General features: G+C 37.7%; 3 protein-coding genes across 5 annotated transcripts; 1 reads left to right on the forward strand and 2 right to left on the reverse strand.

Annotated features, from left to right (window-relative positions):
• Positions 1-6,283: 6,283 nt before the first annotated feature.
• On the forward strand, positions 6,284-11,170 carry LOC127631035 (pre-rRNA-processing protein TSR2 homolog). Its single transcript, XM_052108982.1, has 5 exons — positions 6,284-6,393; positions 6,741-6,831; positions 8,043-8,134; positions 8,247-8,402; positions 9,326-11,170. The coding sequence occupies exons 1-5, from the start codon at positions 6,313-6,315 to the stop codon at positions 9,455-9,457; spliced, it is 552 nt and encodes a 183-aa protein (XP_051964942.1). The 5' UTR covers positions 6,284-6,312; the 3' UTR covers positions 9,458-11,170.
• Positions 11,171-11,191: 21 nt separating this feature from the next.
• LOC127631033 (SRSF protein kinase 3-like) lies at positions 11,192-29,330 on the reverse strand. The gene is made up of 16 exons (XM_052108980.1): positions 29,270-29,330; positions 28,733-28,844; positions 26,648-27,039; positions 24,497-24,605; positions 24,216-24,303; positions 23,830-23,917; positions 23,413-23,519; positions 22,975-23,140; positions 20,737-20,762; positions 16,754-16,952; positions 14,540-14,743; positions 14,133-14,230; positions 12,812-12,919; positions 12,558-12,627; positions 12,279-12,371; positions 11,192-11,859 (listed from the first exon to the last, which is right to left on the reverse strand). The coding sequence occupies exons 1-16, from the start codon at positions 29,283-29,285 to the stop codon at positions 11,675-11,677; spliced, it is 2,061 nt and encodes a 686-aa protein (XP_051964940.1). The 5' UTR covers positions 29,286-29,330; the 3' UTR covers positions 11,192-11,674.
• Positions 29,331-33,923: 4,593 nt separating this feature from the next.
• Positions 33,924-118,751, reverse strand: LOC127631025 (plexin-B1-like). Of its 3 annotated transcripts, none has more exons than XM_052108964.1 (35): positions 118,523-118,751; positions 80,021-81,136; positions 75,141-75,320; positions 63,827-63,955; positions 63,295-63,395; positions 61,929-62,061; positions 61,525-61,684; positions 60,718-60,826; positions 58,534-58,642; positions 56,409-56,534; positions 56,083-56,199; positions 55,777-55,867; positions 53,183-53,349; positions 52,698-52,849; positions 52,227-52,493; positions 51,808-51,981; positions 50,673-50,817; positions 50,216-50,452; positions 49,191-49,349; positions 48,703-48,851; positions 48,462-48,562; positions 46,648-46,865; positions 44,833-45,011; positions 44,238-44,304; positions 43,862-44,008; positions 43,419-43,578; positions 43,152-43,255; positions 40,995-41,076; positions 40,693-40,859; positions 40,368-40,528; positions 39,673-39,820; positions 39,418-39,482; positions 38,051-38,126; positions 37,355-37,429; positions 33,924-37,267 (listed from the first exon to the last, which is right to left on the reverse strand). In XM_052108964.1, the coding sequence occupies exons 2-35, from the start codon at positions 81,122-81,124 to the stop codon at positions 37,163-37,165; spliced, it is 5,664 nt and encodes a 1,887-aa protein (XP_051964924.1). In that variant the 5' UTR covers positions 81,125-81,136; positions 118,523-118,751; the 3' UTR covers positions 33,924-37,162. The 3 variants fall into 3 exon arrangements, with proteins under 3 accessions (XP_051964924.1, XP_051964927.1, XP_051964925.1); XM_052108967.1 differs by having other exon boundaries at positions 80,021-81,139; XM_052108965.1 differs by lacking the exon at positions 118,523-118,751 and adding an exon at positions 94,138-94,256.
• Between the last annotated feature and the right edge of the window lie 2,302 nt (positions 118,752-121,053).

The raw sequence follows: 121,053 nt of genomic DNA on the forward strand, positions 1-121,053 counted from the left end.
TCACCATAACCACCAGAAAAACCATTGAGATTGACTAATGAAGGACTTCAAATAATATATTTCAATTAATTGCAAAAAAATTAAATTTAAGTCTAACACAAATTAGTATACAAGTAGTATTTATTGGTCTTTATAAATAGTATTTATATTATTTGCAAAGACACACACCCTCTTTTCCATTCAAGGAAATATATGAAATATATATATATATTAGTATTTATACAAGTCTTTATAAAAACAAAATATTTTTAAAGACACACCCTTTCTTTGCCATCCAAACAAATACATGTGTTTTTCTTCATTTTGCATTTATTAGTCTTCATAAATACTATAGCGTGTATTGTATTTGTAAAGACATGCCCCCTCATTACCATACAGACAAATAAATAAATACATGTGGAAATAAATGCATGTGAAAATAATTAAATACAATAATACATTAATAAGGAAATAAAAGTATAAATACTCATTTATGCATTTAAAAATGTAAAACATTTGTTCTCATTTGAAAATGTATTTATTTTATTTTTTTACATTTCTTTGCAAATATATTTATATTTAATTTAGGCAGATTTGATCCAACATATTGATGGAAGTAAATGCAAACAAAATAATATTTTTTTATGGTAAAACGATCCAAAAAACCTGACATGCGAACTAGAAAACCTCAACTCTAACAGTTGAATTAATTGATACTCTGCTTTAAAGGTGGCTGATGTTATTTAGTAAGGCACTTGTTAATGAGTAGGTAACCTCTGCCAGGTTTATGTGCAAATCAAAAAGGTATAAAAACATGTTTTTGGAGAGACTTAGATATGTTCAAATAAGATTTTACTAGTAGTTTGAAGCATGTTTTTGAACACTCAAATAAACAATTTCCAAAATTGACCAATAAAACATGACCCATAACCCAAATTGACCTATCGAGTCATTTAAGTTTAAGAGAGTGTATAACAGTATAATTCTAAAGGAAATCAGACATTTAATCTCAGCTCACAGTGACCAGAACAGTTGGAGAAAATGACATAGAAGAACTGAAAGGTTTTATTTCATGATGTTATTTAAATACCACAATGTCCCTCCATTGCATTGACATTATTTTGTGGCATTTTTAGCAGCTATAGATTTAAAATGAGGCTTCAGACTTGATGATCTGTGTTTATTGATAAAAATCAATGCAGTTCTACATAAGTTCACTGATTTCTAAAATAGTAAGTATGCGCCTCAACGTGTTTTACACAGCAGCGTGGTTTGTTGACTGCTTTTCAGCTTTTGCTATTGGTCAGTGCCAAAGTTATCTGAAGCCTTGCATGGGTTGGTGTTTAATTTTTCCAAGGAATGTTATAATGCTGACACCTTGCTTTGTGTTTCTTATACTGAGCCAGTTTTTCTGCAGATAATTACTATGAATTACTGTTATAACAAAAAAAAAACATACTTATAATCACTTCTTCAAAAATGTTTAATAATAATACTGTTTATTTATTGTATCAATGACATACAATAATTCAATAAAGGTATGTACATTTTCTGAATATGTACCAGGTCCTATTATTTTTGTCAGCAATGGGTAATAAATAAGCACACTTATTGTGAATATATATATATTTATTAAAAACTAAATATATAACAATTTGCATGAATGAAGTGGTACACTTTACAATACAGTTCTAATTGTTAATATTATTAAATGTATTAGGTTTCATGAACTAACAATGATCCATGTTTTTTTACAGCATTGTATTAATCAAATATTGATTTATTAAATTTACAATGGTTCATTGTTTGTTCATGCAAGATCATAATGCATTAACTAATGTTAAAAAGTACTTTTAAAAAATTTTTCCATTATTGTATAAAATAAATTCTAGTAATTGTTAAAATTAACATTAACCAAGTTTACTAAATGCTCTAAATATATTGTTTATTGTTAGGACATATTAACTAATGTAATGAACAATGTTCATGTATACAACCTTATTGTAAAGTGTTACACTTATAGTATTATTTTATATTTTTGATTGTGTCAAAGATATAGAATAATTAAACATTATATTTGAAAAATGGGTGTAAACTTTCATGTAAAGTTATGAAGTTATTTCATGTAATTTCCTGAACGCCGAATTGTTCCACTATTCAAAACGAAAGTCTGTTTTTGTTTTCCGGTCTCCGGTGTTTTCACTCGCATTGGTGAATTAATAAACATTTTTTTAGCAAAAATGTTATGTTCGGTGCATTAAATTACGGCTCCATAGTGCTGATACTTTACAAAGCCACGATGACCATCCCTTGACAGTGCCTTATCCGAGTAGGTAGATCCAAAGTCTTTCTAGCAAGTCAGTCCACTATCGGCCATCTTTGGAATGCTCTCTGGAGGCTATTTCCTATCAAGTGTGCCGCACAAGCCCTCAAAAGTGAAGCCAAAATGTCTCGATCGCCCCCCGGTGACTGGTCCTAGTATAGGTCATAAACCCCGCCTCCCCATGTTATTCAACGGGACGTGAGACCAACTAAACAATTAAATTACACTTCACATATCTTTTTTCCAGATAGAAAATACAGTAAATGACAGAAACTATCACGTTGATGTAATTTCAAGTGTTTGTTTTCAAAATAAGTTTGTTTTTAGTTAGTTATTTGATGCTATAAAAACGGTGCTGTGACATCATGATTGACAGCTGTGATTGACAGGTTCTCTGAGCGAAGTAGTCGCTGAAGCACCAACTGACTTTTTTTTCGGGATCTTCGGAGGACTGAGGAGATTGGAGCTTTAAATTTAATATCTAAATTTCTATAATTAATTATTTCACACCGTCAAAAGTGCAGGGGCGTGTGCTTGTGATTGATTCAGCGAGAGTGAGGGCGGGGCCTTGATTTTGCGGCTTTACTTCCTGCTCACTACTGCGCAGGTCTGGTCCCGAAATTGCAACTGCACAGACTGAAGTCCCAAGATGTCAGCGCCATATCGGGACACTGGCGGCTTTCCTATCATGTCAGTGCAGCTCCTATCTATTTGAATGACGTAAGACTGAAATCTCAAAAACAGTTGGTCAAGTTTACGATCAAAGAACAGATTTCAAATCAGATATAAAATCAGACAATACTTGAATCCAGGGATGGACCAGCCATTACGAACACCGGGCGTTTCCCGGTGGGCCGCAGGGTAATTTGGGCCAGTCCGATGCTGCACAAGTACCAGCCCACTCTATAGGCATATATAGGCGGCCACCCTGGGCTCAAAAATGCCCGTGCAGACCCAAAGAAAGAGTGAATATTCAAAAAACTCAGTAAGGTAATTTCAACTCAATAGCTTTTATTTTGAATTTACACTTCGTAGAACATTTTCATATGTGCACATTTAATGCAAACCTCGCGTGGACCTCGTCATTTGACATACAAATCACAATAATGGTGACAACCAAGGACAACATATTAAGTATAAGATGAGCTCTGAATAATCACAAAATGAAAAATAACTGCAAGTTACAACAAATAAAATAACAGCCGCATATATAAAATCTGCAAACGGTAAAGCTATGAGCAGTACATAGTCATTTGCATAATTTATTAATACCACAGGGAGCTGAAGTGCGGCTTGCTGAATAATGATAAAAATGCAGAAAATAAGTCATGAAAAATATTACCTTGTGGCTATTTTAGTCTTTGGGGCTTACTTTGTTTAAAGGATAGTAGAAACAGCGCTTGTCAAAGCAGAGGTCTTTTCACTTTTTCTCAAGAATAATCTGGGGAAGGAAATAAAACACTGCAGAAATAAAGATGCAACAAATTCACATGGAGTGAAAATATGAGCAATTAATCTGATAACTTCTACACTTTATGAGGTATGTTTATTTTGTTTTACATATATTTATATCGGCTCTTCTCAACTGTAAGTGCTCCATATGCTAAGATAACTGTTCCTTGTGCTGAAATGGTTCTTGTTTAACAAAACCAGAGCAGACAGTTTTCACGTTAGTTGTTCTTATGTCATATATGTGGGTCATGAGACAATTGCTTATTGATATTATGCTGGAAATCAGTTAAAATCAGAGTTATGCCATCATATTCATATATTTATATTAATGTACTCAGATTTATATTCATATTATCACTATACTATTATCATTGTACTCATGCTCGTGTTACTAGACGTATTCCTTAAATGCCCAACCTGAATGTTAGAACATTACCTCATTCTCATTGTCTGCTCTTGTATGAGGGTTTATGTTACTTCATGACCTTATGCGGCTTCAGAGCTGGAGGAAGAGTGTCTAGTGTATGGTTTTGTGCTATTGTTCAAGTAATGTACAGCCGAGGCATACTAAAACAGGATGTGCCTCGAACGCTTGTGCTCGTATCTTGCTGAGATCAGGGAATTTACAACGTCTTTACATAATTACATGTTAGTGCGAGCCTGTGCTCTACCTTTCCATTTAACCACAGTTTTCACACCTCAGTAGGTCATAATGACCTGACTGGACTCCTTGAATGGCAGCTTAACATCGTGCAAAACTTTCTGCACATAAAAAGGAAGTGCTTTCTGGCACAATCTCAAGAGGGTATAAAGACCTTAACGAATCTTTGGGTGGCAAACTAACACTTCCGCTCTCTTGCTCTTTGCATAGATCTCCAACTTTGAGGCCTCATCTTGACTCATTCTGTACTTTTTCTCACTTAGTTCCATAGACGAAACAATACTCTGTATTATTAGTTTTGTTCCAGGACTTAGTCTTTGGGGATATGTTTAGAGGACTGTCTCATTCTAGCTGAATGCTTAGGAGGAGTCGAGCCTACATCCTCTGAAGGACTGGTCTAGGAAGGACACTATGGAGTTATATGTGTGCCACAATTCTCACGCACAAAATTATATTTTGAGTGCGCAATATATTTTGAAAGCATACAAATGTACTATGTGTGCAAAATTGTACTTTGAGCATGCAAGATTTTATTTTGATCACACGAAATTGTTCTGCGCTCGCAAAATGATATTTTTAGCACACAAAAAGATATTCTGCATGCACGCGAACTTAGTTTATGTTCTTGCATAAATTAATTAACTTTGACAAAACAAAAATCAATTTTACACTTGAATAAAGTGGTATCTTGAAATGTTCAGTATTCTGTTTTTACGACATTTATGCATTCTACCACAACCCTTCTGGCAAAACTGATTAATGAGAAGAAATGGAAGAAAAGGAAAAGAGGCTAATTATGTCTCTTGTCATAGTTTGGGGTAAATTAAATGTACAGCATATTGAACTTAGCATATTTTTTGAGACTGCAAAAAGTTTTTTTTTTTTTTTAAATAGAAAGACTTAGGAGGATGGATCAGGTGTATCCTTAGTGGCTTTCAAACACCCACAATCCTTTGCACATGTCCAATTTTAGCATTGCATGATCACAGGCTACTATATTTGGAAAGAAACTTACAGTATTCCTGGTATGTCTATAAACCACGGGGTAAATATCTTTTGTAATGATAACTGCATACAGTATATAAAGTGTGTACTGAACTTGGAGCATTGTGCCTGTGTGCTCTTCTGTTACAGATGTTAAAGGGTAACTAAACACCTGCTCAGAGTCTGACTCCACCCACTAGAAATATTTGAAAATGCAGGAAAAGTGGGCAGACCCCGGCGGGATAGAGGGAACGAACCGAGTGCGGGGCTTAGCGGGGGGGGGAGGGGGGCACCTGAGACTCGTAGTGACGGATTAATTGACAGCTGCTGTCAGACTCTGTTATTATTATTCCTCACACGGTCGCAAGACGACATGTACATGAATCTGGCGTGGTGAGCTGGAACCTGCTTACGTCAGCTGTCACCGCTTACGTCACGAACTACCGCAACAGCCAATAGGAAAATTCAACTGCAGTAGCCACCGTTCAACCTGAAGAGGGCAGCACTCAGACGTTTTTACACCATATATTGTAGAATTAAAACACTTTATACACAAATGTCAAAAAAATTACTTGAATCAATGACCAGTACTAATAAAGCCCCATGCTTACAGATCATTAACTAAAAAAAGTTGGTTTAGGGTTTAGTTACCCTTTAATGTTTGCTGTAGCCACATCAACAGTCCAATTGCAGAGCAAATTTTTTTTTAAATCTTTGCAAGAAGATACATTACTTTACAAAACTGAGTTCAAGCACGTTCAAAATAATTTTTTGTGCCCTCAAAATATCATTTTGCACGCCCAGAATTTTGGCCTACATATAACTCCATAGAACACAACCTAACTGGGCTGGCAGTCTTCCGATTGAGAAGTAGAACTCTTTGATCGACTCTTCAGGTCTGATCATTGTCAACATGGCGCCGCTCACATCTTCAACACGTGAGTTGTTCATTTCGGCAATTCGAGCTGTTTTGGAAACGTGGCCTGTGCTGCAAGTGAGTGAATTCATAACCATATATTCTGGATAATTAATTTATCTTATAATATATTCGAATGTATTAAACAAGCTTCAATTTGATGCCGTTTCGTGTATTGGAAAACAGCTAGCTACTAAGCTACCAATTAAACTCTGCCATAAATGTATAAACAAATACGTCATTGATACAAAATGAACGTCACCGACACGACAAGAACAGTCAAGCATTTTAATTACGTTCTCTTCAAATCGATCTGTCCCATGAGAGCAATTAAAGTGTCTCTTGATTTATAGATTAAATGGGATTTCGGTTATATGTCATCTGACAGGTTGTATATTCTTTTGACTCTTTTCTTTGTCTCGCAGATCGCGGTCGATAATGGTTTTGGTGGCGCATATAGTCAGCAGAAAGCGGAATGGATGGTGGACGCGTTACAGCAGTATTTCAACAACAACGGTTCGTAAGGAGGCCCAAAGTTGCACACAAAAATAAATACAAAAAATCCAACAAATAAAAGATGAAAACACAACGGAAAACCACAACAATATTAAAGGAACAGTTCACCCATAAATGAAACCCTCATGCCATCTTAGATGTTTAGGACTTTCTTCTGCTCAACACAAAGGAAGTTTTTTAGAATATATCAGCTCTGTTGGTCCATACAATGCAAGTGAATGACTTTAGACAGAACTTTGAAGCTCAAAAAGGACATAAAGACAGTATCAAATTAATCCATATTATTCTAGTAGTTTAATCCATGTCTTCAGAATATGATAGGTTTTATTTGGGGGGGGGTTCTCAATTTGGTACGCCCAATTCCCGATGCGCTCTTAAGTCCTCGTGGTGGCGTAGTGACCCGCCTCAATCCGGGTGGCATAGTACAAATCTCAATCGCATATGCGTCTGAGACAGTCAATCCGCACATTGTATCACGTGGCTTGTTGAGTGCATTACCGCTGAGATCTAGCGTGTGTGTGGTCATGCTATTCTCCACAGCGTCCACGCACAACTCGCCACATGCCCCACAGAGAGCGAGAACCACATTATAGCGACCACGATTAGGTTAACCCAACGTGACCCTACCCACCCTTGCAACCGGGCCAATTGGTTGCTTAGGAAGCCTGACTGGAGTCACTCAGCACGCCCATTATTCAAACTTGCAACTCCAGGTGTGGTAGTCAGAGTCTTTACTTGCTGAGCTACCCAGACCTCCACTTAACTCCTTGTTTACTATAAATCTTAACTTTCATTTTCACATTCCTTTTTGGCGATTTGCATTCTCTGTGCATATTGTCACCTACTGGGCAGGGGGAGAATTTTATAGAAAAAAAAAAGGACTGTTTCTCACCCACACCTATCATATCGCTTCTGAAGACATGGATATTTTTTCTAAAAATCTTCGTGTTCTGCAGAAGAATGTCATGAACATCTGGGATGGAATGAGGGTGAGTAAACGATGAGAGAATTTTCATTTTTGGTGAACTATCCCTGTGAATTAGCCATAACACAACAAAACTTTCAGCATTTATTAGATTTTCTAATTTAGTAGTGTTGTGCACCACTGGGCCACCGTAGGTTCAAGCTGTCAGATGATTGTTTCCCTTTTTGCTTCCGTGAAATTTGTTTTGCTTTCTGCATCTCTTGAACCTCTTCTTTTCTCCCCACAGATGACCTACAGCAGGATGAAGTGGAGGATTTCATCTCAGACTTGATGAATAATGAATTTGACACGGTGGTGGATGATGGCAGCCTGCCTCAGGTTTTTTCAAATTCCCATATCAAAGATTAATTTTGTTCAAACTCACTACATTTGGCCCATTACATTGGTCGTTTTCAGCCGCATTTTTAGTTTTCATCTGTGCTTTGTTCAGGTGGCACAGAAGGTGTGTTTGATGTTCCAGCAGTGTCAGCAGGGTAAACTGACAGAGGTCAGAGAGCAAATCAGTCTGCTGGCACAGAAAAAGAGCGCTGGAAGGGCAAAGGTCACACCAACAGATGATGATGAGGAGGAGAGTGAAAATGAAGAGGTAAATATACTTTTAATTCTTAATTGCATGGGTATTTCACCAAACATTATGGCACATACATCTACCACAAATTGATCTACAAAATGCCCAGATAGTGTACAATTTTAAGCAATTTCAATAACATTTTTACAAAATATAATGGATATATTTTGTGGTTTTATTTTTCATATATCTAAGAGATGATGCAACAAATCGGTACAAACCTAAAACGGGATTTATTACTTTCACACTGAAATTTCATGAGACTGAACTGGCTGTCAAACACACATTGAGCTACAAATAACTCATAACTTGCACATACGTTAAACATATATATTTTTTCAGGCATTTATTGAGCCTTAATCGATGCACAATTTACATAATTTCAGTAGTACACCTAAATGACAGTAGTCATATCATACTGTTCACATGTTACACTTGCTATAGTTTACTTCCATGTTGTTTCTTCGTCAAATTTCAAATGTAAATTATGCCAATAAATGAAACAACAACGGCACCTTGTGTCAAAAATAGCATGTGTAAAACTGTATGTATGTGTACGTGCATATAATTCACCATTGCTGCACAAATCAACGTGATGTAGTCATTTGTATGAATGTAGTACTCATTTGTCTTGTAACAAACAAAGAAATAGATATCCTGTGATAGTAAACTTGTATAGATATGAAATGATCATAAAAATATGATTTATTGAAGTGCAAAAAAAAGTGACACGGTTTCATACCTATGGTCTCTAATGACCTGTTACACCTGTTTTTTTTTTTGTAAAACGTTTATTTTATTTGAACATTACCACTCACTCTCTGACTCTCAGAATTAAAACCCCTGTTTTTCTGCTTTAACTTTAAGATGTGTAAATTACCTCCATGATCGGGTTCCATTAAGAATGGGAATAAATAATCTCACTGGGTGTTTTCTCTCAGGCAATGGAGTGTGATGGAGCTGGCGAGGGACCATCAGTCAACAGTACAGCAGTAATGGAGAAACCGCCACCTCAGGTCGCAAGTAATGAGGAAGAGGATGATGGCTGGACTGTTGTGCGCAGGAAAAAGTGACTGGACTGTATGAATGAGGATGGATGAATTTTTAAGTTAAAAGACTTTTAAGGACTCTGCCTCTGGACTGCAGCCAAGACAGACTCTTGAAAACACCCATTATTTTGGGTCTGACTGCAAGTTTAAAAACACTTAGTCTGCTTTAAGTTTTTGCAGATCAAAACGGACAGATTACCTCACCAAACCTTGGGAGTATTCTTTCATACCTAGTTAATTCAGAGTTATATCATGTTTGCTACAGTCAGACTTTTGCCAATGAAAATTCATTTGCATATGTTTTGAAATTGGTCTTTTTTTCTCAAAGATGCTAAATTTATACAAGTAACAGTAATTTATATCTAATTGACAGTTCAAGCCTGATCTATCCACGCCTGACTTCTTGGATTCCAGTAATTTAGCTTATAACTTGTAGTGTTATGTATGCTGTGGTCCTTTGTCACCCCCTTGTGGTAAAAACAGTCATTACAGCGACAAATGCAGTGCTGGATATGAACCCTTGTGCCTCAATAAAAAAGTTATTCAGAGGTCCTTAGAGGACAAAAATGTCCATGTCAAAAACTGCCATAATAATATTCATATTTTCCACTTTCAATTAGCAACATAATTTCTTGTAACCAACATTATTCCTGATCATAACTACCAAATATTCAATCATTTTCAGGATTTTAATCCTTTAAATGTCAATAAATGTTCCAACATATCTATCAAATATTAATACATTTTCAGGAGTTTTTGGTTTGTTTACATAATGCCACTGCTGTTTTTTGCTCTCTGACATCCATGCACACCCACACAATTTTAGCTGCATAATTTATTCAATTGGCCTGCAGTGCTCTATAATACAGCAACAGAAAATAAGAAAAAAGCATGTATTTGCTAAATGGCGCCATCTGGTGGAAAATATTTGTAAACATTTACATTTTGAAGCCAGGGCTCTGGAATAAAAGTATAATATCATAGAATTCATGATTTTAATGCTTTAATGGCACTGGGTTCAAATATTGCCATTTTAGTTGGTTTCAATGGGGACATTTTGTCCTTAAGGTCCTGAGTGTAACTATGTTGTGTACACAGTGTATTATAGAAGTATTATAGGAACGGAGGTTGTAATATGAATATTCCCCCAAAAATACACACCTTTGGCAAAATTTATGCCGTTGCCATTAACAGCCAAAATGATCGAAAAAGACAAAAATGTCCTGAAGGTCGCACAAGATCCCCTTTTACACTATGCCTCGGATTACCATATTTTTTCAGTCAGCAAATCATAAAATAAAATACTTTCCTCAATTATTTATGCTCGTTTTAATGTTGAAAAATGGTCGTGTTGTGTGTGGTCTCAGCGTCCGAGAGAACATTTAAAGTCTTACTGACTGCAAACACGTGAACTTGAGTGTTAAAGTGACATTTCCACAGATGTCATGTTACATAAAGCCATGGAAAACCTGGAAATATTGGGGAATAAACGCTCGTATTTATAGCGAGCCATAGTGATGTTTGATTTGGTTCTTTTAAGTGAACCGGTTGTAACGGCTCGCAAATTGGGCTAAATGATTAATTGGCAAGTCGACTTTTTTTTTTTCTGGTTATCAACTTTATGCCACAAATGTTGTTGATTGAGCTGAACTTGTATTCCTTTAAAACATGCCCTTATATTTACAACGTCCACACATTCTACACTGTTACAGTGATCACTTTAAGATTGCAATAAAAACTCCATTAAAAGTTTCTGAGTGATCTTTTATTCTGCAGTACACGGGGTTTTAAGATCTCACGTCATTATTGAATTCAATCAAGTATTCATACAGATTTCTGTATGTTAACAAACAAGCAATCCTCACACATATTGGCAGACAAATGTAAAAATGTGAGGGGCTTTTATTTAATGTTTTTTACTTTTCTGTTTTTGCAGATGGCATGTCAAGGCACTATTTCAACATATAAATATGTGACACTTCTACACAGATGACCGCACAATAAAACATTTGACAGACTACAGACAATTCATCCCAACCTTTAGAGATCAAAGCTTCTTTAAATTATATATATATATAAAACAACATACGCTTGATGTTCCAGCTAATGTGTGCTCAGAATACTGTCTCCAGTTTGTTTGACCTCAACAGTAAGTTTACACTCCGAAAGGTGAATGTGTACACCTGTGGACAGGTAATGAAATGCATCTAAAGAACATGTATTAAGGGGAGATAGACAGCGTTATGAGTTGATCCAGGGGTGCTGTAGACACTCTGCAGCTGTAGCGCGGTTCTCTGGTATAAACTTAAGCATGATGAGGAGGAAGTCGCTGAACTGGGCCGCCTGGTCCAAGGGCCATTCATATTTCTCCAGTAACACCTCGAATATTCCCCACGGCTTCAGGTTTGCGATATGCCGCAGCTCACCTGCACACACACATATATAGATTAAATTAGAGGATGCTAAAATGCGCAGACGTCAAGGTGGCCTATTTTCCTTTCAAAGTGGATCACTAGTCCAGCACTGTGAAGGAAAGTTTGTGCTTCTCTTGACCATGCAATTAAAGCGAATGGGGACTGACAACAGTAAGCTTGAGAACTTGACTAATGGGCTGATCTTCCGCAAGGTTGTTGTGAGCTGATTATACCCTGACATCGAGACTATAGAAAACCCTGAATAACCACTATTGAGTAACCACTGAGCAAATTAAACAGCACTTCATCATATCTGGTCTGTGGTTTGTCTATAACACTATCTTAAGTCTTGATATACTCCATTCTATTAAGCAAAGATTAACAATAATGAGAAGCTATATTAGTGAGCACGTCCTTTAATCTGCTCTTACCTCTATGGTTGAAGTATTCACTGGAGTATCTGCCCGAGAGAGCGAAGTGTGGAGGAATGGGGCCCAACAACTCAATGATGTGAGCTATGTGATCTGGAAAAACAGCATCACACATTTGTTGGACTAAATAAAGCATTTTATCCAATGATAAAACATATTTCTGTTATTTGTAACTCCTCTTGAACATTCATCATTTCCAATGTTAATGATGATGCAATTGAAGGAGTTGTTTCACTGCAAGAGATAATAAAATAAGGAAGAACATAAAATCCTGCTGACCTTCGTCTCGCGTGTAGTCCTCTCCTGAATGAGGCTCAAACAGGTAGTCTCCAGTTGCCAACTCGAACGCCTGTTGAGAAACAAACCAAAAAACAACACATTAGAGCCTGAGACACACACACACACAATGCATGTAACATTACTGCACATTTACACTAAACAAATGTGAAGAACGTCAAATAAAATTAGAAACTGATTCTGCTAACTGCAAAGTCGGCTTGATGAATTCTGATTAGAAGTGAATGAGTTCGTACCATACACGCAGTGCTCCACATGTCAGCAGGAGTCCCGTATTCTGCTCCGATCAGCACCTCTAGAGCTCGATACTGACGCGTCTGAATGTCCTCTGTAAAGTGCTTGTGCTGAGACAGAAGGCAAGACAACACTACAATCAGCAAGCAGTATTTCACATAATTGTTTCAGGTTGTTCTTAAAGGAATATTCCGGGTTCAATACAAGTTAGGCTCAATCGACAACATTAGTGGTATAATGTTGATAACCATAAACATTTTGAAACATTTAGACACTTCTTTTCTTTAAAAAAATACAAAAATCAAGGTTACAATGAGGCACTTACAATTGAAGTGAATGGGGCCAATTTTTGAACGTTAAAATGATGTTAAAACTTTTTCAAAAGTTTAGCCACAAGACAAAGCATATGTGTGTAAACATGATTTTAGTTTGCAAGTGATTTATAATCACTTACGAACCTTTTCTGTGTAAAGTTATAGCTTTATACATATATATAGATTATAATTTTACAACTTAATAAAATACAATCAAATTATGCTTCAATTTCTGTTTATGCCCACCAGAAATTGTCCCCATTCACTTCCATTGTAATTTCTCGCTGTAACTTTTTAAAGAAAAGGAGGGACGATTCGAAACAAATTTTTGTTGTAATCAACATTATGCCACAAATGCTGTCGATTGAGCTTAACTTGGGTGGGTAAAAATATCGATTTTCAGATGCACCGCAATCTGAAGTTGTTCATCAAAAACAACCAAAAAATAAACATTTAATTCTAATCACATATGGCACAGATGAGGTAAAGCCATTCGTCTCTCTCATTAATATGCGCTCAATTACAGAACTGCCGGATTTCTTAAAGAGACGGTGCCATTTTTTAGCTCATGTTCAACAAATCAATGTAAATACTGGTAAATAGTACAAATGATGCAATTAAACAATAAACGTGTAACAAAATATAATATACGCAATATAATATCATATTTAGTGATTGAATACATGGATTTGAAAAATTTGTAAAAGCAAAAATATGACCAAAATGATGAAAAACTGAAATTTTTGATATAACATTATACAAAATATAATTAGAAAAATTTATATTTTTGAAATGTACCTAGTTAGACGGTATAATTAACAGCATTAGCCGGGAGAGAATTTCTTTCATATTTAAGCAAAAGGGGCATAATAACGGAAATATAGCCATATGAAAAAAGCTTCAACAAGCATCGAAACTTGTGAATCGAAATCAAATTGGGAAATCTGTATCTGAAGTGAACCACCATTCACTTTTTGGAATGTATAGAATTGACACAAATGGTATTTACCACCCAGCATGCATTGCCCAGGTCTGCAATCTTGATGCGTATCTTGTCTGCGTTCTGAGGCTCCAGAGGATTCACCAAGAAATCAGCAGCAGAGTATGCTGGGAAAATAAGTGAAAATGTTCAATCTTGTATGGACGAAGTGTGAAATATCTTGTTATAAATATGATCAGATATTTAAAAATGACAAAAATGTTATTCAATACAAAAAAAGTATAAAAAAATAAAACAAATTGAATTAAAATAGACTTTTACCCATTTTTTGTGAGTACTATGTATTTTTTTTACTTATTAAAGTGCTGCACCATTAGAATAATCACTCCATTCCACTTTCGTTTCATGCTTTCATATTTTTCGATGAAAATAATACAGGAAGTTTTTATCAACTCAAATCCAACCGGAGCACTCACTGTTGGGGGAGAACAGCGAGCGCTCTGTGGAGTATCCGGACAGAGTGGATTCAGAGGTAGCAGACAGGATGGATCCAGACAGGCCCGATCCAGGGCTGGAGAACCGTAGGGGCCCGTAGCCATTACACTCATCTTCCAGCCACGACGAGCCCGATTCTGGACAGTGTTTGGTCTGAGCTCCTAAGGAGTGACTTTTCCCATTCACTGTAGCAAAAACATTACAAAAGAAAGTTCAAATACAGTGGAGGAAAAAGTATCTATATTTTAAATGTTCCAAAACTTTAATATCTGGATGTTGTTTGTTTGAGCATTTTTATTTTTCCAATAAAAGTACATCTCAGTATTGAGATCAAAATTCAATTTAACATTGCTTTCAACAGGGTCCCCACCCTTTTTGACCAACGAAATTCAATGAATTCTCCATGACATTTCTAGTCATTTGGGATTGATGGATTATGGGGTTTTCAAAATCATTTTGATTTAGACTGATTCACTACTGAATCATTTAGACAGACTTTTACCTACTTGTTGACTCAAAAGAACAATTCGCACACAAATTGGACATCACTATGCAAGCAAGTTTGACTCTAGATAAGAACAGAATCTAGCAACAAGACAAATGTATATTTATATAGAAATTAGTGGCCGACTGATATATCACAGAGTCCGATAAATTGGACGATATTCTGACTTTTTAAATGATCGACAACGGCCGATATATTTTCCCATATGGCTGAGTTATTTCTTAAGGGTGCTGAAAACATGTGCTTGCATGTGAAGCGACTGAGACAAGTAAACGACCAGTCGTGGTTCGTTTTATTGTTACATGCCATCATGTTACTACAATAATAGACCGGTGTGCAAAACAGTCTCATTTAAACGCTCCACATATCAAAGTCGCGGCAGACGCCTTTGAGCTCATAATGTTAAAGTGCTCGCCTCTTTCATTCTCCCTCTCTCTCCTCAACAGTTCCCTGTAACATTTAACTGTCTTGTCTAATGATAAAAAGCAAATATCAATAAACTTCTACTATATACCATATGCAAATATGCAGTTATCTCATTTAAACAATATAAACACTAACCTCACGATAATCCTGCGTTTTGTTCCCATCTAATATCTTCCTCTTAAGCGCAAATTAAATCAGTCAGAATCAAAACTTCAGGATCAGGATCAATTTACCTCTGATTCACAAATCATGAAAGTCAGTCCGTGACAATCCAAGCAGGCGATACAGGCTGTTTAAACTGATCGGAAATTGCTGCTAGTGCTGGATCCGCACGAGTGTGTGAGTGCAATTTTAAAGTAAAAGCGTTGCACATGTGCTATGAATAAATGTCTTATTCACTATATTCACTATGTACAATTGGTTTGATTCTGTATTTTTTTTAGAAAATGCTATTGCCAATGTGGACATGCCTCATGGACAACATTAACAATTACAAAAATTTGATGACTAAACAGAAATCACAAGAAACTGTTATCTATCATTTAAAAAAAAAATAATTTAAATAGAATTTTTTCAAAGTTAAAGTTTTGTGTGAAATTGAGTATATATATTGCTAAATATGAGTTTATAATTTTTTTTGCAATTTTACGGTTGTGTGATATATCGGAATCGTATCAGCCTTTCAGCCATCCTGCTCACTGAATCTTGGCATCGGCCATTAAAAAACCCATATCGGTCGACCACTAATATTTTTCCATTTCTTTGACGTGTCCTGGCTTGAAAATCAAATCTTTCTTAACTATGACCTTTGATACATTTTTTGTGAATCTAGAAAAAAAAATACTAATTATTCATATTCATTTGAGTCATTGCATGCTCAGAGAAGTCACTGCAAAATATTTTAGCATTTTTATTTTCAAGGCAAAATCAAGTGCCCAAAAATAAATAAAATCAATAAATAAAATGAAATATTTAATATACTGGACTATACAAAATATGCATTATTATGCACTAAAACACTAATTTATCACTATGTTTTTAAGACTAGTTTATTTAAATTACATCTAAAATGTTGTTTTGTTTATGGAGCCAGCAAATCCACCAGCTCACCAGTACCTTTCAGTCACCTAATTTTTAAACGCTCTGCGAAGTTCGACTGAATCATCTGCAAATCGGACATCGCCATTAAATTCTCCTCCTGTTCAAGCTGAAGTTGGTTGATCATAAATGTATCTGATGTCATTAGAGAAGATGAACTGCTCACTTTGTTCTTGTGTGTCATCGTCTTCTCCATCTTCGTTGAGTCTCCAGAGCGCTCGTGTGTTTCTGGAAGCATCCGGTGACAAAAATCCATCCAGCTCCTCCATCCGCTGAAGATCCTGCAGCCTCTCATCCAACAGACGCTGCTGCTGTTTGGCTTTCCTTTTAATTTTCTTCTTCTTGTTTTTTGATATTTTGCCCGTCTAGACAGACACAAACAAACATGGGTGGAAATGGAGAGAGTGAGACGGGTATAAATTTCAAATCACCTTTTACAACAAGCACGAGAGAACAGACATGATGTTACATTAGTTGATCAACTGGCGTAACTATGATTCCAGTTGTTTACAATCTCACAAACTGTTAGGGGTGATTTTAGGTGATATTATTTTGGTTAATATGCTCTCATAGAAACTTTCTGTGAAGTTTTGTGAAAAAAAAAAAAAAAAACTCCTTTCTTGCAGAATACAGATATGTTCACAAAATGTTTGTATATGTGTTGTATCTTTCTAAGTTTTTTTTATTGCCACTTTTGTCTTTAGCTTGCTCACTGGTTGGAAGCCACCATTTCCTTTTAAACTGCCTCGGAACGATAATTATTCCAAAAAGAAACAAACAAAAAAAGTTACATTAAAATATATCTAATATTTTCATAATATTCTAAATTCTAGGTAAAAATATTTTTTTCTATAAAAAAATTTAAAAAACGATCAAAAAGATACTCTGTAAACTTATATATATATATATATATATACATATACACATACACACACACACACAAGGTACTGCGCCAACGTTTTAGGCACTTGTGAAAAATGTTGCATAGTGAGGATGTCTTCAAATATAATGACATAAATAGTTTTCATATATCAATAATGTCATACAAAGATCAGTAAACATAAAAAAGCTAAATCAATATTTGGCTTTGCCTTCCATACAGCACCATTTCTCGTAGGTACATCTGGACACAGTTTTTCTTGGTTATTGTCAGATAGGATGTTCCAAGCTTCTTAGAAAATTCGCCACTGTTCTTCTTTTTATTTAGGCTATCTCAATTGCTTCTGTCTCTTAATGTAATCTCAGACTGACACGATGTTCAGTTGGGGACTCTGTGGGGACCATGACATCTGTTGAAGGGCTTCCTGTTCTTCTTATTTGTTCTATTATATTTGCAAAAATAATGTTTTGGAGTATAACATTTATATTTCCTCTTGACACACTAAAGCTGAAGATATAAATAACCATCTTGAGACAAATGATTTTGTGAAACATCTTATGTGACTAAAACCTTTGCACAGTACTGATATATATATATATATATATACACACACACATTATTTATACATAAATTATTGACACACATACAAAAATAATTTGTTTTGGATTTTCTGCATCCTAGACACTTACATTTTCCACTTACATAATCGGCGAGCATCAAAATAGCCTCTCGTTATTACAATACGAATTTAACCATGTATTATGCTGCATTTAAAAAAAAAAATTTAAAACATTTTTACCAGCCAAATAGCGAAATTGATTACTCAAACTCCGGAATCTCCTTTGATATAACACGTTTGCAGAGACAGAACATTTACATGAATGAATGAATAAACTCAGAGCAGTGTGGCTTTAAAATAGATTTGCGAGTACATATGACACGTTTGTCAGCGTGCAATGTAGCACACGTTCTCTCTGAGAGAGAGCAGGGAGAAAACACACATCTAGTTTTGAGCGAGAGCCAAGGGCCATCATGTTGCGAGCGAAGAGATTTGCAGTCATAGATGTGCTCTTGCATATGCATACGTTCATGACATTAACAGTATTATAACGCCATAGAGCTACGGTCTATTAGGCTGGACTATGGTCTATTGAGCCAATCATTTTCATTTATTTCACAATAGCTTTTTATAGCATTAATGTATGTTTTGATTTCATTTGGGAAATGTATTATCAATCTTCACGCCTCCCCCGACATGTTCTGGTGCGCCTCCCAGCTTGAAAAATGTGAACCTATTCTGTGTTATACAATGCCTTTCTCAGGAGGTGTTTTTAAGGCACCGTCTTATTACCCTATGGATGTTTTTTTATTTCTTTGTTGCAATTCATCTCATTTATATTCAGAATGTGACAGTATATTGTGAAATCACCCTCAACCTTGCAGAGGTGGTGTATAAAATAAGGGAGGCAGAATAGAGGGAGTAGAAACTCAGCCGATCTCTGTCCCGACTGTCATGACGTGGGAAAAGATATAGCCCCTGTCTGAGCACAGCGTACTGCAGTGTTCTCATTTAAAAAATATCACTGGTAACCTGAATTCCATAGATTAAATGAAGAAAATGAAACTAAGTGCACAATGATCAGACGAGAGAGGTGTAGCTATATCTGGTGTGATGCTCCTGCATGCAAACACCTCTGAAAGCTATAATCAGGTTAGTGAAGGGTTAACGGGAAGAAATCCACACATCTGTCGGGCAGCTCAGATCGGCAAGACCAAATCCACTGACTGGGTGAACAAGGGTGAAAAAGAAACCTTTTCTTAACAAATTAATGATTATGGTAAACACTAACATGTATTGAGCAGGTAAGAAAAGTAAATTAAGGTACATTAATAATAACATTACATGAAAAAGTGGTAGCATATATACGGTACCCTGAAAAGGCACATTTTCACTGCAAACATGTCTCCAGATACATTTCATATGTTAAAAACAAAACTTTCATCTGCATCATGAACTTCGTATTGAGGAGAATACATAATACATACATAAAAATACCATTGAATATTAAATTATGCATGACGTTGTGTCCTGACATTGTGATTCATATGTAAATATGTATTCTCCTCAATACGAAGTTCATGATGCAGATGAAAGTATGGGTTTCTATTCTATTTCTAAAATATTTAATATTTTATGCAGAAACATAGCAAACACCATTGTCGAATAATTTTGATGCATATGGAATTGTTTTGGAATTGGATTTTGACTACTTTCATCTAAATAAAATTGAATAGTGTGATGGCAATCTTCATTTGAACAATCCCAATATCGATTTGTAAAAATCTCAAGATCAAACTTTTACCTTTAGTTTACAGTTTAGTTCAGTTTTGGTTGCATTTATTATTATATCTTTAAATAAATAGCAATTGAACAGTGCAGTTTGGGCCCTTGCTGTTAATTTGTTTATGAATATTTGTATTAAAATTTTCATAATGTACCAAGCTAGAAGGTTCCCGGTATAATTTACATTAGCTGAGAGAATTTCTTTCTTATGTACAGACTTTTTAACGGAAATGTACCCAAATGAATCATAACCGAATCAAATCGCACCAAAATCGGAACTGAATCAAGAGCCTATGAATCTAAATCAAATAATGAAATCTGTATCGATACCCAGCCCAAACAAAACAACTTTACTAATCTTAGATGACAAGAAATGTAAAGCTGCACAATATATCGGTGACCATATTGGTATCGATCAGTTTTAGATTTACATTTATGCATTTGGCAGACGCTTTTATCCAAAGTGACTTACAGAGCACTTATTACAGGGACAATTCCCCCAGAGCAATCTGGAGTTAAGTGCCTTGCTCAAGGACACAATGGTGGTGGCAGTGGGGATCGAACCAGTGACCATCTGATTACCAGTTATGTGCTTTAGCCAACCTCCACTCCACATTAAGATATAAAAAGACCATAATATCGGTTATTAGAGCTTATAACATAAAAGTAATTATCAATTGTCATGTCGGTTAAAATTCCTATATCTTAGCTTAACTTTAAATTCAAGAGAAAAGGTCATATACTTTTCCCCCAGATCAGTGGATCTGGCCCTGATCATCACTAGAGATCTGCCCCTTTCCCAGTGGTTCATGCCCATATCTCTACAGAGGCAGGGGTGGGTTAGGAGACAGCAGGCAGAATCAAACAGTCATGTGTCATTTACTACAACCTCTCTGTATTTGAGCAGGCACAACTCAGAACGTACCTGTTTCTCCCTTGGGGCCGTGCTAACTGCCATCAGAACAGAGGAGGAAAGAAGGGGAAGGGACAGAAAACCACAATGATAATAATTATAATAAAAAGAAAATTAAAAAAAGAATACAGAGAAAGAAAAGATAGGACACAGTTAGAAAGCAAAGAGACGACAGAAGAAATGAGAAATGATTGGCATATTCACCACAGAAGCAGAAGTGAGATGACAACCACCATGCACATTCATTTAGTGGCACAGTTCAATTGAGATACGAGCCAATTTGAAGTTAAACACACATCCAGCAGAACTACAATTGATTTGACACTTTCTTACCTTTTTACCCTTAAAACGGCAGTATTATCATAAAGTATCACCCAAGTACATTTTTGAGGATAAATGAACTAACCAATTGGTGTTTTTAAATAAACCGTGCAGGAAGGCAGATCTCTACAAGCAGGATTAATCACCATTACTTATAAAGAGTGAGATCATGAATAATGTTATGCAGTAAAATAAAGGACATTTTCTTCTGTTATTATTCAAAGAAATTTGATTTTTGGACAATTAAGATTTTTTGGGGGTATATAGATATATATACTTACATTACTTTTATGAGAATTATGCATACCCCGACCCCCTGAATTATCATTACCATATGGCCACTACTGTAATGATTGATTTAAATGGATAAATTAAAAATATATTTAAATACTATATAAATTGTATGGCTTGAATATATGATAGTATTATGTTGTACTTTTAACTTATTTTCTGTATTACAGTAATAAATGTTGGTGTTACAGCAATGAGAATCACCTTTGAGAATAATGGGAATTACAAATAAATAAGTAAAACTTCCGGACACGTTGATACGTTTAATGAGAAGTTGGTAAAATGTGCTTAATTGTCACGATTAGGGGTGGGTAAAAATACAGTTTTTACGATTATTTGCAATCTTCATTTGAATGTGAATAATCTCAATATCGATTCATAAATCCCAAGATCAATCTTTAAATCAATGCACAACCCTCTACTACAACGAGAGGAAATCACTTGCGTTTGCAACCAAATTTCACACTATGCGACTAAAGGGAATACATTTGGCAACTGGCTGGTAAATGTTTAGTTTAGTCATGAAGTGTTCAGCAGTTGAGTGTAGAAGTTGTTCCGTGTGTGTCCAAGACGAGATCCATGCAATTAATTTGTCATTGAATATGGTCTCTTTTAATACCCTTTCTGTTCTTTACAGTCAGTTATTGATCAAAAACAACTACAAAAAAAACCTAAATCATTTCATTTCTGATAATGCATCGCACAGATGAGGTAAAGCCATTCAAGTCCTCTCTAGTTAACGTGCGCTAATTTAAAGGGGCTGTTTACAGAAATGCATTTTATTTATTAAAGAGACAGTTCCTGTTTTGGCATGTGTTCAATAAATCAAATGTAAATCCTTGGAATTAGTACAAATTATGCAATTTAACAATAAATATGTACCAAATATAATAGATGAAATATAATATCTAATTTATTGATTGAATACATTTATTTGTTCATTTTTAAAAAGCAAAAATGTGATCAAAATGATGAAAAAGTAATAAAATATCATTAGTAAAATTAATATTTTCCTAATGTAACTATTGTTAAAATGTCCCCTGTATAATTAACAGCATTAGCTGGGAGATCATTTATTTTATATGCAAGCAAAAGGGAGATTATTACTGAAATAAACACATGTGAATCGATATTGAATCGAAATGAAATCAAATAGAAAGCTTGTGAATTGCAAATCTAATTGAAACAGGAAATCTGTATCAATACCCAACCCTAGTCACGATTCAACTATTTTTGAACTACCCATGGTCTAGTAGCATGCCATGCACGTCATAAAAAAACAATTCATCATATGCTGAAAAATGTTTCAATGACTTCAATAAAAATTGCGTGCACAGCGAAAAGCTCAAGAAAATGCTTTTCCGATGTAATAATACAATGCATTTTGCTGTCAATTTTAAAAAAGTAAAAAAAACTAATTACATTTATCAGTTTTTGCAGTTATAAACAATTGTATGCTATTCATTTCAGTATATAGTGAATAAAGTTTCTTTATACGCTGTATCTCTCATATTTATTATGCAAGCATAAAGTCATACACAAGTCTGAAAGGAGTCTTACGTGAGTCTCACTGGATCTTAATGTGAAACTCATCTCACTCATGTCTCAGAAATAATGAACTGACTTTTAAAAACATACCGGAGGAGCCAGAGGGGGGCGGAGCTCCAGCTTTCTGCCATAACGTGGCCTCCGCCGCCAGTCGTCTGACGTACACCTCGTTTACATCAAGCAGGATATTTTCTGGCTTTATGTCTGTATGGATGATCTTGCATTTAGTGTGCAAGTAATCTAGACCCTCGAGAACCTGAGCAAAGAGAGGAGGACATCAGGAAATCTAGGTAACATGTTATAGTATCAGAACTATATAGTCACTGCATATCTAGGAAAAACCTAAACATTGCTTCAGGCAACGCGTTTATAATGTATAAGCAACATACCTGAATTTCTAATGAAAAAGTGTCAAAATAAGAATATACTGTAGCATCAAAAAGTCACAAACAAGGGGAAAAAATTTTGACTGGGCGTTTTAAATGGTATTAGCTAGTAGAACATGTCATGAATGGACAGCAGACTTGCCTGACGAAGAATGCTCTTCACACAGATCAGAGGCAGACCCATGTAGTTGGACTTGATAATCAATTTTAGAAGCTGGTGTCCAAGCACCTCTAGTACCATACACACATCTGAGAGAGCCAGGAGTCAAGAAAAGTGCGATAGCAAAGAGCCAAAAACATACTTATTATGAAACTGTGAATTATGAAAAGAAAAATGCAAGAAAGTAAACTATAGACCAAGAGAATTCAAATTTCTAAACAACTTGAAACTGCATTCGCATGGCATTTAATTGCCACAATATGATGTAATTAGGTAAACAGAAAAGTCATCCGGAAATAATGTAGGGTTGGGACTGGGGGTTTTGATCCATTAGGATGACACCAGCACTCAAGCTAACACAAGTGCGTGTAGGTCATGTGATATAAGTGGTAAGGATACGAACACCGTTGACGCCAGAGATCTTAAAATCATCGATGAGCTGAACTATCCTTTCCCGTTTAGTGTCTGTGGGGTCACTGTCCCGCACCTGTAAAAAAAACTCTTTAGCTCAGAGAGTGTTTTTATCTTTCAACCTTCCCCAATCTTTGTTTAAAGTGATAGTTCGCAAAAAAAGGAATAATCTATCATCATTTACTCACCCTCATGTTGTTCCAAACCCACATGACTTTCTTTCTTGTGTGGAACACAAAAGCCTAACATTTAATTTTTCTGTTGCATAGAAGGAAGAATGAAGTCACATGGATTTGGAACAACATGAGTACAGTAAATGATGACAGAATTCTAATTTTGGGGTGTATTATCATTTGAAAATCTTAAAGACTTACACATTTCAGAAGTTTAATCTCATCCAGTGCAGTCTCCGTGTAGTGCTGGGCACTTTTAACCACTTTAAGGGCCACAAACCGTTTCTGTCTATGAACAGGCAGACAAATGTAAAATAGGGTTGAATTCACACAGACAACCACACGGCATGTCTGACTGACAATCCATATGCTTATAAACTGACATCGGCTTATAGCTCAGAACAATGTTTACAGAGCACGCAGCCAGCGATTAAATCTCTAGGATTAAGATTCAAGCAGATTCCAGCATGTAACATACTCACTGTAGATCCCAACACAGCCATACAGTGGAGAAATGACCCCATCCCAGTTTCCTGACCACATGATATCTGCCATTAAACAGATCTCCAATCTTCACTGGATAATATCCTCCTAAAAATAAACAAAAACATATAACAATGTTATTTAACTATACTGAAATGCAGTTTATTTACAGCATCGCACAACATTCTATCTGGTCAATATGACAGTGTTTACCTAATGATGATAGAACTGTGCCAACCGGATGGTATTGTTTGATATAGCATTTATACTGAGGTAGATATATTTGTGCAGCTTAAATGTGCAACACAATCAAAAATCACTGACAAGCGTCATCTCCTCTGCCATTTTTGTATTTTTATGTTTAAATTCCCTTTTGGTGCAACCGGAAGCACGCTACATCAGCAAAGTGGGAGACCCGGGTTCGAATCTTGCATTGAAACCAGGAAGTATTCGCATTTCGCATACTCAGTGATGAGTCCGATTCAGAGGTTGCAGTTTTCCCTCTAACATTACATTTTTACTCCACTGATGTTTAAGTTTGGGGTTGGGTACAGTTTATAAAATGTGCATTCCTCTACACTGTATTAAAGCCTGTAGAGCTGAAAACAACTCACTTCACAAGTTGCTTTTGGGGCCACACTGTGGACATTTCACCTAGAAAATGGAGCTCAGACATGCCCATATGCCCAACAACACTTAACAATTTGGTCACTGGGGGCAGTGTTGCACATTTCAGTGAGCACAGAACAATTTCAGCTAAAGAAAAGTAAACCTACAGTTTCCAATTTCACTCTGAGATCATCTGATTTGACTTATTTACAAAAAACATGGAGTGATGTGAAAACAGTTGACATAATCGACTGTTTACATTTTTTTCAAGAGGTCAAATGAGATGATGAACCTTTAATTTAAGTATTTAATTCACTTGATTATAAAAAAATAGGCATTACAACACGTTTTTTAACGTTATATATATACAAATTCTGCGAAATGATCTATTTTGTGTTATATACTGTATACACTTACCGTAATAACAATTATTCATACCATAAGATTTTGGTAATACCATTCCCCATATTTTGTACTTTTTTAATGTTAATTTTCACATCTATGATATTTGTAATTAATAATGGTGTTAATGATTAAATAAATGTTTTATATACTTAAATGACCAACTTGATATTAGAGTATAAAGTAGAGGAAAACAGATATATTGCTTTTTATTTTTTTTACTGATTAATCTGTGCCAACAGCTGACTTTTGGAAGTATCAGTTATCAGCAAACATCTATGCAGACAGTTGCTGATAGTTGTCTTTGTTACTCTATGTTCCTCTATGGCATGTGCTTGATTATACAGCTAGAACGATTTAGTTCTACAGTGTAACAGCGGCTTCTAGAAGTGAAATAAAAATAAACGTACACACCTCGTGGGGATGCGATATATAAATATTTTATCAACTACAATATTTATCTAGATTTATATCCTCACTTCAATGCATTTTTATAAGATAAACAAGTGTTCTAAATTTATGCAAATGAATTGCATGCAAAGAAAAATTTGACTATATGGAAACGTTCCCCATCAGCACATTTATATATCGTCTCCATGAATAATAATGCAAAATCTCATCCAGTGAAATATATATATATGCAGAATCCTTCATCTGGTGAATATATATATATAGGCTATAAAAGCTTAATTTGGTAAATACTTAGAGCACTGTATCTGAGCCAAGTCTCCATCATTTAAAAATAAAAGTCCCCTTGTTTATGTGTAAAAGTCTTGCGTTATGCACTAAAAATTCATTTTGTCTGGTTATTATTGGGATTTTGGCTGCACAATAAACCACATTTGGGATTCTGTTCATTTTGGACTCTTGTAGACTCCAAGTAAGAAAATACCTTTTTTTTTTTTTATTCTATACATCGATATTAAAAACTATTGGTCGATTAATCAGTTATCGGCCCTTTCCACCACCTTAGTTATCGGTCGACCTCTAAGAATAAATATTATAAAGTATGAATCCATCTGTACATCCATCTATAGCTTTCACAGAGATCTCTACAAATGAGACATAACATAAACACTGTAAAATGATTTAACACAGAACAAATATAAATGTAAACTCACTTCTGATTATCATCATACCTCTACAGTAATCTGCCGGATTCTCCTGCTCTTCATCATCTGAGCCGAGCAATTCGGCAGGAGGCGGGGAAAAGTCTGGAGGGGGAGGGCTCAGAGCCTGCGGTGGGGTTGTCTGATTAGATGGAGCCTGTGGAGTGGGAGGAGTCGTGGAGAAAACAGAAGGTAGGCACAGTGAAGATGCTATTGGAGTTGAGGGTGTGTCTGGAGATGAGACCATGCTAGGTGATGTAACCACGGCGATGGGAACAGAGTGCGGGAGGGGGGCTGGAGGCTGCAAGTCTGGAGGGCTCTGAGAGAGGTTTAACGGGGGTGTCGGGGGTGAATCTGGAGGGGTGGTGGATCTGTGGATGGTGAGGATGTGGCACAGTTCATCTGAGGAGGGGATCTGGGGTCTGTAGGGAAATAAATCAGACAGAAACAAATGCTTAACAAAACTTAATGTAAATGGCTGATATTCTGTGTAATTACTTTTTTTATAATATTTGTAAAGTGTTCTACAAAATTTATTTTTGTTTAAAGGGAAACATGTCTGTTGTGTACCACAAATAGTCACGTTTGAAGGCACACAACATTGCTATTTATAATCAAGCATGGCTGATGATAACTCCAGCTGAGCCATTCAGATCAAGGCCTTATGGCTACATATTACTCAATCGTCTGGGCAATTCAAAATAAACATGCAGTCTCTTTATAATGCCAAAAAATACAGCCATATAGTGCTTCAGTTTGCCTGTAAAGGGAATTAATATGATATTAAAGATATCATCACATTTTACTGAATTTATTGAAAAAGTACATCTAAATGGGCATTAAGAAATATATTTTAAATGTATTGTTTTATATATTTATATAAATACATATATACAAATATTTAAATAATGCAATTCAATGACAGAAAATGAGACATACACAAAATTGTGGGAATTAAATAATTCAAACAAACTTAATTTAAACAATATTTACTCTATATGTAAATGAGTTTACGTATTCAAAATACAAATTATAAGTAACTGTGTTCCACTACAGTCACAATTTCAATCATTGGTAATTAGAATACAGTTACATTCAAAAAGTATTTTGATTACTGAAGAGATTACTTTGCAATTTATATTTTATATTTATGCATTTGGCAGATGCTTTTATCCAAAGTGACTTACAGTGCACTTATTACAGGGACAATCCCCCCGGAGCAACCTGGAGTTAAGTGCCTTGCTCAAGGACACAATGGTGGTGGCTGTGGGGATCGAACCAGGGACCTTCTGATTAACAGTTATGTGCTGATTAACAATTTATTGTTTCATTTAATTTTTAGTCCTTTCCGATGGAAGAGCGGACAGAGGAGTAAGTTTGAAATAAGTCTGGAGTAGAAGAAATAGAAATAAACCTTGTGTAAATGGTCAGCTTTATGCCAAGCTAAAATGCTATTTCTAGCCATTTTATATGCACATGTTACCAGACACGATCATATTTTTTTATCAAGAAAATTCAAGTTGGATCATAATTTCTTTTTTTTTCCTAGTAAGACCTTTGATATTAGGGCAAAAATCATATTCTAAATAATAATTTTGTATTGTTTTTCTGTAAAAAATATCTAAAAATCCTTAAAAGCAACACTGCATAAGATATTTAGTTTTTTCTGAGAATGTATTTTTAACAAGTGTATTTTGTCTCACTGTACTGGCAGAGATTTATAATCAAAACAAGTGAAAAAAAAATCTACCAGTTCTGAAGAAGTAATCCAAAGTATTTAGAATACGTTACTGACCTTGAGTAATCTAATGGAATACATTACAAATTACATTTTACAGCATGTATTCTGTAATCTGTAGTGGAATACATTTAAAAAGTAACCCTCCCAACCCTGTATATAGGTGCATGCAATGTTCATCTTGACATGATGTATGCATGTGTATTGTTCAGATATTTCCAGGGATGTGTTAAAATAGGAGCAATGTGCATGGGCAGAGAGGGAGGGTCATGAGTCAATATGCATATCTAGAGAAGTGACTCCCTGGCCACCCTCCTATATATTTTTAGCAGCAACTCACAGAGCAGAAACCCAGATCTTAATCCACACTCACTCACCCCAGCTCCAAACTAGAGATGTCCAATGTTGCTGCTTTACGATGCTTCTTGTTTTTCTTCTTTTGCTTTTTGCTGTGGTTGTTCTGGGGAAGGTTGTTATCACTGCTGGATACTGTCATGCATTAAGAGATAACATAATAATATCATATTAGACATGTTGTTATCTGCACCACTCCCGTTCACTTTATAGGAGCAAATAATGGTGGGCAATCCAGCAACATGCATGGACAGATCGAGGATTTTATCGAGGATATTACATAGACAATTGCTATTTTAGTTTATTAAATGCATGTAATTATCAATAACCCGCCGAATAAATCATAGGAAAATAAAATCAATGAAAATCAAAACATTCGATTCTCTAAACGTGCTCGCGATTTGCTTCACCGCTAACACGGGCTCGAGTCATGAAAATAAGCGTCATTTTACCCTCGCAAGTGCCGACATTGTTGTTTGTATACCAAGGAAACATAATAGATTCATAGACATCAGCATATTTGGGGTTGTTTGGTTGTATTTGAATGAAAACAAGCTCACCGTTCATCGATATCATCGGGACAGCTGTCAAATCACACACATTCCCTCGAGTAGATTCTGCGCATGCGCTGAGGCAGAACGACAGAACTCGTGCAAGTGAGTGCAGTTCAGAATCATGTTTCAGCCCAAATCACCAGAAAAGAAGTAGATTTATTATATTCTATTGAAACATTTATCATGGCAATTTTCACCTCCAAATCTCACCAAAAAATTATTAAAACAATCATTATTTTAAATGATCACACACATTAAATTGCACTCCAATAATTAGCATAAATTAAATAAAGTACAACAAATTCTGCAGTAATGTACGAAATGCTTCACATTCTAATAATATAGAATAATTTCCATGATGATAATGAGATTTATTACCATATAAACTGTCATGAAAATAGCCTAATGACACAATGCACAAAATGTAATAAAATAAAAAATATTATTGGTCCTAAAATAGGGTTCATTTTCTTTCACACTTGAACACTGTTTGTGTTAGACTCACACTTGTATTGTTCTCAGTCAAATTTGACTGAAAACAATACATCTGTCATTTTTGTTTAATAAAAGATATATAGTAACACTAACTTCAATAAAGTAAAAAAAAATGTAGTTGTGAATGTGTGCGCGCGTGTGTGTTCTGCATTCTGGATGTGTTATAGTCTCACCCCTTTATTTCTGTCTGTGTATGTTCTGCACTGTGATGGAGTACTTGATTTTATTTGACAAATTCCCCCAGAATTGCTCTGTTAGTCTTGCTTATACATTTCATATGGTCAGTCAAATTTGACCACACACAAGCGTTGTTTTTTTTTGTCATGCAGCCTAAACTCATTGAATCCAGTCCAATTTTTGTGTGTGTGTTCTGATGGCAAATGGAGGAAAAGTAACCAAGCCTTGTATGGAGGCCCAAACCTGCATAAATAATAAATGAATAAATGTAATAATAAAAAAATAAATAAAGGAATAAATGTCTTGATAAAACAAATATAATTAGTTTTTAATTAAATGTATTCCTGAATTTATTATTGTATGACTTTATTTCTTTATTATTTTCTATATTTATTTTTTACTTTATTTTTATTCTTGTTAGCTTTTAATTATTTATTCATTTATTTTGTGTTAATTTATTTTTTTATATTTATTTATTCCCACATATATTTATATATTCCCATATAGATTTATTTATTTATACATGTATTTATTTGTATTTTTCTGTGTGCAACATGGGAATGAGGGAGGCGGTTCATGCGGAGTTCCAGTGCATCATTGGATGAGAGCTCAATAGTACTTATCGGAAGCAGATGGACGTCCCACCTTAGCACCCTTTGACTCGCACAGATTTTGAATATGCAGGGAAACGTTTTGCAGAGAGTTTAACAATCCAGGATGTGCTACGACATTCATACCAGCATAGAGCTCTCCTAAAACATCAATAAGCACTTCTAAATTGAAACATAGTTATTTGATGCGTGGTTATCGACTTAATTCGCATGTCGCACAACTCTCTCTATATATTTTTTTTATTGCAGAACTTATATATACATACATACATAAATGATCAGGGAAATGAAGCATGGTTGTATCTTTTACAATGAACAATCATAACAACAGAAAACAATATTACGGATTTGCAGACATCAAAATAAGTTATATACACAGAAAAAAAATAAAAGAATAAGGTTAAATCATATAATTTATTAAACTTGCTCATTTTGTGGTTTTGTTGAAGAAACAGCTCCCCATTTAATTTGTGATTGTAGTATAACCAATACATCTTGGATTGACTTAAGCTCTTATGTTTTTAGCCCCACAAATAGCTATAGTTTACACAATATGGCTATGACCTAAAGTCACATCAAAACAAGTCAAGAGTAATCGAGCACGCTTTCAATCTACAATAAGCCAATGGCAAACAGGACCCGCCCACATAATTATCATACAATAGACAGAAATGTAAGAAAAAATAAAAAAATAAATACAAAAATAAATAAATGTGGGAATATTTAAATATAGAAATAAATACATGTGGGAATAAATAAATATAAAAATAAATGAATGCATAAATAAATAATAAAAACACAAAAAAAAAAACAAATGAAAGAATAAAAGTGTTTTAAAGAATAAAAATAAAAAGAGAAAATATTTAATAAAAAGAGAAAATAATAAATAAAGGAAAAAAAGTCATACAAAAATAAATTCAGGAATAACTTTCATTAAAAACTAATTATATTTGTTTTATCAAGACATGTATTAATTTATTTATTCATGTATTTATTTATTATTTTTGCATGTTTTGTCCTCCATAGCCTTGCGGCACTAAGATAAAGTATTCCATTTTTTTTTATTAAAGAAACAACATTTATTTTGAACAACAGTGCACAAGGGTTATGCAATTTATCATTTCATTCTGTTGTTGTTGTTGTTGTTTTGACCTGATATAATTGAGATTTACTGGTTTAGATCATACAAACAGGAGGTGTGTCCCAAACAACACACTATACACTATGCACTTACAAAATATACTATGCACTCAGTCATGTAGTATATGAATTTTCAAAGTGTAGTATCGTACCAAATGGAACACTGAATGTGGTGATGGTTAAGCATCCAACTCACATTTGTAAGTTGCAGTATCCACTGAGGTTTTGCTAGCTGCTACATCCTTCATCATTTACATAATTTCTTTTCAGACCAGCAGCAGCTCCGCCCCTTCCGGTATGTACAGCAAGCCGCGAGCGCTGAGTGAATTAAGTGTCCAACATTTCACACTCTGTTTTGACAGTTGAAAAAGTGCATCATCCGGTTACTTTAAGTACACTTCTTTTGCTGCATTTTCAATCTATGTAGTGTACACTTAACACTTAACGTTTTTTTACTACACAGAAGCGTTCGCCGTTAAACAGCTGTCGGAAGTGACGTTTTAAACCCATGCGTTGTGTTGCCGCTAGCTTTAGCGCGCTATCCACCCTCAGTTCAGCACTTTTATCTCAATAATATGTATTCACTCAGCATGGTATGATAGTAAAGCATTTAACTCACTTTTGTAAGGTGCTGTCTTCACAGAAGTTTTGCTAGTTGTCATATTCTCCATTATTTACAAATGTTTTGCCAGATCACCATCGCTGCCGTTAACTCCGCCCCTTCCGCAAGTCGCATGTGCTGAGTGCATGAAGCGTCCATCATTTCAAACGACATTTTGACGGGTGAAAAAGTGCATCCTCCGGGTACTTTAAGTACACTTCTTTTGCTGCATTTCAATGTAAATATAATACTCGCACAACACTGTAAAAATGTCTGTAATTTTAATGGTAAAAAAGATTGTAAAAATGCTACAGAAAAAGTTAATTGATTAACGAGTATTAACAGTTAAATATACAGTAGGCCTACATTTTTTAAATATAGAGACAATGCAGTAGTTTTTACAATAAAATTTTTTAAAGATAAAATTTGTTAGATGTATAAACTATGATTTTCCTGTATATTTAATGGTAAAAATTGACAGTATGTTTAACAAGAGATTACATGTACTTTTTACAATAAATTATTGTTAAAATTACAGTAAAAAAAAAAAAAAAAAATTGGGCATTCCCACAATTCCCTGCAAGACACATCATATTTCATTATATAATTTATGGGATTAGTTGTTTCGTCTTATTTCTAATATCATTTATGTACATTGGGGTGTTCAGTGTTATATTTGATCTAGTTTAGTTAATGTTTACTGCATTATTTTTATTTCACGTTACCCTGATGGTGTTTAGTGTTTGTGTAAGTGAGACTGAGCACTGTCTACATTGTTATTGATCATTGCACTTGATTTTTACAGTGATTAACAACGCCTTGTAAATTAAAAAGCAGATATTTACTGTTTCAGAAGGTAATATCATTTTCTTAACTGTGAATTTAACAGAATTTATCAGATTGTTTTTACAGTGCCTGCGTGGTCATATAAGTTATAATTAAAAATTTACAGGTTATGTAAAGTTGTTTACATTTTTTACTGCATATTTTTACATAATTATTCTGGCAACCACAGCTGCCCGTTTTTTTTTTCTTTTGTAAAAACAACAGGATTTTCTTAGTGTACTTACACTTCAAATTGATGTAAAATAGTGCACAAGTGTACAGTTTGGGATGCACCCAGGTAAAATTGTGAAAAATTCATAATTAAAATTGCGATTAGCATAAAACAGGGATAACTGATAATGGGCGAGGCTTATGTCTCTTGTTTAAAAAAATAAAATTATATATATATATATATAAAACCCTCACCCAAAACTAACCCTAACTATGTATAATTGACGATCTGATGTGTATAGAATACTGAATACATCAGTGTCACGTAGAACATGTTACTTTTCTCAGCGCTGCTCTGGATAGCCCAGTTACTGCTTTCAATAACTGCATAATGATTTATGTCCTGTTGTTCATCTTGGACCAAATCTTTTGAAAAAAATTTAAAAAGATTTGAAGCCATCATACTTTAGTCTCCAATAATACAAACATCTCCACTCAGTGGTTCAAAAACACAGGTACAATGAACTACCCTCAGAACCCAATTTTTTTAATTTTGAACAGTAAGCCAGAATCACACAAGGGATCATTTGTTTATCATAACCAATTCAAACCATTCAAAGTAAAAACATTTGTCTTCATTGTTAAAAATTATAGCTTTATTTTTTCCAGATACAAAATGTCAACATTTTGGCTCCCAATTTCTCCTCAACGGAGAGAGTAATTCTATCCAAGACGGGGGAAAAAAACATGTCTTCACAATATGTACAGGCACATATACACAATTGGTAGCAAACTATACACAATACAAATAGAAGAGTCTTTAGAATGGGTCCAAGTTCTCTTTTAACAACTACTTCATAAGAAAATGTCCATATATTTTCCCCCCTTGTATAAAAGTTGTGTCAAATGTGGTGAAGAGCAAGGGCTTCGTATACACCAACAATCCATTATAACTATGAAGTGTTGGACAACTAGAAATAAAATAGGCTACAAAGGAGTGTTTATAATGAATCCATTAATCTGCAAAGAAACAAAGCTGTATTCCTCACGATTGGCAAGACAGTCAATTGCCAGACTGTACAAAAAGATGTTGTGTAAAGAAATGAGGGTACATAACGGGAGATTTTCAAATCACCTCACCGTCATGTACAAAGCGCTACTTATACTTACAAGCTTTAATGTACGCACGCACACACACACACACACACACAGAGCGAGCGAGAGAGAGACAGAGAGTGGTCCACTTGTGTTTATGAGAGTCATGCACTCATAATGCAGTCCGTAGAGTGAAACTCTCATCAATCAGTAAATCCAATCAAATCTCAAGCATGCATCAGTCTAATAATCAAAAATACATCAAGAAGCCAAACACATTCAAAAACAGGCTAGTAAACATACATAGGATAAGCAAATTAAAAAGTTGAGATATTATTTTACAACACAACCCTGTGCATATATTAATATGATGAACCGAAATCGCATAAATAAATGCAGGACCAGGGAAGCATTCAGTAAGTTTCAAATAGATGTCCAGATAGCATCTAGTTTGTATGAAAGCAACAAACAGGGGTTTAGCTTTGACCCTTCAATGAACGAAAGACTCAAATGTTTATTTTCAGTTCTTTACATAAATTATTACATTAAAGCATAAACCCTTTAATTTAAGCTTTACAAAAATGTAGACATTATGGGTGCACCACAATGTAAACACAAAGTGCTTCTGGCAAAAAACAAATCATAATTTTAACAAGCAAACAAGAACAGAGCACATAACGTATAGTTTAAAGTTCAAGCCAAAATCATTACAATTGACACTTTTGTCACCCTTGACATTTTAAACTAGGTTGGAAATGAAGTGTTGGACAACTAGAAATAAAATAGGCTACAAAAGTGTGTTTATAATGAATCCATTGAGATCAGCGGCTGTAATCCTGAGGCTGAAACACACACAGTGACCAAGAGCCCAATATAACAGAATTAACTCGCCATGATCTTCACTAATTCACACTTCCACGGGCAATATTTGTGCCACAGTTCCTCATCTTCTTGACTTGGCAAGTAATGTCAAGCATGTGTATTTTAATTTATAGACTATTATAAAAAGTAACAAAAGGCACCTTTGGCAGTCATGTATAAATAAGCATTATTTACAATAGAAGTTTCTATTCAGTGTCTGATTTACACAACTCTCAATTCAACTGCTGCTGTTCTAATCGCAGGAGCAATAAAGATGCTATTCTCCGCCTGTCACCTCAACATCCAAAGACCCACACTGACCCAGTTTTGTTTCAATATCTCGCAAGAAACTGCACATCCCAGCTGCATCTTTTTGGATTTCATTTGATACACAAATCACATGTTATTATAGCTTGGAGAAATGTGCTCCCTTGTGCTATTACATTACAGTACAAGCAAGTATGGGCAAACTGGCTCATATTTTACGCAATCATCCAAGGAGAAATGAAGCCTATTTTAGGTCCATTAAGACTTTTGGCATTGTAACATTATTTTCATGACAATTAAATACATCCCCCCTCCCCAGCTCTCGTTACCGTATTGCAAAAAATGTATAGTATTACCACAATGTGAAAAATATTGCCATTAAATTTGAAGTGCATGGCAATATAATCTTTGTGATTATTTAAAACAAAACAGTCAACAGCATTTGTAGCATAATGTTGATTTTCATTTGGACTTGTACACAAAAAGCAGAGTAGCAAAGCAAAAAATGTATATATTATTACTATAATACATTAAATATATTAAATCTTTAGTTTTTAATAAAAAGGAGGGACATGTCGAAATAATTAACATTATTCCACAAATGTTGTTCATTCATCTTATCTTTTACTGAATCTGTAACATTCCTTTAATGGTCCTAAAATAGGCATACTTTTTTATGCGTAGGTGAAAGAACAACCACATAGTTTATCAGAAATCTTGGGAGTGAAAAAATATCAATGCAATGACAAACTTTAAGTTATCCAGATCAAAGAGCTGCAGTACAAGTATCAAGACAACAGCGAACGTTGAAAAACAAAGAACGTTGAATGTGACTCACTTGCATGCACTCATTAAATTACACAACATGCACACAAATGTTGTGCTCTTATAACTTGTTTTGGCAATTGTATGCATAAACTTACTCTAAAAGTTCCAAGTTTAATACTTGAGTGATCAGCAATACTAATGTAGAAATGTCAGTATAAAATGTTAATACCAAATGGCCAGACTTTGATTTTGAGTTGATCATGAAGTATAAAAACTAGGCTAAGAGAAAACTTTGACATCTCTAAACCTGGAACAAATGACTACAGTAGATGAAGTAACTAAAGGATGTAAATAGTTTTGAGATTATTGTAATGGTTGTAAGTAGGTCACACCTTGTAGCGGTCCATGAAACTTTGATCAATGAAACTCAAGTATAAAAAAATGGTACAAAATGTGTCTCAGCATGTCATAATACATGTGAGAGCCACTTCAGTAGACTTGGGGTCAAATAATTTTAATTCCAGTAAGCTTCACATATACAGCAGCCCCTTTTGGACAAACACACCACCAATTCACAAACATGAACACACACACACACACACACACTTTCAATTTGTCAATGATACTATGAGTAGCTTCAGTTTGAAAAACGATCCTTCTCCATTAAAATTCTCATTACGATTTCATTGAAAGGAGGTGATCATAACTTCATTTCCAGTTCCCTTTTGTTAAGAATTCACCAAGTGCTTATCAGAAAAGTCATGGAAGTACAGGTGGAGGGCAGAGTTTGACTCGGTGGCTGGATTTCCTCAGCCGATCAATCAACACTTCATTTGAAAAAGCACAGATTGGACTCTCAGATGTGATTAAAGGGTAAAAGACCAAAGCCTAAAGGTCAGTGACTTTATTCTCCACCAGGGCAGCGACCTGCTGCAGGCGATACGCCAACTGCATCTTTTGCCCTGCTGCGTCCTCCTCCAGAGACATGATGACCTGTATACAATGCATTCAGCACAAAACCTAATGTGAGGAATAGAAATTCACTCAAAGGAAACAAGAACCTTTCAGTCTTATACTGACCTGATCGTAGTATTTGTTGATATACTTGTATAGTTCATGCAACGCCACCAAACTGTTCATCTCTGATGCAAAACTCTAAACAGACAATCAAGAGAGAGTTATGGCAATCTTACAACAATTCACATGACTTGAAATATACTAATAAATCAGGCATAATGGGAACTGAAACTCGGTCGGTAATTAACCAGGGACCAGGACAAACATTTAAAATGTGAGCTTGAATTTTATTGTATATTCTCTGCTTTTTATCTATTAAAGTTAGGGTGTGTAATCCAGAAAGGCTAGCAGTTAGCAAGCTAGCTTTGAAAGCATAGAGACCGCCCTCGCTTCGGAGGTGTTTCCAAAGCCACGCTTCCTCTATCACACATGCTATCTGGATGTGAAGAGACTTTCAACCAGTATAATACAAAAACATTTCTGGAAAAGATTGCACACCCTAGCTTTAAACATTTAATACTGTTATTTACACTATATATGTACATATATTTCTATAAAATACTGAACAATTTTTCAGATTGAAACTATTTCAATTAAACCAATTTAAGAAAAAATGCCCCTCTATTCCTGGGGTCAAATATAGTCCCCCTTCATAACTTAATTCCCAATATGGTTTCAGAATCCCGCAATTCTAATTTTCAGAAAAATTCACGCTAAAAATGTTCATTTAATTTAGAAGGGAGTCAAATTCTAGCTCACCCCTGACAATTCTGTGAGGGTGGAATTCATTTCCTGGTAACATCCAGACACTGCGTTGTGAATATCACTATAGTACCTACAAGAGATCATAGAATTAATGTCATTACAGAATTAAATATCTTTACATTTGACTTAATGTATTCATTTCAGCTCTATGTTGATCCTAACATGGTGATTCTCACCAAACTATCAAGATCATGCAATGGGTCGATTTTAGTCCAAATGCTATTGTATTTTGCATACAGAAAATGAAGCCCATTTATTAAGGCCTTAAAGATTTATTACATTGTGACATAATTTTTATGACAGTTATGCACATTTTACCCCACCATTCTCATTACCGCAATGTGACAAAGACTTTACAGTTTTTTACTTTTATACTTTAACATGCTTTAAAGTATTTATGCATCATTGTAATACTGCCTTGGTATTAACTTATATACTGTCAAAAAAAAAAAAAAGACTTACGGTAATGAGAATCATCACTGAACACAACGGAAATATTAAGTTAAAACATGAATGCGCTACTGTAATGAGAATTGGGGGGTAAAATGTGTTAAATCGTCCTGAAAATAATGTCCCCCATGCAATATGTATTGATTTAGGGTTAAAGCTGAATTATGTAACCTTTTCTGTGATAAAATATTACACAGACACAACTGTCAATAAGCCATTTGTAGGGTAATTTTAACGAAAACACTGTCTCGGTGGCACTATAAAACTTCCTGTGTTTTAAGCGACCCGTCCACATGACACAACACTGGGCCTGTTTACATGCACACCAATACGCTGATTACTCCCCAAAATCAGTTTTTTTTAATTAAACGAAAGCAAGAAATCTGCATTTATGACATTCAAATGACATTTGAAATAATCGTGTATTCTGTGTTTTTTACGTCAAATCGTAAAAAGGCATGCACAAACCATGTGCACATATGGATAAGTCGTAAGAACCCCGGTTAAGGTGTTTACATGCAACGCAAAATGTGGATAATTTGCAAACATGTACCATGTCGATCGGTTTATTCTTAATAAGCCCTTTTTGACCTTACAACGATAAAAGCCATTTACATGACCAGAAGCATTGTACGCTTATTAAGCTTAATTGGTGTAAGAGCGTGCATGCAAGAGTGTTCATTAAATTAACCAATGGTCTGAGAAAGGGGCGGGAATATCTGTTTGTTTGATCAACAGTAAGGGGTTTGAAAACAAACGTTTATTTTTGCAATCCCGTTCATTGGCACTAGTGGCAAAGATATAACACACTTCAGCTTTAAATCTGACCAGGACATTTTATTAAGCGGTATCGTGAGAATCACCTAGTTTGAAAAGGGCAGTATTGCTGTATTATTCTTTGATGCTCTCACCTTTCTACCAGCTGCTTGTATCGAGGAATTTCCCTGGCGTACAACAACTTATTCACAGGAGAATCCTAAAGGACACAGAGATACGTCAATGAGCTCTTTTATACATTCAAAAACAGTGTTTTCTTATTTCCTTTTCTCTTTCCTGTCCTTGTTCATCTACTGCTTCAACTGTACTGCATATGAACACTCACTTGCAGAAGCCACTCATAATGAGGTCACAGCTAGAAAGGTCAAGAGGTTAAGTGCTGTACTGACCCGACCCACTTTGTGCTCTGATGTAGTGCAGGAATCAATGAAGGTCTGTGCGATAACAGAGAGGACAGCATCCACGCTATCCGTCACCTGCACATCGAAAACAAACTGAGGGTTCTTCAAGATGTTCACCCAGAAACGCAAAGGTAAACTGCAGACAGACGGAAACAAGATAGTAAATTGATGTTCAGTATAACACAAGGGGCATTGTTCCTATAAATTTCACCACATATTTTGATCAATGAATGTCCACAACCTTTTGAATAATTTGTAATCACTGGGTAGGGAGTTTTAAAAATAATCCTAAATAATCATTAATATGTCTTCTGAACAGTTTCAGCCACAAATTAAACATCACTATGGCTTTCATACAAGTTTTACTCTTCACAAGAGCATTATTTAACCAAAGAAATATTTTTGTTTTAAAAGTTTGCATAAGTACATTCGTATAAAAATCCATAAATTAAGATTTGATGGAAAAATATTTCACCAAAATTATTTCCAGATTTTCCATGACTTATTTTTTTTACAACTTATAACAATATAATTCTAAGCAGACAGAATTAATTTCTAAGAACATCATCTGAAATAAATCCAAATGTAATATTTAATCTAAAATGTATCTTGGTACAAAGTACAGCATGATTGCTCGGGGAAGCTATCCTGTTGTTTCAAGAGATATGGGCAGTTCTGCTGACCTGTTTGTTTTCCAGATGTGCACCGTCTCTGGGTCTTCGATACCGTGTTTCTCTGCCATGTCATCCAGGAAGTCAAAAAAGAATCTGACAGCGATGGGTGGAGGCCTTTTAGTGCTCAAAATGGCTACAAACACATCATCTACAAACTTCTGCAGAGTGCCCTGAAGATACACATTTATAAACACAGATCAACTTTAAACCATACTGACAGTCAGCAGAAGATAGATAGAAGATATATCTCCCAAATAAACATGGGAAGTACAGGATCCATTCAATAAGGCATACACAGTATGACAGATCCTTCATTCTTGCACTTGTAGTGTACCTTCATTGAAAGCAGTCGTGTTAGGTAGATCTCTGGTATTGCTTTTGCACGCTCTCTCTCTCTCATGCTGCTCTTCCTGTGTTTGGGGATTTCAGAGTCTTCGTTTGGCTTTACTAGATGCCACAACCGAAGACCTTCCTCCTCCTCCCCTTCCAGGATAGGAGTTTCTACAGTATCCATAAAGAAAAGATTACAATGAGAAATTTATATTTTGATTTCTGATTGTCAGCAATTAAGTAAAAATATCTGGTAAGTAATGGAAGTTTTCTTAAGATTGATCAAATTGCATGCTGTTGTCTTACTCTCTCCAGTCTGATACACCTGGTTTACTCCTAGAGAACTCTGGGAACGAGGGATGAGAGCCACAGTGGCCTCATCAGGCACCTGATAGAACAAGAGTAGAAAGTCTTAAAGCAAAGTCAAATCACACCTGACTAACCAGACAACCAACTAACTCACAAATCAACCAACCAGCTAACCAACTAACTCACAAATCAACCAACCAGCTAACCAATCCACAAATCAACCAACCAGCTAACCAATCCACAAATCAACCAACCAGCTAACCAATCCACAAATCAACCAACCAGCTAACCAATCCACAAATGAACCAACCAGCTACCTATCTACCTAAATCAAAAAAAAATCAATCAAGCAGCTAACTAACCAATCCACAATCATTCATTCATCCACCCACCAATCCATCAACAAACTAACCGGACAACCAAGTCAATCAACTAACCCACAAATCAACCAACTGTCTAAGCTAACCAATCCACAAACTTCTAACTAACTAATCAACCAACCAATTCACAAATCACAATGGGAGAAAGGTGCCATATGTTGTTCCAGGCAGGCTTCTCTGCCTTACAGGATTATGGTGGGGGTGAGATTAGGGCATCTGCTGCCTACCAGGAACAAACTGTGGGACCTTTGTTCAATGGGCTTCACAAATCAACCAAACAGCTAAACACTAATCCACAAAATATCTCTCCATCCATCCTTATATCAAAGAACCTGCCAACTACTAATCCACAAATCAACCAACTAACCAATTCACAAATCAACCAAATGGCTAGCTAACCAATCTACAAATCAATCAAACAGCTAACAAAGTCATCTACAAATCATCTATCAATCAACCTATAAATCAACCAATATAAAAATCAATCAACCAACCAACTGATTTACCAACTAATCCACAAATCAACCAACAAACCAATCCAAAAATCAACCAAGCAGCTAACCAACCAATAAAGAAATAATAATAAAAGAAAATTAACCAGCAAACTAACCAATCCACAAAGCAACCAACCGGCTAATTAACCAACCTGCAAATCAATCAAATGACAAACCAAGTTATCCACAAATCATCAATCCATCCACAAATCAACCAAACAGCTACCTAACCAATTCACAAATCAACCAACTGACTACCTAACCAATCCACAAATCAACCAACTGACTAACTAACCAATCCACAAATCATCCATCCATAAATCAAACAACCGCCTAACTAACCAATCCACAAATCAACCAACTAACTAACCAATCTACAAATCAACCAAATGGCTAGCTAACCAATCTACAAATCAATCAAACAGCTAACAAAGTCATCTACAAATCATCTATCAATCAACCTATAAATCAACCAATATAAAAATCAATCAACCAACCGATTTACCAACTAATCCACAAATCAACCAACAAACCAATCCAAAAATCAACCAAGCAGCTAACCAACCAATAAAGAAATAATAATAAAAGAAAATGAACCGGCAAACTAACCAATACACAAATCAATCATCCATCCACAAAGCAACCAACCGGCTAATTAACCAACCTGCAAATCAATCAAATGACAAACCAAGTTATCCACAATTCATCCATCAAGCCATATATACAGAAATAAAACAACCTGCTAACTAGCCAATATAAAAATCAACCAAATGACTAACTAACTAATTCACAAATCATCAATCCATCCACAAATCAACCAAACAGCTACCTAACCAATCCACAAATCAACCAACTGACTAACTAACCAATCCACAAATCAACCAACTAACTAACCAATCCACAAATCAACCAAACAGCTACATAACCAATCCACACATCAACCAACTGACTAACTAACCAATCCACAAATCATCCATCCATAAATCAAACAACCGCCTAACTAACCAATCCACAAATCAACCAACTAACTAACCAATCTACAAATCAACCAACTGGCTTACTTACCAATCCATAAAATAACCAACCAGCTAACTAACTAACCAATCCACAAATCAACCAACTGCCTAAATAACTAATATACAAATCAACTAACTGATTAACCAACTAATTCACAAATCATCCATCCAATCAACTAACCAACCCATAAACTCAAAAATCCACCAACCAACCTGATTAAACTTGAAATGTGTAAGATGGTATGTTTGTCACATCAAATGTACCTTGTAGTGCTGTAAAGTGTTGATCCGTTTCCAGCGACCGTGAACGATGGCTGTGACATCATCATCAGAAAGTGTCAGGTGACCTGCCTGACCTGATCGCCACTCTGAAGAAACAGGGTAAGCAAAAATAAATATCTAAATATATTGATCTGAATAAAAATTTAACAAACTAGTATTTCAGATTTCAAAATATTTCTACCAAACTTTTTCTACCCAAAATATTTAACATGGTTAGGACTAGTCAAGCCATGTGAAAATCGATTGTACCAAGGTCCAATGAGTCTGCGGCTGGTCTCTGGGAATAAGGAGCTCCTTTATAGATCTGGTCCAGGATTTTATCTTTAACTTGAGTTATTGTGTCAGAGTCCAGAACTTTAACAGGACAAGGCTGGACCTCGACTCCACTTTTCACCAGCACTGTCAGAGTCTAAAAGACAGAAAACAATTTTTTTTTTATATATATATATATCTCATATGCTGTTCAAAACCCATACGATTTTCTTTCACGGAACACAATATGAGATTTTCGGCAGAATGTCAGGAACTTTCACTGCATCTCTATTTTTCAATACAATGAAAGTGAATGGTGACTAAGTCTGGAACAACAATAGGGTGAGTACAGGGTGGGGGGGCGGGGGTGGGGGGGGGGATATTTGTCGTGAACTATCACTTTAAGAGAGTTTGTATAGCAAACAATGAGATGGACACACTATTGAGCAGTAGTCTATGTCCTCTCTGAGAAGGTGACTGTCATTGAGAGTGCGTTTGGCTTTGCCCGTCACTGCATCCACCGGTCCTTTATCCACCTGGTACTTAATAGCCCTATACAACTTGTAGAGAGGCTCTCCAGCAACCTCCTACACAAACAAAAACAAATTTTCATACATTAGCCTTTGCGTAAGCTGTGCATTACAATTTGTTTTACCACAGATTAATTGTTCCCCTCTATTTGTTGGGTTTTAGATTGGCTCCAACAATACAATGATTTGATAAACTAGTGATTTGTTCTCATAATTCACTATCAATAAATACAACTGTATAGAATTGCCACATGTCTAGAATGTAGGCCATCACACACTCTGATACCTTGAGAAAAGAGTAGAGACAGATGGACATCCAGTTGGTCAGCATCTTCTCCACAACCGTTTCAGTCCTACAGATGACGACATGCGTGAAATATTATTTCAGAGTAGATTTAATATAATCAGATCAAAGAGGATTAGACCGTTTGTTTTATTACACCGCTCAGATGAAAATTGAAATAAATAAACGGTCCCTGAGATTAACCCTCATGTTTTGTTTGCTAAATTCTATGAGCACTGATAAGCACAATTTCAATTTGATAACTTGCTTCCAAAGCCCTAAATGTAAAATTACTTTGGTTTGGGATCAAACATACTTAAAAATAATAGTTTAATGTCAATGTTATTATTCTTATTTTTTCCTCATACAGCTTTGAGGTCTCTGGGACCCTTAACAGAAAGGATGTCAAGTCAATTTCAACAGAATATGAGATAATAGTAGTGAATTCCTTAACTCTATGTTCCTGCAACTCAACTAGTACAGCAGGGTGCTAACGACACAAGGTCATGGATTCAACTCTGAGGGAATATACATAATGGTAAAATGTTTATCCACTGTAAGTCATTTGGATATCAAATGACTAAAAAGTAAAAAATACCTGCGCAGCATGAGTTTGGGGTTCTTGGCCACATATTGCTGCACCAGATCCCCCAGTAGAGTCTTCATGACATCAGTGAAGTACTCCAGCTTATCATGTAGAGCCATCGTGAGAAGAGATGCCACATAACCTCGGTCTCTCTGTGAGAAACTCTGCTGGGCTTCTAGGGTATGAATGAACTAGAGGAACCCAGGGCAGAATTTATCTACATTAGTACCACCGATGTTAGCGGAGATGCATAAAAGCTTATTACTTTGACAAATCTCCTTCAAACAACCCAAGCTTTCAAAACAAAGCATCTGCAAAGTATTTAAAATGCTGATGTGCAACATTGAAGTTTCAGTGAACTGTTTGGCAGTTTAGAGTCAGGTAAAGCATCAAGAAAGAGGCTAACGACTGAGATTTCCAAAATAAAACCCCTCAAACACACTAAACAGGCATCAAAGCTGCATTCATTTCACGCCAAATATTGCGTTCGTTAGCGTTTCATCTTTTGTTTACACTTTGAAGTGAAATAATGGTTCCAAATGTTAATATCCACAAGTGCCGCTGATGTGCGGAACACGCCAGTGCATAAACACTGTCATTTCAATCGGCTTTCATTTTCTTGACAGACAGGCTTTTAACTGGGGATCCATGAACATACTGCAGGAAGACTGTGGTCTGATATATAAAAGATATAGAAATTGTGAAAAGAAAAATTAAATGAGATATATATATATATATCTATATATATCTCATTTTCACGTGTTTCATATGTTTGTAAATATTCATGGATCATTGAACACACAGTCTTTGAACAAAAATATATAAATTGAAAAATGTAAAATTTTTAAATATTATTAATTAAAAGTAAACATATGTTCATATTCATATATGTTTGTAAATGTTCTAAATACTATTTCTAATTGAGGTGAATGTGTTCTGTTGCTTTTTTTTATATGGTTAAATGCAAAAACCTCAAAATCTTTGGAGGATTTTGATGTTTCTAAAGAGCATTAAGCAATTATTAAACAAACATAATTATTTCTTTAAGTAGCACAATGAATCCAGGACACGGCAAAAAAGTAAATATAGCTAATTAAGAAAATAATAAGTCAACGCTATTTCATAAAGTAATATTTTTAGTTGATGTCAGTCATTCCTGTGCCACCGAATGGAATTGCACAAATTAACTTTGTTTTCGTAACAGATTTCGTAATATTTCCCCCATCTGCTGTTGGTCAAACAAAGAGAGTCCCATCCCCAACAAACACCATTGCTTGAGTAACATTGTTGGGGCAGATCCAAGCGGGTTGCTCGAAACAGAGCAATTTTCTAAGCACCACAGAAAGACAGTGCTTGCAGTTTTTATGAAAATTAACCCATGAATGGCTTACAAATGACTTCTCTCCGCATTTTACGCTGGGATATGAGAAAGTGTTTTAACACGTAAAAAGTAACATGCTTCAGCTTTAAAGTTAAGCGATGGCGAATGTACAATCCACTTCTTTTTGGGGTCTTCTGATCACCATGTTGGGGTTTATTTTGAGAAAATGACTGTCAGATTTAACATTTTCATTCATATTGCATGGCTACATACCAAATAAATAAAATTGAAAATAAAATTGTTATATTATGTGAGAAGAAACCATGCTCATTGAAACTAGCACCGTTGGCATGGACAATTATGCAGTTTTATCTGTCATTATACAAAACGTTTGACCACTCATTGACTGCCCAGGAGCAAGAATTCCAGAGAGCTGTGAAATAATGTTTTTTTAATAAGAGTGTTACTTAGAAAATCTGCCGTTTTTATATTAGGGGGTCACTGACCCGTATCAGGAAGAGTTTGTTGTTGAGCAGGTTATTGAGTTGACCCAGGCCCTGCACCACAGTCTGTCTGCGAGAATCAGGCAAGTCCAGGTTCTGACTCAGTGGCGCCCCCTTCTGGCCTGGAAAGAAAACACGTTCCGCATATGTGCGGTAATCCAGAATTGGAATTCCAGGACCACCAACGTCACTGCTCAGATCCATCATTTCGGTCATCAGATCTGTAGGACAGGAAAATGTCAGTATCACTGTCAGTTATATGTCAGTTATAATACATTTACATTTACACTCACCTAAAGGATTATTAGGAACACCATACTAATACTGTGTTTGACCCCCTTTCGCCTTCAGAACTGCCTTAATTCTACGTGGCATTGATTCAACAAGGTGCTGAAAGCATTCTTTAGAAATGTTGGCCCATATTGATAGGATAGCATCTTGCAGTTGATGGAGATTTGTGGGATGCACATCCAAGGCACGAAGCTCCCGTTCCACCACATCCCAAAGATGCTCTATTGGGTTGAGATCTGGTGACTATGGGGGCCATTTTAGTACAGTGAACTCATTGTCATGTTCAAGAAACCAATTTGAAATGATTCGAGCTTTGTGACATGGTGCATTATCCTGCTGGAAGTAGCCATCAGAGGATGGGTACATGGTGGCCATAAAGGGATGGACATGGTCAGAAACAATGCTCAGGTAGGCCGTGGCATTTAAACGATGCCCAATTGGCACTAAGGGGCCTAAAGTGTGCCAAGAAAACATCCCCCACACATTACACCACAACCACCAGCCTGCACAGTTGTAACAAGGCATGATGGATCCATGTTCTCATTCTGTTTACGCCAAATTCTGACTCTACCATCTGAATGTCTCAACAGAAATCGAGACTCATCAGACCAGGCAACATTTTTCCAGTCTTCAACTGTCCAATTTTGGTGAGCTCTTGCAAATTGTAGCCTCTTTTTCCTATTTGTAGTGGAGATGAGTGGTACCGGTGGGGTCTTCTGCTGTTGTAGCCCATCCGCCTCAAGGTTGTGCGTGTTGTGGCTTCACAAATGCTTTGCTGCATACCTCGGTTGTAACGAGTGGTTATTTCAGGCAAGTTGCTCTTCTATCAGCTTGAATCAGTCGGCCCATTCTCCTCTGACCTCTAGCATCAACAAGGCATTTTCAGCCGACAGGACTGCCGCATACTGGATGTTTTTCCTTTTCACACCATTCTTTGTAAACCCTAGAAATGGTTGTGCATGAAAATTCCAGTAACTGAGCAGATTGTGAAATACTCAGACCGGCCCGTCTGGCACCAACAACCATGCCACGCTCAAAATTGCTTAAATCACCTTTCTTTCCCATTCTGACATTCAGTTTGGAGTTCAGGAGATTGTCTTGACCAGGACCACACCCCTAAATGCATTGAAGCAACTGCCATGTGATTGGTTGATTAGATAATTGCATTAATGAGAAATTGAACAGGTGTTCCTAATAATCCTTTAGGTGAGTGTATAAGGAGTGCGGAATAAAATGTCGGTAAAATGTTACTTTGTTTTGTTACACAATTTGTATATTTATTTTTTTACCATGACAACCATAGTTTTCAAACAGTTTAGAGGTCACTATACTTACATTTATGACTGCCAAATGCTTAATTTGACCAATCACAATCAAGTATTCCAAGAGAGACATGTAATAACTACTTAAAGTTTAACAGCAGTAACAATAATTATAGTAAATATAGTATTTTGGTGGGTATTATGGTTATCATGGCACACACACAAGGGTAAACTGTATGGATGAAGTGCTGTGTTTCGACGTACCAGTAAACTCTTTTCTGCACTGATCTCCGACATTTATTTCCAGAGTCTCTAACTGCACCAGAACCTTTTTATAGTCTCTCAGAGCCTGTTTACTCTTCCTCCTTTACAAACAAACACACACAGGGTTAGAGCATTACACTCCTTTAATGGATCCCATTAGAATACATTCAGAGAGCTGGTTTATTGTCATGACAACAGACTAAGAGGAAACAGGAATCTGCTGTTTGAACTCAGACTCTACCTGTACATGAGAATGATGACCAGTACGATGAGAACGACCACTGCCGCCCCCGCTGCCAAACCGACCTGAGCTGCCAGAGGCACTGGGGAGTGATGATGATTGTCGTACTGCACTGGTCCCAAATCAAACTCCAGCTTTCCCATTAACACCTGTGAGAAACACACACATTGGCAATTTTATTTGATTGCAAAAGAAAGACATGCCTACTACACTTAAACTGCATCCTAACCAGGTGTGATGCAACAAATGTGTTTAATAAGTTAATTCATTATAATCAATAAATTATTTTTGCATCACGCTGGGAAGCTCTGGTCACAGTGAAATCTAATTGGTCCAAAAATCTACCTACAAGTGACTTTGTTGTCTCTGTATATTAAGCTGGAATAAAACAAAGTATTTTAACATCCAAAAAATTATACACTTCACCTTTAGAAAAATAGCAAAACCTATGAAATAAAACAACTAATGAAGACTGGATATATACTGACTTTGAGGCTGGGTAAGTTCTGGTCACCAACAGCAACAGGCTGTTCCTCGGGTGGTTCACAGTACAGGTGTGTGTTATCTAGTGTCTTCACGTCACACTCTTTATCTCCCAACTGTGCCAGAACTTCCTCTCTGCTCATGGCCAGAGTCAATCCCTTGCCCTTTAAAATACACAAAATACATAATCAGTTACATAGCAACAACATTTGGTTTCAGAAGACTTGGAATATAGTGCACAAGTCATATGGACTACTTTAATTCTCATTTTTATGGTGTCTGTTTGTTATTTTGATGGTTGACAGCCCTAGTTCCCTTTAGATTTTTTACATGGAAAAATGTAGAGGGTACATTCTCCATTTCTCCTAATGTGTTCCAAGAGGTTCCAAGCCAAATGAATCAAAAGTTATTCGCTTTTTTAAACATATTATATTTTAAGCTGCTGATGACATACAGCAAGTTTCGTAATGATACGGCAATACGTTTTTGAAGTATAGCATTTACAACAAAATGTTAAAAAGCTGAAGCCCAATATGACCGACATAGGAACATTGGGAATCATTCGATAACCCAAGGAATCTAAAGAGATCAGCCTCTCATTTTTCATATTTCTTAAACAAAACTGCTCGGGGCAAGATGGCTATGACATACAAAGTTTTGCCATGATATGCTCCACGACCACTTAGGCGTGCTTGGTTTCAAAATATGTTGAAGCAATCTATGATAATGGTTTGGTCTATCAAAAAGCTTTCAACATCTTTTTGTCATGAGTGTACCTAGATGATACACACCAAATTTTGTGCGAATTGGACGTACGGCCTAGATGTTCTAAAGAATAGGTTTTTCAGAAAATTTTAAATGGTGGAAAATCTAGTTTGTTTCTAAGCCAAGGAACACTGCGTGCGCTACTTTGAACTGTCGATGTCATTTTTGGGTGAACTACTACTTTAAAATCATTCACATTCATCGGTCTAACAAACCTCAGATTGGAGTACATTATCCAATTTGTTTTATTTTGGTTGTACGGTACCTCCACAGCCAGCACTCCTCCAGGTTTGAAGCGGATGGCCGTTCCCGGAGCCTCGCTGTTGAGCTGGAATAAATCTGGGTTTGAGTGGTATATGAACGGTTTGTTCTTGATGGTGTGAAAGTCAATGTGCACATTGTCCATCTCGAACCAAACTCGCACAATCCTGGAATCCCCCTGCACTGTGGGGCTCCGGCAAATCATCCGCTCAGAGGTAACGTTGGTGCACAACTCTTGACTCTGAAGATAGAGGAACACATGTACAAACTGTGCCTCTGAGAACACTTTCTTTCATAGGCCTCAAGAGTGCAGAAGTACAAATTTAGTCAAGTGAATGATTAAACTATTTTTTCATAAATATTTAAACCTTTGAGAATTAATAAAATGTGATTAAAGTCGTGTTTACATACATTTAGCAAATTAATTTTGTTTGATTTGTCATCTGAGAAATGTGTTTTACCATTATCAGGGGATTCCTGACAGAGACGTGACTGTATCGCCGCTTTCTGGCTTCAAAAGTTTCTCTCGGCTCATAAGAAACTGACATCTTTGGCTGTTGAACAACATCAAGGTGTTGTCCAGTCACATATACAGCACGACCACCCCTTCAGTTAAAGGAAAAAACAAGATATTAAAGATAGTGGTTGACCGATTATGGATTTTGGTGGTGGTAACTGCTGATCTCCTGGGATTTTCACGCACAACAGTCTAAAGAATTTACTCAGAATGGTGCCAAAAACATTCAGTGAGTGTCATTTCTGTGAATGGAAACGCCTTGTTGATGAGAGAGGTCAACAGAGAATGGCCAGACTGTTTCAAACGGACGAAGTAAAGAGTTACTCAGATAACCGCTCTTTACAATTGTGGTGAGACAAATATCATCAATACTACTCTGAGATGTGGCATGAGGGGGACCTACACAATATTAGGCAGGTGGTTATAATGTTGTGTGTGTGTGTGTATATATATATATATATATATCTCTCATCAGATGAGGTTTAATGAGGAATGAGGTTTATTATTATTTACAAGATATGAAATTGTAGACACACTGTATGTACTTTTGTTCCATATGTCGCATTTTTCTTTGCATGCACTAACTTTTAAACACTTCGTTATCTAATCCAAATAACAAAATGCATTGAAGGATAAAAATATGAATGAATGTTGTCAATGATGAAAGATGTAGATATAGCAAATCCCCACAGAGTGTGTTTGATTATTTTATTTCACCTCTAGAGGCCGCTGTTAGACTGTAAGCCAACTATAGAATCCTCTCGCACTGGCCACAGTGAAATAAAAAAAAGAAAACAAAAAAGCTATTGGCAACTATCAGCATAGGTTTTTGCCAATTATCGATGGATCCAAAAAGCAGCTAAATGCACCGATTCATCGGTAAAACCAATTTAATCTGTAAAACCGACAGAATCAGTCTACCTCAAAGTGTATATAATTTGTGTGCCAATAGCATAACCAATGGAATTGCAAAAATAATGACTGTGCCTACAAATGGCTTACTTCTATGCATATTAAGCAGGAATAGGGGAATGTATTTGTTTTATAGGTAAAATATAAAGAGGCAAAGGCACACATACCCATAGAAACTCTCTGTAGGGGTTACATCGATAATGACTGGGTCTTCCATATAGCTGAATAGGACAGTGCCCACAATCCTCTCTGCCCTTCCAAATAAGACTTTGACTGGCACATTTCCTGTTTGGTTTGAGTAACTGGTGCGACAGATCAGCCGAGTGTCACTCACTCCATCTCTTTCAGGAAAAAAAAGCCAGAGAGACATGGCAAATAAATGCAACTTGTAGTTTGTAATCTTGGTTTTACAGTCAGCATCTTTTCACTCATTTATTACAACAGTTAAAGCTGAAATGTGCAATTTCTGAGCCTCAAACAGAATTGCAAAAATAGTGATTATTTTCAAACAGGTTTCCCACAATGCATCGTAATTCTCTCTCAAATGATTCTGAAACAAGACTTTGACTGGCATATTAATGCTTACATGCGACAGGGCTGCAAGCCCACAAACGCCTGCAGGCCTGTTATCTGGTCGATTCTTTGCTCTGTTTTTTGTCCTGTCAGGAGTTGAGACCCATAAATCATGAGCATCGTCCCTCCAGCTAAAGGACCTTTCTCAGGCACAATCCGGCTCAGCTGTGGGTTCTGATACGAGAATGTCTGCTGAGACTCTCCTCTGTCTGAACCTCTGACAGTGATGACCACTGGTCCAGCTGTGATATCTGCACTGGCTTGGAGTTCACACACAATGCTGAAACAAACAAAGCAGCACAATTTTACTTTGCAATGAAAAAAGATGCAAATAAAGTGAATGGTGACGGAGGCTAACATTCTGCCTAATATCTCCTTTTGTGTTCCAAAGAAGAAAGTTAGTCATACAGGATTGTAATGACAGGTTTGACAGAATTTTCATTTTTGGGTGAACCATCCCTTAAAACTGATGATGGAATTGTACCTGGTGGATATGCGATAGGCCTCAGATAGAGGTCTGCAGGTCACGCCTGCCACTGTCACTCCCGCCTGGATGTCCTGAAAGCTCTGGCCTAGGTTCGAGCCTTGGATTGTCAGTAGAATGCCGCCCTCTAGTGGACCCGTCAGTGGCTCGACCTGACCACAGCGAGAAACACATAAAAGAAAATTGTGAAATGAAAATTAAGGATCCTGAATCAGTTATGGTTGTAGATACACCTATAATAAAGTCTTCAATGTATATTTTTGATTTAATGGCTATTTAAGGTTATTAGCTATAAGTTATTGTCCAAACAATATAAACAGTGTTTCCACCAAACACACACACCATTACACCAATGTATTCATGGAAGCCAATAACTAACGTAAGCAGTTTGAGAAAATGTACATAATCAACATTTCAATCAACGTTTTTTAATTGAGTTTAGCACATACAATAGATATGCATATTTTATAAATGTGTGTTTGTACCAGAGTAATGAGAGGGGGAGGGCAGGTGTCAATGGTTCCACCGGTGCATGATTGGTTATAAAGACAGCCGGGAGTTTCATCACCACACCACACACACCCGTAATCGTCAGCAACCGCACGACACTGACTGCAGTCGGACTGTCCCACTGAGCAGTCATACAGCTGCACTATAACAGACCAACACAACATCACAATGAGCACACAATCACTGTTACAACACAACTACCTGAGTTACACCAGGAATGCACAATCCCTCCATCAGTGCTCAGACTGTCCGCAATAGGCTGAGAGAGGCTGGACTGAGGGCTTGTAGGCCTGTTGTAAGGCAGGTCCTTACCAGACTTCACCAGCAACAACGTCGTCTATGGGCACAAACCCACCTTCGCTGGACCAGACAGGACTGGCAAAAAGTGCTCTTCACTGACGAGTCATGATTTAGTCTCACCAGGGGTGATGGCCGGAAGGAATGAGCGTTACACTGAGGCCTGTACTCTGGAGCGGGATCGATTTGGAGGTGGAGGGTATGGTCTGGGGCGGTGTATCGCAGCATCATTGGATTGAGCTTTTTGTCATTGCAGGCAATCTCAACACTGTGCATTACAGGGTAGACATCCTCCTTCCTCTTGTGGTACTCTTCCTGCAGGCTCATCCTGACATGACCCTCCAGCATGACAATGCCACCAGCTATACAGCTCGTTCTGTGCATAATTTCCTGCAAGACAGTGTTCTGCAATGGCCAGCGAAGTGCCCGGATCTCAATCCCGTTGAGCACGTCTGGGACCTGTTGGATCAGAGGGTGAGGGCTAGGACCATTCCCCCCAGAAATGTCCGGGAACTTGCAAGTGCCTTGGTGGAAGAGTGGGGTAACATCTCACAGCAAGAACTGGCAAATCTGGTGCAGCCCATGAGGAGGAGATGCACTGCAGTATTTAATGCAGCTGGTGGCCACACCAGATACTGACTGTTACTTTTGATTTTGACCACCCCCCCTTTGTTCAGGGACACATTATTCCATTTCTGTTAGTCACATTTCTGTGAAACGTTTCCAGTTTATTTCTTAGTTGTTGAATATTTTTATATTCATACAAATATTTACACATGTTAAGTTTGCTAAAAATAAAAGCAGTTGGAAATGAGAGAATGTTTATATTGACTTTATATGTATTTGAATATTTTACAATATACTGTACTTTAAACTATTGACCTTATTCACTGCAGCGCCATCTTTGATTTCAGATGGGAATGACAACGAGGCTGTGAGAGATAGACGTACGGTGTCTTCAATGGGCTGAACTACAGTTTTAAGTGTTTTAGGATCGTTCTGCAGACAAAACTTTGAAAAAAAAAATGTCTCAAGAACACTCAGTAGAGAAAAAAAACTCTAGACTGCATGAGCTAGTAGCTTTTTACAGCTTTATTCCATGTGTGCCATTGAAGAGATACGTCTATCCCTCACAGCCTGGTTGTCATTCCCATTAAAAATCAAAGATGGCACTACTGTGAATAAGGTTGATGGTTAGTATAGAAATGTAGTTAATGTGGTTAATTCGATTACGTAAATCCTTCTCAATGCTACAAGAAATTGTAGTTTATTCCCTCGTTAAAGATGTTAATTACAAAGTCTTGCACATTTGTTGTTTTTGTATGATTTCCAAATACTTTTTTACTTCAAACTGAGATTTGTAATGTGATTCACCTCAGAGCTTGTTGGTTATAACTCTTTTATAAAAGGATTTTATGCAATCCTATACAGAGAAAAATACTTCCTGAAACAAGACGGCTGAAAAAGTGTCCGAACATTGCTGCACTCTATTGTGACAAGTTGCTATGTTGCTTGGCGACCGCTAACAGCCTACAATTAGACATATGAACTGTTTAGACCTTATTCACGCTAGCACCATATCTGATATTTAATGGGAATGACAACAAGGCTGTGAGGAATTTATGTACACTCTCTTCAATGGGCTGTACTGCAGTTTAATGTGTTTTTGTATCGCAGACAAAACGTTGATAAAATATCTGTCCAAGAACATTCAGTATACTAAGAACTACAGACAAAAGGAGTTGTGGAAAATCAGATGTGAATTGGAGCTTTATACCATTCATGCCATTGAAGAGATGGTCATTTTACCCCCTCACAGCCTTGTTGTCATTCCCATTAAAAATCAAAGATGGCGCTAGCGTGAATAAGCTCTATTAGTTGTTTATTCAGACAATTAATTGTTGTGTTCTGTTAATGAACATACATGTCTTTTATCATAGTACTGTTAGAATTATTTTATAATTCAGGTTTGTGCTTAATAACATCCCTTACTCATGGTAAAATTTCAAATTTGATTTAATCTACATGTGACTGAATCTTATCGAAGGACAGAGTCTTCAAGCATGTGTCTTGTTACATTTATGCCTTTGGCAAATCAGTCCATCCAAAGCAACTTGCAGTGCTTTAAAAGTGTACATTGTATCAGCTTGTGCGTTCTCTGGGATTTGAACCCCTGACCTTGACATTGTTAGCGTCATGTTCTACCAGTTGAGGTACAAGAACATTTGTTTGCTTGTTTGCTTGAGGAATAAAATATGGTCATGGTACTTACAGCGGAGATGTGGTGCTGAATCTATACGCTGTGTCCCCCACTGCAGATATACAGGGGCTGAATATTCAAACTGCTTTCCTGAGTACTGAAACTAAACACATACACACACAAAATCAATTCATAATCAGCCAGGTGCGAGCAGAGAAATACGTGTGGCACTGTCAACAAATCAATGTGTAGATTGTTGGCCTGGTACCATAAATTACAGCCAATATCATGCCAGATGTCATACGCATGTCTATATTAACAGCAGTGGATGCGCGTGATGTGATGCAGCGCTGAATAAATGGAAGCTATTAATATCACCTGATGAGCTGTGCACTTGAACACATGCGCCCCCGTCTCTTTGCTGCGGTCCAACGTGGCCCGCAAACGCAGCTCCTTGCCTTCAATGACCAGCACACATGCGTAATCTTCCTCGTCCTGTTTGGAATATTAGACGGTATGTCGCACAATCAAACACTAATCATGTGCGGACTTAAAACCCCTTCCCCCACCTCAGACACATTATCATAAATGAGTTCACCCGACCCTCATGAACAAGCCCAGGAATAATGGGCCTCTTTATATGCATGACCATGAAATGGTCAAGGCCAGTGTATCGACTGAAATAAATGGCAGATGAGCGTCACCTCAAATATGTCCAGGTTTTTGCCCTGTAGAGTGACCTCCGTGTCAAAGCCAACAGCAACCAGTGGCGAGCTTTGCAAGGCCCAAACGCAGGGGCAAGAGTCGGGCCCTCGAGGTGTGGACTGCTCCTGAATATACAGACATATACAAACAAGGATTACCATGCAGGTATTAATCATCTATATATTCTTTTCTAAAAGTATTGTGGTTATACTTTAGTACAGGGATGGAATTCGATGATAATATCATGATGCTTTGAACTTTTACAGGGCTCTCTGGAATATTTTATGCTGATTGATCAATCGTGACAGTCTGTGGTCAAATATTTAAAATAACGACTAAGCTATATGATTATATAGATAATATAGTTTTATGTCTATACAGTTCAATGTCACTCATATCATTCTGCGGTCTCTTCTCGCATTATACAATTATTATTGAAATAAAATAAATATTTTAAACAAATCAACAGCTCAAACTCTCATCGACACTACATGCCCATTTATTTATTTATTTGGCAGGAGTCCAAGTAGTAAATGCAATAATATATAAATGACATAAAAAAAATAATACAAATAATTATTTTGAGATAATGACTGTAGATTATCATTTACAGTTACCATTGAAATGAATGACTACCATATTTACACTCACCAAGAACTTTATTGGGGAACACCTGTACACCTACTTATTAATGCGATTACCTAATCAGCCAATCAAGTAGCAGCAGTGCAACGAATAAAATAATGTAGATACAGGTCAGGAGCTTCAGTTAATGTTCACATCAACCAACAGAATGGGGAAAAATGTGATCTCAGCAATTTCAACCGTGGCATGATTGTTGGTGCCAGATGGGCTGGTATAAGTATTTCTTTAAATGCTGATCTCATGGGATTTTCATGCACAACAGTCTCTAGAGTTCACTTAAAAAAAAAAAAAAACCTCCAGTGAGCGGCAGTTATGCGGATGGAAACGCCTTGTTGATGAGAGATGGTAAATGGTCTGCACTTATATAGCGCTTTTTTCTAACCTCAGAGGTTACCAAAGCGCTTTACACTGTGTCCCAGTCACACACACATTCATATACCAATGGCGGCAGAGCTGCCATGCAAGGCGCTAGCCTACCATTGGGAGCAACTTGGGGTTCAGTGTCTTGCCCAAGGACACTTCGGCATGTGGAGTTGTGTGGGCCGGGATTCGAACCACCAACCCTGTGATTAGCAGCTGACCCGCTCTACCACCTGAGCCACAGCCGCCCTGAGAGAGGTCAACGGAGAATGGCCAGACTGGTTCGAGTTGACAGAAAGGCTATGGTAACTCGGATAACCCCTCTGTACAATTGTAATGCTCAGAATAGCATCTCAGAATGCACAACATGTCAAACCTTGAGGCGAATGGGCTAAAACAGCAGATCACGTCGGACACTTTTTTAGGACCATGGTGTTCCTAATAAAGTGCTTGGTGAGTGTATATTCAAATCGAATTTGCGAATTTGGTTCTCCAAATAGCTGAAAGAACACTATGGTATAACCATGGTATACATCCAAAGAAACATGGTACTTTTTGTTGCCAAAAAACAGTTACTACAGTTATTGTTACTAGTGTAAAATCATAATAGACAGCATCAGCACTTTCCTGTCATTTAGTTCAATTTCTCTTTGTGATTACAATGGTGGCTAATATCAAGTTATCATGTAGCATAATTGAATGTAGTATCACTAACTTAAAAAAAACTGGTGGTACAATAATGGTATCAGCATGATGCTTTGATATACTGCATACAATTATTCTGAATGATAACCATATTCATATACTACGGTATGTTGTAATACCATGGCACTACCATAGTAACACATTCATTAAACTACATTAATACCATAGTACTTTTTGGTGTCCCATTTAAACCTCACACAGAAAGATCTTTTCCTTCATTAGCAGAAAGCATTAATGATGGCATTCAAGGATAATAATTGTGCAATGTGACCTTAGAAAAAGGGCCTAGGGCTGTCTATAAAGGATCATTTTAGTGGGCAGGAAATGGTAAAGCCCTGCGGGAGGAGAGTGAGAGTGAGAGAGAGAGAGAGAGAGAGAGAGAGAGAGAGAGGGGCAGGGAGGATGATCGCTTACCCTGCTGTTATAGATGGCGTGTTGTCTGGGGCAACTCTTGTCATGAGTGCAGAGCTCATCCTTCACACACCAGTGACACGGCCACATACTGCTCACACACGCCATACACCTGCATCACATGTGAAGAATGGGAGTCCCAACAGAACGTTATGAAAGGATGGGCAGTATCGAGCAGCATGGACCATAATCTACACTTTATGTAGGAATTTTTATCATAAAAAAAACAAAAAACACAGACCTGTTTTTAACTAAACAAGTGAACATCATAAAAACCTGGGTCACATTTCACCCAAAAATCTAATACAAAATATACAATATTTTCAATAAAGAAAAATTAAGCCTGATTAATTACTCCGTAACAATTTCTATGAAGCCCATCTTTATAATGTATTGTCAAGGCATTGTAAATGCAATATAATTTTAAATAATTGTAAATCACAATTATAATACATACTTACCTATTCAAAGTTATACCTTAGAATGTAATGCATTACAACATGACCAAATTCAAATATTGTCTGCAGAATTTATAATGTATTATATACAGTACCCTGATCAACCACAACACTAAAATCCCCTGCCTAATATTGTGTAGGTCCCCCTCGTGCCACCAAAATGGCGCCAACCCGCATCTCAGAATAGCATTCTTATATGATGTTCTTCTCACCACAATTGTACAGGGCAGTTATTGGAGTTACCGTAGACTTTGTTCAAACCAGTCTGGCCATTCTCTGTTGACCTCTCTCATCAACAAGACATTTCCATCCACAGAACTGCCGCTCACTGGATGTTTTTGGCATCATTCTGTTGTGTGTGAAAATCCCAGGAGATCAGCAGTTACAGAAATACTCACACCAGCCCATCAGGCACCAACAATCATGCCACGGTCCAAATCACTGAGATCACATTTTCCCCCATTCTGATGGTTGATGTGAACATTAACTGAAGCTCCTGACCCGTATCTGCATGATTAGATAATCAAATGGATGATTTTTGGTGCCAGATGGGCTGGTTTGAGTATTTCTGTAACTGCTGATCTGCTGAGATTTTCACACACGAAAGTCTGTAGAATTTACAGTAACTCAGATAACCGCTCTGTACAATTGTTGTGAGAAGAATATCATATCAGAATGCTATTCTGAGAAGCAGGTTGGCGCTGTTTTGGCGGCATGAGGGGGACCTACACAATATTAGGCAGGTGGTTTTAATGTTGTGGCTGATCGGTGCATACTAGGCATGCTGCAAGTGACAAAATATATTTTAAGAGGTTATAAGACATTACAAGTCAACTTTTAACATTTTCATATATTTACAAGCTTTATTATATTTTTTCGTTAGACCTATGCTCCACTTAAATTACACCCTGTTGGGCAAATTTCATGGGAAATTACTTTATGTCTCAAAATATATTGTATTCTGTGCATTCCTATACACAATAACTTCCATTATACAAACTTGATTGTAATGTATTTAACAAGTTTGTTATGGCTGTTTATAAGACATTGCTTTTGCAACTTAAAGCAGGCCAAGACTACTTATGATCATGTAATAAAGACTGTTTACACTATGCTTCTTTTGCATGAAAGCACTTAAAAACAAACCTAGACACATTCATGACAAGTTTTGTCTGATTCACCCAAACAGTTTGCCATTGCTTCTATACCTTTAAGACTTCTATATGTAAATGAGCTCTGTTTTGATTAGCCAACATCAGTGTAGTGGTTAATTTCACATATTCTTCAGGGCAGACCAAGTTACTGAATATTAAATGGGTATTGATATGTAACTGTGTCATATGATAATGTGCTTATGGTTGTGACATTATAACCACAAAAATTAGTATCGTTAGGTTAGTTTGGGTGGACTGAAGGAGGAGCTTTGCGTTAACGTTAGAGTATGTTTAAGAGTAAAGTAGATAGTCTTTAAGGTGCATTCAGCTTTTATTTCAAAATATTGCTATGATATGATCCCTTTAAACCAGGGGTTGGCAACCTTTTTGACATGGAGTGCCATTTTTTATTTTCCCGGTCTATGGCTGTGCAGAATACATATAAATAAAATAGTCTACTCCTCTCTCATCGTTGCTGGCTTGCTAGTGAATACTCCAATACTGTCACGCGTGCCACAGTTTGCCGACCCTTGCTTTAAAGTGTTGTTTGTGTGCATGTATCTGGTAGTCCTTACGGTGATGTTGCGTTGAGTCGTCCGACTGCTTTACAGTCATAAAAAGTGATGTTTGTGTGCGAGATGGTCACGTCTCCGAACTTCAGCTCCATTCGAACAGAAACGTGATCTACAAACAAACAGACCTCCCATGATTCAAAGATCTCAGCAAATGGCAAACTGTGGCAGGGCGGAGGGCGGGGTTGTGCTGAATCACGACCCGGCCCCACCCTCCGCCCTGCCACACAAACCAATAATAATTAAAACACTTCTGTTTTCTTCTAAAGTGGCCTACTTTTTTTCAATTCAAACCTTATTTGAAATTTAAGCCCTTTAATATTTAACATGGATTTATCCATCCCAGTGACGTAAACACTCTGGATTTTCCTGATTGTTCTAGACTATTGAACACACAAATCATTGTCTGGATCTCAGGACTGTTTGCCTAAAAGCTTTAGTACAGAGTCCCAAGCAGACTGAAATGTTCTAGTTGTATAGAAGATAAACTAATACCCTTCGACAAAACAATCCCTGTAACCCACATTCAATGTCAGTAAAATATTTTTAAATGTGTGCATCTCCATGGCACTGCATGTTAACAACATTTGCATGCAACCATATTTAAAGAAACCAAGAGGTATCTTTGAATGCTGTTGTGCAAGCAGAAAATACATGATAGCTACTTTCAGATTACCCAGAAAAGATCACAAATTTGAAAGAACCGAAATCTCATGCAAAAGAACTGGTTTAAGTTTCATTCCCAGCTGAACAGTTGGTTCCCGGGATTAAACCCGCCTTGGCAATGTGATCTGTATTGGCGTGACTCACCATTGCCTGGCGGGCTTGGGGGAAGCTCTTCTGGTGCAGGTGATTGACATGTGATTCGGTTCTCACTGACAACCACAGGCTGAGCAGACAAACTCCCAAAAGTGCAAGATAGAGACTCATCCTTTGACAACACTGGCAACTGTACAACAGTGAAAGAGACCTTGAAAGGAAAGAAAGCAAAACATTTAAAACTTTTAATGGCCATTTCAACAATGTTCAAAGTTGCTCATGTGAATACTAATCTGAGATATTGTCGATTTGTTTGCTTGCAGGTGGAGTTAGTTGTGGTTTGCTTGTTAAGACCAAAGTTTTATGGGTGGCTGCTTTTGTATGAAACTGTCTGTGATTAATTGATATCTGAAATAACAAACTTGCAAACCTATCTGAGATATGAGTACATTTACCTGTGTCTGTTGTTCTCTGCTCTGGATGGCGGGTTCTAGATTATCTATGGACACACACTGACGATCACGCCCGTAACTCCAGATCCAGTGGTGTGGCTGAGCATGTCGTGCGCAATCCATCTTCCGTGTGCATCTGACACACACACAGAGACAGACACAGAGACACACACAGACACACACAAAGACACACACAAAGACACACACAAAGACACACACACACAGAGTAAGATTAGAGTCCGTTGCACATGTACAAAATGTATCAAACAGCAGAGGCCTTTTTGGGATATTTAATTAAGCCTTTAAAAGGTCTAATTCTGGGCATTAAAGGGATAATTCAGATCCAGCATAATTTTCTGATTTTGTTCAAAACCCACATAATTTTCTTCTTTCGTGGAACACAATCTGAATGGGAATAGATGCTGTCAATCTCCCAATTTTTTTTAAAAAAGCACCATGAAAAAGCAATGAGCTATGTTCAAATTCTTTTAAAATCATACAGTAGCCATGTGTCGAAATGTAATTCATTATTCATGAATTATGAAATAAAGTCAAATGGGTTTGGAGTAACATGAGGATGAGTAAATGATGACAGAACTTAAATATTTTTTTGGTTAAACTACCCATTCAAAAAAACAACTATATAATTAAAAATCAAAGACCAATGATTTTCCCATAAACAAACCAAAACAGCGCCAACCCACATCTCAGAATAGCATTCTGACAGAACGGAAATGCCTTGTTGATGAGAGAGGTCAACAGAGAATGGCCAGACTGGTTTGAACTGACAAAGTCTACAGTAACTCAGATAACCACACTGTACAATTGTGGTGAGAAGAACATTATATCAGAATGTTATTCTGAGATGCAGGTTGGCGCCGTTTTGGCGGCACAAGGGGGACCTACACAATATTAGGCAGGTGGTTTTAATGTTGTGGCTGATCGGTGTATACATTATACATATACAATACTGTATATATATATATATATATATATATATATATATATATATATATATATATATATATATAGTTCTCCTAAGAAATGTACATCTTGCAAATTCTACAAACTGCTTTTATTTTTATTTAGTACTGCCCAGATGAAAATATATTATGCATATATATATATATACACTGTATAAACATACATTCACAAGACAAAATAAGAAATGGAACTACCCAATTTATCATGTTCGAAAGTTAAAACACCCTTGCTTTTCAATACTGTGTGTTGCCTCCTTGAGCATCATTGAGTGTTTGTAGACTTGTGATGGCAGTGCATATTTTTTTTCTTATATATTTTTTTTTCCTTTCACATAAACAGCAACTTTAGGGCAGTGCACTAAAGTAAAAGTGTGACGGTGAAGTACCTGCCCTCCAGTGAACACCAACCACAGTAGGGGTCTCTGTTAGAGAGACAGGAGTGGCAGTCTAAATGCTTCTCACACTGAAACACCTGCAGCTTTGTAACCTGAAACACACACACACACACACACACACACACACACACACACACACACACACACACACACACACACACACACACACACACACACACACACACACACACACACACACACACACACACACACATCAGAGGATCTGAGCACCGTTCTCGTTTTGCAAACTGATAAACGTAAGAAAAAGCAACTTTTGTATGAGGGAGCTGTGTGAAAACAATGCGCATATCTGATTGGCTGTCAAAACGATTCCAACGGCAATTACTCAACAATGCACAAAAAACCCAGACTGTTCAGCTACAGACTTTCATCTCTGAGAAAATCTGTCATTCAAATTATGTTTGTCAGTGTAAACACTAAATCCTGTGAGAGAATGCGCGTAACAGACAGAATTTGTTCCGGTTACTGGCAGTTAAAAACGGGAAGTGTTTGCCTCTCGTACCCGTCTTTCAGTCAACACATAGACGTTCTGTTTGGTGGAGTCCAACAGCAGGTCAGCGTTAATGGAACTATCTGTATCCACCTCCACGGTCTCGTATTTGCTGCCAGTATCATTTGCATGTAGGAACACCTGCAATAAAAACACACACACAAAATACATATTAGGTAAATGAACATGCACACACAAAGAGATAATTGGCTTCACAAAGGGCAAATAACCGTCGCATTTCAGAGAGCATGGTTTTTTCAAAGTGTTTTCATTTTAAGTGCATGAAACCAGTACACTATACATAAACGAGACTGCCTGTGCAAAACTCACTGTCACAATGCCATGGTGATATGGGTGCATGCCAGGGCATGGCTGGGTGGTTTAAGCACATTGCTTTGTGGTAGCTTATTGGTTATTTATTGACCCAAGTAGTGGTGGGTGATATACAGGTTTAGACTGAGTTGGTGTTTTTGTGCTAAAAAAGTCAATACAATGCATAAATATCAATGCATATTTATTAAAGATGCACCTTTATTTGAACACTAATGCCAGACATGTCCGTATGCATGTGATTCATAAACCTTATGAGTGTTTAAGGCCTCAAGTAGCGTTCTGCTTGTTTGAACATGAGAATCTACATGAGAATTTTCTTTTTTAAAGCACTATGGAGCCATTCAAACATGTCAAATGGCTAGACAGCCCTGATATTCTGAACAGTGCTGGCAAGGGAGAGAAAACAACCTGCCATGTACCAGCATCAATTACAAGACTTTACACATCCTCACATCATCATCCTTACTAACATTTATCACAGCAAACTGTAACAATATTTCAGTACAACTGTGGAAGTTGTAGCAAAAAAAAAAACATGTTTAGCACATACTCTCCTTGTATGCAACTATTTTGGATTGAAATACTTGCTTGACTGTTGTAGAGATGACAAATTGTCACTGTAGTGTTTACCTCATTTCACAAAGCAATGAGCTGTCAATTGATGATCACTTGTATGTGACTATTTATTTGTACATTATTTTTTTCTGTAATTATTTTTTTTTTTTCCAACAACTGATGTCCCAATGTGGATACTGGATTTGCACTTTTCAGAGAGCTCAAAATATTCAAATTATATATTGGTTGCATTTGTGAGATAACACATGTAATTGATTGTATAAAATAGTCCCATACTATCATAATATGGATGTCAGGCCACTGAATTGAAATTGCATCATGGCAGACTTTGAGGTATTGCCAAACATTGGATCGCTGGCTAAAAGAATCAATAGAAGATCGCATCATGATGAATCTGCCGATTTACACCCCTAGTCCCTGCACTGAAAAACAGCGCAACAGTAAAATATATTTGTCTAATGCATGAATACATGGAAAAACTGTGCAAAGAGACTCAAAAAAACACTTAGTGTGAACAGACATGAGTGGTCTACAATTACTTTGGACAGTTGTAAGGGGAAGGCCAAACTATTGGTCCAATGGCGGCATCCAATAGTGTGGCTGAAGGTCTCCTGCGTGTCCGGTCTTATCGTGCGCACTAAATAATACATTGATTATTTGATTGGAGTTCCATGTTTTATTAATCTTATAATTTATTCTTTATTTCATCTGACTCCAATTATAAAAAACCGCATTGATGTATCCATGCTCTGAATTTAAGTTTTAGATCGTATTATTTTTAGAAATTCTCTCTTCTAGACTGCATTTGTTATTTCAATGTTATTTGGGTCCTGTGCTGGCCGGATACAGGTCCTTTAACTACAAATCTCATCAGTTTCAGATATTAATACATTTTAGACTAAGTACTTAGAGGTTCTCGGCTTTATCTCTTTAGTCTTATCTGGCTAAATTCATATAGATTCTCGACTCACCATTTAGCCCCATTCAATTAAGTTGGCTTGGGCCAAATTCTTGGTCCTACTCTTAGTATTCCCATTTAGTTCTACTTGGCTAAGTCCGTACAGATTCCCGATTTGCCGTTTAGACTTTTAGTACACACTTAACTAATGGGTTACTTCTGAAGTAGCTTAGTTAAGCCAACTCTGACCATAGATTTGTAGTTAATAAGAAATATACTACAAAACAGGCTTTCAGAAATAATTAAAAAGTAACAATTTATTTTACCAGGTAATAGTAATACATTCGAACTATCCAATTAAAATAATAAATCAAACTCAAAGCTATCAATGAACCAAGCATAATAATATAATTAAAGTTGCATTCCATTCAAACATTTACCAAACATAAGAAATTCAAAATTTCTTTCCCTGGTAGAGAAACTACACACAATATTTTCTGTGTGGGTCAATCTGGCTACAGAGACCTTGATTCCTTTGTCACCCCCCCTAAATACCAAGCGATTCTATTGTCATTTCAGATGTGTATGTTTGATGTTATCCAGGATTTGGTTTACAATTTAGGGGTTGAAAGTGGACCTTTGAAACTTGTGATTGAGTAGGTCTTTTGATGTTTACAAAGAATGCATCTAATCTGCAAACAGCATCTGGTCTCTGTGAGAGACCTGGGAGGGGTTATGCCCCTGATAGAATTCAGTATTTTACTAAGTTCTTTAATCTTACTTGTGATTTGACTTTGCTGAAAGGGAATGAGACCATTTTACCAGTTGCACAGTGACCTCTTGAATGACACCAAACATGTATGATCAAATCCTTCTACATTACAGTACAGGGTAAGTCATATTTAATTTTTTGGTGTCCTTAAAGTGAGGGGGAGAAGGAGAGGGAGAGCAGATAGGAGTGAGTTTTGTGAGAACAGGACATGTCATCCTAAATTGACCTGAGATGAGCTAGAGGTCAGATGTGAGATTTTTGTTTTATGGTCCTTAAAATGTAGGGACTGTTGTCTTAGTTGGAGATGCTCATCTGTGTGAGAGTTTTATGACGTTGGTTCTCGCAACAAGTTCTTTGCCTTGCCTGGAAGAGACCTCCTTATGCCAGCCTTACAGACAGTTTTAAGTAAAAAGAAAAATTGTTCATTATTTTTCAAATATTATTATTTGTTAACCTTTTGAATCACTTTCGATAAAATTTCTTCCTCCTGATATATATTGTTTTTGACCAAAAATTTAAAGAATATTGCAAAATAATTAGTTTATATCACCCACCCCTAGCCGAAAAAGGTCAGAAATGTAAGCTCAGTGTAGTTCTGGCGGGAAGACTAGCAGGTGTACATCATTACACTATTAGCTAGGTAACCCCTAGCCAACCACATGTAAGCCATTGCTTTATAAGTCTGCTCACAATCTATCACATTGCTGTTTCAGTGCGCTAACACGGCAACCTCCACCACCCCACCACCACCAGTTGAGTCCCATTCTGTACGGGGGCAAGATCTTCGCCCCTGCCTCCTATCTCCGGCAGGATATGACGGTTCCGAGTACTACAACTTCGGACCAGCAGACGGGGCTTATGCCAAAGAGAGACACTACATTTGTTTTAAATTCATCAAATAAATGTCATCTAATTTCAGTCAGTCTGCGGGTCTTCCTGATAGAACATAATCTATGCAGTGGTTTTGCAAACATTTTTGAAATAAGAGCAGCTTTCATAATCCCAAATACATCGTAGACCCCTGCACAACCATTACAACAAATATTATATTATTTACTTAAAGTAAAACAATCATCTCAGTAATGAGTTCCAATAATCTTAAATACATATGATATGAAGATTGCAGGCCAAGCACTGCTTTTCTCTGGGGAAAGTGTTTCATCCAGAAATTGTACAGCATTTGTCCACATTTTTATACTAGTCAATAGCTTTATATAGAGTTTTTTGAATTGCTTATTTGATTACAACATTTCAACACAATTTTCACAATTCAAGGATTTTCCATGGACCCCATGGCTATTTGAAAAGGACCCCCGGGGGTCAGTGGACCCCAGTTTGAGAAACATTGCTCTACGAATGTACGTTAACACAGACGCTTTTAGCTAAGCAAGCTTGATTTTGTGTTGTTGCAATCCAAATGTGTCAGAATGCAATTCAGATACAACAAAGTATGCATTGCATTCTCAACTTTGTCACAAGGGGCGCTAGTTTGGGCATTTTGCTGAGTAGGTCAGTTGAAGTCAACATATTTATAGCAAGTTAACTGTACAATAACACAAACAGTTTAAAAAGCACAGGCTTTTTGAAGGTAACTCAATTGCCACCTTGCATCTGCGAAAGTATGTTTCTGGCCCATATGGCTCGGGTCCCTCCTTTAATGCAAGTTTATGGGATTTCTTTTGCCCTTTTTATAGTCCGCCAGGTGAAAAGTCTGAACGCTTACAAAAAAACTGCATATCTCACCAAAACAAGCTGCGTGATTTATTGCCAAACAGTGCAGAAAAAGTTATGCATGGGTTTTTAAACACAGATTTAAGTGTTTAATCAAATCCCTAACTCTATATATGTATTCGCATACACACATTGGCCACAAAGCTCAGGTGAGTAGCAATCTCAGCAGACTGGTATATGTTTCAGTATTTTGCAGGCAGGTATGTGATACCATGGACTGTCTGAGATAGGTTTTGCCTGAGGAGTGTATTGGGCAGTAAAAAACCTCCTGTTTCAGAGTTTCTGTGTTAATATTTCATACAGCACTGGAGGGGATTTGGAAGAAAACTCAAACCATTGCTGCCGCCACTCCTATCAGCCAACCTAGAGCGCACCACATGCAACTGGCTCCCTTGGGACCAGTTCTCCCCATGGTGCACACAAGAAGCATCTAGAACAAGTCCTCTCATGCTGATTAGGCTGCTAACACACATACAAACGTGATCACACCACAGTATCGAAATTGGGCAAAACAGGCCACCAAAACATATTTTATAAGTGGGAAAAAAACAGCACTGAATGCATTTCCTGCAATTGTACTCTCTATTTTTATTCCAGATATATAAAGTCTAAGGGGTATTAAAGGAATAGCTCACCATTACTTACTCATTTTGTTTCTTAAAGAATCTTTACATTTCTCTTTTAAATTCAATGACAGTGCATAGTCACCACATAAAAGTAGTTAATATGACTTGTCTTCGTAAGCCATATGATAGCTTTGTTTGAGGAATAAACCCTAAATTTAAAGGAATATTCCAGGTTCAATTCAAGTTAAGCTCAATCGACAGCATTTGTATTATAATGTTGATTACCACAAAAATGTATTTAGACTCGTCCCTCCTTTTCTTTAAGTAAAAAAAGTGGGTTACAGCGTGCTTACAATGGAAGTGAATGGGGCTAATACATAAACGTTAACTCTTTCTCCGCCAAACACGGAATTTTCCGAGTTTTATGAAAAAACGCTTCCCCGCCAAACACGGAATTTTCTGGGTTTCCGTGTTTTAGGTGTTATACGGTAAGGAAGACCCCTCCGCATGTTTTGAAAGAGTACGCAACTCTTTGATCAAAGAAACAGACTGCGATCGTCTCAAACATGAAGAAGTGGACTATTGAGAAGCTCAAAATATCAGACATAAACATGCCTTTTTATCAGCTTTTTGTCTGAAATGTTGTTTTTGACAAAACCGACCTCTGTTCAAGTCGCAATAAAAAAGAACAAATGAAGATAAAATAAAATCGTTTTTTTGCCTAAAAGCAGAGGCTCAGATATTTATTGTGATATATAGCATCTTCATATATTCATGGAAGAAAATATTCTGCGGGCCATTAAAATTTAGCGAAAATCGTCAAAAACCCTGGCGGTGGCTGGCAACTTTTTTTTAAAAACGCTGGCGGGGAAAGAGTTAAAATACTCACCGTTTCAAAAGTATCGTCACAAGACATATACAATATGCATTTTAGTGTGACATCACTTGCTGTCCATTTCTGTCTAAAGTTACTTGTATATTCAATTTTACAACTGTGTTGCCATGACAACGTAATGCAGTAAACCCTAAATCAACTGTGAAAATGATGTAAACAACTTAACAGCTCAAATAATACATGAGTTTTAACAAAGGAATTAATGTAAGTGATTTTATAAAATGATAAGCATCGCATTTCTGTCTTTAAAACCTCCAAAAATTGGTCCTCATTCACTTCCATTGTAAGCGTCTCAATGCAACCTCAATTTTAACTTTTTTAAGGAAAAGGAGTGACCAGACAAGATAAATGTTTATGGTAATCAACATTATGCTACAAAGGCTGTCGACTGAGCTTAACTTGTTTTGAGCCCCGAATGACTTAAGTTAATGTTCTTTAAGTCATCCTTTAAGTCATTATTCACTGAAAATCTTCCCCTCCACTGCAGCTCTCAAAAGTCATTGTCCATTCAGCATAATGGAACTGACTCATTGGATATAACATACAAGTTGGCCTGTCACGATTAGGAACTTTGGCTGACTATTAATTGTCTGTTTTAGGGTTTTTACAATTATAATGATTAATTGTCATACGTTTGTCATAGGTGTATGTGTGCTTCATAAACCTTAAGTCATTTATTTATATTTAACTTTACAGGCTTATAAAAACACACACATATATACATACATACACACACATATATATAATAAGGGGGAAATGTTAATATAAAAATATTTCAAAATACTTAAATATCTGTCTCTCTCTTTTTGGTCAACTTTAGTCTTAGACCATTTTGCATTTATACGGTTGTTGTTGGAACTTAGCCAACATGATTATATTAGATTATGTGTTATATTATATTATTCTGTAATATGCAAAATAATAGTAAAATATTTCTGTACAAAAATCTCACATAAACGCTTACACAAGCCCTTATTTCACATGAAGACTTTTGAGTCAGGGCTCCTCTGTCACTACACATCATTAACATGGTGTATGAACTAGTGTTGGGTTCGAGTCCACCTTAGTCGAGTCTGAGTCAAGTCAGAGTCTTTAAACAATCGAGTCAGAGTCCATAACAGGCCGAGTCGGAATGAATCGGAATTAAAATTGTAACTTTAAACTGAACATCAATATTCTACGCTTATTTTAAAGTTCACTACAAAAAAACACAGTTTGTCAATATAAAATTAAATTTTACATCTCTATTGCCTTTCATATATATATATTTAATGATTAGTTTCCTGCTGAACAAACTTCAAAGTGGTTTCAGAATGAAAGCATATGCTTTAGGTGTATGAAGACAAAACTGTCCTTCAACACTCTTCTTATTGCGTTCTGCTGACTTTTCAATTATTTGTTGCTTTTTCCCCTCCACTCAAACATAGACTAAAGAAAGTGAAAGCTGCGTTAGTCATTACAACCAAGGTTATTATGTTTTGAATTTTAAATTAGTTTTTATTTCTACTTCATTTTCAATTTGTCAGTTCAATTTAATTCTCATATAGGCTTTTAGTTTTATTTAAAACTATCCCTATCTAAAGAAATAATAGTCTTTCCTGAGATTTCTTTCTGAATCTTTTTTTCTCTATCTGCTGACTGATTTGGGAAAATACAGTACATACAAATGAGTCAACACAGTAGTAATTAGCACTTGCTGAGATGTTCCGTCTCACGATTTGACTGTAAATAATACATCCAAAAACACTGTTAAAGCCCGCTGCTAATATTAGGGCCATGTCATCACGGACATGATTTAATCGAGTTAATTTGCGGGAAACTGCACAATGCAGTAAAAAAAAGACGGGCATAAGTTTAGCTTCATACACAAACCCTGTCATCGAACAATACATTTATTTTATAGTCTAATATAACTAAATTATAAACAAAACATTTCACTGCCCAAAATATCCTCATATTTTATTGTGCATGGTTGAATGTTGTGAATGGTGGACAAATGCTGTAAACGAATGTATTGTAAGCAGCTCGTCAATGCTTTGAAAATAGTCAATCAATTATAAATAGGTGCTGTTTATCAGTTTATTGTTGCTGTCTGCTTAAGCAATGACGCTTTTTCCTCCAACTAATTAAAAAGTTACAGTTGACAACACTGTGTGGACCACGAGAGACTACAGAAGCCTGCATATGTAGATACATTTAAAGACTTAATAACCAATATTAATACTATGTTTATTTCAATATGCTGTTTTTAGTAAACTATGAGAGACATGATTTGGGTGACTTGACTCAATGAAATTTTTAACCACGATGCGAGCACCGTCTTGGCTGCACAAAAGCCACAATTTTACAATGTTCCAGTTGTCAGGTCCCATGTCGTGTGAAACTGCCTTTTTTAGTTTCTATTACAATAGATACATACCCGTCATGCTTTTGTAGTGCCAGCAATACAGTAGTCTCTGTAGTAATATTCAAGCATACTGTTTGACTGATGAGTGTCCCTGCGCAAGTGCGTATGTGTGTGTGAGTGTGTTTGCTTAAACAGTGAAACAACTCTGGCTACGTCTAGGACTTCTGGGGCTATTACAGCTGAATGCAGACAGAGATGCATTCAATAATTTCAGTTTTGTTATTCATTTATCATAATTTATCATGCATTAAAAATGCACGAGTCCAAACCAAAGTACCACAACTCTAGTATGAACACACAATTGTTAAATTGAAGTGAAAAGGAAGTGCTTTGCATTCACTAAAATCCTTGTTTATATTTCCGAAGGGAGTTTAGCGTGAACCTCCGCAGATAGCGCGTGCTTTACAGTGCTTCAAGCCCGGTTCAGAAGTGGTTCATCTTTACGTGTGGTCTGTGGTGTGGCTCAAAGACACGGTCGGAATTCAATTGTATGAGACACTCAAATGCGCCTTTCATTCCCTTATTTGGACAATAATATGTGATTGGAATTTAAAGTACACAATAATCATGTTTTTATAAAAATAAAGGCCTAAATACACAAGAAACAATGCCATTGGCATCAGTAACATCAAACCTGGTGCGCAGTGTTGGCGCTCTATTTTTTAATCTGAACATGGACACGAATAGCATTTTGGAGCTTCTGCAGATTTTCAGTGAATAACCAATTAAATTTTAATTTGTTCATCACATAAAGCTATCATATGGCTTTAGAAGACATGGAATATAGTGCACAAGTCATATGGACTACTTACAGTATATGGCATTTTATGGTAGGGCTGGGTGGCACGGCGCTCTCCTTTCTATTTGCCTTTAATAACAGCTAAACATAAAACATAACAGTTCAAGCAAAAGCAAGAACTCCTCTTGCGACAGCTCATGTTTTTCAGGTTCGTCACGGTTTGAAAAGTGATCTTCAAATACAATGTCTCAAGTTTAGTGGCCTTGAAGGGTAGGTCTCATATATACAAGGAGTTTCTCAATGTTTCCTGATACAAAAGAGATCAAATTAAATACATTTTTACCTACAAAATTTTAATTTTTTTTTTTGCCATCCAATTTTATCAGCAAGGTCACATTATAATGACTCAGTAAAACCTTGTAATGACAAATAATGTAACCAATTATCTGAAATCTGAGCAAACCGAAATCGGTTTTGATAAAATATTACCCTGCTTAGAGTGGTTTGCTCATTACTGGCAAGATAATGCTTAATAACAGATTATAATTTTTTTGTTTGCTTTTTTAAAATTACCCCTAATGACGGTAAACAAGTCTTTAAAAGTCTTTTTTTTTTCATGCTGATTTTTCCAATTATTCTTCCTCGATGGGTGATGGGTGTTTAGAGTTTAAAGGGATAGTTCATAGGCCTGTCACAATAATTACATTATCGACTTATCGTATGATATATGGACAAGACCTCGATATTTTTTGCTGACCTCGATATTGCCCATTGTGTTTACATGCGTAAAATGTCACCAACATTTTAGCCAGTCGCGCTGCATCTGTGCTCTCGTCCACTCTGTGTAAGAGGCGGGGCTTATGCAGCTCACACACTCTAGAGAGAACAATAGCCTTATTCACCATTCATTTTAATTGCACAGAAAATAATGCAATGAAAGTGAATGGTGATTGATGCAAACACACACACACACACACACACACACACACACAAGCTGCTAGACTGTCCCGGAATGTGTGTGCCTCGCTTTGTGTCCAGAAGGTTTTTCACCACAGTGAAAATGTTTTTGAAAGTCTAAACACCAACAAACATGGATTGAGGCAGAATATTTCATTAGATAAAAACATGTTGTGAATTTTGGACTTAACCACGCTCTGGAGTTATAGGAGATGTTTGGACAACACGAATCGGAAACAATCCTATGCAGCCACCACTGGAATCAAAATCCACAAATAAACGAATCTGTTGTATTATTAGATACAACCTTAGACATGTATGAAACACATATAGGCCTAACCCAAAATGGCCCAAACAGTTAATAAAAATATGAACATTCGCTAAACTGTGGGAAAACAAACTGATTTAGAAAGCAATATTTGTTTTACAGCGAGCAAAAATATCATGCTGTAAAACTATAATGAAAATATTATGCTCTAAAATCATTATGAACAAATTCTCCTAAAAGTGGGCTCACTTGAACAAGGCATCTGGATGTTTTGGGGCAAATGCCGCACATCATTCACTGACGCTTGTGGATCGATTACTCAGTCAACACAGGTACTCTCTACCTTCCATGTGCAGCTCCCACACACTACCTTTTGACATTTGTCACAAGTGTCCTTAGTTTTGTTTTTCTGCAGTTTCTCCACACTTGGCACTGCCTTCTCTCCATCTGCAGCTGCTCCTGCCTAGGTCCTTGCACCATCAGCTGTGTGGCTTTTGCTCTCATATGGCCGTAGCGAAGTTCATTTGCCAGTCGCATTATGAAGTTCCTCAGTGACATTCTCTCATTTGTGCATTTCTTGAACAGGATGGAAGCATTTATCGCAGCCAGGTCAAGGATATTATAAAACACGGCCACTGGCCACCTACATGTGGGTGCTTTCACAGAGTATTTACTCGCCATTTGATCTAGCACATCTACTCTGAACTTGGTTCTGTTTTAGTATGTGACTGTTTCTGGTTTAGCCTTTTGGCCACTTGTGATGGCAACAGCTGTGTGGACAGTGATTTCCTTCTTTTGCACTGATAGACTGTGAGCTTTGCATTGTCACTTCTCAGCACCTCCATGGTGAACAGCGCCCTTTGTTCCTTTATGTAGCAAACGCTGAAATTTGTGCGGACAAAATGACCGTTATGGCCATTCAAGGTAGAAATACTCAACTCTTTTTTGTTTTGAAATTTTTATAAAATAACAATGTTAGAATAAAATATACACACATTTAAGAAAAGTCATGGTCCTATGGTTATATGGGTTTTATTTCAACAAAGTTATTACATTGCAAAACTTAAAAACAGTCAAAATGACCGCCGTGGTAATTGCAGGTTTACTCCCAATAAAAGATGATTTAATGAACTGGTTCAAGATCATCCAATAAATGGTCAGTAACAGGTTACAGTGAGTCATACCTTGTGCAGCTTTCCGCTTTTGTCTCCTAGCAGTACGACAGTGTGGCCGACCTCAGTTGCCGTGGTGATGGCAGTGATGGGTGGAGCCCAGGTGAAAGCAGGCGTGGCCTCAAGAGGAATGGCACTTGCGATGGGGCTGGGTGTGTGTTCCCCTCCACATGGGTACTCCGTCAAAGAATCCTACACGATACCAGAAACATCATATTACATCTGTCATGTAAATGCATTAGTTACGCACAGCTCATAAGTTTAACATATAGACAGGAAAATTGATTGAAAATGGTCAGGAAATTACTTAACTTGTTGGTATTTTACTTAGTTAGTCATGTGTTACCAGACAGCATAAAGTTTGGCTTATTTTGGCAAAGAACCAACCACTACTCATTTTGTTTCTGTGTGGCATTTAGGGCTTGGTTTATCTAAAATATCAAGAATAATTTTACAGAAAATGAGAGATAGCATTTAGAATTGAAATAATAAGTACAGATTGCTTCACAGACATAATTCGGAAAACAAAGCTGAATATACAGTTCTGATTGTGGATATCTAATTAATTTCAAAACTTTGTCAAGATTAAGCAGTGATCAGATATAGCGCTCACTGTTTCAACCAGGTAACCTGGCAATAAGCATCAGACGGTCACTGAACCGACGGTGGGCGTGCTGCTGTCTGAGGCGGCTACATTTTAGTGCTCCGAAAACTCATTTTCTGCTGATTTTTATTGACAGAAACAGTAGAAAGGACAATATTGAAGAGAATGCCGGGGAATGGGATCAGTATGACATGGACCGGATTCAAACCCACATGAACACACACACACACACACACGCACGCACACACGCACACACGCACGACTCAACTGTTCTTATGCACTTTGTGAGACTCAGAATAGAAACCAGCAGTAGTGTTCTCTATTGAATCTCTGTAATTACATGCAAGTTTCCAAAACTTTTACTTTGAATTCGGTCAAATGGAAGATAAGCAGTTGAGGAATTAATGAATGTTAAATGTTTTGGAAATAATGAGGTGCAAGCAATGTGCTAATCACACAGACAGACAGCTGTGTACCCTCACATAGTTACAAGAGACACAAACCCTGAGAGAGAATGCGTTATAAACAATTAATATCCAAAATACATGTTGAATATAAAAAGGGTTGGTTTACTGAAAAATGCAAATTCTGTCATTTGTACACCCTTTACACTTTCTTTCTTCTCTGAAGTAGATATTAAGCTGAGTGTTTGCCTCAAACATTCATTTTCATTGTATAGAAAAGAAGAAGCAATGAAAGTGAATGGTGACTGAGGAAAGAAAGTCATATGGGCTTGGAACAAGGGAAGTAATGACTGAATATGTGAACTATCCCTTAAGTCTGAACTATAAAAACTGGGAAAGAGCTTCCAAAGTCTTTCAAATATTAGCATTTGGAAAGAATCAGTGTACTTAAAAATCAATTCTTTGCTTAGCTGCTTTTATTATGGTGTCTGTCAAGCACAACCCATCATCTATGAATGCCTAGGAGTGATTTTTAGATGCACTCTCACTGGAGCCAGGGGTCTGTGTGTTTTGACCTAATGCTATTCTGGAACTGCAGCTGTCATAGGACGGACAGACACAATAATACCTCTAACCTACCGAGGGGAGTGGCCGCACAGCAGAACGGAGGTGCACAACTGAACTTAAAGTAGGTCACTCTCTGACACACACACACACACACACACACACACACACACACACACACACCAACGTGATCCATTTTGCATACTTCCTATGAATGACTGAGATGGTTATGACTGTTAAAGTTGCAGGAAAAGTACATAATGGCATTAACATTAACAAATCAATAAAAAATCCTGTTTACTTTCTTAATACACATTCCTGTCCTTATTTTGAATGATTCATCAATACACAATGAATAATCTTTCATCAAGATGTAATAACTTGATTTGGTCTCAGAAAGAAATTCTCTCTTTGAAATGAGCCCTAGCCTTATTATTTTGTTTAACCCCTTCTCTCTAACAAACTGTCATATAGTTGTCACAATCCACAAGCAACTTGGGAAATCAACAATCATTGATATTTTTTCATTACTGATATTATTCAACTACCAAATCATCAAAGTTTTGGAGCATGCCACCAGGAACATGTATTTAAAGTCAGCATGAAACAATTTTAGCATTCGTGATTCATATTAGTTTTGTAATGAGAAACATAAATCTAAAAGTGCTCTAATAGTAGGTAGAAAAAATATATAATATAAAAAAATATATAAAATCTTTGATTTTAGTTCAATGTCAATATAAAAGCCAATTATTTACACTTTGTCTTTATAATATAATTTTGTATGTCTTTATCACACAGCAATAATGCCTCCTTATACAGTACTTAAAAATATATAGATAGTCCCTTGTAAGAGAATCACCATATTTGGGGGTCTTTGGCATCAAAAAGCTTAAAAACTCCCTTTACTAAACCCATTTCCTGGCTGCATCAGGTGATTATGAAGGAAGTGATCTAGTTTTGTTTTGTTTCAGACTGAGTTGTTGCTGTTGTAAAAACTATAATTAGTACTGACATGATTAGCCGCGTTTCCACCGTCGGGCCAAATGAAGGCGTGCTAGTGCATGCCAAGGCCATTTGCGTTCCCACTGTCACTTCCGGGACTTATCATGCCTCCTCGGGACATATTTGGGGCCAATAGCCTCTGGTCTGCTGATTACCCTTGGGCCAAAGAAAGATAACTGGGGATTGAGGCTCGGTCAAAGTCAACGGCGGAGTTTAGCGAGACACTGCGTTTCATTCGAGTTGGATGTGAGATATTCCTACTTGAATTCTCAAAACTCCAACCATAAAGGAATTCAATTGCCAGATGCTTGGAAAATGAGGTTTAAACAACCAAAACTGCAACACTCCCATAAGCATAACAGGGGTTTGACTGTTTCCTAGCAACCCAACTGAAAAACAGTGCTGTTACGCTAGCATTAGTGCTACAGGTTTATCACTAACTTTGTATATCTCTGGGTGTCGACATATTTGTGACGTCACGAACCTGCATCTCAGCAGAAAAAACTGCAGACACATTACAAATCCCTTAAGATGCACAATGGACACAGCGGTGCCCAAAGGAAGAACGTTCCATGGCTCGAGTTCATGGACGGTGTGCTGGGACATTGTCCTGCTGTTAGTGGAGAGACCACTAGGGACACCATTGCAGTTAATGTCAATGTGTGTTGTCAATGTTAAATCTGGCTAGCTAGCTAACATTTCCATACAATGTAAATGTATATTTTCTATATAACTAGATAACACGCATGTTTGTTTTGGCTTGTGAAATGGGCGGGGTGTGTGACATTTGCACCAGGATGGCGTATTAAATGGGTTTTAGGGCAATGCTGCGGGGCTTATGGAACGATGGTGGAATGCAGAGTGATTTTGGTCTTGCGGCTCATGGTCCTAGGCTACTGACCCCGGCTGACCAGTTTATAACCCTGGCTCAAATAGTGGAAAATTGGCTATTGTGTCTTCTGGCCTGAAACGTCTTAGGGCCTGGTACTGAGTCCATTTTTTTTTTTGCTGACACGTTAAGGAAGATAAATGGCTTGTGGACACTATTTCATGTTAGCTTTGTCACATATTTCACATACATGCACACAGTGACATGATCAAAAACTGTTGCAATTTGATTGATAGCATCTTAATAATGTGGCTATCCACTAGACTAGAGAAGTTATATTTTAGATGTGGTGAAGCACATAATGAGGGGTGTGGTTGTGGTGTCAGTATTGTGACTTGGAGGTCAGATGTTCAATAGACTTCGGTGTGTGTTGGTCACTGGGGTGGTGAGTTTAGAGAGGATGTGTGTCAGCGGAACTGAAACCAGCTGCAGCGTTAAGCTGGATTTAACCCCCTCCCATGGGCTTTACAGTCACTCACATCATTCCTTTTTATTCCCAAGCTCATACTAAACACACTACCCCATTCCGCACAGCAAAAGACACAAAAATAAAATTACCCAATGAATCCCCTTACCTCCTACTCTCCAATTGTCACTCAAACAAAACCTCTTTGGATTGCACTCTCAGAAATGCTCTTTTGTCACACCTAAACCGAACCATAAACAACAAACTACTGTATTCCAAAAATTACATTCCACTAACAGCTAACATAAAACCCCATTGCCACGTTTGGGTTCGTTAAAATGAAGACAGAAACGTCTAGTTGCAAATTCAGAGTAGAGATGTTAAACCTGCCCTTTGACGTGCAGAAGTTTGGGGCTTTGCTCCAGAGCTAGCGCTGCATGCCATATGGATTAGCATTGGCACAGGCAGCTGGACGCTAATCCGTGTCAGCACTGAGGCAGCTGCCACTCGCCCTGACTTACACCTCCTTCACAAAAAAAATCCTGCTGACCCTGATCTGTCGCCAAGAAACCGCACTGCCCTGCTGTCTTACATGACCCGGTTAATGGGCTGAAATCTTGTGGTTTTCCCTGGCTGTATATTACTACTTATGGCATTTTAGCTGCAGATTTAACTCTCATTAAAACTGCTGCAATCACGCTGCCACTCCTTCCGTTTGCAAGTGGAACGCTTTTTAAAGCCATGCTGTGGTAGGTGGGTATGACTATGGCTGAGACTGGTTATACATAATCAGCTATTGAAGAGCAAGCAACTGCCAATAAGCAGTTTTGGAATTATGCTGTTATGCGGGGGTTCTTCAGAGGTATTCCCTTATTTTTGGTAGTGGAGGTGGGCGAAATGTGTTTAACGTCGGCCTGAACAAAAAACTGGCAAAATATGACATGGGCATCAAAGAACATTTGAGAACAAGATGATGAATTTCAAGGGGTTCTAATCCTCTTTGAGAAAAGATTGTCTTACCTGTGGGAGTTTCAAGCAACTGGAGGACACTTCGTACTCGATATAAGCCTTCTCCTTGCTATTGCTATCTTTGCCCTCCTGGGTGTAACACAGCAGCTGGGCACCATGCAGAGCTTTATCCAGCTCTTCCACCTTGTACACACAAAGAGCTGACCTGTCTGTGGGCGTAGGGGTTGACGCTTGCCCCATGGCCATGGCCACAAACAGCACAGGTTGTTCACGATGCATGCCAAGCACGGCTGCCTGTGCCAGATTGTATCTCCCACCGCAGGAGAGCGACACTTCAACATAAGAGTAGAAATTGTGGTCGCCCGCACAGAGTCTTGAAACATATGTACGGTACTCTCGTTTACCCCACACGTCGCGCCGAGAGAAAACGAAGTAGACGTAATTGTTGTGGCGAAGAGCTTTCACAAAGTGGTTGTTGTATTCAGAGTAGCTACCGACAACCAGCTTACCAAATTCTTCGTGGGAGAATGCTGGTGCAGAGTGTTGGCCAATTGGGGCTAAACGCCGCATAGTGATTGGTGGAATACCACCGGGTCCTTTACTGGTGTAACCTCGCCCGACTAGCATAAGCAATACTCCTTTCTGCTCCACCACCACACCCACTGTGGACACACGAGGGTCGTTTGCAGCCACATACTGAGTGTCCACAGGGTTGTCTGTCTTGTACAGGATCTGTGAGACATTCTCCAGACTCCGCTTCTCACAGATGCCCTGCAGGACTGTCCCACACACTATCAGGCTAAGTGGATACTCTCCTTCCACTTCTTCTAGCAACAGAAGTTTGTTGGTGTTGTCAGTGGTTTCAGCGTGGGTGCAATCGGTGTGGTCAATAGGGGGAAGGCAGTCCGGGCTGTCCAGTTTGGGCCCGGTTTTGCCCCAGGAGATTAGCTGCAGGTCTGGTGAGAGATGATAGAGCACATTAACTGCCCCCACGTAGATGTGACCCGAGCGGTTGTCAAGCAGGAGGTGATTGAGGGGGGAGCCATTAAGGGAGATGAATGTGGGGGAGCTCTGAGGATGACCGTTGGCCAGAGGCAATACCAGAGGCCACCACAAGATGGCGAGGAGCAGCAACAGGGGAGCAGCAGCTGGCATGGCACCCCTCACCTGCTAAAAAGATAGAGAAAGATTAAGAAAACATAGTAAGGAGGCAGTTGAAAAGATGCATGAAGAAAAGTGAATTCAGAATGGATAAAATTTTGTCATAACAAAGTCAGATAGGTTGCACAGAAAAGTGCAGGCAACATGAATTATAACATGAAAATAATTATGAAGAGCAAGGAGAAGGTGAAGATATGGATAAAGGGAGAAAAACAGTAAGGTTTAGGGTGAAAAATGCAAACAACATAGGAACATTAGAAAACCAATTAAGTCAGAAAGACAGCGGACAATGGTGGAGGCAACATGCATCAAACCCAAAAAGAAAGTAATTGAAAGAGAGGAGGAAGGTGAAGAGGTGAAAAAAGGGGAAAAGACAGCAATGAACAGGTCATGGAAAGTTGAGTTCTACATGCAAAGGAAGGAAGGAAGACAGTGAGAAAGCAAAGTGAGATAAAGTGTTAAATTGGAAATCAGAGAGGGGACATGATTCAGATGGGTACATGGAGGGAAACAGAGAGAAAAAAAGAGATATTTAAAAAGAGAGAGAAAGAAAAGAGAGAAGACAAATGTTAAGTTATCACATACAGTTGCAATCAAAATTATTCAACACCCCCAAGACTGTTAGGTTTTACAAATGAATTTTTAAACATTACATCTATATCAGTTGAGTGACACATTAAAAGTCATAGTGTAAATATATGACCTAATATTTCTAAATAGCAAGAGGTTTAAAAAATACAGCCATAATGTTTCAAACCCTATTGCATGTAGCCGTTTCTTAAATATGTACGGCTACACAAGTAATTGTTTTAAAACAAAATTAAGCCATTTCCCTCCAATGGCACATAAGTTTTACAATTTATGTATTTTTACCAAAAAAAAATATGTCTATGCAAAAAATGCAATTAAATATAAGCGGTCATGAAAGCTAATAGAGGAGATTATTTCATTACACAAGAAAGGCCGTGGTTAAAAGTATATTTCCACTTCAATTTACAATAGACAAAGTTGGCAGCACCATTCATCCATTTTTTAAATATGGTACAACAGCAACCGTCTTGGGTGTGGAAGAAAGCAAAACTTCACTAAGGGAAAAGTTGATTTGAATATTCAACAAGGAATTTGGAAAGACATGTGAAGTCCTGGTAGAAGATTTTATGGATGTATGACGCTAAACTGTAAATGAGTTTTAGACCCATGGGTCAGCAGTACGTCTGGAGTAAGAAAAAAGTTGAAGACAAGAACGACACCATCCCCACATTCAAGCATGGAGGTGGGTCAGTCCTGTTATGGGGGTATTTTGTGGCTGCAGGAATGGCTATCCTGACTATGTGACTGATGCCATGGATTCTTTCAGGTATTAGGCCATTTTGGCAAAAATGTGATGCCTTCAGTGTGTAAATTGAAGCTCTCTGATCACTGGACTTTCCAGAAAGACAATAACACCAAGGATACATCCAAGTTGTCCAAAGTCTGGTTCAAGGATGGGTCGTGGAATGTCCTTGAATGGCCCTATCAGTCCATCATTAAAATCCCATTGCAAATCTTTGTTGGGATATCAAGGAAGCAGTAGCAGCAAAGAAACCAAAAAATATCAATGAGCTGGACGCTTTTGCTCATGAGAAATGTGTACAAATTCTAATAGAGAGGTGTCCGAAGCCTGAGAACAATACCTGAAACATTTATTTGCTGTTATTAAGGGTAATGTATGCTCCACAAATGACTGACTTTGGGGGTTGAATATTTGTGACATGGCATTTGTGGAGAGAATAAGTAATTGTAATTTTAAATTTGGGTAAACTGAACTCTTTGTTCTCAAAATCACTCAAATGTGTTTTAAAAACAAAATGTGTTTACTGAGGTTTTAGTTGATGTGTTTTAATTCACATCACCAGAATGTATTGCAGGTCAGAGGGGTTGAATAATTTTGATTGCAACTGTAAACACCACAGGAGAATACCTACTGGTGCACATCACAGTGCAACACAAAGACTACAGGCTTCAAACACATTCTTTTGTTCTTCAAAGTCCTGCCACCTTCACACAGGCAGCGGAGGATGCTTGACTGAGACTGCCAGCTTTGGTCCAGCACAACAAAAAGAGAAGCAACAACAACAACAACAAAAAAAGCACAAGAATACTAGAGTCTACTTCATAAAAGAGTGTTTGCCAGCGTACGAGCAGCAAACACAAGAACAGCGGCTGATAAAACATACCAAAATGTGCCAGACGCGTACTCCTGTTATTATTAAAATCCCTTGAGGGTGTTTGCGTTGGTCACAGAGTGTCTGACTCTTTTTTACCAACCAATCCTCACTGCCGCTAGATGACATGAGAGATTTGAGCGATCCTTGGAACTATCAAGGTTAGACGGCAAAGAGTAAGAGGAGGAGGCAAAGCAGGGAGAAAAGGAGAGTTTGCACAAAAATAAGAGAAAATGCTGAAAGATAAAAAGTAATAGAGATGTGAAGAAGTTATGTGCTAAATTATGCATTATGCCAGTAGCCTTTCTGATTTTACTGATGAACCAGAGAAAAAAAGTGTGTGTTGACTGCTGATTCACACACACACACACACACACACACGCTTTAATCAACCAGTTGAAAGACCTGAGCAGCAGCTGTTACATTCAGTTATAAACCTATGAATGAAAGGAAGAGAAAATAAACAAAAGATACTTGCCGTTTTAAGCCACACCAATAAAAACTAGATTTTAAAATTTCCTGAAGAAAATGGGAGTGATGATAGCCTGTGCTAACATCCAGCCTTGGCACCACGATACTTAGGGGTTGCTAGGGAACTGCTATGTAATTGGTAAGTGTTCAAAGTTGTTTCAGTGCATTGCTATGGGGTTGCTAAGTTGTTCTGAGCGGTTGTTAGCATGCTGCTATGCAGTTGCAAAGGTGTTATGGGTGGTGGCCAGGTATTATGAAAGGTTTTTGGCACATTTGGTTGACAGGGTGTTGCTATGCAATTGCTAAGGTGTTTAGAATGTTTTTTAGCACAATACAATGTGTTTAATAGAGTGATCTGGGTGGATGCTAGGGCGCTGTGGTTGGTTGTTATGTTTGGTTATGCAATTGCTAAAGTGTTCCAAGTGTTTTGTTTTTTGTTCAATGTTATGTGGTTACAACTGTGTTTAGAGTGGTGTCTATGGCATTGCCATGCAGTTGCTAAGGTGTTCTAAAGGGGTTGCAAGTAGGTTGCTATGCAGTAACTAATGTGCTCTGGGTGGTAGCAAGGACGTTGCTAAAGTGTTGTGGGTGGTTGCCAGGGCATTGTGCTATTGCTAAGCTGTTCTGAATGTTTTTAGCACAATGTTATGGTGTTTACTAGAGTGACCTGGTTAGTTGCTAGACATGCTAAGCGGTTGCTAGGGTGCTGTGGATAGTGTGGTTAAGCAGTTGCTAAGGTATTTTAAATGGTTTTAGCACAATGCTATGTGGTTGCTAGGTTGTTCTGTGCAGTTGCTAAGGCATTGCTAGGTTGTTGTTAACTGGACCTAGAAAACCTAGATAAGGTTTGGTAAGTCTATAAGATTTTGTCACCCCTTTTAATCATACGACTGCATAGAAAAGTAATAACACATCTCAAGTCACATGATTTGAGATTATATTTATGTCTGAGTTACATGCCGAAGTTTTAATACTTATGTATTAGTAGTATTACGATTAGTAGTTTGTTCAAATCCCAATATGAGCAATAGTGATAGTGAGTGATGCTTGCCTTAGCAAGCAAGCACCGCTAACACGTCGTCTAGATAGTGGCTTAACTAAATCAGTACACTGAACTTGACTTAATTTTTGAAGGAGAAAAAGTATCAGAAGAGAGCAAGTATGTAGCAATAAAGTTACAAAGGGAAAAATGAGAAAATTCATCTTTAATTAATATCACAGCAGTGAAGAAGTCTTCAGGGCCTGGTATATGAGAGAGATGAAGACAGAGAGCAAAGGAGAGGACGGGTACCAAAAAGAATCCAGAGAAGCAAGAGTCTATCAGTATGCATAACATTTTACCTTGTCTACACCTTCAAAGGGATGGTGAGCAAGAAACGGACAGTCTGACATGCTGGCAAGATTATCCACTTCTTTTCAATTAAGCTTCAGATTGAAGAGTTCACTCGGCACCTTGTTTATGAGGGCTGAAAGCAGAGTAGGGCTGCTACTTTTGTATCACTAGCGTACAGACTTGTGTTATCTGTGTTTAATGAACACGATCAAAAGGAATAGGACCAGACAGACTTCTGGCCGTCAGTTGGTCTTTCATCTTTATCCTCAGTCACAAACTGCTTTGTCAAGGACTGGCACAACAGGAAATGATAAATGATGCTGACTTGCTTCGATTCTAGAACACTTTCCTGTAAAAAAACCTTTTAAGATCTTTTAATTTCGTATATACGTAAGAGTTTGACGTAGGCTGCATGAACATACTCTAACTTTCAGAACTCAAAACTCCCTCCACGGGCCACAAAGTCTGTATCTAAACTAAGCTGCCAAAACGTTTGCAAATTAACATATAATGCATGGTTTGCAAATTAACATATAATGTCCCACGATTATACATCAATGCCAATTCAGTATCCAGAAAAGTGGCCTGCCATGATGTACAATATTGTGAACTATGCCAGAATAAAGAGGCGGGCCAATCATAACAGATGTCATTTGCAAGTCCTAAAGGCTTAAAGGCACAGCAGCAAGAACAGCCCATTCAAGTTTAAGGATCTGAGGCCACATCCACACTAATCTGTTTTAGTTTTCTAACATCATCATTTTCCAAAGTAACCTGTTATGGAGAACATTTTCAAAATTCAAATTTTCAGTGGAGGAAAACGACGTCCTATTGTGGATGAGAGATGTAAACATCATTGTAAGCTAAATGAATGTGGACATGGCCCGAGAAAGGGTGGAAAATGGTCATGTCAAGCTGCGTTCACACTGCCAGTGGCTGGCGGTTAGGTCGCTAGTGGGCGTTCCCGCTACTGGTTGCCTAGTAACATTTATAAATGACATTCACGGATGCCATTCCATTGCTGTTGACACCGAATCAGTTTTCTTGCCACTAAAAACAAACATTTTGGAGGGAAAAGACTAAATGTAAATGGAATCAGTACATAAAATGCTTTATATCAAAGATGAACGAGAAACAAGGCGCGCTCTTTGCCATAGCGGCTGTTTATCTGTGGCGAAAACGTAAACGTCCGTCTGTCTGGTCCACAAAACCATCTCGGATCTCAATATCGGAGTCAGCAAGGTGAGTACCACCATCTGGTGCAGGAGCTGCGGCTGGATGAAGTCCGGTTCCAGCAGTACTTCAGTCTTGACAGGACCCAGTTTGATGAGCTGCTGCAGAGGGTGGGTCCCCTGATTACTGCAGGAGCTGAGAGAGAGAGAAGGATCACGTGAGCTCTACCGTTTTCTCTCGTATTGGCTGTCGCTCCCGTAAGTCGCTCTTCTTTTGAATAAAGTTGAAGAAACTTGTCTCAACTTTGTAGCTGGACACGCCCACATCTGGTCGCCAATGGTCGCGACAGCTCGTGTCGCTGGACGTCGCTGTACGCTCATTGAAAATGAATGGGAGGGTGTCGCTGGCAGTGTGAACGCAGCTTAAGGGGGCGTGCACACCGAACGTGTTCTTGCATTAAAAACAGCTAGACGCAGCACAACGTGAGCCCGCCACGTCCACACAAATAGGTTTTTGCTTCAAAACACATAACTGTGGACGTGGCCTGAGAGAAGGTTGGAAAAAAATATAAGGGGCCATTCACACCGAACCCGTTTTTGCGTTAAAAGCTAGTACAATGAATAGAACAGAAAGCAGGTGTCTCAAGATGCGTTTTTGAAAGATACACGTCTGAAAATCTATGCACTCTCCTGTGTGACATGCTGAAGAAACTATGAAACACAGCGCAACAGTCAAAGATGTCCATCTAATGCATTGTTTTAAATAGAAAAATTTTACAAAATCAGTTGGGTTTGAACGGCCCATTAAAACTAAATGATGAGGCTTGATTAACATTTTAAGTGGGGAAAAAAGTATTTGACTCTTTAAAAGTTAATACTATTATCGGACATATACGTGCTTAAATGCCAGAAGTAAATGACATGAGATTTCACCCCTAGAAAGTTGCATTTAAAGGTGAAGTCTGTAAGTTCCGCATCACCAAACATAATTAATTAAATATTGACTGTTTTGAAACAGGTTGCTCGAATATTCCCCCTCATCTTCCATTGGCTGACCAAATAGCAAAGTCTCGCCATAAAAAACTCGCACCACTGGATGAGCTAATGTTGCTAGAGTATGTAGGGCTAGTCGGGAAGCTTAAACAAACAGAGCAATGTTTTGTTCGTGCAACACAGCCAGTGTTTATACTTTTCTGGGAAATCAACCTACTTAGCCTGACTTAATAGTTGTCTCTGCATAGTAAACTGGGATAGGAGAAAGTATTTCAACATGGAAAAAAGGACACTTCACCAAGCCACATCCTCACCAAAAATGTTACTAAAAATGGCAAACAGAAGTGATACGGAAAGGACCTGATTGAAAATGCTGCTGCTGCTGCTTTTCCAACACAGATACTCCCAACAACAGTAGACGGTGTGATAGCGACACCGTACAAAAGTGCGTTAAAATCGGGCGAGCGGGAGGTCTCTTGCAGTGTCAAAACAAGCAGTTTGAATTTAGGAGTTGTTGCAGCATCAGCATTCATCTCCATTTTTTTTACTTAAATGTTAATATCGGGGAATCATGGGAGAGAGATAACACACTCCCTATTGAATAAGAGAGAGGAGAAGCTATTGCCTTTGTGATGAGGATGTGGAAAAAACAGAAGCAGAATATATATTGAAGACGAGCTCTTCCTTACACGCACACAAAGAACTGGGATCTGACAATGGCAGGAAATAAATGGAGGCTGGTTTTGCTCAATACTTTTGTAAAACCAGACCAATAGCAATTATAATAAGAGTATATTGCAAATAATATCATGTTTTGGAATATGCAAAAACAACTTAAAATGGAGGCTGCAGCGTTTATCACTCCCAAAACGTGTGACAAATCCAGCGACAAATTGAAGGCCATTTCAATTGCAGGTTGACCCCTTGACTCTGCCTGGAAGCACTCATGCCGTCCCTATCTTCTGTGTGTGTGTGTGTGTGTGTGTGTGTGTGTGTGTGTGTGTGTGTGTGTGTGTGTGTTCACAGTCTCTTCCTTTCAATCTCCGTAACTTACTCTTGAAGACAGCAGCATACTATAAAATGGACATACTGGCAAGGGTTGCTAAGCTCACTCAACACTCATTACCCATAGAAACCGACATGCTAGCAATGATAGTGTGTATGCTTGTCTAATTCTTGACAACAAAGCGTAACTGAACTTTAAACACAACAGCAGACACAAAGCAGTCATACACAGGTTTCCAGACAGATACACACATTTCCACAATTCAAACAAAAATGTGAAGGTCATCACACAAAGCATGTAGCCGGTGCAGTCAGACATAAAGCAAAAAGAGAGTCAGCGTGTATTAAAAAAAAAAAGAGCTTCTGAGGCCATGAATTCTCCATGGGAGTGAGCCAGTAGACAGACTTGCGAACCCCACCCATGCTGTGCGTTTGCACTGTCAGAGGATGGAATTACTTCTGCAGTCTTTCTCTTCATGTTTGACAAAAAGGTTTCTCATAATTTAAAGTACAGCATCTGAATTGGCAGAAATATTATAGTCTGGGTACAACTTTTAAATGTGGTCTAATCAGGGTCGTTGCCACCATATACTATGACAGAATATGTTCCCACCCAATGCCCATCCCGGGACTCAAGTCAGAACAGTGGTTGATCATTGTGGGTTTGTCAATAACCAATTCTCAAAATCTTACAGAATAGGTGAATATTTTGTGTGAACATCATAACATCTAACTGACATTTATCATAAAAATCAGCATGTTTTCATTCCTGCAAACGCTTGATAAAAAGCAAGTCTTGACAGGACATTTTCTTTGCAATTTAATTTACTTTTTCATAAGTTCAAGGTGTGACCCAAGTAGTGGTCAACCACAGTAAGGATTTGTTTCAATGGCCGATGTAATACTAATAAATAGAGAGCAGGTTGGTTGACAGCCAATTTGATGGCAATAAAAATTGGATATAGGCTTATACAAGTTAATAATAGCAAATGAGAAGTATAAATATGTGATTTAATTAAATCAACACCTTTTACAGAATATTTACTTGTAATTCACTATAAATATTAGAAAACAGAAAGATAAAGTGAATTAATCTTAGAATAGGTGGTCGGTAGATTTTTTAATTGGCATGGTTATCGGCCAATGCAAATAATCTCAAAACGGCCAATCACGGACTGGTCAATATATTGATCTATTTCAGAATATTTACTCGAAATTCACAAGAAATATTCGAAAAAAGAAAAATTTGCATTATCCATAGACTTTGGAACTGACCCATGGTAAAATATTGGGGGGCCTGGGTAGCTCAGTGAGTATTGACACTGACTATCACCCCTGGAGTCACGAGTTTGAATCCAGGGTGTGCCGAGTAACTCCATCCAGGTCTCCTAAGCACCCAAATTGGCCCGGTTGCTGGGGAGGGTATTCACGTGGAGTAACCTCCTTGTGGTTGCGATTAGTGGTTCTCGTTTTCAATTGGGCGTGTGGTAAGTTGTGTGTGGATCGTGGAGAGCAGCATGAGCCTCTACATGCTGGGAGTCTCCGAGGTGTCATGCACAATGAGCCGCGTGATAAGATGCACAGAATGACTGTCTCAAAAGAGAGGCAAATGAGACTTGTCCTCCGCACCACCACAAGGACCTACTAAGTAGTGGGAATTGGGCATTCCAAAATTGGGAGAAAAAGGGGGATACAAATAAAACAAATTGCAAAATGTCAATTGATTTATCGGCCTGATCTTTTAGTTTAGATCAGCGTTTCTCAACGGGGGCAGTATCGCCCCCTAGGGGGCGTTTGGACAGTGTTGGGGGGCGGTGTGAACGAGGCAGCAGAGAGGGGGGCGCTCAGGCACAAATGGGGGCGTTACTCAGAGGTACTCAACAGGCGGCCTGCGCAAAAATCTTTTCAGCTCTTCTCCTTAGCCTATGTCTTCGTCTTGCTCGGATTACTGCTGCCACTTCACCAGGAGGATATGCCAGGAGAGCCGCTTCCTAAGTTACACATGCTTTTAAGAGGCGGAGAATTTTCAGCGCAAAATAGAGGAGTGCTTTCACCGGCTTTTTCTGTACATAACGCGGAATACATAATTAGGCGCATAATTAGTGCTCAGGGCTCACACTAATGACCGTAATTAATAAAAAAAAAAAAGTGGCTGTTTTTGACATCGTTTTTCTTGGTTCAGTTCAGGTGGCCGAGCTGTTGTCGATCTTTGTTAGTCATTTGAAATCAAATGACCGTTTGTAGGCTATTCAAATTTGAAGCCTAGTATATATTGCCTAATTGAGTGCGCGAACGACCGCTGCTTTTTCATTGGCCATTTAGGTTAGTTACGCTATTGTTCACGTGATTGGTTCATCTTAAAAAAATGTGTGTGTGAGCGTTAAGAGGATCATGAAGAGGTCAGGGGGGCGTTTGTTCAAAAAAGGTTGAGAACCACTGGTTTAGATGTTTGCACCACATTTTATGTCTGATCATATGCCACACAAAGAGGGCTCAGATAAGGTGGGACATCACAGCGGGTAGGGTGCAGAGAGATTGTGCCATGCTGTCAACATCATCTTTTCACTACGTACCTGAAAAAACATCTCTCTTATCCAGAATGTCTGAATTGACAGACCTATATAGTCTGCAGTCTTTCATTGTGATTAAATTAATGCTGATTTTTTTATCAATTCTGCATGTAGGGACACACTGTAAATTAATGACAGCTAATTATTCCATTCTTGCAAAATGGCTTAACATTTGTGCTTAATTGCAATCAATTTTCCTCAAGATCAAGGCGTGGATCTCTAAGGTAAGATGGCTTTCATTACATTTGCGTCTGTTGCACAAAGAGTGCACACTTAGGGTGGGCTGCCACAGCAGATGGGGGCAGGTGAGATTGTGTCATGCTACGGCAAGTGTCAGGGTGAAGAATTTCAGTGGAAATGAACCTGGAAAAGACAAAGTGCCTTGCAACACGTTTTACCATCTCTTAGAGACGGGCACATTGAGGAGACACCAGCGATTATTACAGCGCTCACGTTGGCGCTTTGAACGCACACTGAAAGTGAGAGTGACTGGGATTTGCAAGTCTCTTTGATGCCAGGCATGAAAGTGTCAGCACACCCAGTGTAAGTGTGTGTGTATATATGTGTAACGGAGAGAGAGAGAGAGAGAGAGAGAGAGAGAGAGAGAGAGAGAGAACGCCTGGGGTGTGTGGGGGGGCAAGTTCTCATTTCCATACTCTACGCCCAAGTGAGGGGGGTGATACTTTGGGAAATATGGAAACAGAGAAGAGTGGGTAGAGAGTGAAGGTGGGGGAAGTTAAAAAAAAAGAAAGAAAGAAAGAAAGAAAGAAAGAAAGAAAGAAAGAAAGAAAGAAAAAAACAAAGAGCATCCAGATGTTTGAAGAACGGAAACCGCAAGCGAAGGGGAGTGTGATAAAATACAGCGATTAGCAATGTAACCTCTTGCATATTTCATCAGAGACAGTTGTTGGGTACTCAGATTTGTAATATTTTCTACAAGACTCTCGGTTTCGCATTTACTGAATCTTCATTTTTGTTAAACTCCCACCCTACACGTCAACTCAACTATCTTTATGTCGCTGTTGCAATCTGTCCTCCGTTTTCTCCAAAGCCACTCCTCATCTCTTCTTTATAGTCTCCAACTGAGATCATGAATATTTTGCGCATATTTCACAGACCCTAGATATTTGATATCATCGGGGCGCTACGTTAAGGAGAGTTTGCCAGCGAGCAGAGGTTAGCGGGGTGCTGTGGCGTGCTGTTTGGATCCTGAAGGAATTTCTGGTGGAAAAAAAAATAAAAACACATGGTCGGACGAAGTGAGTCAGGCAACCAATCATTTCCGCCCCCTTATAATTATCACCTCTCCGAACAAACAAATATGATGACATCTCATTTTGATGGTAATGAGCCATAATGGCCACAATGGGAGATATAATTATGTTTGAGAACACTTTATCGCAAGAAAACGACACTGGCTAGTTCTTTGAAAACAAGCTAGAGTTATCATAAACCAACAACAAAAAAAAAAGCTGCCATTTCAGTTTCACGGTGATTTAATTCTGCAGTTCGGGCAGGTTAGAAAGGTGCACATCTATATTCATAAGCTGGATGAGTGCGAGAAATTCATCTACTCTCTGTGAATTTTAAAAACAGTTCTGGAAGCATCAAACCATTTGATGATGATTATTAGGTTTTACCCTCGGTTCTCATTTTCACACTTCCATACTCTCTGGCTCGCAAACGGCCCCTGCTTTCATCACCACCCTGACAAGCAGCTGCGTGCATAAAAATGCAACATTAATTAATTGATGGGGGCAGATAAACATGCTCGCTCCGGTGAAAATAACTGGAAGGGAGCTGTCACTGAACTCACTGACTACTTTTTACATAACACACGCTATTTATTAGTGGTCTTAGAGGCCGAAAACAGCCAAAGAGAAACAACAGCTCTATGTTTTGTCTGCCCGTCTGGGGAGTGTCATGACTTAGAATGAAGGCTCACCAATGCGTTTACAAGCCAAACACTTTACGAGATAAGCGCTTCCTTTGAAGATGGCAAAAACATGCAATTTCAAATTAAGGATTACAGGGAGGCACAAAAAAAAAAAACTTGTTTATGGGTACCAGCCGTCTGCACAAAACAATAAAGAATGTCAACACAAGCAGCAAATAACACCACCCATATGCTGAACACAAGGTAAAAACCCACCACTCCTGAGGGACTAAAAGGGAGGAGGCATTTAGAGGGGAGACAATGGAGTCATAACAAGGGGGGAGTGAGTGTGTGTGTGTGAAAAAGAGAGAGAGTGAAAGAGACCCGTTCAGATTTCATTTCTCCGGGTCTGAAACTTGGTACAGCCTGGCAAAGAGACAGAATCCCAATTCAGACTCCTACAGTGGCACGCCACAACTCCCCGGAGGAATGGTACAATAACCGCAAGCTGCTGATACAGTAGCTGGAATACCACTGAGTAAATGTGTGATTAAACATCTAGTTATCTTCCAATTAAGCCTGAATACATTAGATCCACTACACAACAGGTTAGCATGGCATTTGTAGGTCTTTGACTAGTCACCTTGGACTAATTGGAGTCCTGGGAATACATTTTGAATCTGCCAACACAGCTGTCTGATAATATTGTTTCAATTGCATTGATATATACATACGCGTGTGTGTTGTAAACAAAAACACTTGGAAATAAACAGTTAAGAATCAGTTTTAAACCACATTTCATTGACTGGCACTTACAAAAAAGATTAAAACCTCATTTTTTTCTTCTTTATGAAGTGGGGAGAGTGAAGCTTGTTAAAGCTCATTCTTTAAACATAATTTAAGAGCCAAAAAAATTAAAAAAAATAAATGAATATTTTCAGAAGTCTCTGACTGCAGTGAACCTACTGAAAGGTTATTAAATATAAAATGAGAACAGAACATGCTGAACAACAAACAGCTGCAACACAAAGATGCATTATGTTGAGTCCACAGACAGCAACTAAATACTAAATGTCAGTCATGAGGGTTAAATTATGTAAACAATACAATATTCCTTTTCCCCACACCTTAACATGTAATTAACATATTAAGATATTTAATGTGACTATAACTCAATTTAGAACAATACAAAGCATTTTCATTCAAAAGAACGTCCTTCTTTAAGTTACACATTTCTTCTCTTTAAATAGTAAACAATGACTATGTTTAGAATGACAAGTTTAAGATAAAAAAAAAGCATCTGCAGAGCAGCAAATTCAGCGCACGCGATCCCAAAACACAAGAAAAGACTCAAAAGTTGTCCAGCGCATATTTCATACTCACTTCAGTCAGAGGCACAGCGTTTCATCCCCTTAGAAGTCAAAGCGATATATATATATATATAACTTGTTATAAAACAAAAGCGCTTGAAAGTGAACCCGGTAAATCCCATTATGCGTGTGCACTTTGTTGCAAAGCGGCTCACAGACACGGGCGAGCAGTACAGCGGCTCTGAAGAGAGTGGGCGGGTCTTCCCGAATACGTCATGAAACCGTTTTCAGTGGGGCGCTTATGGAGTAGGCGGGGTTGTCATTACTACAGGTGAATACGCTAAAAAGATTATTTTCCTTTAAAGATTCTGTCAACAATATTTATTTTATTTCTCTCTCTCCCTCTGTTTTTGAATATAACACACAACCACCATTACCTAAATTATGTAATTGAAATAGTTGTTCTCTCACATCTTTGTGTTCGCCCTGGGCTTTATAAACAACAAAAAAGATTCTGGGAGCGGCCCGTACATTTTAGCCAATCAGAAACGAGCTCTCTTTGTCAATCATTTTGTGCGCTCGGGTATGCTAACATTGGGTTGGCTGATATGTATTTGAAGGGCGGGGCTTTGGTGACGGAGCGTTGATAAAGTTAGAAAAATGTATAAAGTTGGCATAACGACTAAAATCGCTTTATCAAAACAACATCACCTTTGATCAAAATGGAACTGTCAAAGTAAATATAGAAACAAGCTTTTTTGTATTATAGTGACCAAATTTAAACGCATAAAATTCGCAAATTAGACAATCTCAGGCTATTAAATATGAACCCAACCGAAAATGTCACAATTTTAATTTTGGTTTAAATGTGATCAACAGTGATTAGTAAATGTAAGACTCTTTTGTCAAAAAGGCACATTTAGCAAAATGATAAACAAAAGACTTAACAGTATAAGCTTTTTGGTCCATTAAAATAAAATGGCAGGTATAAAAGATATATATATATATATACATACATACATACATAAAAAAAACTCTGACCTTTACCATCAATATCATAAAAAAAAAAGTGTCTCAAAAATTAGGCTTAGTCTGTACCAATTATAAAAATACATTTGCAAAAAAGAATGATGCTAACCAACAGGTGTAACATGCAAAGGTGATATCAAATTGTGTCAAAAAAAATTCCACTGGTTACTTTGTATTAGTTTAAAACTTTAACAGTTGTTATAACAGTATAGTACAAAGTCAAAATGGTTAAATCCAACCCAAATCTTTACTTTTGCCTGTGGTACCTACCCTTAATATTTAATGCTCACTCTCTCAGATGGAAATGTAAACAGTCTGCATTTAAAGCCACATCTTGGGTGGATTTGGGGTGTTCGAGTGGGGGGAGACTCGGACACGCCTCACCGCACCGCAGCTGGAGGGAGCAGATGGGGTTTGACACCCGCATGTTTCTGTTGCACCGGGGGTTTTGACACGGATACTGTCGAGTTCACACAATACCAATAGAAACAAACGTGTATCTCTTGAATGCCCCTCTTTTAGTCAATTCTTTGCCATCCGCTGGGCTTCATTTGTCAAATGTCACCCGGCTGTGACATTTCCCACGGTGTCACCCTACAAGTGTATTTAAAGGGATGTATTTTAAATACACCAGAGGGAGAATCATTACAGCAACATATGCACACCTTTCCACAAACATATGCACCCCCCCAGCAAAGAAAATACAATGGCTCATTGTATTTAGTTAGTGCCAGAGAAGAAAGTGATAGAAAGAGAGAGAGAGTCAGTGAAGGGGAGCAAGAGATGAGAGAGAAGGGCTCCCCAGTGGGCTTACTGATGAGTAGGCATGCAGGAGACCGGGGGGTGGGGTGGGGTTGGGGTTGTCTCAGCTGGGGCTGTTTGCTCAGCAGTGAAAACCTGTCATCAAGGATCTCATAAAATATTAATCCAGCGCACAAAGCGATGGAGGCACCAGACAGGGGCGAAGACGGACAGAGTGACCAGAGAAAAGAGAGAGAGAGAGACTGATGCAGAGCGCTAGCAAGCGTAATGAATGGACGGGGAGGGAGGGAGGTGGAGGGTGGTGGAGGGTGAAAGGGTGACATGCAGTAATTGGGGGGAAATCTGCACGACGGTGGGTGGAAACCATTATTGGCAGGTGGAACAAAAATGGATGCATCCCTGAAATAATGAAGTGAGGGGGAGGAGAGGATGCGAGGAAACACAAATTGTCTCTCATTTAATTACAATCACTTTCGAATAAAACGCTACCGGTTTGTGCATGACAATGGCACTGAATTAAAAATAGCAGTGCAGTATGACAGCGGAGGGCCGTGTTTGGAGGAATGGACTTGGGAGCGTATGTTCGCATAGGAAGTTTTGGCAGCAAACGGAGCAGCCCAACAGTTGTCTGTTTACACTCCTAGAGCCAAGGACTGAGCCCACAACAGAAGAATGCTGATTTGTTAGGAGGACTCTAAACTGCTCTTCATGTCCAAATACACACTGGCACAACCAGTGAATGGAGTGCACAGACTAAGAGAAAAACGCATTCTAACACACACACACACACCCTGAAGCAGACATCAATACATATCCACTGCATTAATATTCCGGAACAGAGGGCAAAGCTGTTAGAGATGCCTAAAATCAATAGTCAATATTATTCATATAGCTGGTTACTATGAGAGGTATGTCACACTGGGGACAGCGCAGAAATCTAAAAGAGAGGCCAACAGTTACAGCAAACAAACAACACACAAATTTAGAAAAGTGATGTTAAAGATGATAAAGTGTTCTTTTTTAAAGTTAAAATACTTGCATTTATCATCTCTTAAATTACAGAGACAACCATAAGCAGTGTTGGGTGTAATCCAATTATAAAAAAACTAGTTACAGTAATCAAATTAGGTCAAAAGTAGTGTAACACAATTTCAATTCTTGTAATTAGATTACAACTGACATTCAATTAATTGAATTACTTTAAGTGCATTAATAGGGTTACACTTATTTCAAAAATAATATTATTAAGCAGTGGTGGCTCAGCGGTTGAGGCTCTGGGTTACTGCTGACCAGAAGGTTGGAGGTTCAAGCCCCAACACTGCCAAGATACCACTGTTGGCCCCTTGAGCAAGGCCCTTGACCCTATCTGCTCCAGGGGCGCCGTATCATGGCTGACCCTGCTCTCTGACCCCAGCTTAGCTGGGATATGTGAAAAAAATAATAATTTCACTGTATATATGTAAAAATATATGTATAATGTGTGACAATAGATCTATTATTATTATTACAGTATGTTCATATGCAAGTCTGATTGAGTTTCTGTGTTTGCCCCATAACAAGTCATTGTAAGGGAGAAACATGTGGGGCTGAGTGGAGGAGGAAACAGAAACATTATTCTGAATATGTTAATTTGATATAGTGTTTTAGAAAGTAACTAAAAGGAATAGTTCACCCCTAAATAAAAATGCTCTTATCCTTTACTCACCCTCATGCCATCCCAGATGTGTATGACTTTCTTTCTTCTGCTGAATGAAGATTTTTAGAAGAATCTCTTCACTCCGTAGGTCCATACAATACATTTTTGAGCTCAAACTCAACATAAAAGGCAGCATATAAGTATTTCATAAGATTCGCATTCTTCATGCATATCGCCACCTAATGGGCAGGGAAAAAAGGACTTAATAAATATATAATGGCTTCAGAAGACTTGGAAAATAGCACGAGTCATTTGGAAGCTTGGCACACATGGTCACTGTCCTCCATTTGTCTTTGAAAACATACCAAAGAAAAAAATACAGCAAAAAAATAGCAAAAAATATGAATTTGTAATGACATTAAGGTGAAGGATGTTCATTTTGGGTAAGCTATTCCTTTAAAGGGCATGAGTGTATTAGAAATCTAAAAAAGTATTGAGAAACACAAAACTTTATTTAGAGAAAGAGAACAGAACGAGAACACAGTTTTGGCTGGACATGCATCTTCGCTGTAGCTCAAAATAAAGATGCATCAGCAAGTGCTGAACCTTGTGGTTTGTCTGGTGATGCATTATTACTCACAAAGCAGTTCAACAATCAGACCGCTGCACTTTGCAGAACCTGTGTTTGAATGTGGGTGTTGTTGTTGCTTTTTTATTCAAAGCAAAGCATTACAAATATCATCACACAGAATCGGCACCAAGGCTGGGCAATATAAACCCTTAATATTTTTCATCCTTTTGACGATATTCAATGTAACTTATGTTATTCTGTATTTATCAACATTATTCTCTCATTATTATTCTCAATCAACAGCATTTGTGGCATAATGTTGACTACAAAAGTTAAATAATTGGGGTTGCAGTTACATCTAACAATGGAACTGAATAGGCCAATCCGAACAACACACAGCCAGTGTCGACTGAGATTAACTTGAACCCTGGAATATTCTTTAAATCAGGGTATTGAAGAAAAAGTGGAAAAGAGATGAGTGATTGAAAAACATTAATAAACAAATGGAACAGAAAAAACAAACAGAATGCAATAATACCCCTCTGTGCCACTGCATGCCAGGCAGTGCCCAAAGAGTCTCTCATAATCGAGGGCATCCAAAATTCACTCAACTTTTTTCCCCCGGTCTCTCCATTGGACTTTTCTATCATCCCATCTCTCCGACAGAACAGTCCAGTCACGGAAAGCTGCTTAAATGCGCAAACCACATGCCTATTACAATATCAAAGTGGGCCTTGATAAAGATGACAGTGTGTATGTTAACGGAAGCGCCGTGACCTCCCTGCATGTTGGATGGCCCTCGTCACGGTGTGAATGGCTCTACTGTGGCTGGACATGACCGATGACCTCTTTCTGCAGCAGAGTTTCCTTTATACATGACGAGCCAAATATCTCACTCGCTCTCATTTCAACTCAGTTTGCGTTTCTCATCCAGAAGCCCCTGAGGCTACAGCAGATGAGAAATACGTTTCTCTGCACCTCACATGCGATATTAAAGTGTCTTCTCTTTGGAACGCTTTGTCACAGCAGTTGGGATTCGTTAATCGACTATGAATTGAAAATATTAATAATTGATGTGTTGTTGCAAATTTGAACAGTTGGAGGAAAAACAACAGTAAATGGGACTAAAAAGGAATACATTTGGCAACTGCATAAACTCAGAAACACAATAGACATTAGAAGCAAGATTGATCAAGAAGAACACATGACAATACGGAATAGCTAGATTTGAACATTTTATAAAGATGTGAGTGGTGCTTACCCATGCAAAAGTGAGTGGTTTGTAGTGTATTGCAATGCAGTTACTAGGCTGTTCTGATAACCTGCTTGGGTGATCTGGGTGATTACTTCCTAGCCCAAGTCTAAAGAGCTCACCAAATCGCTTCAAAACTTTTATCACCAAAAACAAATTTTTAATCTTTATTTTAACAATCCCGATATCAATTCTTAAAATCACAAGATCTATCTTCTACAGAGTTACGGTAATGCGCAAATACTTACAAAATCAGTCTTGGTGATGTATTAATATAAATAGTCATTTATGTCTAAAGTGAATGTGAACAGCAGTAAAGTGTATTTATATCAATATATCAGACTTGTGGTGTAAATTCAGCCTAAAGACCTGCTGCTTTCTAGTGTGTTGTTCATTTTTTTATCAAACAACAAAAATGAGAAAACTACTCTGCTCTGCTCTTGGCTGGGCTAACTTTAGTAGCTTTAAAAAGTATAAATGTATTATAATTATACAGTCTTATCTGATTTTCACGAGAATGCTAATCCTAAGCGCATTTTTCATGCTAAGCATAGAACGCAAGTAGGCATGGGTGGGAGTGCTTGCGCTATCTGTGGGTGTATTGAATGTTAAGGAAGTGGTGCAAAGCACAATATGCTATTTTCTTGAGAAATATGTCATTGTATGAAGCTGTTTTGAGAACCACATCTAATCTCGGCGAAAAGTCTTAAATCTGTTCCTGCATTTGCAGTTAGGGGATTCCACCAGCATATTTGATCAAAGCGCTATCAATCACTTTTAATTCTGACGACTACGACTACTACTACTACTGACACAATATAAAATATCAATCGACAGAGATTTTGCTATATCGTGTATATCGAGATATGTAAATATCCATGTGCGCAACGTGACCGTAACTATCAGTGGGCACACTTCCCGTGAAACTGCTCGAGCAGGAAATTAATTTGCCGGTTATTTGCACGCACTGGTTTAATGCCAGATTTTCTAAAGGATTTTTGCAGATCAGGCAACGTCACAAAATCCGCCCACAAACTCGTGGCTTATTCTTTGCTATTCTGATTTTGCGGGCTGGTTCTAAGCGCTCTACAGCGGAGGATGCTTAAGTCCACCGTGCTCTGACTGACACATGCTGCCGGGACAGCGTCACTGTGATCCAGACACCTGGAGCATCTCTTTAACGTGCCGAGGTGCACTTGACTACAACACACATCTTTTGATACAAAAGAAAAGTTACGAAAATTAAGGGGAGCTTGTTATTAAAAAAGGTGTGACATCTGGTTCACAAAAGCGGACACAGATTCGCAAAATTTAATCTGTAAACTGTCGCATGACGATAATCACTTGTGGTAATACAAACAATCTGTTTTAATAATTTAAAAGGAAGCACGCTAAAGAATATTATGAAAGCCAAAAGATGCGCTCTGTATTACTTCTGTCTATTAAAAAAAAAATTATATGTATTTTTTGCTAGAAGTGTTTATAAATACATTTAAAATAAATGTAATGCTCTTCTTTAAAAATAAAAAAGACGTGTTATTTTCGTTGTGTATTTTTTTTAACTAAAATTATGTAATTTTTTGTTACTTTGAAAAGATCTTCAGTTTCTTGAGGAAAGTTAATAATAATACTGGTCAACAACATATCAGACTGAAATGTGGCTGTAAAGCAGTCAATGGAAAGGAGGAGGAGAGAACCGGCTTGACGATATAAATAATATTTTAATAATAATCTTAAACAAAAGGACACAAACACACACATCACGGTCCATAAACTATCTCTCTCTCCCGCGACAATCCTCCCGCAGTCGGCCTTTATCCCTCTCGGAGGCTTGATTAGCCTGATAAGGGACCGGGTGTGTATGATCACGATCCGGCCCCGCCCTCCGCCCTGCCACAGTAGCATAATGTGAAATTGAGTATTATGGTAATGTTGATTTAAAACGGAGTGTTTATTTTATTTTTAAATTTGTTTGTCAAGTTCTAATTAAAGAGAAAATTATGGAAGTAGTAGGAAGTTGTTTTCATTTAAAAAGTATTTATTTCACTGACTAGATCTTCCAAAAATAGGCATTACAATATGGTTATTTATTATGTTAACCAATTTTCAAGGTTGAAAGTAAACATACAAAACATACAAAATCGCAGCGCAGGCAACAAACGGAGCAGGAAATCCATTGCATTCATCCCATTTATACAACCAAATTCTTATGAAATGTCTGTCTTCACTTATATTGATGTTGCTTGACATGAAATGAAATATATAGTAGGATACAAAGGGTGCAATAACCGGAGTAGAACCTCTTAAATTGTACTTAACCCAGCCCGTTAGCTCTTTGAGCACGTAGTTTGCTAGCACGAAAATATAAAAATGCCATGGCCACTGACTTTGCGCATATGACATACCACATAGCGCTGCGCTTAAGATATAGCTCTCTTAAAATAGGGCCCTATGACTTAAATATACCCAAATTAAATCAGAATGAAATTAAAGCGGGAACTCTGCATCGGTACCCAGCCCTAAAGTCACTATGATGTTCTCTTCCCTTAATACTATATAACTCCCTCTTTCTAGGCTTTTTTTTAAACCCGTTTTATAATACGCCCGGCAAAAATAATAAGTTTGATTGCTTAGGAAAGTAAGCAATCTTATAGTGGTATGCCTTAGCACACTTTTCCATGTGGGTTATTTGTGATTCTCTTTACACAACACAACTTTTCAGATGTAACCCTGGAGGACAGTCCCAGACACACAATGGGTGTGCTCACTAGGACCCTTGGTACAGCAGACAAATGCCAAAGGCAAGATACACAGTGAAAGAAAGTGGGAGAGAGGGGGGGTCTCATGGCTGCCAGATCACCTCAACCCTGTCAATGTGGTAAAACAGGTTTGACAATGAAGGCAAACAACATTGCAGCAGAACAAAAGAACATATTTGATCCCTGAACAACTCTCAATTACCGACCCCCCAGAAAAGAACATCTTCTATTATTACCACAACCTACAATATGCCACAAGACCCTGGCAGCGTTGCCATAAATCAAAAGAGATTCAATTACAGAGAGCACATCGCAACGCAATCGTATCAGAACTGCAAAATGGGAGCAAAAGACAATTTTTTGGCTTTACTAAGAAAGAATAAGCAATCACTCATCTCAACATGAGGTGATCAAAATGCAGGAAAAGAGGCATTCATTTACACACAGCTACTTCTAGAAGTCATGTTGCAACATTTACATGCAATAAAGGCATGTTTTGCTTCCACAGTACTTTGAGCTCAATCTGCAAAGGATCTGTGTGCAAACAAGATATGTAGCATCCCATAGAATATCCAAATAAACAAAGTACCTCTGCTGTTTTTTAAAGAATATTCTAGGTTAAAGGAATATTACATTACGACAAATGAAAATTGTCATCATTTACTGACCCATATATTGTTCCACACACGTACGTCTTTCTTCCATGAAACAAAAGGTGTTTTTAAAATGTTTTTGGTGTTCTTTCCAAAGCAATGAAAGCAGACAGTGACCAGGGGCTGTCAACGGTCTCTGAAACACCATAAAAGTATGGTAAAAGACGTCGCTATATTGCAAGGCTTCTGAAGCCACATGATAGCTTTGAAGAGCGGACCAAAATATAATTCGTTATTTGCTGAAAATCCCCCCTACTACAGCTCTCAAATCACATACTGTGTGCGCACATTAAAACTTCCAAGTCAAGCATCATCATCCCAGGTTGGACAGCATTAGTTCTTGCGTGTCTCGTAACCATTTTTGATGTGCCAGTTTGAGTATGCTGTAGTGCAGATGAGATTTGTGTCGCCGGTTCTTAATCATAGTGTATTTTTTTATTTAATTTAATTTTTTACATTTTTTTGCAGTTCAGACTCATTTTGTTGGAAATGAAGAATTAGCTTCATACCACATGACCAACATTTGCTTTTGAACCATTTGTATACAATTTATAATGTAATGGAGTCACATTGAGAGCCCCATATCTCTGTGATTTAACCATAGAGGGCCATGAATATGAGGTTACCAAAAGAGAAGATAGTTTTGAACCAGAATCTAAAAGAACCTGAAGATATTTTAAATACTTCTAGAGTTATAGGCACTCGAATTCAGAAAAACAATACAAAAAAAAAGTGTTTCCCACCCCAAGTTTATTGTAATATTTTAGTGTCACATGTGTACCCTTGATGGTGTTTTGTGTTTGTGTGAAAGACACTGAACTTTCTCTAAATTAATGCTCTAGAAAGAACCAATCTTGATGAACTTTAAGTCACGATGTGGCCTTTTGTTGTTACTATGGTGATTAACAATATATTTTAAAGTGAAAAAGCATACTTTAATAGTTACAGAAGGTTAGTATATCAAGTTTATACCATTTAATAATATAAATGTTATTTAACCGAAAAATCGACAGGCATCACAATTACACCCCATAATGCCTGAAACATTGTCATCATATTTGTTATGGTACATTTCTGGCAAGCACAGCTGCCGGTATTGTTCCTGAAATGTAAAAAAAAAATTCCTAAGCTTCCATGTGCAGTTTTTGCAAACTGAGTGACGAGACATAGATGCTGTTCATAGCACTGAAGTTGTAATTAACCCAGAATATTCCTGTAATACTTCAGTGACACACATATCTGGGATTCTTTAGAAAAATCAATACCACAAAGGATGCAATAGTTCCGACTGGTTTAACGGCTTGGCGAGTCGTATGTATGTGCGTAAAACAGATGCTGCACTGCTCAGACAGCTGTGGAGTAAAGGCACCAATTACAGTGGCAGCGCTGCCTCTCACACACAATATTCCACACTCTATAATCTACCCTGCAAATCTCACTCCCACACAGTGTCAAAGGGGAGCGAGAGAACGAGAAACAGAGAGAAAAACAGACATGGAGAGTGAGACATAAGGGTTAGAGACATGCCGAGAGCAAACAAGAGAAAGATAGATGGATTGAAGAGGGCTGAAGGACAGGAGAGTGAGGATAGAAGAGTGAAAACACAGAGAAACATATGGGCTGTGTTCGAAAGCTGAAAAATGTTCCCCTCACAGTCAGTAAACTGAGGTAGAAAGTCTCCGTCACCATTCACTTTTAGTTCTGTACAATGAAAATGAATTATTTCCAACTCTCTTTATGTTCTATGGAAGAAAGAAAGTCATATGGATTTGGAACAAATATGAGAGCGAGTAAATGATGACAGAATTTCAATTTTGAGATAACTATCCCTTTAAGTCTTTGACTTACTGGGAAGCAAGGCAGCAAGGCTACTACCTACAGTTTCAGACACAACCATGAAAACAGGCAAACAGAAAGTCAGAAAGTGAGCAGAGCAAACAGGAAGTAGAGGAAGTCAGCATAGAGAAACAAAAAGTAGAAAGTAGCAGACAACTCTGGAGAGCAAGAGAGAGAGACAGAGGCAGAGAGTAAGGAAGAGGGTGTTCGCATGTGGAGAAGCAGATTATGGCTTTTCTGTCTTATCACTGTCATTTAAGTGCTACATGAGAAGATGTTCAGGATGTGATCACAGAGGCCTGGAGAGAGAGAACGGGCTCCATATCCTCCCAAAACCAGCCTGGGAAGAATGTCTGCCACAAAGAGCCCATCACGGATACAAATACGCTAACACAAACTAGCTCCAATGAGCACTTGCTCACCAACGAGCCACAAGCATGCTGCCTTGTTATTAACTAGAAGAGTAAATCAACAGAGAAAGACTAGACCACTCCAGGGAGAAGAGAGAGAGAGAGAGCTCTGTCGTGGGTGCTAATTTTCCATTCTAAATGCCCCTGTCTACACGCTAACTGTTTTAGCTCTGTTCAGAGTCCTAGTGGGCTGCCTACTTAGAAACATAATTATACATGAAATGCATAAAATACTGTCTAAGGCCAGAAACATACTTTACACAAATATGCGTCCGAAAACGCGAGAGCTTGGCCAAATGCTTTGTCCAATTAAACATACAAAACGCGTGTTCTTGCGTTACTGTTGCTGTAATAAACCTTTGTACTCAAGGGGGCGATAATGTTACCTTTAAGTCTTTCCCATTAAACTGGATTTGTTATTACAAGTAAGTAAGTAGCTATAAATATAAAGACTTCAACTTACCTCCTCAGCAATATTCTCTTCAAACTGTTGCTATTCATGACAGTAGTTGACTTAAAAGAAACAAGGCACCTTAGCAGTGAACCAGATCATACTAATCTCGCTACAGTGCCCCTTGTGGCAACGTTGAGACTGCAATGCGTAGTACATGCATTTTGTTATGAACTGCGGCCTGGCGTGTTTTGGAACACAATAACACACAAAATCGAGCTTGCATAGACAGCAGCATCTGTGTTCACGTACTTGTGTAAAGTATTGCGGTGTCCCAAATGACGCACTATACACTATGCACTCAGCTATGAAGTGTATACATTTTCAAAGTGTATCTACTGAAAGTAACACTTAACATTTTTAAAATGGACATTTATTCATTTTTATATCCTATATTTTGTATGTAATGAGACTTCACATCAGGTGACGAACCCCTGAAAGTGCACGTTTAGATAGATTTTTTTTTTACATACTGTTCTCTCTCATAAATTTAAATGTGTGTAAATACCAACATCATCATATATGTCTAAAGGCCAGAAGTCTGTCATGCAAAACATGAGTTCATTGATGTCATTAAATCAGTCCGTAACTCCTGGTTGGAGGTTTCCGTAAATATGTAGTTTATATGCAAGGATGCATTCTACCTAATTTAATGGTGCAATGCTCAAATATTTAGCAGTACATAAATTGTGACTTAGTGCCCATTTAAGCCACAACTAGGCTAAGTTGTAACTTACGTAGCCTATAGCTGGTGCAACTGGCCCCAGGATTCTTACCCCTGTCCTTTAGATCGCAATTGCAGATCTATCAGTTGAGCTACCTCACAATTTGATCACACTCAAGCTTGTAAATGTAGTTGGTTATGTAATGCATAGTTTAAAATGTACCATGTTACAAGTCATGCGCTATAGTAAAAGTGTTTTGGTATCATAAGTTAGCAAAGTTAGTGTGACGAACAGGGCAAAGCTTAAGTGTTTATAAATGGATCTAAATGGGGGGCCTGGGTAGCTCAGCGAGTAAAGGCGCTGACTACCACCCCTGGTGCCCCGATTGCTAGGGTGGGTAGAGTCACCTTGTTTTAACCTCCTCGTGGTCGCTATAATGTGGTTCGCTCTCGGTGGGGCACGTGGTGAGTTGTGCATGGATGCTGTGGAGGATAGCGTGAAGCCTCCACACACGCTATGTCTCCGTGGTAACGCACTCAACAAGCCACATGATAAGATGCGCGGGTTGACGGTCTTAGACGCAGAGGCAACTGAGATTCGTCCTCCGCCACCACAAGGACTTAGAGCGCATTGGGAATTGGGCATTCCAAAATTGGGGAGAAAAAGAGGAGAAAATAAAATAAAAAAATGTATCTAAAGAATCTGCCGTGTTACTCACGTTACATTTGTGTGAAAGTGAATAAAAGTCATTGTTGCGCCTCTAGTGTTCATTTCACCGGGAAGGTTTTGCAAAAATATAGGCATTGTAACGTGATTCTATAAGACCAGGTTATTACCAACAAATCAAATTACCAATAGAAATTCCTTTAAAAAAAAGTTTTACCTCCCAATGATTGAATAAATCGCACATGCTTTTCACGTGCTTTGTGTCTATGTTCAACATTCAAAATTAGTGAGTTAGTCAAATCTTTGTAAACAGGCAATAGACAGACAGCACTGCAGCTCAATAGGTTTTGAAAGAGAGCCGTTGAGTTGTTAAAGAGATTCACTCTTTAGACAGAAACACAAAAGGCAAATTGGCATTGCAACCTCATGCCCTCTTGACCCCGTTTGGTGGTTAAAAAGCCAAACTTCATTTCACACCTCAGAGAAAAACAGACTGAAGTGACCACATGCACTCAAAAGCAGCGAGTGGACAGAGAGTGGGAGAGAGAGAGAGAGAGAGAGACAGAGGGGGGGCTAGACAATAGCAGGAAAATAACTCAGAGTCCTAGAGAGGAAGAGACCAGCAGAAAAACAAAAAGACAGACAGAGAGAGAGACATTGTGATGAAGAAGTTTTGCGTGGTGCACACACACATCCAGCCGACGACCTTTCCCGTTTTACACAGTGGTTTCATTGTAAAGTGCTCATGTGGCTGCTGTAACCAAAACAAATAAAAACACTTAAAAACAGCTGCGAAATCTATTCATCAGAGTCTGTGTCCATAAACAGTGGCTAAATGAGTGCGGGAGAGACACAGATTATGGGCGTGTGGAACCAAATGCATCTCAGTGTGTTAAAAACAGCTCTGGGATAAGCAGGCCACGCATTTATGGGAGATGGAGCTTTATTAAACATTTGGGGTGGAAAAAGCCCTGCTTCACCATAAGATAACTATGTGGGCTGGAAAAAGTGAGAAAAGGCAAGAAAGAATAGAGAACAAGCCAAAAGAGAGATTGATTGAGAGAGAGAGTGATTGAGAGAGAGCAAACCATCATAATATTAGTGTTAATATAAAAGTGAAATCTCAAGCGGTTTGAACATATTGAGTCACCACCCAGAGGACACTTTTAACTCTGAGGTTACTCTTTCTGTTCAAGAGATTTAATTGAGTTCTCAATTATGCTTTACTTAAAGTCAACATGAAAATTCACTTGCCACCCATTTTAAAATCATAATGTGATGTATTCCCAAAATATCACATCGGCACATTTAAGGTAAAAATGTCAGGTGGATTTGATCCATTGTCGATTGGATCCAGACCTATATGTGAGTTTGCAGTGGATCGACTATGCACTTTTGAGGAGTTGTGGAGACTGAGACTGAAAAAATGCTTGAATAGCTATTTGACTATTGGTTAAATAATAACCATCACCCAAAATCCCATGCAACCTAGGTGATATTTTTATATAAATGTCTCCATTTGCTGTCCATTTAATCTAATTTCTGTCTAGGAGAAACAAATAATAACAAGGTTTTATGAGATAGGCACACATGAACGGCAACAGAAAGTTGTATTTACTAACAGGACTCTTAGATTTTGTTTTTATTCCCAACTTTTTGAATTGGGGCCATGTTGATTAAAACAATCACGGTGGAAGCGAATAGGTACTGGTCATAATTACGTTTTTATTGTAAGAGTTATTGGTACTATTTAGTTGGTATGCAACGAAGCCGAGGGAATTCATTTTCTGAAATACTGTTGCGTTCCTTCACAAAAAAGTTTTGCAGTCACCCATAATAATTTGCGTTCCCTCACAATTCGTTTTGCATTCTCTCGTAATACCTTTATCCATTACTTACGAAAATTAATCTTGGTCTTCCTACAGTATTAATAGTTAATGTATGGTATTTGTAGTAAAACTATGGTAATCACAAAATGTACATGACCATTTACCACTATAGTAAAACTAGGGCTGTCAATGTCAAAATATTTGCATTTACATATCAATGAACATACCTCTATTATTGCCTTACTTTTGGGCTTTTGGAGCGTCTTTGGTTGCATCCCATCTCCCTAGTTTTAAGCATCTCTAGTCATGTTTTTAGGACGCTGTGTTAAGTTTAACATAGTTTAAACGTTGACAACGTGAGTTTTTAGAGTGCAAAAGCATGCACTGAGGCATGCACTGACGCTGCGTGCTCATTGGTTTAACAAGACGTGTTGCCTGTACAGCTGGAGTGCTGACTGCCCCCTAATGCATCAAGGTGGTACATCACGGATCAACTGTGGTGTGTATTATTGGTGATCAAAGCGCAGTGTGTGCATGTCGGGGCGGCTCTGTGGTTAAAGGTGCATTTAAGGTGGGGCGGGGCAGTGGGTGTGTCTTCAAAGGGTTGTGGAACCCACAGATTTCCTCCCAACATCAGTGAATTACTTCGATGGTAGGAACTTCCCTCATTATTGCACTAAATTTACATGTTGAATTGACAGCACCAAGTAAAACCTTTTTTTGGTAGAATGATGAAGATAGTTATTACCATAGTTTGATTTTTTTTGTCTTTGTGTGAAAAAGAAAGAAATATGAAATTGCCCAAAACATTTCTATTATATTCCAACCACAATTTACTTGAATGCACCCATTTTGTAATTACGACTTCCAAACTCATAACTAGGAACTTCCCAGTAGGACTTGAAAGGCAGTAATAGCCCCTGATGATAATGTGATGCTACAGCAGGACTGAACAACCTTTTAGAGGGGTTTAAGTTTGAAGAGCTCTCTTCATGTGAAGAGCGCAGTCTGCCATATTTCAAAGCACACAGAGAGAGTGGCAGCACAAGCAACCACCTACGCCAGCTTCTACTGTAACCACACTATCATCCTAAATCATCCAGTTGCGCTTTCATTGCAGCGATTTTGGCGACAGTCTGGAAAAACTGCCTAGCACTGGAACCAAACCAGAAGCTAAGTACCTTGTTTATGTCAAAATCTGCTTTAAATTATTACGGACTAAAACCTCAAACTGTGTGGTATCTCCAATCCTCAGATAGAAGATGTTACAGCAATTGTAGCTTTTTTTTTCTGGTTATCAATATTATGCCACAAATGCTGTCTATTAAGCTTAACTTATGTTGAACCTGGTATATTCCTTTAAGTACAAAAAAAAAAAAACCAACAAAAAAGAGAGGGGATTGTTCCGAAAAATAGCCTGGAACATGCACTGAAATAAAAATTGTGCCCTGCTAAAACAAACAACTGCTGTGGGTTTCAAAGAAATTGAGATGCACGATTCTAGAATAGGCTACAATTAATTACAGCTTATATGGAGATTATGTTATTATTTGGAAAGGAAGAGAGGTGCCCAACCGGAACCCCGCCAGGAAAATGCACGGGATATCAAAAAAGTCATACATTTTTAATGGCACCTTGAGCACAACCGTGACAGAAGTTGCACAATTGTGCTGGCTGTATTATGACAGGCAATTGGGAGAGAAACGCAGCAGTTGGTGCGATCCAAGAGCTTTTTAGGCAAACACACACACACACACACACACACACACACACACACACACACACACACACACACACACACACACACACACACGCGTATACACACTCTGTCACCACACTTGACAAGATCCGTGTCAGAGCCGGGAGCTTCCTAATCTGTCTGCACCCAGAGAGAAGGCCCGGATCTCTGCCTTAATCTCCCGAGATCTGCTGCTACTGCTGCGGGGAAATCCCTCGGTCCCACAACCTGTCGAAGACACACCCACTGCCCCGCCCCACCTTAAATGCACCTCTAACCACAGAGCCACCCCGACATGCACACACTGCACTTTGATCATTGCTAATACATGCCACAGTTGATCCGTGAACATACCAAATGACCCATTATGATATCACAAAAGCAGGTTGCAAAACAAACGAAGATCCAAGACTGGCCACAATGGTCTGATGTGATGTTATCAGGGAGCGGTCTGTAAATAAGTTTCATGTTGATATTCATCTGAAATTCATGAGCCACCTAATACAGATTTAACCACAGGGGCGTATGTGTTTGTTGTCTGGACATTGACACAGAGATAATTCCCATCATATGATTTTGCTTCATGAAGAAACACATTTAAAGGGATAGTTCTTATAAAAATGAAATTCGGTTCCACGTGAAATGTATATGAAGATTTTTGACCCCATGGAACACAAAACTAGTTATTTTGCAGAATGACCAGGCTGCTCTTTTTTTATTCAAAGAAAAAGAACAACATTGTTCCATAAAGAACAAAAAATACCATAAACTTAGTAATACAATGCAAGTGAATGGGTGCCAAAATTTTGAAGCTCCAAAAATCCCATCAATCAGCATAAGGTAATCCATAAGACTCCAGTGGATAAATCCATGTCTTCAGAAGTGATATGATAGGTGTGGGTGAGAAACAGATCAATATTTAAGTCTTTATTTACTATAATTTCTCCACCCTGCTCAGTCAATCTCAACTTTCACTTTCACACTCTTATTCATGTGATTCACATTCTTCATGTATACCGCCCCCTACTGGGCAGGTAGAAGAATTTCTATCAAAAAGCACTTAAATATATTGATCTGTTTCTTACCTGCACCTATTATACCACATCTGAAAATATGATTAAAACACTAGAGTCTTATGGATAACTTTTATGCAGCCTTTGGGGTTTTTTTGGAGCATCAAAATGTTGGCACCCATTCCCTTGCATTGTATGGACCTACAGAGCTGAGATATTCTTCTAAAAATCTTAATTTGTGTTCTGTAGAAGAAAGAAAGACATAGACATACACAGGATGGCATGAGGGTGAGTAAAATGATGTGAGAAATTTCATTTTTGGGTGAACTATCCCTAAACTGTTTCTCGGTTATATTGTGAACTTGCCAGGTATGAATGTGAGAAAGTGTGAATGATTATTGAGAGATATTGCAAGATTTTCAAAGAATAACTTAATTTCATGGCTTTAAAAGACTTGGAATGTAGGGTATGAGACTTTCATTATATGGTAAAGAGCAGCCTAGACATTGTGCTTGCTAACTATTTTGTGTTCCATGGAAGAAGAAGAAAAATCAATTATACATGTTTTAAACAGCCTGATCTCATTCAATTTCAGTAACAACATTTTTGTAAAATTATATTACGTTGCTCCTTACACGTATCGCGGTGGTTCCAAGATGAAATTTAACATGATGGTTTTTTAGGTTAATGCACTTTCTATAGAGTTCTAAATCAACAAAACTTACCTCCCTACCCTAAAACTTAAACCTCAACTTAACCGATAGTATCATAAAAAGTAAATGTGACAAGAAAAATGCAATTGCTGAAGCAACCATGTCACTTTGTGGTGTTTCTATGACACATTCGGCTCACAAGTCGACTCGTAATTCGGTTCATTGCATCGCAAGTGCAACGCTTTATCACGCAAATTGATCATACTCAAACAAACTTGTAAATGTAGCTGTTATGCATTGCAACCGTTAAAAGTCATGCATGTAATAAAAGTGTTTCGATATCATAAGATTGCAATGTGTGAGCAACAGGGCGAAAGATACGCATTAGTGAACAGATAATCTGCACTTCTAATCGTGATTTGTGTGAAAGTGAATAAAAATAATTGTTGTTGTAGCTCCTCTAGGGTTAATTTCATCAGGAATGTGCCAGAATACGTACAACGAGCCACGACCACGTAGAAATAATTTAGCAAATATGTAGGTGTAACGTCATTCTATAAGGCCAGGTTCATTTTGAACAACATGAGGGTAAGTAAATGATGCCAGAATTTTAATTTTTGTGTGAATTATTACTTTAATTCTCAAAGCTCCAACTGATGACAACTTCAAAACAAGCTCAGAAAATGCTTAATGCTGGATTTAAAAGGAGTTCCCGTCTAGAGTCTGGAAGAAACGTTTTGTTTTTGCAACAGTGGCCTGGGAAGTTTCAAATCTGGGACGCGCGCACGCACACACACAATTGCCATAAGCGCTAATCTCCCAACACGTGGATCACATATTCTTTGCATGTTGCCAGGGATAAGACATTAAATAGCAAGGGTGAGTTAATCTAGTTCTGGAGCAGGTGTACGCACACAAGCATGGTAAAATCTGCCCTCCCCTCTCTCCCTTTGGCTGCTTGCGGAGTCTCGTCGTGCGTTTTCTCTTGTGTTTTTGGGTCCCCCTCCCCCTATCCCGGCTGTCATTCTCGTCCACTCATAGCACACACACACACACACACACACACACACACACACACACACACACACACACACACACACATACACATACACACACACACACACACACACACACACACACACACACACACACAACATAAACACTGGCACACAGACTTCAGTTTGACTGGACAGACCTGTATGCCCACTTCCCGTGCTTATTTACATTGTTTATCATTGCAATGGGATTTTGCATACTTGTGTGAATGTGTAGTATAGTACTCTACAAACGGACCCAAACGCCACAATAGTATCTAAAGTAACATCAACCGTTAAAACAAGCTAGCAACATAAAATTGCAACAACGGCAGTTAAAGGCTCTCGAGAAAATTGTTACCATACACCTCAGTTACCATTCACTTTCATTGTATGAAAAAAAGATTCAATGACACTGAATGGTGACTGAGGCTAAAATCTGTCTTACATCTCCGTTACAATCGAGAAAGTTACACAGGTTTGGAATAACATGAGGATGAGTAAATGATGACAGTTGAGTATATGATAACTTTCATTTTTGAGTGAATTATCCCTTTAAAAACAGATTAGCAGCACAAAATCATAACATTGGGTGTTAAAGGCTTGTGAGAAAATTGACTCATTGTAAAACAGACTATATCTAATAGACACTTCATATCAAAAGGGTGCTGCTTAATTTAATTTCACGGAGTCAATCTTTGTGCTCTGCAGAGCAACAGTGATCCTCGGGATAACCCTGAATTCGTCCATGACTGATTAACAATGGTCTAACAGATGTCTCCTTTGTGCAACGTGTGTGTGTGTGTATGTATATTTGTTAGAGTTGGGGGTTGGTAGGTAGGCTGGTCAGTGTGTGTGTGTGTGTGTGTGTGTGTGTGTGTGTCATCCTTTTAAAAAGGAAATCCCATTATAATCCAGACTGAGTACGGAGGGCAGTCAATGTCAAACTCGCAAGCTCTTCAGCATCTCCAGATTTAAGCATTGTGAATGAAAGTTAAACCATTGGATGGAGACCTGTACACGGGCTTCTTCATGGCTAACCATTATGAACTACACCACACTGCTTAGCACCATCTTAATCAGATGTAGTTCAAATATTTCACACTCTGTATGCAAGTAATTCATTTAGCACATAATAATCACCAATATTTTATGGAAATTGTCACACTGATTCCCACATAATTAGCGCAATTCAATTCCAAGTCTATTTTTTCTATGGCGTATCTTGTTATGACTTTCTAGATCAATATATTTGGTTAGGGCGTATACCGGCACACAACACTCAACAGAAATGCACATTAGTCATTTCTGTGCATGTGTGTAGTTGATATGCAATGCTTTTGGGAAACTATTTTAAACAGCATTTCCCTACATATATATATATACACACACACACACATATACACACATATATTTAGCGCATGCATCTTTTCTGAACTCATATTGAGAAACTAATATTTGTACATTCAAAAAGTCACACTGCATGACTACTTAAAATGAAACTGAGAAGGCAAAGGGTGAAAAACCTATAATGCGCTTTAAAATAGACCTATTATATACACTTTCCCTTATACATTTTCTAACCTAAAATGTTGATAAAACAAACCAATGGGCATGTTTTGCGTCAACAAGCAATATGCATACAATTAAGAATGTAATCACATATTCAGAAAGAACCGAATGTGTTCGATGCACCAATGTATTGCCATTGTACATCGTACTGGCCGATAAAAGCAATTATCTGCACTTTGGGACACTGACCGATTGTTATTGTTAAACCGCTATTGCCCAGGGCCGATTAATTCAGAATTTTCAGATATCACTCAGAATTCAGTTAATGTGAGTTAAGATTGTTAATAATTGACATGAGTTAATTATGTGTTCTTAAGTGCTCGCAGATAGAATAATTAATATTAAGATTTGTGTTATTAATTAACTATCAGTGATTTGAAACAAGGTACACTGTAAATGCTAATAATTTAGCAGAACTCAACATTTTATCAGTTACACCTAATTGTTAATAAACTCCAAATCTAAGTTAATAGAACTTTTCAGATTTAGATTTTTTACTATATAGAAAATAGAATAGTTAATTGTTCTTAACTTGAAATATTAAGTTAACTGACTCATACATTGTAATTTCAATGCAGGAATTTTCAATTTCTTTGGTATTGATTAACAGGACAAACAATACCACAAACAACCAGCCTAATCCATCAGTGCGGACACATGGGGCTTTTCTAAGTGAAGGATGGGGCAAACAAAAGGACTGTGGTGCTTATGTAATGCCCCATATGTTCCAGCGTTATGATCTAATGGCATGGATTAAAAAAAGATGTCATCTAATCAAAACTCCACTTTGTAATTCTGGAGAATTACACCTTGAATGTGTTTATAAAACAGCTTTTGAAGACTACAATTATTTTTTATCTCCTTGAAACCATGCAGAGCAAGTTTTACTGGGAAAAGCACATTCAGAGTTTTCAAAAGAACCATTTTAATACTGTAAAAGCAGAGCTTCTCAACTGGTGGGTCTTAACCCAAAAATGGGTCGCAAATGGGTCGTGCATAAATAGGATAACACAATAAAAAGTCTTATTAATCTTTTAAGAGAAAAGAGAAAACGCTTTCCATATCTTTGGTTGTTAATTAATAAAAAGTTCAAAACTTTAATTGACTTTATTAAATTAAGTTAATTAAACCAAACTCTACTGAATTTTGGTGCAATTAGCGGCAGATGGCTAATATTAATACAACATTTTACATGCCTATTCATGTCATTGTGAGGCTGCACATTGCTAGGCCTGTGCAGTTCATGGTAATATGGATAAATATGACTGCATGATTTATATGACATTTTTGTTTACTTTTGCACAATAAACCATTTTTGTCCAATGTTGAGTCACCACTTGATCTGGGTCTTAGTAAAAATAGTATACAGTTAACATGGGGCCTGGTAGCCACATTACTCAGTCTTGCAGTGCTAAGCACATGAGAGAGCAGCAGAGGGACGTAGATTAGAGATTATTAACACAAAACAGTCTAATCACTTCAGCAAAGAAATCCCCTGAACCACAAGCAAAAGAACGAAGAAAATGGGAGAGAGAAAGAGAATGGGAGGTATTAATCACATGGAGAAAAAGCAGCAATATGCATAAAAACTTCCAGTTATTAAGACAAAAAAAAAAAAAGGAAATCTGATTCTCAGATCATGAGTTAAATTGTGCTGACAACATCACTTTTGGAAAACATTAACAAACAAGAATGAAAGAAAAAAACAAGCAGCAAGGCAGATATTCTGAGAACAAGAGACTCGTTTCAGTAGAGCAAAACAGCAATTATTCTGTGGTTGTTGCCCCTACCGTTAGAATCCATATAAATATGACAGTTTTCATAAGCAATCATGTGTAGATGCATAATGTGAGGGAAAAGAAAATATGCAAATGAGAGATAGAGAGTTTCTGGCATTGATGAAGTCTTCCAGTGTTTATGCATGCTAGTAGAGTGTGAAGGACCGACCACGGTGTTGATTTGGTGAAAATGAGCCAAAATGCTCGCAGACATCCCTGTGTGATACAGCAGCACATCTGCTCTTTGATCATTACACTGTATAAAGCCTGGGTAAACCAATTCTGAGTCTGCTTCACAAAGACACTATCATTAATGTAGTTAGCCAAAGTTGAAGACCAAAACCTCACATATCAGCGGCAACTACTAACTAACTAGTCACTTAGTAGACGCTTTTGTCCGAAGTGATGGTAAAGTATGACAATCTCAGTCCCCCTCATAATGTGTGTACTTGTCTCCCTTACATCAATGGTTCATTGATGGTATCATCATACATGTTGGGTTCAATACAAGTTAAGCTCAATCGAAGCTTTGAGGCATTATGTTGATTACCACAGAAATGTACATCACTTACAATGGAAGTGAATGGGGCCAATCAGTAGAATAGAATATAGAATAGAAGCCTTTATTCTGATCACACATTATACATACATTTTTGCATATATACAGTGAAATTGATTTGTTTCCACACATCCCACCTAAGCTGGGGTCAGAGTGCAGGGTCAGCCATGATACGGTGCAACTGGAGCAAATAGGGACAAGGGCCTTGCTCAAGGGCCCAACAGTGGCATCTTGGCAGTGTTGGGGCTTGAGCCCCCGACCTTCTGGTCAGTAACCCAGAGCCTCAACCGCTGAGCCACCACCGTCCAGACAAAAACAATATGTGTGTTAACATGATTTTAGCATGATAAAATAGCTTACTCCCATTTCTGTGTAAATTTAAACTCGTGTAAAGTAGTTTTTGTGCTTTACGGCGTTTCATCGTCATGGCAACGCAGTTGTAAAATTGGATATTTACACAGAAAAAGTAAATAAGCGATTTTATCACAATGAAATATCTTGTGGTAGCTTCCCCAGCACTGCTTAGTAACCACCCAGAACACCCTAGCAACAATTCAGCAGTACCCTAGCATCATGGCAGAGGCAATCACCGCTCACATTTTCTTCAGAAAACGTACAAATCTAGATTGTTAGCGTTGTTTCTTTATAAGAGCATAGTTCACACCAGTGAATGGGAATACTGAATGCACTTCTAATTCAGACAAATCCATTTGCTTTATTCTCCCTGGAATACTGTGAATGACTCATTCCTTAAAGGGAGTGAACTCTCTTCTAACTTGAGAAACAGGCATCTGCTGCAGACACACCAACAGGTGGAGAAAGTCAAACACAGCTGACGTACCAGAACTCAAGTCTGGCTGAACTTTATTCAGAGGTTTGAAATAACAAGATGTATGTGTGGCTTTGATGCTGGCTAATTATTTCCAAGAGAAATAACATTTGATCACGAATGAATGGACCAGAGCTTGAAAAAACACTTCAAGCCACCAGGCATGTAAGAATTCAAACTATTCCCAATGCAGAAGCCTCATAAAGCAGTTGATCAAGCATGACATAGGCTTTTCAATAAAGAGTTCTTTATCTGAGGGGTTTTGTATAGGATGAATACATTTCTGGGTAGTGGACTAAAAACAAGGACTTTTTTTGGGTACAACTTGGGTTCTTTCAACATTTTAACCATTGTGATCATCTTTAGCTGTTTTTGAATGGTCCTAAATTGTACATTTTTAAAAGTACAAATATTCCCTATATTCTCTCAGATCATAAAACAGCATGCATAATTATACATGAACAACAGTCAAATGTGGTTTTAATTCGTTTTTGATATTGTAATATGCTGGTATCACTACTTGACATGTCAACTACCCATTTGTAAATTAGATATGTGCATTTAAATAACAATCCATACTCTTAGCAAACAACTACAAATGCATGCCATGATTGTGTTTATATCTGCACAGCTTGCATCCTATCGGTTGTATTTTCTTTTCTATAACTAGCAAGTTTGCGTTAACAAACATCACGCGCCCTGAAACAAATGTAACACTTTCTCAATGTATCGTTATGACGTCACATAAACATACGTCGCTTACCTTCCACGGAGTTCCTTCAGTCTACCTGCCCTAGAAATACTTCAGCACAAACTGAAATTGGTCTCGGTTAATGTGTGTGAAACATGGAAAAGTCCGGTCCGATCGCGGTTCCTCCTCCGGCTCTGATGTGTGCTGCTATTACCGGATCATCGGAACTTTCCGGTGAAGTGACAGGACGCGAGACGCTCAACGCAACACGTGGATGACAGACGGACTAGCTGAAACATGGAAAGCGGTCTGAAACTAGAATCTGAAAGTCAATTCTCATAGGATGCAAACGGTAGGCAGGGAGCGGTGCAGTGACCGCTTATACAGAGCCACAGCGACACCCTTGGGCAAGGACGGATTAAGACCTGAGAGGCCCATGGGCCGGTACACCGTGAGGCCCCCCATGACGTGATTACGTTCACCTTTATGCGTTAAAGGACTTTATGCGTTATGCTTGTCAGATTTGGTTGGATTTTTCAAAAAGATGGAAGAAAAGTTTCCAGCAATGTCTGACATGACCAATTATACGTACTTTTTTTTAAAAAAAATGTTTTAATTATGAACTGATTCAAAATCGTGCGTTATTATTAGGGATGTGCACGGTATTGAAATATCAAAATCATTATTCGGCTAATCTGCACGTGAGTCCTTCAACCCGATCAGAGTCCGACGGTACCCGACAAACCTACAGGTTTTGGGCCAGGTTCGGTTAGTTTTTCATAGTAGGCTATAGGGCGAGTTACAGGCTGCTATTCTATGTAAACACGCACTGGACGGATGTCGCATTTTTTAGACTCTGCTTTAAGTTTAAAATAACTTTAATATTTATAAACTTTTCTCATGACACATGTGTTCTGTTTCACAGCTTCTTCAGCGCTGGTTGCAAAGAGGATTGAATGTGACTGTTACACATTATTCCAGATTGTTTTTCACCTGGCAGAGTTGCAGCGCTTGTTAAAGAGTGAGCCAAAGCGCGTGTTTTGAATCAGACGCTGTTCTCTGTAGTCCTTCAAATGAACGCGCTGCACCTGTGAGACGCAGAATCTCTGAGAGGGTAATCACGTGCCTGTGCTCGCGCTGTAGCAGCACGCATTCGGCAGAACAAATGGCGATTTCACATAAGGCTGACATTTACGTGGATATATAATAGATATCTTAAAATAAATTATTAATTGATTTAGAGCTCGGGGCCCTTTGGGTTTAGAGGATCTATCTATCTATCTATCTATCTATCTATCTATCTATCTATCTATCTATCTATCCATGTCTGTCTGTCTGTCTACACTATCTATCTCTCTGTCTGTAGGCTGTCTATCTGTCTAGCTACACTGCCTGTCTATTTATTTATCTATCTATCTATCTATCTATCTATCTATCTATCTATCTATCTATCTATCTATCTATCTATCTATCTATCTATCTATCTGTCTGTCTGTCTATCTATCTGTCTGTCTGTCTGCACTATCTATCTGTCTAGCTACACTGTCTATTTATTTATCTGTCTATACTATCTATCTCTGTCTGTATATATATATATATATCTGTCTGTCTGCACTTTGTATCTATCTGTCTATCTACACTGCCTGTCTATTTATTTATCTATCTATCTATCTGTCTGTCTGCACTATCTATCTATCTATCTGTACTATCTATCTATCATCGTCTGTCTGCACTATATATCTGTCTGTCTACACTATGTATCTATCTATCTATCTATCTGTACTATCTATCTATCATCGTCTGTCTGCACTATATATCTGTCTGTCTACACTATCTATCTATCTGTATATATATCTGTCTGTCTGCACTATGTATCTATCTATCTATCTACACTGTCTATTTATTTATCTGTCTATACTATCTATCTATCTCCCTGTTTGTATATAGGCCTATATATCTGTCTGTCTGCACTATGTATCTATCTATCTATCTATCTGTACTATCTATCTATCATCGTCTGTCTGCACTATATATCTGTCTGTCTACACTATCTATCTATCTGTATATATATCTGTCTGTCTGCACTATGTATCTATCTATCTATCTACACTGTCTATTTATTTATCTGTATTTCTATCCATCTACACTATCTGTCTGTCTATCTGCATATCTACTCTATCTGTCTATCTCTCTGTCTGTATATATATCTATCTTTCTACACTGTCTGTCTATCTAGCTGTATTTCTATCTATCTACACTATCTGTCTATCTATCAATCTGTATATATATATATATATATCTGTCGGTCTGCACTTTGTATCTACACTATCTATCTACCTCTCTGTCTGTATATCTATCTATCTACCTCTCTGTCTGTATATATATCTGTCTGTCTGCATTATGTATCTATCTGTCTGTCTATCTATCTATCTGTATATCTACACTATCTGTCTATCTATCTATCTGTATATCTACACTATCTGTCTATCTATATATCTGTCTGTCTACACTATCTATCTATATCTGTGTCTGTATATCTATCTGTCTGTCTGTCTGTCTATCTGCACTATTTATTTGTCTGTCTACACTATCTATCTCTGTAA

The sequence above is a fragment of the Xyrauchen texanus genome, chromosome 37 (assembly GCF_025860055.1).
Source record: "Xyrauchen texanus isolate HMW12.3.18 chromosome 37, RBS_HiC_50CHRs, whole genome shotgun sequence".
Classification (NCBI taxonomy): domain Eukaryota; kingdom Metazoa; phylum Chordata; class Actinopteri; order Cypriniformes; family Catostomidae; genus Xyrauchen; species Xyrauchen texanus.

Excerpts from the sequence above, each read along its gene's own strand:
- LOC127631035 (XM_052108982.1), top strand. The coding sequence starts at position 6,313 with ATGGCGCCGCTCACATCTTCAACACGTGAGTTGTTCATTTCGGCAATT. Across the intron at positions 6,394-6,740 it reads AAACGTGGCCTGTGCTGCAA|ATCGCGGTCGATAATGGTTT; the intron begins GTGAGTGAATTC and ends TTTGTCTCGCAG. Across the intron at positions 8,403-9,325 it reads AGGAGAGTGAAAATGAAGAG|GCAATGGAGTGTGATGGAGC; the intron begins GTAAATATACTT and ends GTTTTCTCTCAG.
- LOC127631033 (XM_052108980.1), bottom strand. Across the intron at positions 24,606-26,647 it reads TCCGGCAGATTACTGTAGAG|GAGGATATTATCCAGTGAAG; the intron begins GTATGATGATAA and ends GTTTATTTTTAG. Across the intron at positions 20,763-22,974 it reads GCCCCCCTCTGGCTCCTCCG|TTAGCACGGCCCCAAGGGAG; the intron begins GTATGTTTTTAA and ends TTCTGATGGCAG.
- LOC127631025 (XM_052108964.1), bottom strand. The coding sequence starts at position 81,124 with ATGCCAGCTGCTGCTCCCCTGTTGCTGCTCCTCGCCATCTTGTGGTGG. Across the intron at positions 48,852-49,190 it reads AGAACTTACCCAGCCTCAAA|GTGTTAATGGGAAAGCTGGA; the intron begins GTCAGTATATAT and ends TGTTTCTCACAG. Across the intron at positions 43,579-43,861 it reads ACATAGACTACTGCTCAATA|ACTCTGACAGTGCTGGTGAA; the intron begins GTGTGTCCATCT and ends TCTGTCTTTTAG.